Source organism: Glossina fuscipes, unplaced genomic scaffold, assembly GCF_014805625.2.
Source record: "Glossina fuscipes isolate IAEA_lab_2018 unplaced genomic scaffold, Yale_Gfus_2 121, whole genome shotgun sequence".
NCBI classification, from domain to species: domain Eukaryota; kingdom Metazoa; phylum Arthropoda; class Insecta; order Diptera; family Glossinidae; genus Glossina; species Glossina fuscipes.
This window is the reverse complement of record NW_023998464.1, coordinates 4,231,721-4,351,662: the sequence shown is the minus strand read 5'-3', so window position 1 is coordinate 4,351,662 and position 119,942 is coordinate 4,231,721. Positions and strand designations below refer to the sequence as shown.

Below are 119,942 nucleotides of genomic sequence, written 5' to 3'. Positions count from 1 at the left end.
TTTACCCTATTTTCAAAAATAAAATGATAATTCTCTTTCCATATATAAAAATCCTGTGATTAGCTTGGCGCTAGTACTAAGAATTTTGCAACTTGATAGAAGTGAAAGAAAAATATACGATTTTTGATGCGAGAAACTGAGACAAAACAACTTCAACTGATACGACTTACACTGAATTGAAACGAATATTTATTATAGGTCTTAAAATATTTTTTTTTTTAAATTCGATTTATTGACCAAAAAAATTTGCAATATTTACAAAATAACACAATACTACAAAGTAATAAAAATTTAAAATCTTAAAGAAGCTTAAATGTAAGTTTCAAATTAATAATAATAAAACTCTATAAACTAAGATTGTAAGATTGTTCCGTCTTTTTTTTTTTTTTTTTGTTTTTTTATTAATTTTTTTAATTATTTTTTTGAATTTTTTATTTTTTTTTCTCACTGCGAACTATTTTGTAGAGCTTTCATCAACCTCTACAAAACAGTTCTGCTTCAAACGGAACAATTTGCAGCTATCATCAACCTGCAAAAGTTCCTTTCAAAGCCAAAGATTTATTTTAAATTTAGAAATTATTTGTCTAATTATCTTACACTAATGTACGAACGAATTTTCATCAAGAAATATTGAAAATTAAGCCTTTCTAACATATAAAGATTCAGTTTCTATAGGCAACTTCACAGAATTGCCACACCCGCTTTTTTACATCAATTTCGAATGCCAAAATATAGCGTTATAGCGTTTTTTGTATTAAATTTTTACGATCTTAGGAGTGGCAACTCATTTGTAGCTTAACAACACTAATGAAAAATCACAAAAACAAAAAGCGTTACTTAACGGCAATTTTCATTGTTTTTGTTCATTTTCGCGATCTCCATTTGCATTGGACTTGGCGTCAATTGATTTAAATCATTTTAATAAATAAAACGACAAAAAGACAGGTGATATGTTGTTACAAAATAGTGGTAATAAAGTAATTATCACACGGAACGATCTTTTGGTCATATCTTGTTAGTTGGTAGTAGAAGAACATTTCTTTTTACCTTGGTTAGCTGTGATTTGGAGAAATCTGTTGAGCATGTGAGTCTGTCAAGGAGAACCTAGCAGAAAATACGCAACAACCTTTTAAGGAAACTCCATATAATTCGAAAGGCAACACATATACGTTGACCACTTACAAATCAGTTCCATCGCCTGTCACGAGCACATCGTCCACAGATAATGATGGGAAGCATTTGGAGAAATGCAAATCCTTGATGAACGCTTCGTTTTTACAATACTCTCGTGGTAGTCTATTGCTTATAAGTAAATACATAACCACTACCAAAGTTAAACGGGGTAATCATTCGCCTATAATTATCGATTGTTGCGTGATTGAATTGGAAGCACGCCTGAAACGTCTTAAGATATGGAGGAGTTCCGATTACATGATATCGCAAAATTTAGTTTCTCTATATTTATTTAAAGTAGATAAATGTCTTGTATACTACTTTAAGGATCCTGCTATTATAAGCAACGTCCCATTGGTAGCGGACGTCTACAACCTAATAAGTGGTCCGATATTTATTATATGGCATCTCAACATTATAATAACAACAATTCAGCAGAGACGAAATAGCGATTTGGGTACATTTATTGTTAATCGATCTTTAAAGTCATTTGTATATCCTGAAACTGTAATCTTTTTCCCATATTTTCCAGTATCAACGGATGGAAATGAGAGCGAAGAAAAATCGTCTTTTAAGGATAGACATGATATTGTCACCAAAAACTATGTGAAACCAGTAATGTCCGGATTTTTATTTGTATTTAGCTTGAAATACTAAAAGTATCGGTTTCGATGATGACCGATCGAGAAAGTTTATTGTCGGAAAAACAAGAAAATTCTGTTGAAGGTGATGATGATATCAATAACGACGAGTTTAAAAAAGAAAATCGCATTCAAAAAGCTAATTTGGTAAACAATTTTTATATTTTCCTAAATTGCAAAAAATAATATCCGTATATTCAAAGTTTTTAATATTTATTTAAAATTTCGATAGATTGAATCAAAATGGTCATCACACGTTCAAAATAGTACACATTCCAAAAGCCTTCAAAAAAATGAAGTTAACGCAAACGCTCAGGACAAGAATGTTAGCGGAAAAAAGGATGCAAGTCCAAAAAAACAAACGCTGGCTTTTTACTATGACCAAATCCCAGCAAATAATAAACCATTACGCTCCTTTACACAAAAGAATATATGAAGTAAGTAACTTTCTTCAGTAGTTGTATTCAACACATGAGGCAGCGCATAGTGCAAAACCCAATAGTCATTTCACTAATCTGGAAATTCTCTCCCTTTTTTTTATATTCCCTCCTCTATTTGTGGTACAAAAGAACTTAAAATAGACACATCTTTTAATTTACTGATACGTTCAGAATCATTTCTTCATACAATGTAAGCTCGCCTGTCTCTGTGTCTGTCTGTCGGCCTCGTGTTTAATTTACATGTCACAAATTTTTGGGATATTTTCATAAAATTTGATAGACCGGCTTGTTTTGGCTCAAAGATGAACACTATTGAAAATGGATCGGACCACTTCCCGTATAACGCCTTTGAAAAGTGCTTATATATCTTTTTACTTGTTTATTTAAAAAAACGCGAATTTGCTGTTTAGACAATCTTATCAACAAAAACCAAGCACTATGCAGTCATCAACGACGATTCATCACATAATACAGAAAACACAACTTCTTTTTACAGCACCAGCCCCTTCGCTACATTGCAACTGAAGAGAATTTTGAGTCGTCCAGAAGCTCAAATGCTGCTGATCGGTTTATCATGTTTTGCCAGCGATGTTATCAATCCCGAATGGGCTATAACTCTCAACAGTTGGTAAACCAATACCAGAGTACTTGAGGTAAGGTTATGAGTTGCATTGGATATATAATCAAAGAGCGTGTCGCACCACGCTTAGCCTTTCAGTTGTGTCATAGCAGCCAAGGGTAAGTAATCATAGACTACTTAACTAGTTAACTTGTTATGATAGGGTTTTTTTTTTGTGACTTTCACGGACAGGGGATGGATTGCTTCAGCTTTAATCGCCATTCCTGAAGCACTGATGAATATTTTTTTTACGACATGAGTCGGCTAGGGACGGACGAGTGGCGCTGTAGGGTAAGGTAGGCTGCTATGACATCCGCGACGTATTCGTCTCTTTTTAGCACCCAGCGATACCAAAAGGAAAGTCTAATAACAAGTGTTCGAATAAGCTATATTAAAACTCCAACGAAAAGTCGGGTCACCACGCTGGATTTTCCTCCCACGTTTCTTACAATTCGTGTAAATACTATATAAAATATAAAGTTAAATAAATAAACCCGTAAAACCGCAAACGAAGGTCCAAGTAATTTTTATAAATATTCTTGGAGGAAGAAGACTCAAGCCCAAGAACACTCGTTACAACGCTTACTCTCAGATGGTCGCAATTTTTATACATGCGACAGCTGTTAATAAACAAATACATTTTCAACTATTGAGAATTGTAAACAAACATAGACGCTTACTCTCAGATGGTCGCAATTTATTGTTTGAAAATTGCTGATGAAAGATTGTTTTTGGCTTACTCACTGTGGCGTGGTCTGAAATTCTTTTTTTCCATGCTCTTCTACCATTTACTAAGCAAAAGGTTAACTGACCATATATAAGTGTACATATATATGCATATGTACAGATTGTAAACATACATTACACAATATATGTATGATTACGTAGGAAAAAGGAGAGGCAGGGAAAGAAGTACGCACGTAATAGATGTTGTACAATTTCGATTAATAGTAACGTACACATTTATAAGCAATTTAAGGCGTTCTAGATGACATTAAAAACTTCATTATAGTTTTCACTATGAGATGTGTTGAACCATTACAGGTAATGGCGCAAAATGTAAAACCATCAAAGTTACTATCACCTTATAGTACTACACGGCCCTACAGCAAACCTACCTCAAGCGGAACGTAATGAGAAGATTAACATTTGACACGAAACGTTTTTTTTTTTGCTTATTTCGGTTTCGTCTGTAAGCTGATCACTAAAATTTTAACCCTCTTAAACCCTCGGACAGTCTGAGATTACGGTCTCAGATTAATACTTTCTATATTCTTACTATTACAGTTTATTGGCTAATATTGTCTTGGTCGGGCCCTGTTTTTATTTTCTATAAACAAAGAAAATTTCTATCACGACTGCCGCGACTACAAGCGCAAATTCTTCAATACAAATTTCCCAATAACGCAAGAAATAAACAAACAGCCATGTGGACATCGCTACGTAGTTTTGGAATCTTCCATTTCATTAGTATTTCTATGCAATTTTCTTTTTTTAAATAAACAAGTAAAAAGATATATAAGCACTTTTCAAAGGCGTTATACGGGAAGTGGTCCGATCCATTTTCAATAGTGTTCATCTTTGAGCCAAAACAAGCCGGTCTATCAAATTTTATGAAAATATCCCAAAAATTTGTGACATGTAAATTAAACACGAGGCCGACAGACAGACACAGAGACAGGCGAGCTTACATTGTATGAAGAAATGATTCTGAACGTATCAGTAAATTAAAAGATGTGTCTATTTTAAGTTCTTTTGTACCACAAATAGAGAAGGGAATATAAAAAAAAGGGAGAGAATTTCCAGATTAGTGAAATGACTATTGGGTTTTGCACTATGCGCTGCCTCATGTGTTGAATACAACTACTGAAGAAAGTTACTTACTTCATATATTCTTTTGTGTAAAGAATGAATGCAAAAGTTAAATATTCCTATACACTTCTGAAGTCAATTGGATTTTTTCTTACTTTACATTTAAGTCATCTCGACGTTATTACGGGTATTTTTTCCTGATCCAGGTATGCTTCAGAAATTTGTGTCCCGAAAGCGATGAAATTTGTATGCATCCTAGCAAAAGCAACCAGCCAGGGAGCGATTTTCACCATCGGCTGGGCGTTACCTGCTCGATGCAATTATCTCTGGAAAACCAGCGGTTGGCCGAAGAGACAGAAGAAGAGACAGAGTCCGTAATCTGCGCGAAAAGAAGCGAAAGATCAAAGAATAAGCAACCTATATCAAAAAGGAACAAGAACAAGCAACCTTCACCAAAAAGGAACAAGAACAAGCAACCTACACCAAAAAGGAAGAAAAAGAAGCTACCTACACCAAAAAACAAGCAACGTACACCAAGAAGGAACCAGAACAATCAACCTCCTTGTTTGCGGTCTGTATACCAACGTTAGCCTCTACAGCTGGTTTAGGAAAAGCCTGCAGGCTCCCGCCAGTAGATGGCTTTAAGCCCAATATCCAGAAAAGATGAATGATGATTTTTTAATTTTATATAAATATAAAAATTTTAGGAGCTTGGTATTATTCCGGGTACACGCTTTAGATATTTTTTCTTAATCGTAGTTTGTGTGATATATCTGGCAACCACGAAACACAATGAACTCTGTACAAGTAGATTTGTTCGATATAGCAAAGCACATGCTGGATAAATATGAGTTTGAGAATTTATCGGCGCCCGACCTATTCGAAGCAAGTCATAAATTATTTCTATCATTCGATTAATATTTTGCCAGAACTAATTTAAACTAATTTATGGCTACAGCTAGTGGCCTCAACGATTACGTTTACCAGACTTTGTCCAGTTTGTCAATGGGCCATCAGCAATTAAATCAAGTACAGACCGTAAACAAAATTCCTATACCACCCGAAATGTTAGAACATTTTAAACGTAAGTCAGCAAATAACGAATATTTATTTAATGATAATATTCATTTATTAATGCAGATATAAAACGACGTTGTATGATGGGCTCGTAGTTATGGCACGGTTTTCCACACCACCCTTGAGGAGCATAAAAGCCCGTTCCTCTCGAATAATAATAATTCATAATATAAACACAAAGACGAACGGGAGTTGTTTAAATTTACAATATGTACCATTAAGTATATTACCACTCGCCTTAGTTAGTTGCATATACCTTAAAATTCTTCTCACGATTTTCCACACCACCCTTGAGGTGGCCCGATAGACGTGTTGCCAATTGTTTTGAATGGCTGGCTGCCCTTTAGGCCAGCCAATAAATATATATAATCCCTGCTTTTACATAACATACATACAAAATATACAAAAACATAAAAATACCTATAAATAGATAAGGATCGCTGCTGTGCCGTTGTGTTGATAGCTTGCAAAAGAAGAATATTGTGACTACTGATTTTATATATAAAGATGACCGCGAACTTACCGTTTGGCCTGTAGAAGTAGCGCATTCTGCTGAAGCGCACGTGTGTCAACTTCGGCCGGTGGCCCGCGATTATGACCGTTGCGCTGATTCCGTTGTCCTCTAACTTTGGCTTGCCGACATAGGAATGTCGGATCATCGGCCACTATAGGGCTCACAACTTGTTAACCTGACCCAGACGGTGGATGAAGACTTGTGTCTGGCGTTGCCTCTTCGACATCGATAGGTTGTCCTTCGGGCGCACGCGGATGGTCTCGTAGGCCGCTAGGAACCCCTACTCTACCAGATGTGGATTGGAGTTTGAGCCATGGCGCCGTCGACGTCGCTGAGGACGACTGGTTCTAGGCTCGGACGATGCATTCATATCTTTGCGAGTTTCGTTGCATGGCAGGCGTAGATTTCGATGGGTTTGAGAACTTTGGTTGGTATCGCTGCGTAGTGGGGTTTCTAAAACAGCTTTGCTGGGAAGTGAATTGCCGCTATTAAATTTCGGCGCGAGAGAAGGACGTTGCTTTGGTAATTCGTGGGTGTTATTATGGAGGGTCGAAGTAGGGTGGTTTCGTTGACTTGGCTAGGTGACCCTTGGCCTTTGTTTGGCAGTGGACCTGTCTTGTAGTTGTGGACAGGGTGCATTTGCTAGGCTGAGGGGCACTACTCTTCGCGAGGCAGGTTCGTCTCGGGGTTCTCTCGCCTGTTATGGGCCCCTGGTAGTTTCCCTATTGGCAGCAGTTAATGGTTCGTACACCTTGTCGGCTGCAGATCCAGCAATGCAAAGCGCTTGGTTCCGGGCAGTTATACTGGTTGTGCCCGCCCGGGGCACATCGTCGGCACGCCATCGCAATATTTATTCGCCTCTCTTGCGACATTATATGTGGTGCACACGCCATGTTGTTTGGCAGATCACACCGCCGAGGGCCTGGCTGAAGATCTCGATACGCTCCTCTGGAAACTTTGCGTTGCCCGTTGAGATCGCCTCCAAATCGGCTAAATGAGGGAAGTCTCGACGCAATATGTACCACAGGTAATCGGCCTGCGTATTCGTATAGATGCGTTCTAATTTCTGCTCTTCCGTCATCGCGGTATGGCGCATCAGGTATTGCAATGCCAGCACATAGTCTTGAAATTTTTCCCTTGGTCGCTGGGTATGCCGGCGGATGTCATCTTCGAGTCAGATCAAGTATAGGTATGGTAAGAAGAACCTCAGAAAGCCCGCCGCGAACTTCTCCCAGGCCGTCCAGCGTTGGTTGTGGTATCACGTTAAGGCCCGGTCTCCATCATGATGGCTGGCAAAGAGTCCTTGTTGACGCTGTATGCATCTGCTAACTCTTCGACCCGCTCGATGAAGCTAAGCAATTCTCTATTGCCGGTAAAGTTGAGCCCCCATCTTCGGACTACTTCGATGATGGGTCTCGTGTCGGCCGCTGTCGGGAAAACACGACGAGCTCCGCCAATCCGGACGGCGAGCTGAGTGATTTCGCTATTATTGCTGACTGGTGTTGGAATATTGGGGTACAATGCCGGTGCCATGGTAATTTTGCTGTTCGGCTCCGGTGCTCGTCAGTGGCTGTAAAGAAGAAAGTTGTTAGAATAAATAAAAAGTAAAGTGTTAAGAATAAATAAAAAGTTTTCTTGATAAGTCGTTACATGTAGGACCTTTGATTTCTCTGTTTGTATAATTCAATCCTTTTACTATTTTGTTATTACACGCTCTTATTATATTATTGCACGTATGTAATGTAAATCATTGTATTGTATTTGCGCCAATAAATCGCGGCAATAGGCGCTAGCGAATAACGAAAAAAAATTCCATTTATAACCATGTGCATATGCGTATGCTTTTTTCCGTTCTAAAATGAAATAAAAAGAAATTAAGCGCCTTTGATTTTCGTAATTCCTTCCTGAACAGAGCGTTGGCCTTCTTGTATAATAACAAATGATCATGGTCAGGAAATCTCTTGAAGTGGTGCCACAGATTCATTTTATTTTTCCTCAAAAACAAAAGCATGTTGTTCTACCAAGGAAGCCTAGCTCGTTTGAAAAAGCTGTTGGATTTTGGACAAGAGAGATCAGCAGCCGTGCGAATCGCTTTAGACATAATAGCAGCGTAATGGTTGCAGTTTCCGTTAAATGGCTTTGAATTCGAAAATGACTCCACCTGTTTGGAGTAATTGATCCAATCCGCTTTGTCTAAGAGAAATTTGGCCTATTTTGCTGAAGTAAGAGAGGACTTTGAAAGGTTAAAGTCGATTATGATTGGCAAGTGATCGCTATTAGGCAGATCATCAGAAATAGACCAGGAAACCAAAGGAAGAAGTGAGGGAGAGCAACAAGTTAAATCAACATGGGAAATGTATGATGAGTTGAAAAGTGCGTTGGTTTTCCATCACTTAAAATGCAGAGACTGTCTTGAATGATGGCCTTTTCTAAAACAGTACCGCGAGTGTTGTCCATTGTTGACCCCCAGATGGTATCCCAACTATTAAAGTCGCCGCATATTATTAATGTGAGGGAGAATACGGAGAATAAATTGTAGAGTTCTTGCTGAGAAAACGATTGCGAAGGTGGGATATAGAGGGAAAGCACTGTAAATTTTATGTTTAAGATTATTTGTATCGCTACGGCTTGAATGTTTGAGCTAAAATTTAAGCGTTTGTGAGGTATGTTTGATTTTATAAAAACACCAACTCCTTGTTTGGAATATGAATTTTGGTCAGCATTCGAGAAGTATCCAGTATATGATTTGGGTTGACAATGGGTTTCTTGAAGCGATAAAAAGCTTGGATTAAAATCACTTATGAGTGTACGGCGTTCATCAAAATTGTTAAGAAGTCCCTTAATGTTCCATTGTAGAATTTTAAAAACTTTATTTAATTGTAGTGACATGGAGTGGAAACTAGGTTAAGTTGACATGTCAGCGACTCCGTCGAAAATGTCGCTATAAGAATTTTGCGTGAATAATTTGTTCTTACCAGCAGAATAATCTGTACTTAGGTGGTGTGGTACATTTGAGGCGCAATGTGAATAATTTGAAATTGAAGGTTGATTAATGGATGAAAGAATGGATTTTGGATGGATATTGGATTCATTACAGCTTGTTATTTGTTGACTAGAGTTGAGAGCTGGAGAATCTGGGGAATTTAGTTTATTAGATTTTTGCATTTATGTTGTTGTTTTAATTTTTCCAATATTTGGGGTTGCTTTAATTTTTCCAATATTATCTTTGGTAATGGTGGAACAGGTTTTTCATTAGAAGGTGTTGGAGTTAAAGGCTTATGAGACTCGATTTGCGAGCAGTGTAGGTATTACTTTAGCCAATTCCTTAGGCTACAGATGGATTTATTTCCCGGTATTTGCGTCGCCCCTCGCCAATGCTACAATAATTTTCTATTTTCATTTTTGGTATTTCACGCATCTGTACAAAACGTGGGCATTGTTTATCTAACGTTGAGTGTTGACCATTGCAATTTATGCAGAAACTACGGGTACAGCTTTCAGCATGTGGAGGAAGACCACAATTAGCACCTTTTTGCGGTATGACCCAGGCGTTGGCAGTTCTTTCACCTAATGGAATGTATAGTTCTACTTTGCATTTATACCTCGCCACATCAACTGTTCGCGGCAATCGATAGCGATCAAAGGTTAAAATAATCCTTTCTGTAGAAGAGCGAGTTTTTCCCTCATCATTCAGTTTGGTGAATTTATATACTTCAGTCTCTCCTTGATTGCCCATTTCGCGAACATTTTCATCTTCCCGCACATGGTTTAAACACGGGGCATAAATTACGCCTCTAACTGAGTTAAGTTTTTCATGCACTTTAGCGGAAATAGCATATAGATTAGCTAAAGATTTCGATTTTATGAGCTTTTCGGTTGCGCGCGGGTTCCCAGCGAAGATTAGTAAATTCCCATCGCTTAGAATCGAGGTAGAGTCTATGTATGTTGTAATGCTATCTAGGGCTTTTTTACAGCAAAAGGGCTAATTTGGGAAATTGTTACTCTAGCATCGGTTGAAGAAATAACAATATATTTTTCGTCGATAGGAGTGATGTCACTGATTGGCAACACCGGAAATTCGGAATTATTAATTTTTTTTCTTTGGGGGGATTCGAGTTTTTATCTGGCATCCCCGGAGCCATTATGCCTTATGGTTGTCTATTATTTAGTTATTTGTGAAATAACCATCCACTTGAAAAGGTTTGGGAAACTACTGAGAATAATGTCAATTGTTTTCAATTTTTTTTTTTTTTTTTGTTATATTTAAAGCAAACAGGTACGGTATCCGCGATGATCAGTTTTAGCAATAAACACACAAAAAGTTCAATATATTTTAATAAATTTGAACACTTTTAAAAACGTATATAGCAATAAAGAAATAATATAAAAGAAGAAATTGCAAAATTTTTTTGCACAAAGAAAAAGATATGACCACAGCGCTTGCACAGAGTTGCTTTCTATTAAAATCAACATAAATTAAAATAATAGAAAATAAAAGAATAGAAGATGCTTAGGGAGGCTTCAGTAGACAATAATTTTCTGCCTCATATGAGGAAGATAAAAGTAAATTAGTTTCTAAACCTAGTCATACCCCTAACCACGAATTAGAAGAAATTGATTATTGACCCCAAAAATAAGATTAATAAAAATATAATTTTTGATGAATTATTAAAAATTAAAAAGAAAAGGATTAAAACTCTTCTAAATGGGGTATGCATCCAGTAGCTTGTTTAGCTTATCTTTTTATATTTTAGTGTATGATGCACAAAAGTTTTTGATACTTTCAGAAATAGTTTAATTCTGTTAAATATAATAATGAATGTAAAAAATTACATAATTCACCCTAACAAGGCAGTCCTTTAATCAGACAATTCATTATAAAAAATTTGCTTTTTGTGTTCGCGTGTACTAAAATATTTCATTAAATATCTCCTAAGAAAAAAGGAAGAGGTCATCATCGGTTTAAGTCAAATTTTGAACGCCTTGATTGACGCGTATTCAAGAGAAAGCCTGATTAGTTTTCACTGTACTTTACAGCGTATTTCCAACACTTGCCCAGCTAAGATAAGTTTTGGCTTCCCCATACACTTCCAAGAAATTGATAGTTTATGTATGAAGTATAAATAATGTTTTACTTGTTTATTTACTTATTAGCTTATATATAAAAATATCATATAAACAAAAAAACGCTTTATGGTTTTGGAAATTTGCTTAGCAGGGATGAAATTTTTGTAGGTACATAGTTTTTTTTATAAAAGATGAAATTTGCTAAATACAAATTTAATTTTTATACCAAAAAACCAAAAAAATATATTTAATATAGTATAACATATCTGAAATGTATTGGAATACACAGTAACATTAAAAGAGTAATTAACTGATTTTTTTCCCTCTTTATTTAAACAGATCAGCTGTAAACAATATTGTAATGAAGTTTAATAGCGGAAGCGCAGTTTACCCCGAAGCTGCTCGGCTTAAGTGCGCCAACTCTTTCCGTGTCACAGGTTGCCAATATAGCCCGGCATAAGATCTTTATGGTTCAGGCGGATTAAACGCCTTTGATTTAGGAGCGAGTGAAACGTTAAGTTGAATTGCTTCGATACAATTGTATTTCTTTATTTTATTTGGTACTATTTATACTTATTTTCTACACTAAATTATGGTTATATAAACAAAAATTATGATTGTTTAATTACGGCATCGTGTTGCATTACGAAATGCAATACTCACCCTGGTGAAGTGTGACATAAATTTTATTTTTATTTTACCAAAAGAATTATGCTAAAGCATAATTCTGTCACACTCCATACGACAGTATGCATACGACAGTATGCGATCACACTACAATATATTCCGTTGTTTTCAGCTTTGCTTTAAACGTTTTATTTTTCAATGCAGCTTTTTTAAGCGTAGAAGCGCCTTTTCAACGATACTGATAAAGGCTTTAAAGTTCTTACGTATCTGGAGACACGAAACGTTGGCGAAGTGTATCACTTAACATATAAATTAACTTTTAACAAAAATTATGCTGATATGAAGGAACTTAATGCTGGCAAAACTACTAAATAACTTTGGCGGGTTACCAATTGTAAGGAGGTGAAGTAGTCAATTCTGGTTGCATTATTACTCGCGTAGGACCTGTTAGTGGGTGAATTTTTCATATCCATTAAGATATGAAAGAAAAATGTTTTTAATTATTAGAACTGTAGCTGTACTGTATTGTAGCTAACGGCGCTACGGTCAAAGGCGGTTCTTATTATCCTGTCACGGTTAAGAAGCATATAATCATCAATCAGCAAACAAGCATACTTCCTCCTTATACGAGAAAAAAATTATTTTTTCAAAGCAAAATTCTGCAACACCGCGTAGTGTTCTTTTTATCGTATTGTAGTGTGATCGCATACTATCGTATGCATCCACTTGAAGTGTGACAAAATTATGCCACTCAGCATAATCCTTTTGATAAAATAAAATGTCACACTTCACTTCGCATGTAAACAGTGATAATTCTATTTATATAAGAATAATCTAGTGTCCTGTTTAGAATAAGATAAGATTAATTTAGTGTAAAAATTCAGTATAAATAGTGCCTAAGAAAATAAAGAAGATCAGTTCTCATAAAGCAACTCAACCAAGCGTTTTACTCGCTAATAGCACTAGGCATTCAATCTACCTGAACCATTAAGATTAGTGACCGTCTCATGCCGAGACACTTTGGCATTATAAAAGACGGATAGACTTGGCGTACTGCAGCCGAGCAGCATAGGGCCTAAACAGATAAACTAAACACTTCATACCACATCAAACATTATTACAGTATACATAAACATGTTGACAGCGTAATTTATTGCCGACGGCTTTACATTTCAACAGAGTTTCTTACACTCCTTTACCACTTTAACGAGTTTCTTACGACTTAACAGAGTTTTTATATTCTGTTTACATTGCATTATAAAAGATGGAATTCTCCAAAAAAAAAAAAAAAATGGTTTACTTTAAATATAAAAATATATGCATGAATAAAATGCACTTACTGTTAATTTCTTATAATTTCCTTATATTTTTTTCAGTTCGTCTCTTATAAACCTATATAAGAGTCTTTTATATACCTATATAAACAATATATAAATGTTAACTACATAAAGGATACTTATACAATTTTATTTTTATAATTTTACTTTTTTATTAATAACTATTGCTATTTTTTTGATAAATTTTAACTTAGTCAAACACACTTGTAAAATGCTTTGATTTGCTTTGATCTCTCTCTGAAATCCATTAGCGGTTTTTCTCTTTTACATTGTTCACAAAAATTTTTGCATAAATTATGATCAAAAATACCATCTACAAACCGCTACCAACCACACTTGCATAAATTGTGATTAACATACCATCTACAAACCGCTACTAACCACACTAATACCACCTACAAACCGCTACTAACCACACTTGCATCAATTATGATAATTATGCTAAAAATGAAATGTTTTTTTAAGCCCACTAAACCAGTAATATCAGTGGGTCAATGCTGTAATATGATGAAATCGGAAGACGTACTACGACGCAATATTCAATCGCTTTGCTTGATATTAACATATTTCAATAATTTTCCTTCATGTTTAGATCCAAAAACGAGTGTTATGTATAAATGGGATGAGGCCATTTCTTGCAATTGTTATCATTGCAAAAGGGATTAAGCATTGTTTTTTTTTTTGGGTTGAATTTCACGGTTAAATATCTGTTCTGTAAAAATATCTATTTAGGTTTAAGCAGCAAAAACAAAAAAATATATATATATATAAATAAAATATGAATTTTCGCTGTATAAAGGTATAAAAGTTTGAATATTGAACATCTTGCATTTCTCTCTGCTTCTACTATTTTAAATTTTTTTTATAATTTCAGTCAATTTATAATTTGCTTTTGCTATAACAGGCTTTACTGGCGGTGCTTTTTTAGACTTAGGTGGCGGTCCCAAAATTTTTTTCGTGTACAGTAAAGCTTCCACTATAGACTTCCAAAAACTAAGGGTGCAAGTTTACTTATTTCAATGCCAGGCTCTAACTCCAAAGAAAATGTCATCTTCACACGGATTATAACGACATTAGTAACCATCGTCAAACGTGGGTCCATAGCAACTTGAGAAGTGCTAACACGAAAGTCCAAGCTTTTGATATAGCCAGGTGAGTTGTAAAAGGCTGGTGTCAGTAGTTTATTTTCAAAGGCCATCGATTTCAAACCCAATAAATGACGATCAATGCCTTCACCCATTAAGGCTATGGTGGTATATTTCCGATGACCATCAACAGCTTTTCGCAAGAGCTCCGCGCCTTGCTTGTTGTCCATCTTTTCATCAAATGTTAGCGAAAGCCAACGACTCATTCGAGCACGACCGGATTGCATCTGTTCTACCGGCATAGAAAATTCGTAAATGGGCCGTTTCATATTGAGCGGCGGGCGTTTTTTTTATGAAACCTATTTAAAAATAATATTTCGTCAGTTTGTGTATAGAAAATTCTTTGGCTCAGTTATATTTTACGTAATTTACCTGTAGAAAGCGTATTGCAAGGCCATAATTTGTGATTCATTTGAGCACTATAACTTTGTAAAAGTAATGTCAACTTCAATTTAATGCTGCACCAGGATAAACCGTAAATACATAATTTTGATTTATTTATTCTTTATTTTTACAGAATATAAAACATTTTTTAAACTTATTTTTAAAAGTAATGCTGTAACCGATGCTTTTTTGGCTATTTCTTTCATTTTTATTATCTTTTTTAACTTATGTACACATGCATGTATATATATGAAGATGAAGTTAAAATATAAAAAAATAGATTGTCGCACTTCTTAGACTTTTTCTCATTAATATAAATACTTAGTATTAGCTTTTACAAAATAACTTTCTGCGTAAGCTTTACATTTTCTTTTATTCGTATTGTATTGAAAGACCCAAGTTATTGTCATCAATGGTATGTTATCATTGCAGCATTAAAGCATTCAAATTGCGTTGCAATATTGTATCCTTAACTGAATTGAAAACAACAGTCATGTTACGCGTGTCTATGGCAGTGGTGAAGTGATGATAAGTGCGGCTCTGTTGACTCTTTCGCACACTCATAAACATTTGTAAAATGAAATTTTGAACGTCCAACAGTGAATGTGAATTACCACTGAATTGTGGATAATACCAACGTATATCAGTCTCCGGGTTGCGAACTTTTTGCTCAAGCAAATCCATTTTATTTAAAAACAAGATTATCGATATACCTTTAAATGTATTATTATTTACAATAGTATCGAAAATATTTCTGGATTCTTCCAATCGATTAGTCATTCTATGTAAGACATTAGGAAAAATGAGAACAAAACAATATTTATAAATATAAATTAAATACACTCCATTAATTATATCTGCCTTCTTCGAAATTATCTTAAACCCACCACCTGTTCGTTTACGCTTTTGGTGCTTTTCATTAGAAATATACGATAGTACTGTAAAGGTGTAACATATCATACCATGTAAAGGTAGGTAAGCTAAAATAACAAAATAAAGTATATATGTCAAGGTATTTGTCAGTCAAAAGTATGTTGTTATCTATATTTGAAACACTAAGCACTCCATTCACGTGTTAGTTAAGAGAACTGGGAACGGCAACGTATTAAATGTAATAAGAACGAACATAACAGCATAATGCAACATTTGCAATCCAAATGATATTATCTAGTTAGTCTTTGATTGATTTTTTAACGTAATACAGCGAGAGTGAAAGGAGACCAAAAAATTTGTTTCGGGGAAAATTTTAATTCGAAATTTGCCATTCGCAAAACTATATGTAAACAATAACACTTCCACAGACCACTAAGTACACTTAATTTATCCAAAAAGGTTGGGAAAAGAAAGAGGATTATATATAGATTTATATATAGATTTACCTGTCCTCTGCCAAAACTTGGTCGAATTCAGATGTCGAAACTAAAAATATTATAGATGTCACGGATGAATCGAAACATCTTGTCCATTTCTGCCGCTGTGTACGCTGACCACCAACATCAACGAAGACAAATGGAATGTTCTAAAATTAATGGAAAAATTATTAGCATTAGATATTCCGTTTGGAAAATATATATTTTTTAGTTAGGCCTTACTTGAATTTTAACGCAAAATTCATAAACTCCTTTCGTGGCTTTACGACAATGCAATATATCTTTATGTGTGGGTACATAATCGCTTGTAGCCAGACGATTAATTTCATTTAAAAAATAATTGACAGAATCGCTCTGAAATGCAAAAAAAAAAAAAATGCAATAACTCTTAGTTTACCAATAGATTATGCCAATACAGACAATTTGGAATTCTCTCCGCCTTTCGTATGCGCGCCTAATACCACGGTCTTGCCAAAGACGTGCTATTACAGCGGCATACTGTGTAAATTTCTCGGCATCTATTGAGGTACACTCCATTAATTTGGTTTCACTTGAATCCTTCTCCCTATCGTTGTTTCCCCACGGTATTTCAAGCTTTTCGCGTGCATCAATTAATACTTGCATTCCTACAATTAAGGGAAGTTGCAAATTCTTTTTACAATCTATTAATTTAATAAAACCGATCATAGGGATCATACCTCGTATAACATTTTGATATATCACATATTGGTATTCTTTTTTTAATTCCGGTTCAAAATTTACACCATGTATTATTCGCATTTGTTTTAAGAATGTTGATTTCCCCGATTCTCCAGCTCCCAAAAGTAATAGCTTCACCTGCAAAAGAAACCATTACTTATCCCAAAAACTCTTTGTTAATATTTTACTACAAATTACTTGTCTTCGAAATGTTTGTTTTTCTTTTTCCAAAAATTTATCAATTTCTTTTGATTTGTAGCGTTGCTCTAATTCCTCCGGTGTATTCCTTAACAGTACAAGATAATTGAGAAAACTGCCGCAACAACGTAAACAAGCAAATCTCGAAGAACGTAACCGATCGTGAGAAGACCGAGCAACTATTTCATTATCTTGACCCTCCATTAGTTGTGTGGTAGTGCCTGTTTCACTGTTAACTGTTTCCAGCATAGTTTCATTTCTTTAGCCGGAAACTCAGCACTAACTAAATTCTTTTATCTTATTTTCGAAGTTCCAAATCTTTGCGGTCGCGTAAATATGACTTGCAATCGTTTATTATTAATATATTAATTTACATGTTTTTGCACATACACGCCCCTCCTCTTTTTTGCGTATCCAATATTTACTACTATCCAGGCTGTATTTGCAAACTGTTTGCTCTAACTTTTGCAATAAACTATTCGATTTGCAAAATATTCAGGATTTAATTAATATACGGAAACTAATAGACAAAAAAAAAATAAAAGACTATAAAAATATTTGCAAATCAAAACAATTCCAATTTTCACTTTTATTTTTTACAAGAAAAAGTCCGGAGCCAATCAAATAAACGCCGTTAATCGATGTCATAGGCGTCAATAACACAAGTCACTCGTGTTGTCAGATCGTTAGAAACTTTATTATTTACAAGTGATAAGAAACGAAATTCGGATTTTTGCACTAAACATTTGTCTTGTAGCATTAAGTAATTTTAATAAATTAGCTAATGTATTTATCATTAATTTAAGCAACATTGCAAATATCAACCATCTTGAATATCTATCGCATTTTCGTGTTTTGAAAACATTCTTTATTAAATTTAAACTTAGTGATAGCTAAATTAACTAATTGGCTATCAACACGTATTTTATTAAAATAAAAGCAGGCAATGGAAGCGATTAATGAACTAATTATATTTTTTGTCGTTATTTAGAAAAACATTCGCTATAACGCTGTAAAATAAAGCCAAGGTTTAAATAAAGAATTAAACAGTACATTTGTTTAAGTCCTTTTAGTAATTTTCGGAACAAGTAAGTGTATTTTAAGTCCTTTTTGCTGTTTTCCGCTACTGCTGAAAGTAAAAGTCAGAGCTGAATGTAAACAGAAGTATTATAACAGTTATTCTATTAGTTTTATAAACATATTTTACACTACAATATTTAAATGCAACCATGTGGCCTGGGTAATAGAGGACGTATAAACGGCCATGTTTTCTTCTTCTAATTTTTGCTTTAATTGAAAAAAATTTTTGATTGAATTTTAACAAAAAAAATTGTCTTGAAAGATTCTAATTTTTTATTGAAAATAACTAAAACAAAGGAGAGTAGGTAAAACAGTTTTTATATGAGTTTGGTGGTGATAAAAAGGTAAGAGACGAAATGTTAAAAAAGAGAAAAACTTTAGTATGATTCTAACCTCAAAATGAAAAAATCATGTCTAGGTTTGTATAAGCACGTAGCAAGGACGCAGTAAAAGCAGTTGATACAACAATATAAAATTACTTAAAAAAAATGACACAATATCTGCCGCCAAATCTTTTGGCTTTATTTGCGGCTAGGGATCCGATAGCGTATATGCCGCCAGTCGATAAATTGCCACATGAAAAGAAATCAAGGGGATATTTAGGTGTTGGAAAATTTTTAAGTGATTTTGAGGATCCTAAGGATACTCCGCCGCCGAAAAAAGTTGAAACGCGTCAAGAGCGTTTGGAACGACGACGACGCGAAAAAGCTGAACAGGTAGCGTATAAATTAGAACGTGAAATAGCTTTATGGGATCCGCAGGAAATTAAAAATGCTACAGAGGATCCATTTAGAACGTTGTTTGTGGCGCGCATCAACTATGATACATCTGAATCGAAACTGCGCCGAGAATTCGAGATCTACGGTCCCATCAAGAAAATCGTTATGATCACTGATCAAGAAACGGGCAAACCCAAATCCAAAGGGTATGCGTTCATAGAGTACGAACACGAGCATGATATGCATGCCGCATATAAACATGCCGATGGTAAGAAAATTGATGGTAAGCGAGTATTGGTTGATGTAGAACGGGCACGTACTGTCAAAGGTTGGTTGCCACGTCGCCTTGGCGGCGGTTTAGGTGGTACCCGCCGTGGTGGCAACGATGTCAATATTAAACATTCTGGTCGAGAGGACAACAAACGCGAACGTGAACGTTACCGTCTCGAACGTGAACGTGAAGATCGTGAAAATGCTAGAGCTGTAGAACGTGGACGATTTGGAGCTGCGGATAGTATACGACGGCGCTCGCAATCGCGGGATCGGATTAGAGAACGTGAACGTGAGCGATCGCGTCGTTCTCGCAGCAGATCGCGGGAGCGTAGAAAACGTCGCGGAAGTCGTGAACGTGACTATGACGATTTCGATAGGCGCGATCGTCGTGAAAAGGATCGCGAGCGTGAACGTGAGCGTGATAGGAAAAAGAAGCGCTCAAAATCACGCGAAAGAGATTCGTCTCGTGACAGACGTGAAAGGAAACGAGATCGCCGTGATAAGGAACGCGATCGCGATCGCAGTGAAACAAAAGAACGTAAACCCGATTTCCGCGATATGGAGATCATTAAAATAAAAGAAGAGCCCGTTGATGATGGTTACCCTACGTATCCGATGAACTCATTTCAGGCAACAAACATTAAACGTGAAAATGACGAAGAGCACGAAGAAAAGTATCGCCCACCACATGATATGTTCAGTGTGCCACCACCATCGATACCAGGACGTGGGAGTGGAGGTGGAGGTGAGAACGGTCAAAATTCTAATGAGAACCAACAGTCATGGTGGCGCTAAGGCGCTCACTAGAAATCATACTTTGAGGGGTGTTTATACTGAAATTCACTTTTCCTCTACCTATACATAACGTATCTATCTATAAAATATAAAGCCATTTCTGCGAAAGTGGGAGTGAATTTTGAATTGTAGCCAGGATAAAAACAAACATAACGATGATGATGAACAAAAACACAATGGGATTTCAAAATTCAAATTTCTCCAAAAAAAATGGCTTTTACTAACATTACATTTTTTTATTATTATTATTATTTACAATTAGGTTAAAAATAGAAATCAGGAGAGAACAGAGCAAATACAACTAATGCATATATTTTTGGTAAATAACGTGCGCTTATCACAAAAATAATAGCTATGAAAAAAAGATTTACTTTGTTTAGCAAGTTTTCTAGTTTTGTCTGCTCGAATATTATAGTTTATTTGTAGTTTTATGAGGAATTTTGGTATGAGAACTAATCATTGGCCTATAATTTCATTTTCCAATATATCAAATTTTATCTAATCTATTTATCCAATAATAACAGCAATTAGAAGAAAGCAAACACAAAAAGATTTGGCAATGAAATCTCTTGTTCGGGAATTTTTAAAAGTTAAGAAACCTTTATGACATGTTTTTATCTGCATTGGTCTTGTCATTTCATTTGAAAAACTCGCGTAACAAAATTTATATCGATGATCAAAATGATATTCCACATCATATGTTGTGTCTGTAAATTTAAATTCAAGAAGACCATAAGTATAACCAGCATAGAAAAAAAAGTAGAAGTAGGAAATTAAACATTTCGACATAGAATCTTCCAAGATTCACATAATAAAGTTGGTTTATTAACTTGTCAGTAGTTGATGCGAAAAATTTGGCCACTGTGGTATATAAAATAGTTTAATGTTGGTTGTTTGAAAATCCGTTCAAAGTTTCTTGACTTCGGAAACTTTTCGTATTTACATTTAAATTTTGAGTGTATTTATTCTTTTTAAGAGATTTTATTGCTTCTGTAAATGTTTATATAGCATTTCTCATTTTAAGACGCAGTGAATACTGACAATGATAATGATAATTATAAGATTTAATGAATATTTTCCTTTCCTAAATTAAGAATGATCCACTCGATGTGAACTCATACAGTAAGTAAAGTCTTAAAACAAATGGTATGTGTTTGTACGTGTATTTGTTTCCCTCTCAGGTAAGGGGGTACTGATAAACTTCACTGGTGCTCTTAAATATAACTGCGATCGCGGCACAGTGAAGCGCCGTAAGAAGAAATAATCATCGTTCATATTCTTGTGGTATACTTTTTTAGCAATATAAAATCCCATGGTGGTTCGTGGGATGTCCTTTTCTCTCTTCTTTTGTTTGTTTTAAACATTTTTATTGAGCTTTGAAGCTCTTTTAATATTGAAAAATACTTTAGTAACCGTTTACCTTTTGTTTTCTTTCTCTTTTGCAGTTGAATTGAAAGAATTTATCAAAAGTATTGTTGTTATACAGTAGACAAAAAAAAACAAAAGAGTAATGCTATGGGAAATTAAAACGCGTTAAGATTGAATCTAAACACATATAATAAACTCTAAAGGCAAAATATTCTATAACCATGCATCAAGTACATCAAGTGTACCACATTGCTATGGAGGGAATTTCTACAATTTTTTTTTATTTTGCCGTCTTTGAATTGGTATTTGTCAGATTGTAGAAATTCCTGTACAATGTTTTCACTGAGATTCAGCACCAGGCGGAAATTATAACACCGCTGGTGGTAGCTGAGTTCAAGGTAAATTTTTTGTTGTACTAAGATTCATTAACGCCATTTCCCATTCTAGGCGATCATAGGCTATGATCATTTGCCATCTAATGCCAGTGACTTCTTCCAGTACTGTCATCGACATTTCGTATATTGTCCTTACTGGGAAGAGCGCTATAAGTCTGCCCTCTAAACCACTTTGCTTATGTAAGTGTGCATAAATTGTAACCTCACAGCCTTAGCAAATTTATAGATTGATGCTGTAGACTTTATAACCGGCCAATACAAGCAAACGAATTGAATGATAAAGATTGGTTTGTGTGTAGGTATGCTGAGAGGTAGTATATGGTAATTAAAACTTATGTTAATTTGCTAACCAAACAACCTATAAACAATAAACTTCTGGGCATTCTAACTGATAAATAGGTATGCAGGCATCCATTTGGATAAAACGAAAAGCAAATTAATCTAACCATCGGTAACTATTAATAATATGAAGGTTTCATTTTTATATTGAACTTCAATTCCTTTTTGTAACCGTTTTCGATAAAGAAAGAGGTGGGTATACGGTAAGGTTTTTTAAAACACCTGACAAAATCAAATTTCATTTCTAGTTATATTTTATTTCACCTGAAATTGAAAACAGCCAAAGAAGAGGTAACATCTAAAAAGATTTCATGATGTGATTGAGTGTATAAGATTTAAGAGAGTGATTGATGTCTGTCCTCTACCCGTGTATTGATAACGAAATTTTTCGTGGGGTAAGAAAAACTTAGTATTTATTTAGTGATATAGTAAATCAAAGCTTCCACAAATTAATCGCTAAGAAATTTCTTAAAAAAAGAAATGAATAAATCACATGTGTGAACGAAGCATAACCACACTTGATTTAATTTACAAACGATCAAAGGTAGTATCATATATATATATCCTTTTGAAACGTAAAACTGATTTTCAAAAACTTGCATTCATAATGCTTTCTCCCTAATGTAATATAATTGAAAACTTTTTAATAATAATTAAGATTCTTTCTTTTCTTTACAATTCAAGCAGATCTGTCCGCTGATTTCTTAAGAAATCGAATAAAATTTGATAATTTCAACAAAATCAAAATTGAGGAAAAGATCTATTTCCTAGCGAAAATATTTTGACATAATTGACTTCTTACTCTTAGTTGACAGGAGAAATTACCTACGGCTATTTCAATAGTTATGTGCCCACTTTCTTTTCAAGGGGTGTAAATATGCTTCTAAACATAAGAATATATATTGTTCAACTGCTTCAGTCCGACACTCTTTATGAATGCGTACCCATTGTGTTGTATTGCAAAGTTTGTTTGTAATAGATTTATTTCTTGCGAGTTCATGATAAGGAAACGTATTGCAGAAAATGATGACTATACGGCCACTCTAAGATCCCTTTATCTAGACCATTCAAGCGTAGTGGAAAAGAAAATAAGGAGGTTTTAATAATTGAGAGTGATAATTATCAATAAATTGTACCTTCCGATCTCTGTTACGTCTAAACGCTTTTTTAATGACTCATGCCTTTGTGCGTTTTGTAGATGACACATATTCTTCGTAGCGTAACTTTCTATTCAAAAATCTTTATTCAGCATACTCCTCATTTTTGTGCTATCCCAAGATTGAATTAATGGTTGACTGTTTTATCTCGGCGTCAAGTACCTAAAAATTTGGCAAGCTTCGTTGCCACGAGTTGAAATTAAAAAATTTCAGTTCAATTGAAAATTACAATGTACTTGAAAATAATATTTAAAACACTTCATATACCATAATTATACAATATATGATTAGCATCGCAACTTAAAGAAAAGAAACCTTACCAAATATTACAGTTAACATTCTGGTAGACTATAATTTCCAAATTAACAATCAGCGTAACAAGATTTCAAATGTAACTTTAGTCAATTTCCAGTTCATATAAACTCCAATTTTACTTAATATCTGATATTGTTTACAAACACTTCCAAGATAATAAGAGTTCGGCATGTCTAGTTTCCCAAAACGCTTCTAAATTCCATAGGCTTACAGACATTTATGTTTTCCGTTTATGTTTCAAGAATCGAATACAGTAGTATCTCGCAGAAAAACCATCCTTCGTATGTAATGGATCACGCAAAGTCTTTGAGGTTTTTTCTGCGGTTTTGAGATGCTTTTTGTAGACTGATGATTGGTGTAACTCCCTCTCTCCTAATAGCGTACGTGTCGATCTTGCTTCCCTAGCTGCAAGATTTCATCGACTTTTTCGGCCACAAGCGAGACGCATCTTTGGCATCGAATCAAGCAAACTTACCCTGGTTCCTTCGTTCACTTACAGCATCCTCACCGTACACTTCACAAATTTTTCGGCATACTTTTGCATGTTTTATCTTTTTCATAGTAAAAAGTCATCACATACAACGTTTCACCCATTTTCAAACCAACATAACATTTTACACGAGCAAAGAATCAGAAAACTGTCTTCACAAACAATATCAATATAAGTTGAAATGTTACCTTTTAAGCCCATGTTCCTTTACGATGAAGTGAGTGTTGCCCGATAAATAGGCATTAACACCATCCCGCGAGAAAAACCGCGAAGACTTTTCATATGCCCTAATTTATATATATATATATATATATATATATATATATATATATGCATATATGTATATATAAAACTAATATCCTTTTTTTCACGTACACCGACTTACAACTAATTCTGAAAGTTGAAATTTTTTAATTTAGAGAAGCGATTTGTGGTTGCACCCCACATTAAAATTTCTATTGAAAGCAAGGAAGTAGTAAATAACCTTGTCAAGCTGCGCATTTTCATTTTGAAAAAAAGTCTACAAAATTTACAAACTTTCTTTCGCAATATTAATATGAACATCGAGTGGTGGCAGAATCTGCACAGTAAAGGAGCCTATTGCTTACGAGCAATTCTTTGCCTTCTTATTATGACCGGTGCTTAATAGGTTTGTAGTTTGTTTACAACATCCGCATAATGCATTACAAGTTTCATAAAAATGCAGTGTAGTAGAATTCGGATCAATTCCAAAACTTTCATAAATAAATAATTAAAGATAGGAAGATGAACTTTATCCTATGTTTCTAATAGACGATCCCAGATCGTGCTTGGAAACGAGAGTGATGCGAGCCGAATTCTGCCGATGACAGCATCGACGCTGTAGTTATAGAACCTATTGCTCCCAAATTTTGTGCATTCACACTCGGACAGCTTATGCTGACATACTCTTAGCAAAATGGGTGCAGTTTGTGCATTCTAAATGATCCGGAAAATCTGTGTGCGCCGTATTTACATGACTGGCGCTCATGTAAAGCTCTTTTTAAACACTTAGGAAAATAAAGGTTTTATTACATTTTCCGTTCCGTGGGTAAATAGTCAGATGTTCTAAATTTGTAAAAATGAGATTAACCTATGAGAGCACAAAGCATTCCTGCCATTCTTCCCAATAAATTTTGTGAAGAGGTTGCCCGTGACATAGCATTATTCTGGTACGAAGCAGTGCTATGTTTGCAAATCAATGCCCCACGGATTTGATCACTCGTGAGCACAAGTTAATCGAGTCATTTGCTTTTCTTACGTTTACTCCTCCCCAACTCAGTTGTATAGGAAATATCACAGTCTTCCGGAGCAGTCCATTCTTTGAACTGGTCATTTGTCCCAGCTTCGATAACAATCTTTCCACTGATAGCGCTGCGGATAACGTAGTTGTCATCGACGTCATTGATAACAAACTTTCATTACATATCTCTAAATGTCAACTCCTCCCAGACCTCAATAAGTTAATCGTTGTTTATTGCAAATCTACAGCTACTGTCCAAAGGAAACTATGTTCAATTTTACAAATTACTTCTGGCAGCCGCATAAAATCAAGCATTCATTTAATATATGAGGCATCTGCGGCCAATATATGCACAAACGTCGAGATTCCTCTTTCGGACTGTACATACACTGATCTGCTTATTATGCAGCAAAAACAAAAACTACTTGGGTTTATAAAACAGTATATTTACATATGAAAAGCAATGATATTTTTCTAACTTGACGTTTAATTTCGTAAGAAACATGCAGCTATGAAGAGCATGGAAGTCTACTTTTTCTGAACGCATATCAATCTAAGGAAAATTTTTAACATTTATGAAATTTTTTTATATTTTAACTGACACGAACAGGATCGAATGGTACCCAATCTTTGGGGTTTTGCAAAACTTCAATAAGTTTATTTTCCTTGGAATTTTCCGGGGGCGTATGCATGTATTCCCAACGGGCAGTAAGCGGCAAAGACATTAAAATACTTTCGTACCTAGCGCCGGGTGTATAAAGACCGAATTTGGTGCCGCGATCATAGATCAAATTGAATTCAACATAGCGACCGCGACGCAATAATTGCCACTGGCGTTCTCTATCTCCATACTCGTCATTTTTATGGCGTCTAACCAGCGGCAAATAAGAAGGGATCACAGCACAGGCGCAAGCGGAAACAAATTTGTAAGCGTTTTCTTGGCTGGGCGAATCTAAATCGTCAAAGAATATGCCACCAAGTCCACGACATTCATTTCTATGCTCAATTCTAAAATAATCATCGCACCATTTTTTGAATTTAGGATAATACAGAATGTCGTATTCATCGCAAGCGTTCTTTAAAGTTTTGTGAAAGTGAATAGCATCCTCTTCGTTCAAATAATAGGGGGTGAGATCTGTACCACCACCAAACCACCACTGCTTAGAGCCGTCATTATTTGTCACTTCAAAGTACCGATAATTGAAATGTATGGTAGGCACCATAGGATTACGTGGATGAATTACTGCACTCACACCGGCTGCGAAAAAAGGCCGCTCTCCTTCACTTAATTTTTTGCCGCGTGTACGCATTTGTTGTACCGCGCTCGGCGGTAAATGTCCTGTAACTACAGATATGTTCACACCCGCTTTTTCAAACACCTCTCCATCCTGTAGAACGCAAGTAATACCACCGCCACCCTCTGTGCGGAGCCATCTGTCAACTTTAAATTTCTGACCACCATATTCTTCGGCTTCGAGAGCATGACAGAAATCTGCCTGTATTTTCATAATTAACAATTCCATTTTGGTTTTCATATCATTTTCTGCCGTTAGTAAGTGGTCAGCATCAGTAATTGGTGGAGCCATATATAAGGAAGTATTCAGCTTGCGTCGTTTGTCCTTTGCAGACATTTGAGCAAGTGTAACTGATATAAAAATGCCGATACCGGCACCCGTTAAGACGCCGTGTAGTTGCGTTTGTGCTCCTCTGCAAGCAAATGGATTCGAACGCATACTTTTAAATTTTCGCAAGGAATGAACCACTTTGCTTATTATTCTCATTGTGATTAACGAAAAGGATACTCAATTTTGGAAATTGAAAATAGTGTTAACTCAAAATTATCAAAAATCAGGTGTTTTCATCGTTTTGATTAAAAGACAATTTTAATTCTTGTAGGATTGCCATTAGTGTTAATCAAGTCGCGGTATGTTTGCATCCCTAGGAAAAAATTGTCAAGACGACAAGCTTACATAAAATATAAAAAACTATTCGAAAAAGTATTATAAAATGTACACCGTTAGCATTCGGAATTTCATTCCGTGTATTCAAAATATTTAAATATTTTGCAAAGCACACGAACGTTTGAAAAAAAAAAAACTTCTTCTGGGTAAAGTATAATTAACCTTTAACAGGTGAAAGGCCATGTCTTAATACATTATGCACTTTGACGCTTTGGTTTTAACCTAGGGATTAAGTTCTTTATGGTTTCAGTTCTGTAATTTCTATAGGTAAGCACACTCACTACCGGCCAAATGCGTACCTCTTTACATGGTATCCACAACTTCCTTGGCTAGAAAACATTGTAAGGGCGCTAATATATTTTTACTATATATTGATAATTTGGGATCTTGGAATCGTTTCCAAAATAGTAGATTTTGCATACTTTATCGGGGCCGTACACTCTCGTGTTGTCGCTTAAGATAGAATAACTAAAAACAATTCAAATAAATTTATTAATAAATGAAGTGTCAAATAATGAAGTGGCAACATAAAAAATTGTTCCTTCAACTTTTTTTAAATTTATTTATTCTTAGTTTATAAAGAGAACGGGAATGCGTGCGCACGTCATAGATGATAGCCAAGAAGGACAAAAAGAAAATATGTTATTCCTATATGTGTTGTAGAAACTTAAAATTTTACTCTGTAGATTTTCTATTTGATGCCAGTAAATTAACAGCGGTAATAGCATCCGGAAACATGGAGTGGTAGTTCAGCAGTGGCACATAGACGGCAGCAATGACACGTCCAGCAAACCATCGACCGTGTAGGGCGTTCACAGCCAAGACAGCAGTTGTTATGCTCGGGCACTTAACGTATACATTACCAGTAGGAGAAACCTTGTCAACATATATATGCAATATGCCGCCATGTTTAGAACATTCATCTATAACGTCGTCACGTATTTCCGAGTCCCAGTTGGGGTTGGTTTCGGTGCGTGGATCAAACATATTCGATAACATAAAACACTGTGTAGCAATGGGCGGAGTTTGCGTTTGCGTCTGTATTGGTGCCGGTTGAGGTGCTGTAGCAAGTAAGGCATTTGCAGCTGCTTGCGGTACGGCTAACCCTGCACCCTCTGCCAATTTGAACATAAGTTGTAAACGTCCAGTTGCTCCCAAATCAATACCGCTACGATCCATTTCATCCGTATCTAAAGATGTTGTGTTCATATCCAAACGTTCAGTTACGTTGCCCACTTTCATCGGTCGTCCGGCTAACTCAAACCCATTTAACTGCTCTAAAGCTTTCTTCGCATCTTCCGCATTGTGATACTAAAAACAAAAATTATAAATCAAAACCGCACCAAACGCTCTTCTATATAATTCTATACCGTTATAAAACCATATCCTTTTGAGCGCCCCGTTTCACTATCCATAATAAGCTGAATAGAGTCTATTTTGCCAAACGGTTCGAATATGCCGCGCAACATTTCTTCGGTTATGTTGAAATGTAATGAACCTACATATAGACGCATTGGTCCAGTATGATTTTTAGGAGTGAAAACGGGCACGGCATTAGCAATGCGATTCTTTTCAGCTTGAGTGTGTTGCACTGATATTGGTATACCTAATAACCTTTGCCCGGATAAGCCCAGAGCTAAGGCCACGGATTCTGGTTCCTTGAACTCAATGTAGGCAATGCCTTTAAAACGTTTCGTCTTATTACATGTTATCAAACGTACGTCACGCACTTTTCCGACACTTGAAAAAAACTCTTCCAAGTCTCGTGCGCGAACACGTTGTGATAATTGCATACAAAACACTGTGCGAGCATCACGTTCTTCAGGACTTAGTTCTGAAAGTGGCGATCTGTCCGGACCCAGACCGTTAGGAGGTGTACGTCCATGTCGATAAGGACGTGGCGAGCCACTACGACGGCGGCTAGAAAATAAAAGTTTCATTTTCGAAAACAAATTTCAACTTCATTTGTTTACCTTTTGTTCCTAGGCGGTGATCGTCTGCCTGAACGACTGCGTCTATGTTCTCTCGATGGACTAACACGCTCTTTGGAACGATGATTTCTCGATCGACTGCGACGAACATCCCGCGAGCGACTAGCACGTCTTTCTGACCGCGCTCTCGAGGTCGGCTTATCGCGTGAGCGACTGCGACGGTATTCCCGCGATCGGCTCCTGTAACGTCGATCCTTCGAGCGACTCCGTTCTCTTTGTTTTTCTCTATCACGTTCACGATCCCCATAAGTCTTTTTGTTATCTCGTTCTCGATCGCGATCTCGGTCTTTATCTCGTGAACGGAAACGCTCTGCTTCTTTAACTGTCTCTCGTTCAGATGATCTTCGGTAATGTCTACCCTCATTAATTCGCGAATCAGATGGGCTTCTTTAAAATAATTTTTAACGGTTAAGAGACGATTACTTTGAAGATACATTATACGTACCTAGATCTGTATTTTTGTCCGTTGTGCTCTAACGAATAACTAGCACATTCGGTATCATCGTATTTGGTGTGATCTCTTTGATTGTGCCTCTTCCCAGAGTCCTTTTCATCACCTCTGTCACTGCCAATGGTAGAATTCTATTAGGGGAAGGCGCAACAAGGTATAACAACAAGGAATTCACGTACAAATAATAACGTCATCGTCACGTTGTATGCATAGTTTGAGTTTGATTTGATTCGATTGATGTAGTTGGGATAGTGATAAGAGTTGATTAAACAAGAGAAAGCAAACATCAAACGAAATTAGTTATTTCTTTGAAAAGATAATATCGTCAATTCTTAAGTACAACTTTGAAAGTGCGCGATGTCCACACCAAGTGTGACAGCACACAATCACAATCAATTTTTTATTTCGTTTACTGAAATTGTGGTTTTGTTGAGTTGTTTTGTAAGTTTTGTTTATGGATTTATTTACTATTTTTTTTTTTCTCAACACTCTTTGAATACTTTGCGCCTGTCCGCTCGTATGGCGGCGAAGTACACTCTTACTGACTCAAATACTTTTCAAATACTTTGTCGCGTTTAGGTAGGTTAGGCATTGAGGGTGGTAGAAGTAGTGGTAGCTAATGTGAATGGTTTTGCCTTTATATCCTGCATAAAACAAGTGCTGTCCGCACGCAAAATTGTACGAAAATCTGAAATTTAATTCAGGTTCAGTGTGCTCTTAGAATATGTCAAGTATCACATAACAAAAAAATTTTATATTCTTTTTTATTTTTCACGACTTATATAGAAATGCTTTTATGCAAAGTATTTATATATAAATTGCTTGTTCTTTTTTTTTTGTTTATTTTTATATTTTTTGGCGATTTTCTGGCGCATTCAAAACTTACCAACTGGTCTCCGGCTTTCTACGTGTTTAGAATGACCAAAACAATCAATCTCTAGCAACAAATTGAGCTTTTATTAGGTTTTCTGCAAAGACATTTCACCCTTGAATATTATTTTGCTTTATTTTCGTACTATTGAGTTTTTTTTTTTCTTATTTGCTTGACAGATACTTTTCTTATATAAAAAAGAAAACTGGCGACATAGCATATGTATGCGCTCCATGCACGCATTTTTTTATATCTTCTCTGTACAACAGGCAAATAAAAGCAACACAAACGTTAAATGTGCTTAAATCTCAAGTTCTCTAGCATAACTGAACAAAAACTTAATTGAGGCTGCGCTTATTTTACTTCTTTGCTGTTTTTCTTCTTCCTCTTTTTGTTAATTTCTTTACTTTAGGAGATCTTTTAAAGATTTTTTAATAGATTGGCCGTTTTAATAGAAAATAACTTACATTTGTTAACAGCGAATGGTCAATTTAACAGAGAATAATTTAATTTGTTAACAGAAAATGGCCGAAAGCGAATGTGTACGAGAATGAAATAAATATTTAATTCGAAATAACAATTAAAGCGTTGATACAAATAAGAAGAATATAACAAGAAAAATCACATGATGACGGCCTGTCAAGCGATCGTCTGCTCTTTTCGAAGCATTGAGATTTTAATACAACCAGCATTTTCATTTGTAACCACATAGGTAATCACGTCAGTACGTGAAAGTATGAAACTTTTTTAATAGGTATTTTTCGCCCTATCTGCGCAAATTTGCGGATAAATCGTTTTGCCCAGGCTATAAATACATATGGTAAAGCACTTAAGTTTAACTATGCAAGTGTACCAAATTCTGTTCAAAGTTCCTCGAAAGAAACGTTTTCATTCATTTTTTTTTCTTTTATGGAAAAGGAAACTGTATTAACATATGTCGTTATCGAATGAATTTAAAAGACGGTTCAAGTCCACTCATCTGATTAAGATGGTCCAAGTATGTACGAGGTTGTTCGGGAGGTCATTTCATTTTTTTTTCCAACAGTGGACTTGTTTGCTTTTTATTACATATTTTAAAAGCTAATACTGCAGGGATTGCGTTTGGAAAAAATGGGAGCAAAATACCACATATTTTGGCATTTTACTTTCGATAAAGTAAAAATAGTATTCAAGCAAAAAAAAATTATTGGATGCGTATGAAGAAGTATTAACAGAGAACTAATGGCAAAACTGGTTTACAAAGTTCGTTCCGGCAATATTGCTATTGAAGATTAAAGACAAGGTTAAAGATTAAGTGATGAAAACCGGCGAATAACGATCCGTAAGATCGATGAGCGAGTAGACTTATCGAATTCGACCGTTCATAATAACATTTTTATCCACTATAAAAAATACGTTATTTCGAAGGAAAAAAAAAAAACGAACAACTTATATATGTACTATAATATTAACAAATTTATTTGTCAAATTCTAACTCGTTATTGGGGACAGATAAGGCCAGTGGATAATTTTTACGACCTTGAAATTTAGTAGATAAATGGCCCGGTAACAATTGCTGCAACTAAACAGATTGTGATTTTCCTGGTACCGTTTCGATGTACTTTTCTTCAGATAAATTCGTGACAATGCCAAAACTGTTGTTCCAACCTAAGTTCCCGAACTATTTTCTAGTAAAGCGCAAGCAAAAATTTTGAAAGAATTGCATTTGCTCGTTCCACTAGGGACTCAAATACCAATCGACCTTATGCCAGTTCTTCTAATAAGTTGCAAAAATATGTAAACTGTTTTGATAATAATTATCTAATCCTAAAAGCAGAAAATGGATATGGTTGCGGAAATTATAACAAAAATATTTTGGTTTTAAAAACATTGTATACGTAAACTCCGATAATTTCCACTTTTAATGAATAGAAAATTTTAATCCAAGTAATAAAACTTGAAAAAATGTGACCAATGGGGCCCATATTAGATGAATTACTCCGTCAACCAAGGCGTAGAGCGAAAGGAAATGATTAACACATCTTTTAGTAAAGTACAAATTCTTCGATCAACTTTTGATTTTTTTCTTTTTTTTTTAAACTTTTGTACGTAAAAGATATTCAGATTAAACCGAATCCCAAATATTATTCATTTAGGTTACATTTGAAACCACCTTTCCTCCGTTAACACATTTTTAATTGCTTTCATATTGGCATTATAATGAATATCCGTTGTAAGCTGAAGTAGGAGTTAAAGCTGAAATTTACCGATTTTATTTTAACCCCAATCGGACTGCGATGAATCTTTGAGACCTATTTGATATCCACTTTTTTTAAAATGAAATTTTTGTAAATCTGCATCTACTCATAATGTCAAAGTTTTTTTTTTTTTCCACTGAGACTTCCGATGAGTCTGATAGATTCACAGTCCAAAAAGAATCCTCTATGTAGCACAGGAAAAACTCAATCGACCCAAAATTTACAAAAAGGATACGCTGAAGAATTGTGCATGTCATTTGAACTCCCAACCACCGTTTATGCAGCATTTCAATCTTCTGGCCGTGAAAATGATACTATCGTCTAATAAAAAGCATTAAAAGCCAGCATGATTTTAATAAGAATGTTATAACAAATAAGTAAAATAATAAAATATCAAATCTTGATCATGGTTCCGACTATAACTATCTATATCAGACAGATTTCGGCCCGTCACGTTATAGATCGTCCAACCGAGAGACTACTTTCACTTTAGATATTTTTATGAACATTTAATAGAATTTGTGCCGGCGAAACCATAAAGTTAATAATTTTTTTCAATCGACTGTTCGACAGGTAGTTAATACTATTTCGATAGAATTGTATACTCTAATATATGTATAGAATAGATATAAAGGATATTGATAATTTTTAGACAATACTCAAAATATGGCATAATTTAAATAAACTCATTTAGAAGAATCAATATTCATAATACCAGTTTCCTCCACAACTGTAATTAACTGCTAACCATAAAAAATGTGTATCGGAGTTTAAATTCCACCAATTTAACTTTTGATGGCTTTTTTTTAAACAAATTTACCAACTGCAAGGAGTTTATACTTACGCCCTTGACATATGGAGCCTCTAGCATAGCTTCTACGTCGAAATCTTCGGCCATTTTTTGATAGTTATGTACATATATATATACATATGCATATATATATATATATATATATAATGTGTGTACGCACTTATGTATGTATCTGTTTATTATGCGGCCAAGGATATTGTTTCTAAAATATATTCAAGTAGAAAACTTGAGGAAAAAAGATGCTTTGACAAATTAATGTTTCTACTTACATTCCGTTTGTGAATTATATATTGGCGTAAAAATTTCAAAGTTTTTTTCTTCTCTCTAATATATTTTTCAGCGTGACTGACTCGTTCTGCTTTGTTATGCCGAACAGGGATAATAATTTACAGGGTTGCCATATTGCAATTAATTAAAGTACACAAAGATACCAAACCTCGAAACTGATTATGTACGGCGTTAACTAGATGACATTTTCGAGTTTCGATAGTTTTTGCGATATGCATGTAGAAGAGATGTTAGCATTGGTTGTTTATAGTTGCGTTTATAAAAGAAAATAGCTGTAAAAAGAAAATAATATCCCAACAGCTGAACGAAAATAAAATATTTAAATGTGTGAAAGGTAAGTAAAGTAATGCTTCTTTCCTTGCTTTTCACTTCAATTCTCCAATTAATAGTTTTCATTCGTTGAGGCTTGTAACCAATTGTATATCATTAATCTTTCCCTTAGTCATCGTATATTGTTGCTGTGGTTGAAAAAAAGCAAAGAATCGTCAAATAACAAAAACACTCGACTAAACGTATTGGTCTTACCGTCAATTAATTTAAATCATTTTAACAAACAAAACGACAAAAAGACAGGTGATATGTTGTTACTAAATAGTGGTAATAAAGTAATTATTACACGGAACGATGCCTTTGCTCATATCTTGTTAGTTGGTAGTAGAAGAACATTTGTTTTTACCTTGTGTGTGTTCTGTGTGACTGACTGACAAAATGTTCGAAAACATTATAACATATAATCAGAATTGCCTACACTTTATCACTAACTACACATTGGAAATTCTCGTAATTCCATGCCGCTTAATATGTGCAAGTACTCTGGCCGGTTTCGAAAGCAACTTATTGATTGCAATTTTGCGTTTTTTTTTTTTGTTATTTAATTTGACTTCGTATTTAAGTTTGCATGGGCTTGTTACTGATTTTGCCATTGTAAATTAGCAAAAGTCAAATTTTCGTTTATTTGAAATAAATTTCAAGTGACAAAAGTCCTACATAACCTAGAACCAAATAGCTTTCAAGGTACGCCGTCCAAATGAGAGTTGGTTAACTAGTAAATACAGAGTCCTCTTTTGTCTTTTAAAGGAATCTCGAAAATTTTTAGTGCTGTCATTAGTTTAAGTCAACCAGATTTAATCTAACCGCTCTTATGAAGTAAACGTAAAATGTAGAATTTTTTCAATCTGAAATAAACAATGAAAAGGAAACCAAATAATATTTGCTACAGACTGCATATCTACTATTTGGTTATTGTTATCGATAATAGACACACAAAAAGTCCGTCTTAATCTCCTTGTTTGAATTTCGATCAAAATATTCGACCTTCTTGTCATTTAGTTGTCTCTACAAATTCCTCGAATGTAAATTTTCACGAGAGTAAACTTGCGCGAGGCAAATCTGCTGGAGAGGTTATCTATTACTTTTGTTTTAGGGGTTATTCATTATTAACTATTTATTGTGACTGCTTTATCCAATTTATGTAGTTGGTTTGTGTCTTGCTAAACTGGAAAAATTGAACAGAACAAAGTCGAAAATTGCAAACCGCAAGGATTGTATTTGCTATACGCATTAAAATTAGAACAGAATCGAAATGGTATTTTTTTGTTTAATGGAGCAATTGATTTGGATTGGTAGCATGCAGTAGATTCGGTGAAAAGGAACGGATCTAACGGAAGAGTTTTCGAATGGTCTGTGTGACTGCGAATAAGAAAATACCTTTTATGGCATTACCAGAAGCAGCAGCTTCATCAGCAGTAACAATACAATAGTATGTTGTTGCGTTTGTTATACGATATACAATAAAGCCATTGATTTGTAAACAATTTCATCTGTTTTTCAATCGAATTCGCTATACCTAATTATGCGTTTATGAATCTATACATGTATTTGGGCGTATTGTTAACATTACGCCAAACTACTTAGATGATATATAAAATTACAGTGAGCGCGCGCAAAATCCTTCGGTCGTCGAACGTGAACTATGTAACAAATGTAAATCTACTAAGCACCTGGTTCAAGAGACGCGCAAATGTATTGTGCCAGTTAAGACATAAACTTCGTTGTAAGCAACTTTGTTTTTTAGATCCTTATACACAAAGCAGTAGACGAAAAAAGAAACGTCAAGGAGTTTTTACGGGTTCCTAAAAAAGTTTAAATTTCGCTTTTATATGATAACAAAATCAAGCAATCATTGAATGACAGAATAAATTTTTTACACATTTTTTAAACATGTAACTTTATAATAAATATCGATTTAAAGTTTGGCCCCTAAGGTACCAAGAATTAGCAAAAAGAGTATAAACTACCCAATCTACAAACCTAATTTTTCAATGCAAAGCAAATGCGTCATCATTTCAATGTATTTCCATATCTCTATTATGAATTGTTTCTTATGTAAACGCTTTCTTATGAAGTGCTTTGTCATGGCATACGAAGCACTTGAAAGAACGTAAAAATTTAATACAAAAAACGCTATAACGTATTTGTAGTTTTACATCACTAATGAAAAGCAACAAAAACAAAAAGCGTTACTTAACGGCAATTTACTTTTCTATATCGGCGCAAAATTTTATTTTCGCGATCTCCATTTTGTAAGTTTTAATCTGCTCGAAAAGACTACACAAAAATTGTTATTTTCCAAACACAAGAGAAAAAATTCCTTTTGATAAAAAAAGTCATATTCATGTGAAATTATCCTTAAGTTATTATGTTTTAGCGTTTTTAAAAATTTGCTGTGTAAAATTTGAGAATTGTAAATTCAAAAAAAATTGATAAAAACAAAAAAAAAAAGTTTACACTAAAAGTTTAAAATGTCGTTTGTGGTAAAAACTAATGGGACTACCGAAACAGAAACAGCAGCTCGCATTTTGTCAAGTCAAGAAAATGGCGTAGGCGCGATGGCCAGTTACGATGGCGATAATATACAGAAATTAGATAAGCCTGAAAAAGCAGAGACGTTCGAAGATAGTTCTAGATTGCCTCTTTGTATGAATTTAACTAAAGATAAAGATGCTAGGATGACGCCGCCACCTCCGCCGCCGCCAACACCTGAGGAAAAGAAAAAGTCTCAATCCTTTGTAGCGACGAACGATATCGCCCAAGAGGTGGTCAGTCAATTTACCGTGGATTGCGAAGAATCAACAGAACTGCATCAAACAACTATGCATTTGGAGATTAATTTGGAAACAGTGGTTTCTGGAAGGCCTCTTAACAGCTTACAACACGATATAAAAGTAACCACGAAAGAGGAAAACGTATCGAAAAGTCAGGTTAGTATCAACTCCTTTGATCACAAGTATATCTCGTCGTACCTATCGTAAATCTTTGATTTGTCTACAAAGTTTTTCTTGTAATTACTATCTTCAGCTACAGTTTTTTCTTATACTAATTATATATCAGGTTTTATTTTTTTGCTGCCTGCCAAATGTTTTTCGAAAAAACCGTGAAAAAGTCGTAAAAATTAACTATTTTTGCAATATAATCTTTGGGCTCCTATCTTGAAATTGACAATATTTAAAGACATAGTGAAATCAATTGATATTTTAGGTTAAATCCTTAGATAATAAGCCTAACAACGAAATGGCATTAATGGAGCTTCCGAAAAAATCGAAATTTGAGGAAATTTTCGTAGTTCCGGTACGTGCACTTAAAATACAAAAATTGATCGAAAAGCAGATGATGGAAAAGCCGGCAGCTATATCTGTAGCTATACCTCTACCACCGCCTACTCATATGACATACCTTCCAGCCAAAGGGCCGCACCATAATGAAGAAGATGACTTGTCGTTGCAAACTCTATCGGCTCGTTCGTCAACGCCTTGTGGACAACTCTTAAATAATACCTTGGTTAGCTGTGATTTGGAGAAATCTGTTGAACATGTGAGCCCTGTCAAGGAGAACCTCGCAGAAAATACGCAACAACCTTTCAAGGAAACTCGATATAATTCGAAAGGCAAAACACATACGCTGACCACTTACAAATCAGTTCCATGTTTGCCATCGCCTGTCACGTTGGCGAGCACATCGTCCACAGATAATAATGGGAAGCATTTGGATAAATGCAAATCCTTGATGAACGCTTCGTTATTACAATACTCTCGCGGTAGTCTATTGCTTATAGGCAAATACATAACCACTGCCAAAGTTAAACGGGGTAATCATTCGCCTATAATTATCGATTGTTGCGTGATTGAATTGGAAGCACGCCTGAAACGTCTTAAGATATGGAGAAGTTCCGATTACATGACAGACTTTAGAAACAGCGGTGGAAACGGCTGCGCAAGTATTGTTGATATGAATAATAACAATGGAAAATCGGGTTGGAATGACATGATGCCAGCGTTCTTTAAACGCAAGGTTATGGATGAGTCGATAATTAGAAGTCAACCTCCACAGCCATTTGAGTTTAAGGTAGATATCGCAAAATTTAGTTTCTCTATATTTATTTAAAGCAGATAAATGTCTTTTATACTGCTTCATGTTTAAGGATCCTGCTATTATAAGCAACCAACGTCGCATTGGTAGCGGACGTCTACAACCTAATAAGTGGTCTGATATCTATATGGCATCTCAACATTATAATAACCACAATTCAGCAGAGATACGAAATAGCGATTTGGGTACATTTATTGTTAATCGATCTTTTTAAAGTCAGTTGTGTATCCTAAAACTGTAATCTTTTTCCCATATTTTCCAGTATCAACGGATGGAAATGAGAGCGAAGAGAAATCGTCTTTTAAGGATAGACATGATATTGTCACCAAAAACTATGTGAAACCAGTTATGTCCGGATTTTTATTTGTATCTAGCTTGAAAGATCGAGAAGCAGAACAAAGACATGAGCAACAATCTAAGGATCAGGCTGAAGAACCCGAATGGTTCAGTTGTGGACCAACGTCACGTTTGGATACAATTGAACTGTGCGGTTTCGATGATGACCACGATCGAGAAAGTTTATTGTCGGAAAAGAATAATGATAAACAAGAAGGTTCTGCTGAAGGTGATGATGTCAACAACGACGAGTTTAAAGAAAATCGCATTCAAAAAGTTAATTTGGTAAAGAATTTCTTATATTTCCCTAAATTGCAAAAAATTATATCCGTATATTCAAACTTTTTAATATTTATTTCATTTCATTTCGATAGATTGAATCAAAATGGTCATCGCACGTTCAAAATAGTACACATTCCAAAAGCCTTAAAAAAAATGAAGTTAACGCAAGCGCTCAGGACAAGAATGATAGTGGAAAAAAGGATGCAAGTCCAAAAAAACAAACGCTGGCTTTTCACTATGACCAATTCCCGGCAAATAATAAACCATTACGCTCCTTTAATCATATCGGCGGTTTTCAAAACAATGGAGAAAGCGCCGAATCGCGTTATCCATCGTACTACAATAATAGTTCACGATTTTTGCCATTTTTTTGCGACATAAAACGTAATCCCTCTGAATGCGTAGAAAAAGCCAATTCATCAGCCTCGATTAGTGACTTTTTCAAGAATACAATGAAAACACAAAACGAATCTGATCTGCCATGTTTGTTCGCCTCTGGCTCAAAATCCAATGTTAAATTATCCCAAATCCCTTCGGTGCAAGAGTTGGAGGCTGAATGGCGTCAAAACTGTACAACTCATACTAGCCCTAACAAGGGAAACAGTATTAATAACGATGTGAAGGAACAAGATACGGAAAATATTCGGAAATTTGTTAATCACTTAGTATGTAATAAAGACGACACTCAGGGTATATACAAGCAAACTCCTATTTGCAATGGCGAAAATCTCGCAAATTTGCTGTTTAGACAATCTTATCAACAAAAACCAAGCATTATGCAGTCATCAACGACGATTCATCACACATACAGTAAACACAACTTTTTTTTACAGCACCAGCAGCAAGCTGCCCTCTTCGCTACATTGCAACTAAAAGGAATTTTGAGTCGTCCAGAAGCTCAAATGCTGCTGATCGGTTTATCAAAAGGTAAGCTAGGAGTGTAAGGAATGCGTTGATGAATAAGCAAAGAAATGTTTTTAATTTAGGTGAAATTTCTAAACATGGCTTATTAGTACAACTAGCCAATCCCCGTTTGAGTCAACGCGATCGTGAAGCCATTAATGCGGTACTTACGTATACATCTGGTCAACAGCAACAAATTCAGCAGACTTCCCAAACCCAAATCGATATGATTTCCAATAATATATTAATAAATCAATTACAAAATCTTCAAAATTTGGCTATCGTGCAGCAAACCTTAGCTGCTCAGCAACAACAGCATACCCAGGTTGGTAGTAAGCGCTTCCCCGCTATGCAACCTATGACGCATGAAGAACTGCAGAGTCATGCCAACATGATTATGCAAAATGCTTTAATGAAACGACGAATTGAAGAGCAGAATAATTTAGGTCTGAAAAAGCTATTGAATGCTGCAGCCGTCCAACAACAACAACAGCAACATCAACAACAACATATTCAGCAAACTATGCGTAATGCTACTGTAGGAAATGTTGGTGCGCTGCGTCAAATAAATGTTCAAGGTACATTTTATAATTTAATTGGCGGACATCGCATAGAAACTTTGGAAAATATGCTTTACAATTTTAATGGTTTAGTAGATAATCCCCACCACCAATGCCAACAAAACTGTGCTAGCGCAGGGAGTAGTTTTGTGAATATACGCAGTATTCCTACCAATAGTGGACAATATCAGCGCAGACGTTTCCCTGGGCCTAACACAGCTGCTATTGGTAATCACATTAGACTTGCTCCTAATTCTGAGTCTCAACAACAACAGCACACGAATCAACAATACCACTACCGGGCGAGAGTTACATCAAATAATCATAATAAAAGCAATAAAATGCATGTACCATCGCCGCAACCGGCTGCAATTTTATCCGCCGGCGGAAGTAAGTATGAACATTCTTTCATTACATGTAATCAATTCGTACACAAATAATACGTTATTCAAATGAGTATAATGAAGGCGATTTCAAAATCTAGTTCGATTTACTCTACGTTCGCTTGATAAATAGCGCAGTAAAAATTCGAATGTATCTTTACACTTATTAAAAGAATATAAGGATGAGCGCTATAGAATTACCGTTGTGCTTGAAATAATGATTTAATTTAATCGAACTTTAAACATCCGTTCTTTTAGCTACAAATTTGCGAGGGGATAGATTATCTGTCAACCAATCGAAAAATTATTTTCATAATCTAATTATTACAATAGCAAATACTAAGAGATTGGAAAAGCTTTGAAATGTATTTAAAGAAGTCTGCACCAAGGAATCGCGATAATCTATTAGAGGCGTTTCCACATTTCATACAATGTTGTCGCTACACGCGAAATTTGGAAAGCATATCCTTGAATATATCTCAATGCAGTTACTCATGTAGCTTAAGTTTAAATCCTTATTAGTATAAAATAAATTCATATTGACAAAAAGTCAATTTTCAAGAGAATGCCATTTTCAAAGAGCTTACTGTTTTTATACTCATCACTGAAGAATCAGGGGTGCATTCATTTGATTAAAACGTTTTAACGTCCAGAAGAAGCTCCAGAGCCGCTTCTAAGTATATATATTCTCGATCAGCATCAAATACTGGATCGATTTACACTCGTCCGTCTGGCCGTCTGTATAATGCCTATTGTAAACATCGTCCTAGTCGCAAAAATGAAGCTATCAACTTCACATTTGGCACTAATATTGCAAATTCTTGCATGCAGGTCGGTATTTGAAATGTGCCAAGTCTGTCGAAGGACATGCCTACAGTAGTACGTAAATCTACGAGACATTTGTTTTTCAAAGAGCATAAAGAATTCGTTTCTTGCTCGACTACTGCCGATAAATGTACAAAAATTTGAAATATGTTCTATGGGCCATGCTGTACTATCTACACAATGAAAATGGAAAAGAATTGGCCATGCCTACCCAGCATTATAGTGAATCAAAACTTCATTTGTTTTTCAATGTCTTTATGACGCGCAGAAACCCTATAAGGTATATAAATTCGCAACCGGTTGTAAATTTGGAATGTACTTAAGTAATTCAGTTTGTTTGTCTGTCCATCAACCCAAGTGTGCAGTGTCTGTGGTAAAAATTCTCCCGTTAGTGAAAACGAAGAACTCAACGCCCACACCCCTATACGACAAAATTTTTTATTTTGAAAATAGAAAGAATCAACAGCGCTCTCTCCTTTTCTTTTTTTGGATAACTATGCTGGGTATAAAAGATTCGGTGACGACCGAATATAATTTTTCTACTTCTTTTTCTTTTTTTGGATAACTATGCTGGGTATAAAAGATTCGGTGACGACCGAATATAATTTTCCTACTTGTTACATTTTATAATTTAGTGTTCACGAGTAAGGTGCAGCTAAGAAAACAGTTATCATCTTTTCTTTCTTAAGAGATGTATATGTACGTAAAAATGCAGTAGTTATATTAACCGCTAAATTCGTATGTAATCTTGGAAATTTCAAATGTTATTAACATAAGAATTTAATATGAAAGTCAAAGTAATTAGCATTTTGGAATTTCCAAGATTCTGTACAAATTAAGTGGTAAATATTGTGTTTTTATATACACATATGCGCACGTATGCATACACTGATTATGAACAGTGGGATCGTGTTAATCTTCCATACACATCGCGTTTTACTCGCAAAATAAAATGATTTCGATTAGTTTTTGACTCATATCTTTTGTATAAAAAAAAAAAAGTAAACAATTTATATTTTCGAACTGTCGAACGAAACCACTTCCTATCATCACTTCAAAATTATATTGTTTGGACTTGTACAGTAGAAGATGAGGAGTATTATTCATTTTGTCAATTTACCAGGAAGTTTCAGAAAGAAGATTCAGGGACCCCACAAAGAATGTGTATTTTTCTGACCAGGACCAATTTTTGAATCGACTTAACCACCACCGTCTGCGTAATGTCTGTTCTAAACATTCGCCTGGCTGCAAAAATGAAGCTATCTGCTTCAAATTTGGCTGAAACATTGGAAGTCCTTGCACATAGATACTGAAAACGGGTTAAACCGGTTGAAGGACGCGCGTATACTGTCATGCAAACTGAGAATTCAGGTGTTTTCCGAAAGGAATAAAGGATAGTTTTTTTTGCTCATTCTCATACTCGCAAACTGCAGCAGATAAACCTGTATATATTTGAAAGAATATCCTATGGGAGACGCAATATTATAAAAATGGACAAAGTCGGCCACGCCTAGCCAATTTTAGAATGTGCTACAATTTCATTTTTTTCGTAAAGTATATAAATTCTTGGCCAGTTTCAAATTTGGAATGCACTTAAGGTCACTTTGTTCGTCTGCTCATTTGTCCACCTGTATCTAATATTCTTCCATATTCTCAATATTCTGCTAATATTCTGCCATAAGTGAATTTGCCAAAGAATTTCAAAATGATCTGAATTGGCAAAAGCACAATACCCACATGCCTATGCAACAAAAACTGAGATGGCTTTTGTTTACCACCGTTCTTTGTCTTCTTTTATTCTAAAAACCGGTAAAAGTCGGCTCCGCTCACCTAATATTATAGAGTAAGAATATTAAGATTTTCCTTGTGTTTTTAGTCTTTCTTAGGGTAACGGCAATGGGTATAAAAGGTTCGGCCACGACCGAATATAATTTTCTTATTACTTATTGTTATATTTGCTTTAGAACGAAACACCTTGTGTAATCACCACGAATAATATCAGAACTTTTGCACTAACTTTTCAGCTGGCATTAGAACCTATTAGTACCAAGTTTTAGATCAATGCGGTCTTTTTATTCGAGGACTGTTCCTAAAGCAATGCTCGACTAGATCAAGAAAATACCAAAGATTCTGAAAATAGAATTCTAGCGTCCATAGTTGTAAATCGAAGACAATGTATTTCTTCCATTGCAAGCAAGTACGGTGCCCATTTTACGCACAACTTTCAAAGAGCAATATATAATACTTTTTAAGATGCCTACTAAATTTGCTAGTCCGTGCCATTGCAGTCATTCAGTTGAATTTAGTAAATTTTCTGCACCTTTTCTGTGAGCGGAGCCGCATTTAGTCGACGTGGTGAGAATAATTCCAAAATCTGTTCATAAAAGTATACACTTCTTTGAGGTGTTTAAAATTTAGGAACACTGGAAGGACAAGCCAGATTCGTTCAACATTTTTTTAATCCTTTCCAAACATCTGATGTACCTTAATGAAGAACAATTGTGAGTAAACCGCCCATATTATTTATTTAACAAATACATTTCTATACTGGATGAACATGTGTCGCAAACACACTTGTTACTTTTATACGCATATAGTATAATTAGGTTGTATTTCTTGCACGAATTTTTTCAAAGACTTTCCAAAGAGAAAATCGTCATATATGATCATGTTTTATAAGGACGTGTTATTGTACTCGCGGTTACTAACAAGAATTTTTTTTTTGCTTATGTTATTCTGAAGAAAAATGTCAGCGTTTATTACCCAATAAGAGCACATGCAATGGCCATGTAAGTGGATCTGGTTTTACTCTACATTTGCGAGCGTCTTGATCAAGCATAAAATTAACTCGAATTATTACATACGACATTAGTTATTTGCACCTTTGGTTATTGCCATGTATTCAATCAGACTTGCTTACTATAACTTTCTATCAAACTCATAATAATAATTACCATTGCCGCATTCAGCAAATTTCCAAAACTTTTGGAAATTTTTTCATATTTGCGTACATTAACGAAGCAATACGTCTTTGTTTACTGGGAGTATATGCGAGTGAACGGATCAAGGACCTTTTTGAAACAAAGCATTAGACGGCTTTCGAATATGTCTGTTGTTGCGAAAAAAATTTTGCTTTTATTTTGTATCGCTCTCACTTTTTCAGCATTTTGAAACTTCCTACAGCATTTTATGCCTGTTCGGGAGGTTAAAATTGACGGGTTTATTTACAATGAGGCATATATAAGTTGTTGAATAGTTGTAGAATGGAGTTGTTAAACTCCACATAAGTGCTAAGGAAATAAAGCGACGACGCAAACAATGTTCAATGCAATGTTAACGTCGTTTACATATTTCTTAAAATTCCTTTTATTTATTACTTCGATTTTTAATTAGAGATAATTTTATAACTTTTAACCGGTATTGTTTTAAAAAACCGGTTTTAACACTTTCCCGGCGAACATAATACTTCCGGTCTGCTCTTCCTCGATAAAGAATATAAACGGACGATTGGCATTAAATTCTTCAAGAAGGGGATTACCGCCAAATTTATTACCAATCTCGAAAACTGTGGAGGCATAAGCTTCGGTACCCTTTTCGTTGAAATCAATGCCGGCTTTTTGCAATACGTTGGTAACTTTTAGTCTACCGGCAACACCGGCACCTCTAGCTAGGCCTGCCAACGAGGCGTGGTCTGTAAAAATATCACGTATTCCCAGATCAATTAACGTTTCTTTCAAGTTTTTATCGAATTCAAAATGAAATTTTGGTAAAGTCACTTTCAACTTAGTTTCCTCCATCATGAATTGCAACGACTTCACTTGATCATTCTTGAGGGTGTCAAGAAATTCCTCAATACCACCATTAATTTTAGGCAAAAGAATGAACATTGAAAATTTTTTACCCCGATATGGTAGGCGTAAAATTTTGGCGTCCATATGATCGTAGTAATAAAAATAATCCGTGATTGTCATATATTGCACTCGCGTTTCTGCATTTGGAGCTCTGAAAAAAAGTCCTTCGTAGGTTTCGTTAAATTGGCGCCGCCATGTGCCGTGGAAATAAATTGCATTTGTTAGCAGTAATACGCTGTCTTTAATATTGTCTTTACTAACTAAGCTCTTGAGATGCCCATTAGTTGCGTTAGCGCACCAATTATTAATAAAATCGGCTGATCCCTGTTCATCGGTGAAATTTAAACGTTCTATACCTGTATCATAATAACTAAACAACATTGCTGCGTAGCGTTGCTCAGGTTCAATAAATTCGCTCGCAAATATTCTAGTCTCCAGATTGAGGCTATAATAGGGATTCTCTTTTTTTAGGGAAGCCAACAGTTTTCTATAGAAACCACGCAGATTGTCAGTTGATTTAATATCTTCTAACGTATTTAATAGTTCTCGTTGAGTCTGCGTATTGTTACTAGTGGCCTCGGCTAATACAGCTAACAACAGTTTAATCGAAAAGGGTGATATAATCACGTTTGTTTTTTCTTCTTTTAACACAAGTTTAAGCAGCCCCCAAGAAAAACGATCATGAGCATCACTGCTAAAGGGCACGTAATCATCATAGTCATCATATGTAGAGATTCCGGGGCTGAAAAATTGCGTATTAATTGAGTCGAAAATTTCCATTCGTTTAAGCAAATTTTTTTCATCTAAAGATTTTGCTTCTGGTCTTACTGTGGCCCCAATCAAATTTAGTGCCGTAAAGAAAACCAAAGCAGTGCCACATATGAAAGGTTTATAGCTTTTTCTTATCATTATTTTCACTTTTTATTTAAACTTTGGTTTTATCTTTTATATGCGGTCAAATTAGCGATGATTGTATATATTTCGTTTTATTAAAAATTCACAATTTTTCACAATACAATCGTTGTTTTTGCGTCGCTCTTAATACTAAGATTCTAAGCGATGATGATGTACTGAACTTAACAAATAAAGAACCAGTTCTTATTCCTTCGTAATTATTATCCGCTTTAAGCTGCTGTTAAGACTTTGAGAAGCAGAGAAAGAAAGAGAATGAAACGAATTCATTGACTTGACATAAGAAGTTCGAAGTGAAGCTCGATGTAACAGAAAATGTTAGCTTGTGTCATGTAAACTGATGTTGCTCTCATGCTTAAAATTGATCTCAAAGTACTGTTAAAAAAAGTAACATTAGAAAGCACCGCAAGAGGAGTAAAATCAGAAAGTTTGTATTTGTGTTTGGCCTGAGTCTGTCTCTCCCGTTAGGTATTTCGTTGTTTTTTGAAAAAATCATATAATTTTAAACCTTAAATCTCTATATATGTACATATTGTCTTGGTTTGGTTCAAATGGACTCCCATAATAATTAATTAATAGCAAAAACTATTGAAAGCTATATTCATTCATTTAGCTTGCAGACAAATCTTTAGTACCTTCTTGTATGCAGCTGTCAAGGGGGTCGCGAATATTTTTCTCCTCTTTTTTTTCACCATATAGTGAAAATATAGTTTTTTGTTTTATGTATATGAAATTAAAAGTAACTGATAAAACTATATGAGGACAGAGCTGAATTCTTTTCATATAGCTTTGGGAGCATGGTAGCGTGGTTCGTCACTCTTAGCTATAGGCAGGTAATCATTCAAAGCTAGTGTATCAAATTTATGGGTGCGTTTATAATGCTAGCAGCGTAATACTGTACAAAATTTGCACCGTAGATTGTACATATAGAGAAGCAGTTTTGTAAATTTATAAAAAATTGTAACAAGAAAGTTATCATAAAAGTTAACAATAAATAAATAAATTGTTTGTTGTATTAATGATAAAGAAGATTGATTAGATATATGCAGATGTGTATAATAGATATATGTTTGTGTATTAATTGATCCATAATTTGGAAACTACCATTTATCACTCTCTAAAAACATTTTGGTGAATATATTGCAATTTTAAAATAAATGGGATTTTGTTGCTTGTTTCTTACATCCTACAAAATAATGTTTAGTATAACAACAAAATCTATAGTATAAATTAAAATATAGCATAAAAGTATAAATAGCAAAGCACACAATATAAACAAAAAGTACGTTGGTGTAGGGCAAGCATAAATTAGATAAACAACTTTAAATTTTAAAATAAATTGCCTTATTACTTCTTGTACGTTTTTTTCTTTATTTGTATGCATACGTGCAAAACCATATGATTTGTCAATTCCCATAAAGCCCGTGAAGTGGAACTCTCAGCCCGGAAATAGGAATAATGCCTCATTGTATCAGCCCCCTTAGTTACTTAACATGGGAAAATTTGATTAAAAGTAGAAGGGACAAATTTCTTATTTCGGATATCCAAAAGTGAAGTCGACTGACTTCCTAAGTCGTAGTGAGAACACATTCGCTCTAAACAAAAGCCGAAATTTCCATTTGTTACTTCAAAAGTTCTTGGTGAAATGGTAATAATTGAACTCTCCGGTTTCTAATGTGAAAACTTAAATTTTAGAAGCAATGCAAACAAATAAAAACAGTACAGCTATTCATACAGCGACGTTAGAAAAGAAGGCGAAATAAGATCCAATCCGAACCCTTTTTAATAGTGTTCGTCTTGGGGCGTCAGTGTATCAAATTTCATCAAAATATTTCGAGGATTGTGGTCTGTAGGTTGAACAGAAGAAAATAAGACAGATGGAAGGACAGTCGAGCAGACGAGTGTAAATCGATTTAGAAAGTAATTCTGAATTGATCTGTATAATATTAAGGCAGGGCTAAGACTCGCGCAACGCGTATTTGTGTCACACAGAACAAGTCGTCGGGTTATATGATGTTCGACAAGTTACACTCTAATTACGTTAACTTCTATGGCAATGCCCTGTGATTATGCAGGAATAGTTTGCATTTTAATGTCATGCGACAATTTTTTTTGCATTTTTGAAGCAACACGTACTTCTTGGTCTTACAATGCATTTATTCGAAAATGATAGACGAAGCAAGCAGGCGATTCCATTATTAAAAAGTCGGCCTAATTCGGAAATATTCAATGAAAAAAAGTTACCTCTACGTTTACTTGTATATTATCTTACAAAATATTAATAGCTTGGCAGCCCTTAACAGTGAACAGTGTCTCAGCTGTTTAGTTATTACCTAATAGTTAAAACGAAAGAAGTTTGCGGATTGTTATGAGAATACGTCGCCCTCGCGGGGTCACAGTGACTCAATTAATGATAGTTACCGCTTTGGGATTCTTAGGTGGTGTCTATATTTGGAAGCCACTCATTATTAAGTGGAAGAAGGAAAATGTATTAAATACAGACAAGACTGCTAACAATACCTCGGAATCTACTGATAAATGAAACAGTCGAAGTGCGTGCATAGAAGAAAATTATTTTAAATGATGAATTAAAAATCAATTCTTACTTACGTTTTTGCTGTTCATTTGGTTTATTTACAGATGAACATAATTAAATTTCTAAAGCGAGCAGCCACAACACCACCTGGAGTACTGGGCATGGGCATTATAGCGACATTAGTTTTTACTGTTAGTTATCGCGTGTTATTGAAACCAGAAATGAGCAGACGGCGCCGCCAGGAGGCTGAAACCGCGGCAGATTATTTATTCCAACAAGATTTGAAACGTAGTATAAAAAATGTAAATGAAGATATTAACCTGGATTAAATCTCAAATGCAAATCAGTAGCGGTTAAATACTCTTTAAATTTGCACTACAAACATATAAATTAAATCTGTCCTAAATTAAGAATCTTAATGAACGCAATCAAAACAAAAAACCATTAAATTAACGTTTATTGTTATTATATGAAATTTTTCTGCTATTCCGTTTCCTTGCAATTTTCATGAACTCTAATCTCTTTGTACGTGCAAGAATCACATAAAATATAAATAAAGAAAAGGAATTGGAATAATTACAAATAAAATGAATTGAGAGTTTTTACATTTTTTTAAAATATCACTATGAATGTTTAAAAACCATGAATTAAAATTATTTTTTTACCAAATCTCTATCATCACTTCTAGGAGATCTGAAACGGAACCAATAATAATATGTTTAGAGGTTGCGCATTTCAAAATTGAAAAATAATTAATTTTATAAGGAATAAGAAATGTATTAATGAATTTTTTGTGTTTGAAATTAATAGAAATAAAATAATTAAATCTTCATTTGTTATTTTATTGTGTTTGTACTGTAGAATGTTGAAGAGGTTTAGGAATTTTAACCGATCGACGAGATGTAATTATTTATCCACTTATGTTCTGTTGAAATCTTAGCATTTGAAGTATAGTACGCAATTCTCCTTTTGCACGATAGATACGTGCTCAAAATATTCGTGTGTTGGCTAAATGGAAAAAACCGGATTGGTTCCAGACCAAAGAAAAATCAACTAAAAAGTACAATAAACAATATTACAAAATTCTTATTAGAGTCCATTTAAGAATTTATTAGCAGGAGCTTACACATTTCCATTCATCAAATATGTTATAAAAAATAAAGTATAATCTTGAAAAACGCAACTAAATTGTGTAAAAAATACATTGTGTTTTTACTCTATGCATAATTCGGAGAATCCCGCTCGGAAACATCGCATAAAAAAAAACACCCGGGAAAATTCATAAGATGTTCAAAATCGTGTTTAAACAAAACAATACATGTAAAAAGGGAACTACTTTTTCTTTTTAACTCGTGTAAAATCAAATTTCGTATAAGGAAAATTCGCGTAAAGAAAATGGATTGTGTACAATTTTCGAGCACTTTGCTCACTCTTTAATTCTCTAACGGAAGTCGTTACAAGAATTAATTCAAAGATATTAAATAACAGCTGCTTGAATATGACAGTTGGTTGGTTGTGGGATATTTTTCACTTTTCTTTTATTTACTTATTTATTGGCGCTCATGTAACTTCGAGACCGTTTAGGCCTATTATAATAGACTACAAAATCCGCCATGAGTGCAAAAATAAAGTACCACAATACGAAATAGTCTTACACAATCCGAAGGAAATGAAAATTAAAGGTAAAGGAAAAAAAGAAAAAAGGTAACTAGTCTAGTAGGAAAGAAAATCACATACACACATCACACACACACTTCCTTAAAATACTAAGTATTTTTAAAATTATTGCGTCACTACAGTTATCATATAATAAATCAGGTGTTTGATGAGTGTGGTGTATGAACAGTAACATCTGAGAGTAAGCGTCTGAATTCGGTAACATCTGAGAGTAAGCGTCTGTATTTGTTTGCAATTGAGAATAATTGTAAAAGTCAGTTTGTATTTGTTTACAATTGAGTATAATTCAAAGAGTCAGTCTGTATTTGTTAGCAGCTGTCACATTGAAAAAACGACTATAAATTTAGTAACATCTGAGAGTAATTCAAGAATAATTCAGTATCTCGTGATGAAATTGTTGACAGCACAGTACACAATTTACAAGCCCGTCAAGGCTTGTGTATAGAAGTGTATTTTAGTAAACAATAGTGCGCACAATGAGAATGTATGACTGAGTGCCAGTCAAATTTATAAAATATATAAACCACTCTTTTCACAGCCTTGGATCTAAAACGTTAAATACTTGAATTAATAATTCATTTGCTAACAGCCGTTTATAGTTTTCTTTTGCCGCAGTTTTATTCCAAATGCAACTCTAAAAGAGAGATTGTCTTAACCATAATAATTAAAGTGCTTTGGTAACGCTATTGTGGAACTCGGGCTGTTTGTATACCGTACTTGTGGAATCTGGCCGGTTTATTTACCGTATTTGTGGAATTTGGGTGGTTTATTTAGCGTATTTGTGGAGTTTTGGCGGTTTAACTCGTGGAATCTGGGTGGTTTATATAAACTAATACTTTATGTAAAATTCAAAGCAATCATTTAATCATTTTTTTATATATATTTTATTTTTATATACATTTATTTAGTATGAAATGAATATATAGTTAAAATTGCGTTACGCATTTGAACTTTTTAAATGCTTGCGCTATTAACGAACGCTATATTTTCTATGAGAAACAAGTAAATATATATAATTGCACTCCACCTTTAAATCTGGTTGTGATTATCCTTTCATCTTACTTTAAGACACATGTTTCGTAAATATACACGTTTATGTTTATATTTTTATAGGTTATGTTTGTTAAAAAACAAGTGCAAATAGCATCGGATTTCTAACAAGTTCTTTTGCTTTCTTCCTTATTGTTAATTATCAGTTAATGTATTTATGATTACATGAATGAATGAATTTGAAATTACAATTCTTTAGGTAATTATAGTACTGTTGCTATCATCCTTATAAAAACCAAATGTAAGAAATTGTCTCGAATAGATTTATGTTTGCTTTGTAGCCTAACCTACCGACTCTTAAACTTTTAGAATGACATCCATGAAGCAGAATTTTCCGCTTCATTGAACAATTTTTTTCTACACATTACGCAAAATATACATATATATATTTAATATTTGGGAACATTTTTGACCGGAGAATTAAATATGTTCTATAGAATTTATACATTTTTGTTACTGGCAATGGCAATAGCATCGGAATTATATATAGATTGCTGTTTATCTGATCTACTAAGCAGAATCGGCTTAAATTTAACATGAAAACTTTTGAATAATTTGAAACAGTTAGGAGCGATGCAAAGTGAACAGTAATAAAATATAGTAATGTGTGCGTGTGGCACGCATTTAACGACCAAATAAAATTCCGCAATACTGATTGACTGCTACGGAGTTTAATTAAGTTAATTAAAGTTTTAAAAATTAAAAGAATAATTTTATTGAATAAAAGAAGCTCACAACCTTCACTTACAAGAATTCACTGAAAAGAGGAGATACGCAATCAAACGATTAAAAATTTGTACATAAGTATTGTGAATATTGTGTATTTATCGGGCATACAGATGGATTATCCTTATGAATAAATTTTCATTTTTAATCTTTTCATAGAGGCAGCTATTTGGTGGAATACCTATGCGAACACTTGGAAATTAACGAAAAGGATTATTTCGGCTTATGTTATGTTGACGCTTCAAAGCAGAGGGTAAATTCATTTCAGTTCTAATGCAAGTAATAAGTTCGACTAATGAATTACATTTTTTGGGTTTATTTCATTTTGCAGCATTGGTTAGATTTGGGCAAATCCATAATAAAACAATACAAAGGTAATATGCGTATTAGGTGCAGTTTGTTTATCAAATTTTCCATTTATAATATTTAAAGGAAATTTTCTACTTTCTTCTTTTATAGACGTAGATCCATCTCTGTTCTCTTTTAGAGTGAAGTTTTATCCCGCGGATCCATTCAGACTAACGGGAAGCGGACGTTTAATGCTTTATCAGCAGTTAAAGACCGATTTATGTCATGGACGTTTATATTGTTCAATTGGTGTAGCTGCCGCTTTGGCAGCTTTGGGTTTTTTATTAAAAACATAGACGCGCAATTTTCTTTTGCACCAAAATTGTTCTCTTCGCAAGGAATGTTTTAAAAGAGACGAAAATTCTTAAATAGTTTGATAAGAAAGAATCTATTGACCATACTTTGAGCGAACAGGGTAGAAAACTTAAATTTCTCTTATGTTAAATCTTTAATGAATATGGTCGTATAAGTTTTGTCAGAGTCTTTCTGTCCTTTACGCTAAATGTGGGAATCGTTTCAATTAACTATGCAGAGCAAAATTTGATATTTCTAGTTCTCCGCACGAGAGTAATCTTTTCACCGTTCATTAATTAATTGGTTTATCGTGTCTCGTTCGTTTGTGGTGTTTTTCAAAATACGAGTACAAGCTTGTAAAAGTGGAAATCTCAAGTTTTCCAGTAATAGAGCGCCTTAGATTCACTTAGTTCAGACATGGGCCAGTTAAGCCACTGTTTGGTACGGGAACATCTAAAATAACTAGGTTGTGAAAGCATAGATGAGAACCACGTGTACCGGAAATCCTCAAGGTCTTCGAGCAATTCTCCACCCAGCGGACTTTGTCATTTTGCCACAAAGAAAAAGCCAGAGACAATATAGGTGGGTGAGCGAGTTTACCTCGTCCACGCCCCAGCAGATCTCTACAGAAGTTATTGTACGAAGGGACCATCTTGTAATCGCGTTGATCAAACAGGCAGTACACTAATCGGTGCTGAGAAGTATTGTTAGGTCATCGATTTTATTCTTATCTGTAAATCGAAATATTTAGTGGGCATATAAGCATTTTGACTTCAGATGGTTTTGATTATTGAACGCCTATAATTGGAAGATAACCTGAGATTTGCAATGTACAACAACAAAGAATGCCTGCCCACTTAACTGAGTTTTTTTCTCTTCTGGAATTGAATTATTAATTTCGCCGTCGACTGATGTACACTTCCATTTTTCTTCGCTGATACAATACGGATATACTTGTCTTTACCCTATAAATACTTCCATGCATGCTTCAAATCTGTATTGCTTATATAGTATTTTGATAGTTTTCTAAAACGTAGTTTTAGTTCGACAACACTTTTGCTGCACGAAACCTTTGAAAAGACAACGCGATGCCATTGCTGTACATTCACACACTTTTGACAATAGTTCGAGCGGAATGGCGGCAATGCTTGTTGAAATTTAGAGACGTTAACACAGAAATACCGTACTAAAACAAAATTGAAAGTAAGTGTATGAGTCGAGGAATAATTAAATTATTGGTGGAGTATAACTGCATGGCATATTGTTAATACTGCCTTTCTTAGTGTTACGCGATTTTGGAAATAATCTCACCATATTGAAATCAATTCTATAGTAATTAATTTATTTTACCCGACTGCTCTTTGTTAGGGAAGACGTTGATTCGTTGATAAAATCCAATTTTGAAGTATGCTTAGCGTATATTACATGATCTTCTTTTTGCTAAATGTATCATAAAATGTCTTAAAAACGCGATTCGGCAAAGCTCAGTTATTGACGATTACGTGAAAAATCGGCAATGAGAGCCGAGCCGTCTTCGATAATCAGCGTAGAGCTTTCGTAGCTCAAATTTAAGAAAACATAGAACTGCGAGTTGATTGGTTGTTGTTTACGAGAATTCAAAGTTTGTTAAGAGCTTTGCTACACCATAATAGTCCATTACCTGCAGCAAGCTCTTTAGATACCAGGTTGTTCAATATTCAGTTTTGGTTGTCATTTGTATCGTACACTATTTCCAAACAATTCTTCACGCTACAGGGCGTAAAGCGATCTCATCCGAGACTTCTTAAGTACTTGGGCGACTAAATACTAAATATTTCTATGCGAATGCGAATTTAACAGCTCCGAATTTTGGATATTGCGAAAGTCATTTTGTAAGAATGTACAGGCCTTCGAAGGTGAACGTAATTGTACCCCATTTTATTGATTTTAAGAAAAGTGTGTTCTAAGCTCTAAATCAAATTAGTTTTTATATTTCTTTTTTTTTGACCATTAATGCAATAAAAACTGAAATCATTACATTTTATTATTGTTGACTTTTTTCAAATGATTTATTAAATTACACTTAAAAATGTTTGTATTTTGAATACTTTTAAAATTTTTACTAATTTATAAATATTTTTAATTTTTTTAGCCATATTTTTGCATTTTATTTCGAAAATATAATATAACAAACACACATATACATCTTTCGATTTAGTAAATTCTATAAACTTTTGCCATAAAATCCTAAAAGTTGGACACGCGTTGAGACAGGATTTTGAACGTGCTCCAAAATTTCCATCTTTCATTCAGGCGTTGTTACGATTACCATTACATACCATACATTAACACATAACATAAAAAATATATAAAAAAAATAAAAAAATTAAAATGCAAAAGTTATTAATCCGTCAAGAATTTTGTGCAGTTTTACTGAGTAGTATAAAATGAGTTTACGGATATATGTATATATATATATATATATATATATATATATATATATACACATATAGGTATACGTAGGTTAGAATTTTTGAACAACGACTCAACGTGTTGTTGTTTATTTTTCCAAATGTATAGCGAACTATTAAATAACAAAGAAAAAAAAGCGATACACGTTGAGGTATTACGGGAACGCAATACCATCTAAAAAAATACAACGAGTATGTACAAATATTTCATTCTATACTTTGCCTCGATAGAGGAAAAAAATTATCATTTTAAAAATAGTGACTAGCAGTTACGCTTGCCCAACTTATTGATCCTCCTTCCTTTTTGTTATATTTTGCTATGAATTCGAAGACTGATTTTTCGCTTTTGTTTTGTCCTTTTAATTGTTTGCAATGCGGGTATACAAGGATGGTTTCCTATAATAAGCTAAAAGGGGCCCGCGTGACATGGTAAAAGTATGAATAAAGAGAAAATATGTACTGATAAATTTTTTATACATTTCTCTTTCTCTCTCTTTCTCTGTCGTGAGAAAAACCATTCTTCAACGGCCATAAAAATTGTTTTCAAGTAGTGTCTTAGGTCTGACTATTAATTAATTAACTTTTTCAATCTCTCTGGACCATGCGTGTCTAAATTGCGTCGCAAAAATTTAGAGATGTGGAGTATACTCGTCACACACAGGGTGTGTGTACTATGAAATTAGGTTGTAGTGAAATGACTTTTATTTTTTTATTTCGCTTCAATACTCCATATATAGAATAACCTTTTGGAGTTGAGGGTGCATTATCCGAATTAGCTCGTCGACTTACTGTTGTTTCGACTTGGCTTCGAAATATGTCAAATATTTTAAAGTTTACGAATACATTGAAATTTTCACTAAAATTTCAATTTAAACTGCAAGTTGTCACTGCTATTCACACAACTTAATATAAAATGTTGTCCTTTTTTCATGACGATTATTTTCGTCAAAAACGGTTAACTGAGTTGATCGCTTTGAGCAGGTCATGTATTTCTAGAATCTAAATGACTCGTACAAGACGGAATCTTATAAAATGGAACGAGTTATCATGTTATAAATGGGTCGACTACACTTTGCGCTCGTTTCAGTTATTTGTGTGAAGCTTGAAGGAACATGCAAAGTATATACATTTTTGATTAGCACCAAATGTTAAATCGATTTAAGTACGTCCGTAATATCTGTTGTAAACATCCTCCTGGCCGCAAAAATGGTGCTATCGACTTCAAATTTGGCAGGAACGTTGGAACTTTCTCCACCCAGTTTGATATTGAAAATGGACTAAATCAGTGAAAGGACACACTACGTAAACTACTACAACTACTAAAGCACTACGTAAACTTAGCTCATTACTCATAAACTATAGCCCATAAATGTAAAAAAATTTTAAAGCATATTCTATGGACGATGCTCTAGTATCTGTATAATGGAAAAGGAAAAAATTTGACCAAGGTTAAGAACTTTTGTCTGACCGTGTGAGCTATTTTCATTACCTGCAGTCCCACGTTCGTCTACAAATGTTCAAAAGAATTTAGAAGTGAGCTAAGCTTTTCAAAGGCAACGCTCACGTGCCTAAGCGAGGAAAAGTTTTATTTTGAAAATAAGCTTTAGGATAACTGTGATGTGTTTAAAAGATTCGGTCACGACCGAATATAATTTTCTTACTTGTTATCACTCATCCTTCAAATTTTCTAACTTTTTCTAAGTTTTTATTATTCCTACAGAAGTTTTAAAGCCTTTCTTTTAAGAAAAGTTGCATTAAAGGAATGCTTTACGTAAACATTGCTGAATGTGTTTGCGTATTTATACGAAAGATTGTGTACACATTTTTTATTCTATATGCGCTCTATCACCTGTCGCTTAACCTACACAAGCAATATGAGAAATGGATTGAGCCAGTCGTTTCGTATACTTTGTCTATCGACCTGACTTAATTGTCTAGCACAACGGGCTGCTCATACAGTTTTTGTTGTAAGAGTCGTAATTTTTGAACAGCATTTCTTTAATTTTCAAAAAATACTATTTGTAAATAGTTGAAGCGTTCCTATAAGTGGTCTTTATATTAGCCGAACTAATGGACTGACTTGTAGGCTGGAATTTGATTAGCTGTGAAATAAATTTACATAAAATATAGCAAACTCTATTGAAACATTGCTTTCTCATAAAAACTCCTGTGTTGTTTGATGCGCGTACTACTTAAATTAGATCAGCAAATAAAGAAACAGGTTATAAGTCCGGCAATGGCATTAATGTGAAGCATGTGAGGCATAGATTATAGTGATAAGAATAGGAATCTATAAGCATGAGAAGGTATGACATGTTTAGTGCGTGTGAATGAACGAATGTAAAAACTCAGAATGGATGATTCTTTTCGATATTTGGATACAAAAACAAGTACAGTGAACAAGTAAAAATACTATAGTGGGCCACAGACTGGTTAAATATTCTGCGCCACACTACAGTCCCTCATATAACCACTTTTCAAAATAAGGCTTTGTACGGGAAGCGGCAAAATCGGTCATCCTTCCGATTCGAATCAGTTTCAATAGTGCTCAACCTTGGACCAAAACAAGTCAGTGTGCCAATTCCATCAATATACCTCGAAACTTGCATGCTGTAACTGGAACAGAAGAAAACAAGACGGATACATAGACAGAGAAGCCTAGACCGATTCTCAATCCATTGGTATAATAGAAGGTGAGTATATCTTCTCTGTGTGTTGTTGCTGTTGCATACATTCGCCTAAACTTAATATACCCTTGCACCACAAGTAGTGTCGGCTACAATACGCATTCGAGCCCATAGGAAATGATATCAAAAGAAGAAAATAAATAGATGGGCTAATTGCTTGTCGCTACTTTTTTTTTTATTTTCGATTTTCAACACGTTCGCGAACAGTAAACATTTTAGTGAGGAACAAAATAAGGTAGTCAATTTATTTTGAATTTAGTCGCGATATCTCAACCCTTATTGAATACGTTTTCTAAGAGTAGTTAAAAGATCATATTTTAATCGATATATGCAAAGAATGCTACACCATTCAAGACTATATAGATCAAATTTTTCAACTGGGATAACGTGAATGCCGTAGCATTCATATAAGAGAAAACATGAGCAAAAGGAACAACGAGAGTATCTTCTCTCTTCCTATATCGATGAACTTAAAGCGTTTTAAAAATGAAATAATACGGAAAAACCTAAAGCGTCACTTAGTCAATACTCCAAGAAATAATTGGCTGTAAAATTTAAATATTATAACATCCACGTCATTGTGCATCACAAGGAAAATGAATGCATATACAGCATTCACGTTCGCGAACATTTTAAGCAAGGAAACTGAATTTCTGCGACTTAAATAAATGTTTATGCCAACGAGTGGTTCACTGCTTTGTACCCGAAGAAGAAATACTTTAAAATGTTTCAATTTTTTGCTATGAGTTCACTTTTAAGAATATACCGCCGCGGCATATGCTGTTATTGTAATGTTAAAATTAAAAGGTTTGAGTGAATTGCTCTTCGAAAGTCCGACCGTGAAAATTGTTGGCAAGATCGGATGGGCTTGAAGATAGGTCTCTCTCTTGGAATATACTCGAGGAGCACGCTCTTGAAAACACGCTCTAAAGGCTTGACTTCAGTCGTTGTTTTGAAACGCTTGAATTATGGGATAAATAGGCAAAACCTTCAATTATTCGATTATTCTCTTCATATTGTTATACTATTTTTTTAAAAGAAAACCGGAATTGTTAAACAGTACGTTGTTCATATTTTTTTACAAAATATATAAAGTCACAGGAAACGATCACTGAAAGACTTCAAGTTGAAAAATAAATAAACAAAAAAATAAATAGAAAAACTTAATAAAACAAATTAGAATTGTTGCGATCGCGTTCAATTGTTCTCATTCATTAATTTTGTAATTTACTGGTTTCTTCTTACTTTCTGTTTAGCTTTAAACAAAAAACTTATAAAATTAAAAAACAAAAAATTTTAATTATTAAACTTAAAAGTATTTATCACCATTAATATATCTAATTCTCACTCTTTTCAATTCAAAATTTTTTATTCTAAAATTGTAGAATTTATATAAAAAACTTAAAATGATTCCTCTTAATCAAATAACAAGACAAAATAAATAAATTCACAATACGAAATAGAATACAAACATGTTAGCCAAAAAAAAAATCATTTTAATAGTTATATGTTAAAAATAAATTTGGAACAGTGGTACTCGCACAATCGTAGCCTATCAAGCGTATATATGTACATTTAATCTCTAAAATTTGGATTGATGTTTCTTAAATACCATTGTTTCAAAATTTACGTAACTCTGCAAAATATACAAAACAATTCGAAGCTTTAAACATAATCTTATCTAATAACAGATGTTCAAAGAATTATCAATCTGTAAAATTAAAAAGAAAATAAAGAAAGATTGTAATTAACACGTTAGCTTTAGCCAAAAACAAAAATAAATTAAATAGTGTTCATTTAATGGCGAATCTTGGATACTAACCATCGCCCCTTCTACGTGTTAGTAAATCAACTGGAATTATCTCATTTAAAGAAACCTTCAAATCAAATTTTAAATGAAATTATACCCGCCTATATGTTCATAAAATAGGGACGCTTATAAGCCGTAAGTTCGCAGTGTTCGAGTGCTCGCATGTTCGAGTGCGATAACGTTTACTACTTTGGTTGTAGCCGTAGTGGGCACACATCATCTAGGCTGCAGTCACCACCTCTCTTTTTTCCCTTCCCTCTCCTCTTTCTGACTGCCCAAATGGTGGCACATGTAATATAAAATAGAGGTCAATAGGTCACGACGCATATACAAAGAATAAAAAAACTCGCATTCCCATTGCCTTGGACCTCGAGGTTCTATCAAAAAGTATCGAAACGTTAGAGGAGATTACATCATTCTTGACGAGACCTTCCTTAACGAATAAAGACACATATTGTGCAAACAGTTGTTACTTTTCAAATCAGATAGTACTGGCTTTATGAACGGTTCCGGTTGGCCACAGAAACTGGCTTACTTTCCTACTTGATCCGCCAATTAAAACCAAATGAAAGCTTTTCGCAAAGTTGCCATTATCGTTCTAATGATAGACGAACCCCGAAAAAACAACAGGCATAATTAAATTAAATCAAAATTTGGCGCTCATCGATGAAACACAAACTTTATTAACTTTTAAGACACATTTCTGGCTATCGCAAGCAAACGTATCCCATCTATGTCTGCGTCAATAAGTCTATCTGTGTTTTCTCTTCTTTTTCTTCTTCTTCTTAATGCGACTAGTGGTTGTGCGCCGCCAATTAACAGCCTTAGGAACAGGATTCCTTAGATAGTTCTTATCGCACCACACGGGACAACTAAATAACAAATTGTAATTATAACAATTTTGTGTACAGTTTAATTTTCGTATTAAGGAAATTACGATTCGTCACGCCTGGGATATATCTACGAAACTAGTTACATCAAATAAGTAGGAAAGGCGTTTTGCGCACTAATTTAAGGATGGCGCCGAGAATTGCATAAAGTACATTAAACAGTACATACAGTGAGCCGGCATAAAGGATGAAAACGAATTATTTTCTTTTTTCCTTTGGTACATATGCATGTCACAGAAAGACGGAGGTGTGCGGAATACTTCCACTTTTATATATATATAATGGGAATGAAACGAATGAGCACTCGAATGCTACTGTAATGTTACATTAAGAGAAATATCAAAATTCTCTATGATGTTTACTACCATCTGTTTCGAAAATATTCTCGAGCACCATTTTTGTTCTGGTCGTTCCTTGCGTTTTCTCGGTCATAAGCATTGTACCCTCCTACATCCGAACCTTTCAAAAACAAGGATTCAGATTTCGTTCATGCGCAGCTTTAGGAGAACATCGCCTAAAAAGCTGTTGTATTTCTATCAGTAATTTATTAGCTGAAGATTACACGTTCTTAGGCTTGCATTCCTTACGTCAAAAGCACATACTGATTTAGTTTTTATTAGAATCCTGCGGAAAACTCTTCTCGAAACTCTTTATACATTATTATATTATTATATTTTGCATTATCCGAAATGCGCTTGTGGCGTTCTGCTATTTCTGTCCGTCCATCTATCTCTTTGTTCTTGATATTTTAAGGGTAAGCAAATATTAACACATTAAATTTGAAAATTAACGCGATTACTAAACAGCTCTGGAAAAAAGTGAAATTACATTGTATTTGCAAAAATATGTATCAAAATTGGACAAATATTTCGCAAAAAAAATGTATTCACGCGGGTATCAAAGTTTCACCTAAAGATAAATTTTGGATATTGTAGTGATATTTCACACTCAGTAAATAAATCTTTTCTCATAATGACGGACAAATAAAACAAAAAAAAAATATTTATTTAGATATTAAAGAAATGAACAAAGCGTGTAGATATGAAAAATGAAAAAAAAAATGGCCAAAAAATACTGTGTTCTTCTAAAAGGCTGGACGACGTTTGCTCCCTCTCTTTTTTTTTAAATAAATATTATAAGAATAGATCAACCGATTACGGTTCATATAAGCTTGAATAGATTAACTAGAAAGATCAGATGCAATGTATGTATAAGAAGTAGGCATTTATTTATGAAATTTATGACATTTTGTCATTACAATAAATATATTTTATAGGCATGAGAAGCTAATTGTTTCTAGAACTTCAAATCGAGAATTCCTCAAATTTACATCACACGGCCTTAAGGAAGAAAAAGAACAAGCCTTTGGTGTGTTAGAAGAAGTTCTTTCTACGGGACAATAAATCTCTTCACAGTTTATATTTTCAACTTTTAGCCATTTTTTCATGTTTAAAAAAAAAATAAATAAATGTAAATAGTTTTATTTAAGCATGCTTTTTAAAAGTATTCGATTTTAGATTATGATATATTGGTGGATTTATTTGATGATTATGGTGCTTTGTTGTGATGTTAATGAGTGGGGCTGTGAAATTTCTAGATAATTCAAAAAGTATGATAATCAAATAATTTAATGAAATAAAAGATGAAAAACTAACCTTTTTTCATTTTTATAGAATTATGTTAGTTTTAGAAGGATAGTATACGATACGATACGCGAATTTGCCGGTGCACTTGCTCTAAATGAAATTGTTATTTACCACGCTAATGTCGGCGATAATTTGATTAGTTTCATTCAATAGGTCCGACTGTACGTGGTACGCGAGTGAAATTTTGCATGGTCGATTTTTGGTTTTATCATATAAAAGCGGATAAATTTTTAATTTGATGATGAGAAGTAGGTTTTGTATAGTTTATAGAGTTTGTTGAATCCATATGTGAGAGAATAAAAAAAATAAAGTCAAAGGAAATGCACAAAAGTATAAGGAAATAGTTAAATAAGTTTCGCTTTTGTTAGTATGTTTTCAAATTTATTATTTTATTAATTTTATTTTAGATTTGCATGCAAAATATACAACAATAATATATTAGATTCTAACACAAATTATATATGATACAATCCTCTTTAACACACACATGTGATAATGAAGGTTACAAAGTAACCAAAGAAAAGGAAAAAAACAAAAAAACGCAGATCAATAAAATTATATACATTACGTATATAAGTTTATATAGATGTGTGCATGTATTAGGTAAAATAACATATGTACACAAATATATATAAAAAAACGTATGTAATAAATCAATTTAGGAAAGAAATTTAAAAATGAAGAGAAAAGCAAAAAAAAATAATAAATTAAAGTTTAATTAAACACATACGATATCTTCATTTGACTAGTATGTGTGTATGCTTGCTAGAACAAAAATAGAAGCGATAAGTACAACGATTAATTCCAATGTAGGCTAATTTTTTTTTTGTTTTGTTTATAACGAAATATCGCATTCACACACACACACACACACACACATTTAGTCAATCACAGTATGAATGTCGAAAGTTACTTTCTCTTTTTTCTAATTTTCGTTTCGTTTGATCTTTTTTTTTTTTGTTAGGATTTAAACAATGCTTATTGTACAAAGTTAGTACATTGAACATTTATTAAATAATTATCCTTAAGGATGGATTTTCTTTTTTTACTTTTGGAAATTTTTCTTTAATTTATTATCAAACTATCTATATTTCTAATGTTTGAAAATGTTAGAATTTGTATTAGAGAAGAAGACGACTAGTATGAATTAATCACAGTTTTTGTAGCTGGCAAACAGACTACGATCGTCTGTCACAAAGCGTATACTTACACGATTAATAGAATTGCGGCGTGCATCTCCGCTGGGTATACTCGTAACTGAGCCACCCCCACCACTGCCACCACGATTACGACCTGATAAGTCGTCATCAATGCACACATCCGAATCGGAATCAGTGCGTCTTAAACTTCCATCCTAATAAGCAATACGATCGCATAACCCGTGCGAATGAGATACGATAAATTTAGAAGGCATGCAGTTATTATTAGTACGAAAAGAGGTAGTGTAAATGAGAAGCAAAGCAGAGTGGATAAGTGTTAGCGTATTTAGAAGGAGTTCTTAAATATACTATTAAGCCTACCTGTGTTAGTTGTTCGGTAGTAGTTAAAAGACGTGCTACCGGATTACAACAAACCGGTAAGGTTTCCAATAGTGTAGGTCGCGAATGTGTTAATAAAGGTTTCATATATCTAATAAGAATTTAGTAGATTTATTAAACTTTTCTGCATTTACTTAACTTTTACTTACTTCGTATCGAAATTTCCCCATAAACGAGCTAATATAGCTTTCTCATTACGTCTAGGTGCGTTGTTTACGGCACCAACTCCATTGCCGCTAGTTGCTGTGCTACTGTCCAGATCGCCACAGTCCTGTAAATAAGCATCAGACTATTTTTTAACATTAGATAAATTCCAGATTTTGTTAAAGCAAAAAACAATAGCGAAAACTTCGATGCTTAAGATTATTTTTTATAAAAATGTTTCTCAAAATCATTAATTCCGTAAATGTAAGGAGACTTTATGAGTAATCAAAATTAATTAAAAGCATGTCATCCACAAAAAATTTTGCTGGATTTAGTAGAAAAAGATAAACTTATCCTGCCTCTTGGAAGATTCCACATATAACATACTAAATAATTTTATGTAAGTTAAAATTGATTTTAGAACTTTTTTTCAGAACTTTTCTGCATTCTCTTGAAAAGCATGAAAGCGAGATTTGAGCAGGCTAATGGAGAGGCAACGATCACATCGATATAATTATGTGGATATACGAAAGAGTAACGCCGCTGTAATATGGGGAAGGTTATTAAGCATTTATTTAATTATTAACACAAAAAATATATTTTTACAAAATACTAAAAAAAAGGCAACACACACCGTAAATGTTTCCGCGAGAAATCTTTAATATTAATTTGGGGAAAAAGAAATCCATTATTTTTTCGGTAGTTGGCTGCACTGATAGATTTCTCGTAAAGTATCGATCAAACAAATTCAGATTTATGCTCGTTGGAAAGGTGACATTTCGCAGTAAACAAATTCTTTTGCTGTTTTTTGTTTGGTGCATTCAGTTGTGAGTTATAAATGGAAGTGAACAAAGAGAAAATTCGGTACATTTTACAGTTTTTCTTTGACAAAGGCGAAAATGCAAGCCAGGCGGCTAAAATTGTGAATGGTGTTTATGGTTCCGATACTGTAACAGCCAATTATGTGCAAATTTGGTTTCGTAGATTCCGTTAAAAATGCACCTCGTACAGGTAGGCCGGTCGTCGAAAATGTCGTTAAAAACGGAGAAATGATCGAAGTTGACCGGTATGTTAGCAGTCGTAACATCGCCCAGGAGCTAAAAATCGACCATAAAACAGTTTTAAACCATTTACACAAAGCTGGATTCAAAAAGAAACTCGATGTTTGGGTGCCATAACAATTAACAGAAAAAAACATGATGGATCGAATTTCCATCTGCGAAGCCTTGGCCAAACGGAATGAGATAGATCCATTTCTTAAACGGATGGTGACTGGAGATGAGAAATGGATCACATACGATAACCCTGTGCGAATACGATCGTGGTCAAAGAGCGGTGAAGCACCTCAAACGGCCAGGAAGGTTTTGCTATGCATTTGATGGGACTGGAAGTGGATTATTTATTATGAGTTGCTTCCATATGGCCAAAGGCTAAATTCTGATCTCTACTGTCAACAACTGGACCGTTTGAAGATAGCGATTGACCAGAAACGGCCAGAATTGGCTAACAGGAGAGGTGTCGTGTTCCACCAGGACAACGCTAGGCCACACACATCTACAGTGACTCGCCAGAAACTGCGGGAGCTTGGTTGGGAAGTTTTAATGCATCCGCCATACAGTCCGGACTTGGCACCAAGCGATTATCATCTTTTTCTTGCATTGCAAAATTTCTTTAATGATAAAAAATTGGAATCTAGGGAGGATTGTGAAAATCGACTAGTAGAGTTTTTTGCAAATAGAGACCAGGACTTCTATAAGAGAGGCATTTTGAAGTTACCTTGAAAATGGCAACAAATCATACAACAAAACGGTGCATATTTGACCCAAATCGGACAATCCGAAGAATGTTAAATAAAGTTCTGAAGTTCATATAAAAATAATGGATTTCTTTTTCCCCAAACTAATATAAGGAGCAGAATAAGTAGGTATTATGGAAATATTGAGTTTTGGGTGATTGGCGGCAATATCCAACCAAAAATAAAGACAATCTTTTATTAAAAAATGTACTACTAAAAGTAGAACTACCGAGTACGTCGTGTTAATCCTTTGTAGTTTTCGATCGATCTTCAAAATAATGTTTCTAAAGCATATAAATCTCCAAAACTTGTTGATAACTTTTATTTGTAACTATATATCCACTTTTTTCCTACATGTTGTAGTTTTCGAAATGCCAATGACTATTTTGTCGGCTTGCCACATTCGTAAAAATAAGATAGCAATCTGAAATTTGGCAAGGACATTCCGTGATCGACTAAGAATCTGTAGTTAAAAATTTGGCATATCTATTTATGAGACCGCAATATGTAAGAAACTGAAAAAATTTTGAAAAAACAACGATAATCTTCTCATATTTCTTCTGGAACTTTCGATGCTGTGAAGATATTATATAAATGTTACATAAATGTTCGTTAGAGTCACCTTCATTCTCGGTCCGAAAATGGTCATGACCGATTTACTAGTACGGCCACAATTTCCAATCAAATTCTAGTTCTAATGTAATTTTTAATGGATTTCGTATTGATTTCAACATTGCGTTTGCATGCATTAGCATTTTTTCCACCGAATTGCAAATAAATTTGCATTTGTGTTGGGAAATGACAAACAAAATGGAAAGAACATGTATAATTCAATAATTGAAGTCATAATCACCAACAAAAACGACATCGCAAACTTTTAATTCCTTGACAGAGGCATTGAATACTTTCGAATCGCTGTCAGCCCTATTTCTACTCAATCATATTTACTCAACGTTCGTGTTGCTGAAACTAGGCTAGCACAGCTTGGAAACGCTTCTAAATGAATGTAAATATTTTATAAAGACACCATTAGTATTAAGGTGTCAGAATTCAACAGGAAAGGCAATAGATGCCCAACAGGGGCTCCTCTGATATAGGGAGTCTTTTTGGCGTGTTGGCATTTTGGCGAAATGGCCCGAAATTTCTTTCAAAGCAACTTTTAAGCAAAAAAAAAATTGTTTCCAAAAATTTACAGTAACGTTACCCGTTAATACATATAACCATCGGCTAGTCACGTATACAACGTACGCACATTTTCCTTTCTAAAGCGTATAACTAAAGCTTATGTCGATAGATAATCGAATAACTTTGCTATTGTTTTTAATATATCCGTTTCAATTGTAGTGCCTGCCAGTAGTTTACCCTAAGAACGTCAACCATCATCCTCTCGTCCTTAGATTTAGTTTATTTTCTAAATCTCTCATAGCTTTATAAGAATGTCAGATCTCAATATTTAAATATATACAATTATACAATTATACAATTGAACATACCGCATTGGCTGTATTTTCCATCGAATTGTAAACCTTTTTTTCGTTTGAACATATTTTGATAAATTGAGTTAGCGATATCGAATTTTATACAAATTGTATTTTTTATTTTTTTTGAAAAAGATAATAAGCCAATAAAAAAAAGAGAAAACAGGTAAATAACATCGAATAAAATTTAAAGCAAGCACAAATTATAACAAAAATCAAAACCTAATGGCAAGTAATGTAAGAAGTGATGTAAAGGACGCAAAACAAATTGTGTGAATCAAATAACGATTTATTTAAACGAGAGTTTGAAAAAGTTAACCCCTATTTTAAAAACCACAAACCCCAAATTAAAACAACAAGAAAAATTGCGACAAGTTCTCATCTAGATGTAAAAGTCCATTCTATGGATTGCTTGAGCAAAATTACATGTTTGCTATTCACCGTACTTTCGATGGACTTTTCGAAATTTTCTTTAATGGTATAATAATTTATTAGTCACCAAAAAATATATATATTTTATACATATATGTATACTTCGGCAACATTAAGGTGGGTGTTGTACTTTACATATTTCATTTTGATAACGAACTCAGTAAAGAAAAATATTATTGGTCTTTTAGTTACATTTAGCTCAAGCTTCAAGTTGACTCCATTTCTCTCATTTAACAAGAGTAAATCCGTAAAACGCTTAAGAGTCAATAGCGACAATTAGATTCAACTCCCTAACAATTTTTTTTAAATAATAACGACTTCTCTTAATCTGTTTTTAATATTTACAGTATTTCTCAAGATAATCGATTGGAGATGTATCGGTAAGAAAGCTAGAATTGATTAATAAAAAGTACTTTTTTGCTTTCACACAATTTACACAAATAAAATGCGCAAATATTTAAAAAAGATAATTTATTACATATTTGTGCCGGGAGCAGTAAGAATTCAAAAAGTATAGAAAATTTTCTACAAGTACTCACACTGCGCACTTGATAGTTGTTTAATTGCTCAGTCTCCTCATCAACACCAACACTATAAAAAAAAAAATGAAGAATTCTTTAGTTGACGAAAATAAGAAAACAAAACACTTTTTCATCGTACTATCTCGAGAAACTTACGGTATTTTTAGCCAGTTAAGTAAAAAATTTGCGGCACCACCTTGGATGATGACTGTGAATATAACAATTAAAGAGGTGGCGGTTAGCATTGTTTGGCGGGCCTCTGATAAAGTGTTTCTTATAGCCAAAGCAAACGACATTGCTCCTCGTAGCCCTAAAATTTTAATCCTATTGAAGCGTTCGATGAAAAAGTAATGTAAATCTCCTTTAATTACCGGCAAAGAATAACATATGCTGGAAGTTGCCTGATATCTTTGGCTTACGATTTAAATTTAAAAGCCAAGACAATGGGTATATGTTAACAGCACGACCTATGGCTGCACATACCTAAAAAATGTGTTTCATTCTTTATTTATTTGTAAATTTCTTTATGCAAAGTTATTCGGATACTTACAAAACCAGTTATTATGAAAACGGCATCAAAATGGTGTTTTGGAAACGTAAACATCGAAACACCGATGTACGAAAATATAAAGTTTTCAGCTAGGAAATTTAACAGTTCAAAGATTTCTTTAGTTCTAGTGCGGGAATTCTCCGACAAATTATTATACGTGTAATGAGCTTGACAAATGCCACAAAATAATACGGCCACCACACCTGTAAGTTCAGAGGCCTCGGCTATTAAGAAAGTGCTGTAAGACATGAGAACAAAAAGTGCCGATTCCAACAGGGGGAAATCTCGAACTCGAGTGAACTTAGTCAAGTGTGCAAAAGTTAAGGAAGATCAAGCAAATTTTGCTAAAAAAAACGAACATTAGCGTATTCACATCTCACTCATAGGCTACGACTTACTATCCCGAATGTTATTAATACTGTTATGTTTACTCTTTACTTGCCGCCCGATTGTGTTAAATCATTTTTTCTAATAATAACTTTTTTAAGCTTAAACTACGACTTGTGTCTTCTTGTTTCCCATTTCAAAAACTATTCAACTTATTTGGCATGTTGCAGTTATGTAAACAACAATAAAAAAATACCGGTTAACTCTCTAGATTCCACCTCTGTCTACGCACTGTTTGTTATAATTTTTAAATAATTACTCCCAACATGTTTTGTCATCCGAATGCGCGAGTCTAATTGTAAGTGTGTATCTATTTCATTTGAACGTAATTAAGTCATTGATTATTAGTGTAAAAAGGATATCAATGCAGTAAAGCAACCCATTAACGCTCCAATTAGCAACGAGAGCATAAAAATTCCGAAGAAATCTCCCAAAGCCTGGAAGAAAGCATATGTTTCAAATTCGCCAGTGCTCGAATAATGTTCACCGTAGTTTTGTATAGCTCTAAAATTATTAATATAATATTTATAACTTGTTAGTAAAATAAAGAAATAAACAAAAATGAAAGATTTTTCTCAGAACGTACCCACTTAAAACTATAGCAACAGCATCATTTAGAACGGATTCTCCAAATACTAATGCGTATAAGTTGACATCCACATGTAAGTCATGGAATATTGCTAGAATGGTTAGGGGATCGGTGGGCGATATTAATGCTCCGAAATACAAAGTATCCAAAAATGTAAAACTGCTGCTCAAATATTTAGGCATTAATTTTACGCAACCATACATGATCGCTCCAATTAAGAAAGCTGATAAAGTAGTTCCCAAAATCGCAAACGTTAAAATAGCGCCAAGATTGCGGAAGAAATATTTCTACAAACTTAAGTAATTTGAAGAAATTTGAGATTTCTCACATAAATTAACGATATACCTTCTTTAAGCTATACCCAGCATGAAATATAATAGGCGGTAATATAATGTTGAAGAAAATCTCTGGATCGAAGGTGGCCTTTAAGTCGATTTCGTTTTCACCCTCTCCATAGACTTGACTACGAAACGTGTAGGCATACGTTTTATTTTCTATAGGTTCCAGGCTATGAGGCGGAGTCAACTTTCCTGGGAACTACCGGCAAATGAAACATTCAATTGATATGTTGTTTTAAAAAGCATAAATTAACTTACTTTTAGCCATAGCGTATCCGGCGGTAGAGTTTGATTATACGTTGAATTATTTTCAGGTTCAACCTCCAGATGTATTAGAGGCGTCGATGAACCAGAATAACGAATGGCGGCGCCCACAATTAAACCTTATAAAAGAATATGTAAGTGAAAAATTATTGATGCTCACGATCGCATTCAATAGGAACATTTTGAAAGAATAGACCAAAAGATCTGTCATGGGTCATGCGTAATAGGATTGGTACAACAAGAAGCATATACAACTCATACTGTCTTACTAATTTGTTCTAATACGTAGAAAAAATACGTGAACATCCAATTTCAAGTCAAGTTCAAGAAGAAGGGTATGAAGCTTTAATATGATCTTTCTTTTCAATAGCACCAAATGGGCAGACATATGCTAATTATAATCGTAGAGAACTTTCATAAGAATTATTCTAGATAGTAACCTACAGGAGCATCTTTGCAAAGTCTTTCTAAATTATTAAAGACCGCTCATAAACAATCGTAAAGCCCCTTCTCAGAATTCAAAGTGCTTACATTTAGGAACAATTTTAAATGCTTGTTGATGACAACGGATTTGATTATTTGTATAAAATCAACCATTTCAGAAGAGTTCATAATAGCACTGTTGATGTTTCTTAAAAAATGTTTTTAAAACATCTGCATATTATTTGCTGGTCACATTGTTGGTCTACGCGACTTTCGTTTTTAATCTTCCGCTATTGCAAATAATAAGCTTGGTATGTGTTTAAACCTCTAATCTACGCTTACTTTATATCAAGAAAAAAGAAAAGACACATGTAAGAGTCCATTAGCAGTTGTTTTTCTCTTTGCGTATTCAAAACCTTTTGTTTAGCCAGTTTTGCAAACTTCTATGAATTGACACAGCTGTTTCTTTCCTCATGTTCGTATATATCGAAGTTTTCATATTTTTCGAATAATAGGACGTAAAATAGAAAATAAATGTTTTTACATTGCCTTATTGACTGTAGCCTTAACTGATTTGATGAATTGCTTGATGATAAGAAATGGGAGTTAGGAAAAACACTCTCTAGTCATAGAATTTCGTTCGGACCACGTTGTATGTATAAGCAAGTGGTCGTTAAGTTCGGCGAAAATTAAAGTCATTTTCACAATATACATTATAAAACTGATTGTTGAAGTAAATATAGGCGAAGGTGTCTATTAGATATTCTATTTTTAAAAACTATTTGCTTTCTTCAAATTTCTTTTCAGCGTATTATTTGCAAATTGATAATTCTCAGGCATTAATTTAATTAAACATATAAAATTTCTATTAGTCTTCAGCAAACCAAAAAAGTAAAAAATTCACTATGTTTCAAAAATGACAAATATATGTCCTATCAAATTGTGGATTTATTTACCGTAAATATACATGCACTTACCGTAAATCACAGCCAAACCCGTTTCGTGTAACCACGAAACCCGGTGATGTTTAAATAACCATATCGTTAGCACAGTCAGGGTCAATAAGAAAGTGTACACAAGAAGGTTGAGGCTATCGATTCTATGCGTTAACGTAGCTTTGGCATCCAATGCAATATCTGTCGCGGTTGCATTACACCCGGTGGCAAAGCAGAGAACCACCAGCGAAACGGTGAATGAATTAACAACAAAGGGCCGGTAACCGAAGCCACCATTAGTATTTTTTTGTGGACGCCGGGAAAACACCATCGGTACTGAATGACGACAAAAGCAGATGGTTTATAAAAATTCTTTAATCTATTTGCACCAAGTTTTTCTTCCTTTTTTTAATGTGGGTTTAGGATGGACTAAGCCAATAAGACTTGCGGCTTGTATGTCCCTAAATTTCTTTCAAGGCAAATTATTAATCGATACTTCCTTCATAAGTTAATATATATATTTATATATATATATATATATTGTACATATATATATTTATATATATTATTTGCCCTTAAGACTAGGGGCCACAAAAAACTTTTAAAAATTTTATTCTTTGTCTCAATTTATGTTATAATCGAAAAACGAAACAAAAAAAATCCCAGAATACTTGAGTAATAGTTTTTCTTTTATCTCACAAGAATTTACGACGCGACTTTATTATTTTTTGTTTCTTTTCTCAAAACTATTTGTTTTTGTCAATTGAATGATGGATTTATTATGCTTCTGCTTCTTGCTGCTTTTAGTTTTTATGTTTTCATTATTATTCTCTTTTCCCGTTTTTGTGCTTTATGTATATTTACATATACATTTGGTAAAACGTTACGTTTTACGAAATCGTATTTTAATGTAGGGAATTTCAACTTACGTAAGGACATTCTAGATTTCTTTATGAATTTTTTTCATTGTTTTAATAACCATCGGTTTTGTTGTATCGTTAATTAACTTTTTTTTTCATATTTCCACTCTTATGTTTAGGGAGTGATATATTTATTTGATGTATTTTATAAGTAGATGTAGAATGAATTATGAACAAATTCATATATAGGTATTGTACCATGCAAACATTATTTTATCTTTTTTATTTCTGAGTGTAAACTAATTAGAATTAATTTTAAAAAAAAGGAGTAAAGGAAATTCCCGAAGTCGACACTGACACTTTTTAGAAGAGAAGCGGAGAAAATTGAAAATTGCAATTAAAAAGAACATCTGTTTTGTCGAGTTGTTAACCCTGGCCGTGTTGTCAACTGTCAATAATGAAAGAAAACAGTGAGTTGAGAAACGTCATTGTTGGTTTCTTTTGTTGCTTGTGCAAAGGGAATTCGTATAACCACTGTTTTAATGAAATTTTTATTAACAATATTCGCAAAATTCAGAAAATAGTTAGAGTGTGTAAGTGGAGAGAGAAAAGGAAATCCTCAGCTTCAATTGTAGTTATAGCGAAATGGCAAATATAACAGTAGGACAAATAATTGTGGATGCACAAAAATTGGCAAGTCGTATCAAAGATTTGGATGCTTTAAGTAGCGCTCTTATGGTGGAAGCGGAGGGTAACAATCGTTTCGTAGAGAGTATGCGACAATTTCAAGATGACATGGATTCACTGAATCGTGCAGCAAATAATAAATCTAACGTTGAGATGGTAAATCGCATTCAACAGCAAAACGCCAACAGTTCAGAGATTCTTAAAGAGAACCGCGAGCTTAAGGTATGCATTGAAGATTATGAACTAGCCATGGAGTTAATAATGCAAAAGTATCGTGAACATACCAACAGCAAAGTTTTAGGAAGTAAATTAAATTTCAAGGAAGTTTATAATGAAAAATTATGGAAAATTATACGCGAGCAACGTGAGAAAATTAATGAAATGGCTGCTGTTATGCAGAAAGCTGCTTCCATAGACGACGAATGCGATGTGGAAGCGATAACACGCCTGCGTCTCGAAAATAAAACGTTACGGGAATTATTACAAATTTCAAAGCAATTTGGTACGTTTAGTCATCCAATACGTTTCAATGAACATTTACTGGAAGAAAAAGGCGTGCAAACCGAATCAATAATTGAAGACTCGGCGGATGAATTGTCTCTGTCAGGGGCTTCCGTTGAGAATGCTAATAATAATTCAGTTATACAACTTAATATAAATGCAATACCGTGTTCAACGTCCGTTAGTGTCATTTTAACGGATACTAGTCCGCTGTTGCAGACCGCCGTAATGGATAACAATAAAACAGCTATGGGTAATGGCGTTATCGTTAGCAGTGAATTAGTGGAAAATTGTGCTGGTTCATTGTCAATACGTGAAAGTCATAAAATGTCCACTGATTTGGATTTAGAGGCAAGTGTGAAAGCCACTAGCAACGCTGGTTCTATTGCCACAACTGCAGCCAGTCCAACATGATATTGCTTGAAAACACCAATTTAAGTATTTGTTCTTTGCTTTTTTCATCTTCATTTCGTGTGTATGTATGCAAAAGCGTGTCTTTTTCTTTTTTGTTAAGTTGAGTTCTACAAATCATGTAAATTTATTTTCGATAATCTCTATCTCTCTCTTTATCTCTTTCTCTCGCTCTCTCTGTGCACATCTACGCCATCATACGCATGGATTTGATTTTTAAGAAGTTAAAAAATTGTCCAGATTTTTATTATTCATTATCTTCGAGTTTACAACGCAATATCCATGATTATTGTTATTCACATCTGCACATATCCTAATACGCCTCTACAAATATATATTCATTCACTTTTGTAATGTAATTTATTTAACTTAACCAAAACAAAATAATTTTTAATATAACACCTACAATAATTACCTTAACTGGCAATTAATTGACAAACAGAGCAGATAATTAATGTAAAAGAGAGAACAGATTTATTAAATTATTATTGAAGAACTATAAACTGAATTTCATTTGCATGTATTATTCTACACTCTCAGTAGCTTACCTACTCACTCTCCCCATGACCATAACTTTACACATTAATGAGATCAATAAATTAAATTGAAACAAAAGATTATGAAATATATCTAAGATTATTCATTGGATCAGGTCGCAATAACACAATGTCAAGTATAAGCAGCTTATTATAAATATATTATACTTATCTACACACAACCTTTTCGTTGTGATCTGCTGACTTCTTTGCTTGTAATTGCGTCTAATGCAGGTTCGTGTCGATCGCTTTATTAAGTGCTGTAATCCTACTTATTAACGAAATCAAAATAATTTCGTTGTTTTTATAAAACTTCGCCTATTCATACATTAGCAAAAACTTACACTAACGGAATCGAATACAAAATTTTCACGCTTTAAGAGAATCGAATACAATATTCTTTCACTTTAACAGAATCGAAATTTTCAGTCGAGGCGTTGCAATTTGTTGAAAGCTCTCTATTCTTAACGCAAGATGCTTTTTTTTATAAACCATGCACTAGTGCACTCGAAGTTTCTCTAGTCAAAGGCAACATATCCTAAAAAATTCGCGAACGTTATTGAAACCTGCGCTGTCCCATGTTTTAATGCTGTAGTTTGACAAGTCGATGGAAAGTAAAACAGTAAAACAGGTATCGCAATACAACCAAAAGTGTCGCCCATATCAAAACAAGTTATAGAAATTAGTGCAAGTATATGGAAGTTCGTACAAAGGAAAACAATCTGAACCACGTAAGAGTATTCTGAAATCAAATTTAAACCTATACTATTGGCTTGGCAAAAAAGATATTTTAGTTCCTTTAAGTTTTCTTCCGATGTTTTTGTCATAAGAATGAGAGGTTCATGCTTCAAATCATAGTAGAACGTTTGATATCATTCACCTAAATATTTCGAAGATCGGCTTGAATTCAAGTAGGATTTTGGATACCGTTGAATTATGACCAGATGAGCCTAACTTGCTCGCTGCTATGAAAGGACGTAGAAAGCGTCCGGTGCAATATATTTTCGATGGTGATCGTCCTTAAACCAAAACTTGTCGGTGTGCTAAATTTAATAATATAATAAAAGGTGAGCTTAATACACCATATACAAGAAAAGATGTAGGATTTAAAAGTCAAACTTACTTCTCTATACGTACACGTACATAATTGACAGCCAACAGCAGATCCATAATAAAAAGAGAATTATAATAAATTGATTTTAAAAGTGATGTGCTATATATGTTTTCTGTAAAACACCTTTTCATTCATATGCGTTAGGTCTTGGAAGATTTTTGATTGATTAAACACACCTCATTGGAAGTATAATGATATTTAGCAAACTCATACACAATTGCACAATAGGTGCGTGTGATACGTGTAAATTTTTAAATGCTCTGTATGAACGATTTATTAGCATTATGAATGATGAAAGATGAAAAGAGATTCCTGAACTTTACGCAGCGTTTTGAAGATGCCAGAAGAACAGGTTGCGGTGCTTGAACTTCGTCGGACGGTAATTTTATACTGACATAATCACCTGTGATTGTATTTCCTCTTGCTGCTTATAAATTTTTATAATTTTTTTTTTTTGTTTAATAAACCGGCTGTTAGGGAAATATTTTTTTAAAATTATTTTTCTAATAAAGAGTTCAGAAATAACTTTGCGTATATGGAGAAATTGTATATATCTGGTTACCGAACGCTTGCTGTTTAATAAAAGTGATACAGCAGGTGATAACAATACTTATAATTAGTTAAGTATTGTTAAGACCAGGTACGAGCAGTGCTAATTGCAAGTTATTATCAAAATGAAGGTAAGGCGACAAAATTAATGTCCTTTTACAGTTTGCATTCATTTTTAGATATATATGTATATATATATATATATATTTTCTTTTTAAGTTTTTAAGTCATTTATTGTTCTTCGCTTCGTTGGCGGTAATTACAGCGCAAGTGCTTTTTCCTGGCTTAAGAGTAAACCAAGTGCCGCTTTTGCAGCCAACAGGTAATCTACATATTGTGCGAACAGTTGAATTAGCCACCCCAAGACCACTGCTGCAACAGTTTAAATAAACTCGAATTTAGAGCGATTATTTATATAATATTATCTAAGCAAAGAAGAAGAAAAATAAAATAAAGTTTGTGTACGTATTTAATGCAATAAGAAAGAAATTTGTGAATTTCTAATTAAGATTTTTTACTCGTAAGGCACTCACTTAATCCTTTGCTATTATATAATTATATTGTATTTAGTTACGCTAACGCACTACAATTTAATAAATAAATCGTTCATCTGCCTGTTTTTGATATTTTCACAATCATAAAAGTAGGAACGAAATACGCATATATTCCCTGATAGACTGAAATTAATCTAAAATATTGCTGGAATATTTACCAGACTTACAATTGCCTTAAAAATAATTCGAGACGGTGGATGCCCAATATTCGCCTCTGGACGGATGTAGTATTTTTCTATTCCTTACATTTGTTCATAAACTTGATAAGTTTTTTCATAGAGCACAAATTTTATTATAATGTATTTACAGCGAACGATAATTTAACTAATATATGAATGAAAATGTTTAAATATTTGAAATGTATGCAGCTATGTGTATGTTTTAAATACTTTTCAATTCAAAAATATATTATTGTATGAAACCATGATTTGGAAAGTGTCTTTAAATTCATTTTAATTTGATTGTTGACAAAAAACGAAATAAGAACAAAAATCGCTAGATGCCAGCAAGTCTAAAAACAATTTTTATACGACCTGCGAAAATATATTGCTTTGATATAGATGCAATTTTTAAATTATATTATTAGTGCTATTGTAAGTAAGACCGAAAATAAATAAAGGTTCTTCTATAGGCTATACACCCAGGCAAGTATCATTATGTATGTGTCGTACACTCAAGTTATTTTATTATTATACTTTTCTCTTCTTTTCGCTTTGCATCAAATTTAACACATATTTTATCCGATTTCTTGAAATTCTGTTAAACCTATTATTTGACTAAAAATTATGCACAAAAATGACAAATGAGAATGCGAAAATCTTGGAAACGGGTTTTTCTATATAGCTTGCCTTGGTTTTAACGAATGCATTACGATTTTTTGAAATAAGTTTACATGAATCAGGCGTAGATTGTCGTTTAACTAATTGAAGTATTACGCGCTCCAAGTAACCGTTGAACTCGTGGCACTCGAAGGTGGATGATAAAAGATTGTCTCTATAAGGGATTGTATCCGCGGTCGTGGATAGAAAACGATCTGTTCAGGCACGGTATACATTTGAATATAAGGATTCATCCATACCGTGCGCCGTATTCATATGGACCGTCGAGAACATAAGCGAAGAAGAACGTACTGTTTCCATACCTTCAAAAACGACTATCATGGAACGTAGCATGGAATATGATTAAGACAATGATGCATGAATTACATCGTCTTGGTTTTTCGAACAGTATGATTGCCTGTTTTAGCAGCTAGCTCTCACGGGTATTTTCGGAGTTCGTGAGTAATTTTTGTCATTTTTAGTGTTCTTCAGGGCAGCCATCTTGGCCCGCTTTTATTTATATTATATCAGTTTCCTGAATATTTAAACTGTATTTGAATGTCTGTAGAGTACGCTAACCTTTCCCTTTCCTTTGACTTAATACGTGGTAGTAAACTTCTTCAGTCTGATTTTGTGAACCTGTGTAAATGGATTTTAAACAATGGTATGGGGCTGAATTCATAAAAATGCAAGAAGATGTCTTTTCCGTGGTGTAATACGTTGCCTTCTTATTACCGTGTGACAATCGCGTCCTGTAACATCTCTTCAATTACAAACACTTAGAGGTTATTTTCAACTCAACACTCGAGTTTGATATTCATATAGACTTTTCAGTTAATGAAGATGGGTCCCTTCTAGGGTTTATAAAAACTTAGTCTAAAGAATTCAATGACTTCTATGTTACCACGTGCTTATGTACATCTTTAGTTAGACCAGCTCTTGAACACTTGTCGATAGTTTGTCTTCCTAGTTGAAGATGTCATGTTGATCTGTTGGTGTCTGTTCACCGGTGCTTCCTGCTGTTTGTTTTGCTTGGTTTGCAATGGGATCCTGCGCTACCCCTTCCACTGTGTCATAGATTGAAACACATTGATTTGTCTCCCCTTGATTGAAAACAGTAAGATGCCAGATCAAACGTATGATTCGTGGGTTTTGGATGGCCCTAGGTAAGATTTGTTATTTTAATCATATTTCATCGAGTTTAATTTGCAGACTTTATCTGTATGTGTGCAACGACTACTGTTCTGGTCTTTGGTTAGCAGTCTTGCAGACTATGGCAAGTATGGCTACTCTATTGGATCAACCTAATGATTTTTTGCGTGATCAAGATATTTTGGAAAAAGGAAAACATTCATTAGAAGAGAAACTCTGGAATGGCCATTATTACCGTTTCGATACTGCACCTGGACACAAGGATACAATTATAGCCGATCATTTGTGTGGTCACTGGTACTTAAAAACTTGTGGTTTTGATTACGAGGAACATTTTTTCTAAAATTTGAGGTTAAGGAAGAAAAATTTCTCAATGCCTTTATATATTTATCCAAAGGACAATGTAGGTTCTTCTTTGAAGTGTATTTACCAAAACAACGTTTTGAGTTTTCATGAGGATAATATTGGTGCGGCAAATGGTTTCATAACTAATCATTCAGACCCTAGTAAACCGGGGCACGTAGATACTAGCAGTATCCAAGCTTAGGAGTGTGGACTGGAGTTACATACGCACTAGTGCATGATACAAGAAGGTATGTTTAAAGAGGACTTTCAAACAGCTGGCGGTCTTTATAGAACTATTTCCGAGAAATGTGAAATGAATTTTGAAAGAAAAAGATAAGACCCCGCCTCTAGAATGCAGTTTTAGAAGGGTATTTTTTAATCTGCTTGAAAAGATATTATGGTGCCTTGATAACTATTTCAATTATAGAATTAATGGAAATATTTTAATGTATTCAACATAACAATAGAAGTCTCTCATGCATTTAAGAAAGACACGGTGTTACAAATTTATTTTAAAGCGAAAAAAATATTGTAAAATGATTCTATTTTTACGTTTCTGTTGGTACTGCTTTACATCAAAAAGTTATTGTTTTCATTTTTTTTTAGTTATATACAGTTGTTATTACATGTTATTACTTAAATCTCTTTTATTGCATATTCTTTATTTTAAAAATACTTTGCACTCATTAACAAGCATTTTATTGTTTCGTATCCACTATCGACAAGTATAGCTTAATAACTATATCGTTCGTCTGCCTGTTTTTAATATTTTCACAGTCATAGAAGTAGAAACGAAATACGGATGTATTCCCTGATAGACTGAGATTAGTCTAAAATATTATTCGAATATTTACCAGATTTACAATTGCCGTAAAAATAGCTTAAGACGGTGGATGCCCAATGTTCGCCTCTGGACGAATATAGTATTTTTCTATTCCTTACATTTGTTCATAAACTTGATAAATTTTTTCATAGAGCACAAATTGTATTGCAATGTATTTGCAGAGAAGAAAGTTTTTCTTTCTTTAAAGTCTTTATAGGCTTATGTCGATTTATTGATCGTGCTTATAGGTTAGTTTTTAATCGTAGAGGAAGATAACTCTTTTAAAACTAAGATTAATGAACTTTAATGAATAACAGTTATATTCAAAGATGTACAGACTCTTAGACGGACATTGACATTTCTTCTTACAAATTATTTATTTACCTCACAAGGTCTCCGATGGGCACTTCTGTTATTACATTCTTTATGAGAAGAAAAATGTAACTTATATATAAATGTTTACATGTACCTTAATTATTTGCAAGTTAAATGTTTGAAACATGTGTAGTTATGTGTATGTTTTAAATGCAAAACGAAAATTTGAAAATGTAGCAAATCTGAATTTATTTAGTTATTTATTGTGAACATTCAATTAATTCTCTAATAAATTCAAGTTTTATCGTTTTTCTTCAACCATCTTTTCATTGCATAGTTACTGCATTAAAATTGTACCAAGAAGCACTCCAGCGGTATCTTAGAATTTCTAAGAAGCATTCCAACAGTCTCTCAGAAACCGCACAGAACGTGTATGAGAAAAAAAACATACGTTTTTTGAGAGAAGTAAACAAAAGCTGAGATAAATTTCTTCCCATATAAGCATTCTCTCTCCGAATTTGTAAAATTCAAACGTAGAGCCTCTAAAAATGAACAAAAACCACACAGAGTATGTATGAGAAAAAATGTATGTGTTTTTTGGTAGAAGTATTCTCAAAATTTGTAGAAATCAAACGTAGAGCATCTAAAAATGATCAAAATCCACTCAGAATGTGTTTAAGAAAAAATACATATGTTTTTTAATAGAAGTAAACAAAAGCTGGGATGAATTTCTTCCCGAGAAAATTTTACTTTTTATTTGTTTATATTTGACTATGGATTTTTTTTACTCAAAACAAAAACACTTGTAGGATTATTTTCTGATTAAATAAAGTTTCCTTATCTTATACAAAAATCAAACAAAACGAAAATTTGAAAATGTAACAAATCTGAATTTATTTATCTATTTATTTATCGAATATTAAATGAATACCGTTCGAAATTAAACGAAATAACGGGTCATGAAAAATTAGTTAGATTACGTTGGTTCATTACGGCTGTTTCTCACAAACTGCTGTGGCGTTACTTTATGTCTGAGAGGGTTGACGAAAAGTAATATTATTTAATAGAATTCATTTTTTCACTTTGCTTCTTTACCCATTACAAAGATTTATCTCCACCTGAGTATTGTCACCAATTGAGGAAGTATGCAAATATTTCTTGCAACTTGGTATGTAGTTAACGTAATGGTTTTATGCAAGCGACAATTTGGTAGATTTAAATATTTGCGACGAAAATGCAACGTCGGGATAGGACAACGTATTAAATACTACACTCCACTTCGTCTCATAAAGAGTTACTCATGTAACGACTTTTCAAAGTCCTTGTGTTGAAAGTGGTTGAAACAATAATTCGATCCGAAGGATTTTTAACACCCTTTTTCCTTGGGCCAAAGTATGTCTATGCCCCATAATTCATTAAAATATTATCAAAATTGTGACCGCACGGGTGGCAACGGCCAGTGCAATTCAATTTAAATGCATTGATTCGCAGTAGTTTGGGTGATATATCATCTTTTAATGAATTTGTTAAAGACAGGACGTGGCCGCGATCCCGATTTCGGTCCTTCAAATTTCTGCTTTCTGCACATGGCCGCTTTTGTTGTGCATTAACTGGGTGTCCTGCTAAAGCAGACTTTGGAGAATTTCGACTTTCGCGACGTTCAATTTCGCGTAATACATTTTGACCGCTACTGAATGCACTTCTCTTAATACAAGGCTTATAGGCTCTGATATGGAAGAGCGGAATCGTAATTTTTACTGTCACTATCTGCTTGACTTTCCGTACTTGCTTTTTTTTTCTTTACAAATTTTATAAAAAAAAGTATCATGTGTTGAGAATAAAGGGAGAACAGAGTTGCTTTCAATAAATACTCACAATTGTGGTCCGTTCTCGTTACAGTTTGAAAAATCCGTTCTTGGACTTTCAAACACAATAAGAAGAAATGCGCTAAATAAGAAAAAAAATGATTTTATGTTTCGATTTGCTAGTCTTTATGGTAGCGACATGCCTTAAGAAAAGGTTCTCTATTCTTTTTATTCGCAATTTCATTTCAGTTCTCTAGTTGATTTTTTAACGTTTCGTTTAGAAAACGCGAAATTCAATAAACGATAATTCTACACTTACTTCGATGCAAACCTGTTTTACCTTCATACGCATATATTAAGTAAATCGTAATTTAACTGTTAAGATGTGATTTGCAGTCGAATATTTAGTAAATAAATAAATAAATGAGAAGGAAAGCTTGTATATAAGATGTGCATGTAATACTATTATATTAAATTTACACAAGGTTGGAATTAAACAGAAAATATAGTTATTTTTTAATTGAATCACAAAGTGCTTAGGATAAGGTTATGTGGCGTGGCGAAAATTGACATCGATATTTGAATTAATTTGTAATGCACTAATTAATATTCCGTTCTGGTATTCAGCTATTGGTCCTCGATGGCACTCATTTTCTTTCAAAATTGATTTGATCAAGAACTGATCAAAAAATACTTTTGCAGAATAGGTAGCGGACAGGTAGGCAAGCAATGTTAGGAATATCTTAATTTTATAGATTCTGCCGGGAGTAACCATCACACGGCGATATAGAAACACTGCAACTTGTCTTGAAAATTATTTCAGTGCGAACGCAGACGCTGATGCACTGGATGTTTATAGATTACACCACTTGTGATACAGAGTATATTTTTTGTTGACGGCTGTATGCAACACAGAAGGATATGAGATAGATCACCATTCATTATATTGATCACTTCGGAATTATTTTTTGAATCGATCTGAGCTTGGCTCCACCAGCCGTACGCGTGTCTTCTGTTCAACCTAAAGTATGCAGTTTTTAAGACATTCTGATGAAATTTGGTACACTGACGTTTATAGTCAAAAGTATGAATCCTAAAAATGAATGAATAATTGCATTAGGCGAAAAGCCCAGTGGCATTGAAGGGCCGCTATGTGGGACTATAATGTCTTGACTTGTTATGCGTTTTAATTGCTATAACCTGGCGTTTTTATATTGTGTTAACGTAAAATAAAGCAATGCATACCGTTCCATTGGAGGACACTAGAAACATGTCCCGTCGGTGTGAAGTGGATCATGAAAGAGGACGCTTTATTACGTAACAATAATAAATCTACCACGCAAGCGATAGTTACTACTAACCCGTTGGCGACAATCAATGCCGCTTCATTGAAATTATCCTATGCAATTATTCAGATTACATTGGCCTTAAAAATTATAAGTTGACAGCAGCAAAACGAAAAACTGCTGAGAGTTCTCTGCTCGAAGAAAGTCAAACAATAGTAATGCTCAAATTATGGGCGATAGGTTAATCAATTCAAAAGAATCTTCAGCTGATAGAAGTAATAAACAAAAGATGCCTCCTTGTGCAATCAGGGGCAAAAATTCTTGAGAAAATCTTTTAAAAATTACATTAGAAGAATTTTTAGCTATGTGATGGGGAATCCCACCCCCGTGAATATTGGCCTTGAATGCTCCATCCAATTAGAATTTCTATGTTTAAATAAATGTTTATGCCACATGTGGTTCACTGCTTTGTACCCGAAGAAGAAATAATTTAATATGTTTCACTTTATTGCGATCATGAGTTCATTTTTAAGAACATATCGTCGCGAGTGAATTGATTTCATTGTTTTATAAACATTGTTTGATGATGGTAAGGACGAGCTAATTAATTTAATGTGTAATAAATATAATGTAATGTTATTTTTGAAAACTCATCAAATTCTGAAATGGAAAATGCTGGAGGAAAGAGCGATTCCATCAATTAGTTCAAGTAAAGATTTCCAACTCGTACACCACCCATTGATTTGTTTACATTCAAAAGATGTTTTTGTTTCGAACTCGTGCATCACCCATTGCTCGGATAAGGGCTAAAGACAGGTGTCGGATTAGAAAAATCGTATACAGCCACATCGTTGGGCATGTCAACGCATCCTTTCCTTAATGATTGAGTGATGATTTTTTTACGATAAAAATAGAATTATTGGACGAAGTTATGAAATAATTGTACTGGGCACGAAAAATAACAACCAGTGGCATAAAAGCCTAGAATAAATGAACGGCCTTAAGCATTAATCGTCTATAACAGATGCGTTGCGCTTTCTGGACAATAATTTATGCAATCATTGAGAGAAGAATGGGATAGCTTGACACCTTGACATATTTTGATGAAATTCGGTACACTGTTTTGGTCCAAGTATGAGTCATAGTAAAAACGCGTTTAATTGGACCACTTTCTTGACCACTACAAATATAACGACCTTTCAAAAAACGGCGTGAAAGAAAGTTTCAGTTTTTGGGATTACCTGGAAGTCGCTGACTAATACGACGTAGCAATTCTTGGACGGATTTTTATATCATGGTTCCTATCAACACTTCATTCTCTTAATATGGCGAACAGGTCAAATTATGTAAATTTGTTAATGGCATGGTTCTCATGCAAAGTAAGCCGAGACGTATGGCGACAAAATCTAATTTGTAGTTTCTTGTGACGAAAACGGATGAAAAATCATCAAATCTTTAGAATGGATATTAACGCGAATAAATTCGGATAATGTTTGTCGACGTTTTGGACGCCCTCTAAGATGAGGGCTTTTATCAAAACTATGCTTGTATATAAACGTAATGAACGAATGACTATATGCTACATAGGCGAAGTGGTGTAGGGTATCTAATACATGGCTTTTCCCCGTCTATAATCTTTTTACTCGTTTTTGTTTCTAGTTTGCGAATATATTGGAAAATGGCAATAATTTTTTTTAAATTTTCTTCGCTTATAACGTCTTCAAGGTAGGACATAAATGTAGCAATTTTTTATTGATCTTAGAAGCTGGATTATAGGCAAAATATTATTAATTTCTTTTACTTTTTTACGTCCAAATTTTTTTGATTTTGGTTGGAGAGAGCCCTCTGACTTCTGAGCCTATGCCATTTGAAACAAAAATGATACCTTAATTCGCTGGTGATAAAGACCGGTAAGTCTTAAAGTCTGATACTACTTGATTATGGAGGAAAATCGTAAGTTTATTTAAATATTGTACCGTCAATTCCAATGGGAAAGCAGGAAGGTGGTGGCAAACTCTGAACTGGAAGGAATGAAAATCAATAACATTACAAAGAGCGTGACAAGGGGAAATTACTAGGGTGAGAAGTCGTCGGTCCTGATAAAAGAAGTCGTCCTTTAAGGTGAGCATAATAGTGAGCATGAAAGATATCACGGAGATTTCAAAGCTTGGCTTAGAGTCACTCTAGAGAGACACGTTTCTAAATTTAAGATGTATCAAAAATCTTTTAGCGCACGGTCTAGTGTCACTGCGGACACAGCGCTGCCGCATGCGGGCTGTAGGTAAGCACACTGTCCTCCCTCTACAGAAAGTGGCAAATTTTAGCAGCTTTTCAGTATTTAAATCTCTCTGTTGTTAATTGATGGATTCTTTTCAATAAGCAAGGCTTTGTAATGTCCCTTCTGGAGTTTCGGGTGTGTCCGGAATGTCTGAACCATATAATGAGCTAACGCTCACCAGCCGTAAATGTGGAAATTATAATTTTTTTTTTGGCAATTTTTGGTTTGCCTTCACTTTACGCCTTGCCCCGGGCTTGTGCTCTGACGAATTGGCCCGTTTTCAATACCAATCTAAGAGCAAAAACTTCTAATGTTTCTATCAAATTTGAAAACGATTTGTTCGTTTTTGCGACCAGGGGAATGTCAATAATACAAACCACACAGATCGTAGCTTGATCGATTCAAAATTCCACGGTGATCGAGAATACATATACTTTGTAGGGTGTTCTGAAGTACTCCCATTCTACGATGGTGAGAGTAAAAAGTAAATTTTTCCCTGTCACACAAAAATTGTTCCTGAAAAGGTTAGTTAGAATGTACGTAGTGACGGTCGTTGTTTTTCGTTACAGAATGTTCGATTCCATAAAAAAAAAGTTTTCACTTCTTGGAGACCATTTTATATTTTCATAAATTCGAAATTGTTAATCTTACAGTTGAGATATTTGAAAAAAATAAAATTATTAACGGATATGATATAAAAGCGTGAACACCACCTCTAGCAAACCATAAAGACGAAAGGCAAAATATTCTTTTGAATGTTATTTATTTAATAAATTATTTCTGACAGTGCAATTGACTGAGGGAGGAAGCGCTCTTTTAAGAGATGTGATACACTCTTTTTGCAAAAATCTTTACAAAAAATATTTGTTAAGCTTGTTGATCGCTGTTAAATAGATTTAGCATTCAGTCCTTGCTATCGGGTGCTTAAAGTCTGCAACGTTTAGCTAAAGGCAAACCGTTTTACTCACAAGAATCTCCGGCCCTATTTGCAAGTGTGAAAGAAATCAATATATCGTTAGCTCACCCGTTTTTTTGGAATTAAAAATATTTAATATCGGTAAATAATTAAAAAAAAAATGAATAAATTAAATGAGAATTCTAATGAAAATACATTTTCGATTTTTAAATATAGAGCGGTTTGCATTTAATTTGAGAAGAAAATAGAATTAAATAAGAAACTGAAAAGTATTGACGGGAAAATGTTGAGAAAAGAAGAATGCCGTCTATTTTTAAAACACAGCTACTGCACATTTTTTCCGTGAATAGTTTGCTTTCCTTACGCAAAGTTTCAAAAGTAAAGAAACAGAAACTCATTTTTCCATAATATCCATAAGATGCGAAACGAGAAAATTTTTAAAGTCAAGAAACGCTATGTGAAACGCTAAGTGAAGGAAAAGATAAAAAAAGAAAAAGAAAGAAATATGAACAAATTCAATTGAGTGCAGGCATTTCTCCTTAACGACGCTGAACCCAGAAAAAGCAAATCATTAATTTCTATTACGTTCAAAATCGTTTGGTTCAGTTCAGCACACTGCAAAAACAAGTGTTACGCAATTTCTTCCTTTTCACGATCGAGTACCTGTGCGATAAATTAAAACAATCACTCGTACATCCCTTTCCTAAGTAAACGGGCAGCACGGGAAGTTGCATATTAATTACATTTTACGCAAACGTTTTCGTAAGTAAATTTTTTAATTATTCATTTGCATATATTTATTCAATCTCGTTCTAACAAAAAACGTATATTTGTTTATTCATTCATTAAAGAAATTAAGCACATTGACATGACCGCAGAATTCTTCTGTTATGTATCTTTTCTACATTTCTCTTTGTAATTAGAAAAGAGACTATACAGAGTTAAATGTAGTTTCTCTTAGGCTCTTATATTTGTCTGCTCTCAAAAGTAAACAAATTTCAAATAGAGTAGAGGAAGAGAACGTGAATATCGTTTATGTTGTTTATGAAGTAACTTTGAAAAGATAAAATTTGAAAATGTAAACAAAAAATGAATAATTTATAAAATTGCTCCTTACTCATCGTATGAGTGAATTAGATAGCGTCGAAGGCGAAGTGTTATATTGTTTCGCTTATTAGTGCCAAGCCGTATACGTTCTTAATGTGCCTGCGCTTATCGATTGCCAACGTTCATAAAGGTATTTGAATGCAAACTAATTTTTTTTTTCCTTCTTAATTACATATTTAATTTACATTCTTTCCAAAAAGATAACAAGAAATTGTTATCATATATGAGAATACGAGTTAGGTAATACAAACTTGCGTTTAAAAATACCTTACGGCATAAAGTGCTCGTATTTTTAACTAATTTGAATGATGTAGATACGAGAATAAGCGTATTATACTCTCAATAATTCGAAAAATGTGAGAATAAGCGTCTGAATTTGTTTAGCCATAAATGGACCAATCGAGACACTAGTATGGTATCAGTTGAATGACAACATAGTTGAATTAGAGAAAAAGAGAGAAAGTTAGAGCCAAGACTCGCCACTCCGATTACAGCGAAAGGTAGGATTACCATTATTTAAAACTTTAAAACTTTAAAACTGCTCGCATTAATGGCATTTATAAGGGTCTTGCCTTTATTGGTCGAGAGTTGATCGCCTTACGAGCATTGTGCAGCACTGAACTCTTCAGCATAATCTCTGAATTTCATCGCGAAAAGTTTGTACGTCAACACCAAGTGAAAAGTATCAAGATACTATGAAAAGATTTGATTTTATATTCATGGTTCTGTTGATCATAATATCAACAGCAGATGTGTAACAAATACGCCTTCATTTTCAACTAGATATTAACACCATTGGTGGCTGAAGTATAAATACCAATTTTCACTTCGAAAACATTGTCTCAGGAAAGCTTCACTTAAGATGCAAAAATCAATATTATTTGAGTTCAAGTAAAACTCAAAAATCAAAAAGAGAGAGAAAGCTGCTCAGAGGATTTAATTGAAATACTAGGCAGTTGGAAGAGAATTAGCACAATAAAAAATGTTTTCTTCAAATTCATTAATGAGGGAGACTAATCTTTCCAATTCAAGAGAACGCAAATCATTGATAGGAATCACTGTTACAGACGGCTTTGGAGAAAGTAATAGATTTCCTCTTGACGAGACTATAAATTTTTTTTTTGTTATGATTTTATTTACGTCTTCATTATCATTTTTTAGGGAGGTGGTGTACGAATTCAGCAAGGAATAGAAGTTCTTACCATACGATTTATCGTTAAGACACTCAAAACAACTGGAGGAGTACTTTTCTCTCAACGTTTTATAAGCTAAATTCTCAATAGCCATCGTCTTTATTGAGACCTAATTCAAGCTCTCAGTTCGGATAAGCCTTGTTTAGTGGTCTAATAGCAGACTTTAAAGGAACACCACTAACGACATTTTTCGGCCTATACCGAGTCTTTTTGCCCAGATTCTGGGCATATACGTTTGCGGCTCTGTTTGAAAAGTTATGTGGCTCTGCCTTTGCCAGTCGTTTTGAGCTCTTTTAAGCCAAACATTTCAAAACTTTAAGGTATGCACGGGAGGTCGTACGTTTCTCCTAAACATTTTCACAGGTTTCAACAAATACAAAGAAACTACACTGCGTAACGAAATCGTACAAATTGATTTCAGGGTTTACAATACCGTTGGCACCCAAATCAGAAGGATTATTAACAGCCTGATTATTAGGCACCGGTTGGTCAGCTGATCAGGGAGCTAAGTTAACATCATTTCCGGCCGTCTGCGATCACTTATTGTTTTCAGTAATATTCAAATAATAAAAAATGGTCTGCTTCCGTAGGGAAACGTGCTGATATTGTTTTAGCCGTTTACCAAAATCCCGAAGTAAAAGAAAGTAAAATTCACTTTTTTATACTTTAAGAAAGGAGTTTACGAGATAGTAAATTAAAACAATAGCATAATTATCACTTGATAATGAAATCACTAAAGACTTATATCGATTATTATTATTTTTAATTCACTAACTCAGAAAAGACACGTCACAAAAAATTTTCAGCTGCCAATTACTTAAATATGTCGTGTTGATTGCGATTGAAAAAAAGAAGGCAAATACTTAAACATAAGTCAATGCTTAATTTTATGAGTACTTATCAATGCATGCAAAAGCATATTGGCTAACTTTTATGGACGTACGCTGCCAGGCAACATCAAGAATCATGTTCATGTCATAAATATTTTACAATAAATGATGACTTTTAGGTAAAGTAGCGCGTATTTTTCTACGAAGCATTGCATAGTCTATCATTGTAACTGATTCCAATATGTATTTAAAAAGAACCGAAAAGGGCAAGCGATGAGTCGAAATCGAATACGAACACCTTTTCTTTTTGAGATATTGAGTATTTTCGGACTTACCTGTAGATAATTTATATAATTCTAACGGTTACATGTGCCAATACGACCTTCATTTCATTTGGTTAAAAAGTTAGTTTTCTGAAATGATAATAGCAAGATCCCCTAAAATAACATTCTCTATGATCTCTACGATCATTACTATTAAATTGCTTTTTTTATTTTATAGGTTGCAAAATTTTTTAGAATAAATGCATCATTTATATCCATCTTTCAAGGGAGACCTGCTATGTCCCTTAGGTTTTCATCCACAGACACGTTATCCGACGAGATGCAAGCGTTGTTTTCGTGACTACAAAGAGCATACCGCACGGCGAGGTAGTGAAGATGTGGCGGCGTCCTCACCAAATCTTTCCGATAATTTTAATTTGAGGTTTTTAAGCAATAACCAACCAATGTTATCAAATTACGTTAATACAACTTATCATGATTTTAGACCCTCGTCACGTACGTGGACGTCTACGCAAAATCTGTCCTCACCAAACAACAACGAGATCGGTATGAAATATGTTGAAGTACACATTAAGGCATGGTTTTAATTATAAGTTGATTAAAAGTAGTTAAAAAATATAACATAAAAAATTTTATATTCATGTCTACACGTTTATATACGCGTCACCATAAACCATCTAGCAAATCTTTTGTCTCGCTCACTCATCTGTCAATGTTTGTCTTCTATCTTTTCTTCTTCTATGGCACTGTTACTATCATGTGTTAATACACTGAAAACTTTTGTTTACATTCACCATAAATTAACCCAATAAATATTAAAAAAAAACTACACCAATGATACTTTTCTATATGATGTGGATGATATTCGATGATTGAATTTGAACATCATTTTGGATAACAATCGCCTGAAACATCTCAAAACTGTTGCAACGAACGATGACAATGGTTTAAAACACATCAATCTTTTGTATAACATAACGCAAACGTAACACGCAACATAACGTTAATGCCATTGTTATTGTTATTTGTATTCGCAAATACTTATCGACTTCTTTCACTTCCTCCGGCTAATGCAAAATTTAAAACAAAATATAATAACAATAAAACTAACACCCATGAATGGTTTACAACTACTGTGCAATCGCATGTGTTCCGTCTTTGGGGGGTGCAACGGTATAAATGTATTATTCAACAAAAGTTGTCCACTTCAATGTAGAGCTAAAAAGACGTCCCCAATCGTGGACTTCAACACCGGATCTCGACGATGTCGATGATCGGCAAACGCTTAGTAAAGGAGGCAATATAGGCTCTGCGGAAAATGATGCTGATATTACCGTTAAACTGCCCATGCCACCTCGTCGTCATACCACCGCTTTAGATTTAAAAGAGGTATGTATAGCATTTGAACGTTATTGAAACATTAAAAAGTGTTCGATAATTTGTAAAAGGTGGAGAACCCAACATCTTCAAATGTTAATGCATCATCCTCAAAGTCGTCTCCGCTGAAAGATATTCCGGAAGACTTAATCATACGCTCTTCGGATAGCTTAGCTGAAAGAGCTCGGAAAATAAACACGTTGAAAAAACAACGCAGTCAAAATTCTCGCGAGTCTAGTCGAGAACGTTCTATACCTAAAAAAACTGAAGGGTTTGTTCGATCAATTTAATGAATTGTCTTTATTACAAACGTTACTTTTAATTTATATACTAATACAGGGACAATGGCGACGAAGAATCCACGAGTTTAGAACGCAGTAGATCTTCTACATCATTTGGAACCAACAGCGTCAGCGAAGAAACTAAGCATTTGTCTTTGCCTCCGAAAAAGCCATCCATTGTTAATGACTCTCGTCCTTTGTCAGCACCACTGAATGATGTTTCTTCTTTGAGCTCGAAGTCCGTTGTGGCAGCCTTACCTCCTACTCCACCAAAAAATTCCTACAAATCCAAAACTTCGCCTTCAAACCAAACCACTTCTTCATCTTCTTCTCCTTCCTCATCGGTTACGACCACCTCTTCAACACGACGCAAGGAATTGGAACGACAGAAAACTGCACAAGATGTTGAATTTATGTTGAATATAAAGGATAACCATTACCGTGACAAAAAACTGACTCACGACAATTTGTCTATAACCACTGAGTTAGCAGATGTCGGTCATGCCATTAGTGATCATGAACGTGCGGAGGAAATTAAAAATCTACGTTTAGAATTCGATGCGATGAAGACACGTGCTGAAAAGGCTGAGCGAGAAAAGAGCGATTTATTGTTGAGACGTTTGGCTTCCATGGAAACTGCACCAAATCGTACAGCTGCGTCCGAGGCTTTAATGCTACAAAAAAAAGTCAATGAGTTGAAAGATCAATTGGATAAGATAAGTGAAGAAAAGCGTAAACTAAATACGCGAATGAAAGATTTGGAGAACAATCCCAAAAGCACGGAGCATGAGCTGAGACGAAAATTGCAGGCGGCAGAACAAATCTGTGAAGAGCTAATGGAAGAAAATCAAGAGGCTAAAACCGAAATTGTAAATCTTCAAGCTGAAATGGACGAATTGCAAGATACTTTCCGCGAAGATGATGCGAAGGCGAAAACTAGTTTACAAAAAGATTTGGAGAAGACTACTAAGAATTGTCGCATTTTAAGTTTTAAACTAAAGAAATGTGAACGAAAGATTGAAACGCTAGAACAGGAGCGGCAAAATAGCGGTAACGAAGGGCTAAATGCTCGCATCAAACAATTGGAGGAGGAACTACGATTTTCAAATGAATTAACCAAAAAATTACAAGTAAGAACAAAAAGAAAAAAACTCAACGCAAGTATTTAAGACAATTTTGTTTTTACAGATTGAAGCTGAAGAGTTGCGAAATCCAGGTAAGAAAAAAACACCCACATTAGGTGTATTGGGTAAATCAACTTCGGCCGATGGTCGCATTACAAGGGAATCTTTAACCAGAGGGGGGTCCCAAGAAGATCCTCAGCAATTATTAAGAGATTTGCAAGACTCTGTAGAACGTGAATCCGATCTTAAGGACCAATTGAAGTTCGCTGAAGAAGAAGTAAGTGTTTATTAAAAAACAACACTCTGTGGGATTTCATGATCATAAGCATAAATTCATAATTTTATTCCTAAAAAAATGTGTTCAAGAAACTGTGGACACGGCCATTAAAGGCGAGGAATGATACCAATCAGGGAACTCAAACATCGTGGGAAAGTAACGAAATTTTACATTTTCCACGAGCTTCACAAACAGAACTTATAGAAATGTTTGACGTTTGTTTACAAACTGATGATGGCAGTGAGATTGCCTGCTTTTCTCATGCCACTCAGATGATTTCAAAAGAAAAGCAAGACGTTTACGCTCAAATTGATGATAGTTATAATATGAAGCTAATGCCTGAGCCGCAAAATATAAATATAAACTATGTGGCGACAGAGGATGTGACCCCCGTGGCTTTACCGGTAGGGGTTTGGGATATGCAAAAAACAATTAGAGCTTTGAGCAAAGAGGATTCAACACTTTCTGTTATCATACCATCAGTGACCAGTTTACGGACTTTCTCGTTTCCTTCCATATCTCAGTCATCTTTGCTGTTTCCAAATGTTATTTCTCGTGCCCTTAGATCTAGATCTTGTCATGGGGCAGGTATAGCATATTCATCAATACCGGCATAATTTTTTTTTGTGGCAGTTCCCCTTAGTTTCTTTTTGTGCATCTTTCTCTCATCATGTACTAATAAGCACATTTTGTAATATTGATCTTGGACCAATAAGTACACGTGTTTCAAGATTGTTCAATCACGGCAAGGTGCTATTTAAGCCTGACATAACCCAAATACAGTCTAGTTTTCATTAATTCATTCAATTTTCATCTTAAAATAAAAAAAGGTCTCTACGTTTTTGTCATGATTAGTTTTTACCACAACCTATATATGGGGCGAGGTGAAGAAGATGGATCTACATGATCCAAACCTAGTACCGTTTATATTTATGTTAAGTTAATATTAATATTAGTAGCTTATTATCACTGTCATATAAAAAATTAGCCCATTTTCCCGTACAAATGTTGGTCTTTGGTGAAAACAGCTCTATATGAGAATGGAATGAAATGGTATCGATCTAAATTTTTGCATCAGTTTAGGCTGGCAAAATACGATAACTCAAATGTTTTTATTGCGAGATTTCAAAAATTGCCATCTTGGTGCATAAAAGAACTTTTTTGAAAAAGGCGTTATATGAGGAGCGATCGGAAAAATGACCCGACCCGAGCTATTGTTAACATGGTTCGTGCCTTGGTCGGTGTATCAAATGTTGCCAAAGTATCTCGAAAATTGTGACTCTAGAATATGATTCTGGATTAATGGTGGGCCTTTCTTAAGGATTTTTTGGTGTTACATAAATGGGTTTAACTTACTCTATACTACAAAAGGTGTAGGGCACAAAAACATGATAGAGAACAATCAACAACCATTAGAAGGAAAGACTTTAAATTGGCACAAAGTATGATGAAATTGATAAACTTTCGGATAATCTTTTACAGTTTAGGACGGCTCGGAAATGTATATGGGTGTGGAAACTTCTTTCAATTTAAAGTTAAAGAATTATCATCTGACTTTTTTCACACATTGCTTTGGCTATATGCGCACTACAGAATCAGCTGCTATTGTATATACATTTCATTTGTTGTTCTGCAATTAATTCAAGATATGAAAATGTTGTAGACGGTGCAATATTCTCTGTTTTTGAGCGGGAAGCAAAAAAAAAACTGCGCGGTATTCTGAGGCAGTGGTGGCGCCTTACATTTTTTGTATGGGAGCAATGCTAAAGGTCTCCGCAAGTTTTTCAGATAACTAGAGTCAACTTTGTTACAGTACAGATCTAGGGATTTTTTCTTGCTTTGACTTTAAAGCAAATTCACTATCACATAAGGTCCACAAGATGAAGTTCCCGGTTAACTTTAATAGCCATGAATTCGTGTTTTGCGGGACAGACGGTTTTCATCCCACTTGGTTTAAAATATAAGGTTCATCTTTACACTTGTACCATGTCACATCAACTGAAAATGTTACTCGCTTACCTATTGCAAGTGAAAATAACATTGGTTCGACTAGACTGACCGCTTCTTGCTTTACTGAACTTGTATACACCACTTACAACACGGCAATTCTTTCCAGCCGCAATTTGGACTTGCAAGGTGAAGCGGATGTTCCCTTTCACAATATTGCCTGTGGCGTTAGGGCACAGTGTGCATTTCCGTTTGCAACAACGAAATTAAACCATAATCTGGCTTGACATTTCCAAGTGTTTATTTATGAAATTCGCTCGATTATTAAAGACGATGATATTATAGTTTTGTTTTCTGAAGTTGTAGTTACGTTTTTCTCTGAAAAAGATGAAACATCCGTACCTTTGCACTTTTTTTGAAGGCTTTATTCGGGACTAATGAATGCAAACGCAAAAGAGTAAAGCGAGTAAAGAAGAAACTCAAGAAGTATAGAACAATACAAGCAGCTGATTTTATGGGAAGTGATTATCTCATCATTGATACTAATGAGCTCAAGGCGGGTGGATTGTTCATATCACGGTACTTTGGAGTTGTTCTACTCAAACATTAGAAAGAACAGCAACTTATCTGGGAAAGAAGAAATGAGTGCATTTTAATAACGTTGGTCAAGTTTAAAAACACTGTATGTAATTCTGGTTTAAATTTCTGTGATCACACGCAATGCGTGTACTTATTGATCCATTTACATGTAATTTGTTAACCGGTTGACGTTGCATTCTCAACTTATCACACCAATTGGATCAAACTTGAATTTACATACATACATGTTATTACTGTTGCTTTATATGTGAACGTCATTAAGTTCTTCTACTCTCTTTTTCTTCCGTTTCTGTCTTGAATTTACAGGCTGAAAATTTAAGGAAAAAAGTCGCTCGTATGGAGGATGATAATGATTCTCTTATGATGCAGTTGAAAAAAATGGCAACACGCTCTAGAAGTACGATGAGTACGAATAAAGTTTCTTTGTTATTGTTCTTTGTTTATCAAAAATCACTCCGTATTACATGCAATACAGGTCGGAAAGCTGATCACTAACGCTTAGACTAGGATTAAAATTTATTAAAAAGTTATTACTAATTGAATTCTGTATGTTGTGCCGCTCCCATATTTACTTGGCTTAGTTGCCACTAAGCTCTGCTTATTGCCATTTTTTGCAGCTGCTGATGAAAAAGAAAAATTGGTTTGATCTGGAATAAATTTATATCTCAAAGGCCTCTAACCTTGTAATTAATCGCCCTTGAATGATGCATGCGTTTGCTATTCGCTTAAAACCTTAAAAATTTAATGCTATATATATGTGTTCATTCCATTTCACATTTTAGCTCAGAAACTTAGCTCTGTACCGCCTCGTGTGTCGGTTGAAATAAACGCAGAACGAGATGAAGGCATTTCAGATGAGGATGATCCAGCTGAACTTCGTATTTTGTTAGAGCTCAATGAACAAGAGGCTTCTATTCTACGCCAGAAAGTCGAGGAACTCGAAAAAGAGAATTCACAGGTCAAAAATCACATACGGGAACTGCAAGACCATCTACGTTCCGATATTGCTGCCGATAAGCGAACTTCGTTTGCTTCTTTTGCTTCTTTTGGCACTTCAGAAAAACGTTTAAAGTCACTAAACGAAGAGTTGGATAAATTGAAGAAGTCTCTTAAAGAAAAAGATATACAAATTGGGCGTTTGCAAGCGTCCCAAGCTTCCCAAGATGTAAAGACAATAAGTTCTAAACTTTCTTCTTTAGAAGGTGAAAACGAACGTTTGCAAAAGGAGGTGAAATGTCTGCAATTGCAGGCGTTACGTTCCAGTTCATCTTTAGAAAAAGTGAATAATTCAGCAGAGTTGGCTACGCTAAAGGACACACTAAACAAGGCAGAAGGAGAACGTGATATATTACGCACCAAATTAAAACGCATTCTCCAAGAAGCTGAAGAGAAACTACCGCCAAAAACTGCAATACGCATAACAGACTTAACACCTAAAAATCAGCTAAAAAAATGGCTGGAGGAATTAGGCGAAGAGAACAACGAGATGAGGGCCATAGTGTTAAAGTCGGATGCTCAACTCGTGCAAAAATTGGTTTCGGAAAAAAAATCAATGGAAGAAGATTTGAACAAGTATAAAGAAAAACTAAAGCAAATTGAAAATGAACTACGTAAGTGGTGTAAACAAAGTTAACTTTTCAAGGTACGTCGGAAGCGTTTAAATCATTTCATTTTTTAGAAACAGTGAAAGTCTCTGCAGTATCTGCAACTAAGATGCACGACCTAGAAAAGTGCCTTAAAAAGTCCGAAGAAGAAGCAAGAAGCTTAAATAACAAAATTAAGGAATTGGAAGAGAAAATTAAAAAGCAGGACAATGAGGTGAATTTGAAAGAATGAAAAAACAAATAAAAACTCTATAATAGACCTCGAGCCACCTTTAAATACTCTAAAGCAATACCTGTACCGACTTTTCAATTGATCGAATAAGTGGTCCGATTCGAATTATTTTTAATAGCATTTGTCCTTTTTACTATTTCCGTACTGTAATCATTAATCGTAGAAGAATTGCGAATGTGATTATTGGAAGGAGCTTATTATTTTTAAGGCTCCCGGGTTTTTACATTTATGTTGTAGCGGCCTTTGCACTCTGGCCAATTAACTTCCCTTTGTTTAGGATCATTGTAGCTGTATCTCGAACATTTTTGTTCGTACTTTTTTTGTACAAGAATTTAGACTGATGGACAGTGAACACTCTTATATATGAATTTCTTACATCTTACGAATAAATTTCTGACAGAAAAGGAAAAAGTAAAATAAATTTTGTATGCGAAGTTTAAGTAGAGAATGAAAAGAAAATATTGTTTTGTACTCAGGTTAAACAGAGCGAAAGCAATAAATGCCTCTTGGAGCAGCAAACTAAAGCCGATAAAGAGAAATTTGTCAAGTTGGAGAAGGACTATGAAAAAGAACGAAAGGAACGTGAAAAGCTTGAAGGGAAATTAGTAACGAAAGATTCAGAACTACAAGCTGCTCGTAAAATAACCGAGAAAACTAAGCAATCTTTAGAAAAGGAAATCAAAGAGCTTAAATCAAAGGGATCTAAAACGGATTCTAAGCAAATTCTAGATTTAAAAAAACAAATAGAAGGCTTACAAGAATCTTTGGCATCTGAATCGAAACGTTGTGCTGAACTGAATTCACAATGGGAAAAGCTCTCCGAGGAGACAATACTGTCGAAAGCTCAATTAACCACAGAAAAAGCTAATCTTCAAAGCGAACTAAATGTTGCCAAGCAGAAAATCTCTGACCTAAATGATGTCCGAGCGAACCGCAATGAATTGACTAAGAAATTAAATGAAGCTCAGAAGAAAATTCAAGAGCTAGAACAAAAATGTCTTAAATTCGGAGCATCAGATTATGAAAAAACAATGCTACAGAATAAACTTGCTGAGCGGAACCAGGAATACGATCGCCTTCGGCGGGAGAATGAAATGAACATTGACTTAGTTTTTCAGTTGAGAAAAGATAATGACGAGTTAAATAAAAAGCTTAATGATTTTAGCCGCATAGAACAAATACAATCATCAATAAATACGCAAAATGCTGCTTTAGAAATTGAAGTCAAATCATTGAAGACACAGTAAGCACAAAAGTCTTTTCGTTCCGATAAGTTTCATTTAAAAGCGACTTTTACTATTTAGATTAGAAAACACTGAATTGCAAATGAAATCCGAAGTTGCAGCTACACGTTTACGTTATGAACAACAAGTTAAGAATTTGAGTACGGAATTGACATCCATGCATGTAAGTCTTGGTAACATATTCTTACTTTTGCCTTTTAGTATAGAATTTTTTAACTTTAAAGATACTGACAGTTTTCAATATTCCGTTTATAACATTCAAGTATACGCATTATCGCTTAAGACATATATTGACTTGATTTTCGGCCATCCTCGATTAACTAGTCTATCTGTTGACATGGCAAGCTAACGCTTGACGTTGATATTCTTGACTAAAACTCGTGAACTAATTAGTGACCTACAATACCAATAGAGATTTGTCTGAAATTCCGTATCAATATTTACTGGAATTATAAATAAAGATATGTTTGGCCCAAAATTATAAAACTGCATATCTCTTATACATCTATTTTAAATTAAAATTCGCTACAAAGGGTATTTTATTCATTCATTATTTCAATATTTTACTTAGCGTCAATGTGAACGTTTTAAAAAGGATCGCGATGCCTTTAAGCAAATGCTTGAGTCGGCCCAAAAAAAAATAGGCGACTTGAAAGCTAACAGTAGCGGACGACAAAGTCGAACTTCTATGCATAGCAGCGATGAGGACGACAAGAGCAAAATAGCTTATTTGGAACAGCAGGTATCCGTGAAGAATTCAGTCGATATCTTTAGTTGAGTTTTCTTCATTTCGTAGATTGGTTGTTTGGAAGATCAGTTAGTTGAGTCGCGCCTGGAGGTTAGCAAAGTGAAAACTGAGCTGGTTTCGGAACGTAGTGCAAATGAAATTAAAATATCTGAAATGCAATCAAAACTCAATGAATTTGAGGAAGAACGTGTTATCGGTTCAGGTCGAACTAAAATACCGGGTATGAAGACTAAGCTAGAATTATCGTGGCAAAAGGAACGCGAAGAACAACAACGATTGCTACAGGAGACCTCAACTTTGGCTCGTGACTTGCGTCAAACTTTATTTGAGGTAGAACGTGAACGGGATAAGGAACGGTTAGAATCGAAACGTCGTACAGATCAACTGAAGCGGGCCAATGAAGAGGAAATGGAAGAAGGGCGCAAAAAAATTGCTGAATTGCAATGTGATTTACTAGAGCTACGTGACGTTCACGCCAAGTTAAGAACCTCAAATGAAAAACTAAGGCGTGAGAGGGAACGTTATGAAAAGGAGCTGATAAAACGCCGCATGGAACAAGAAGGCGGTGAGCGTAAAATTGGCAGCCTACTCCATACGGTGGATGAGCTTTTAAAAATAGCTCCAAACTTAAATCAAGTGGAAATCGGCAGAAGTCCCAATGAATTAAAGCCTTGTACGCAGGCAGCTGCTGCTGCTAAAAGGAGTAGAAGTCCGTCACCATCTTTGAATACCTTAAATGTAGGTAATAAGCTGGCACGTTTAGCAGAAGCATCAGAGGAGTTTAGGAAATTCCAACGTATAAACGAAGAGGAACATGAACGTTCTCGTCTGCGTCGAAATTTGAGACGTGCGGCATCTCAAGAGAATGATACCCACGGAAGTCAAAGTTCTGTAGCTAGCGCAATGAGCTTACAACGTAATGGTGTAAAATTATCACGGACAACTACTAACGGCAGCGTTATGCGTAAAAGTCTATCGTTAGATCAATCTATACAAAGGGATCAAGTAGGTTGAAATTTTAATTATATAAAGCCTACTTATCGTAACTTATCAATATTTTAGAATATATGGTGTCAGGATGAGGGTAGTGTATCTTCCATGCAGTCAATTGACTCTGAATTGGGTGGTTTGGTACGTGATTCTAGCATGGATTCCAGACTGGACTCTCGTTTATCTGGAGGCTCGACGCAAAGTGATATACCGCGAGGACCGCGCAAAAAGAAGAAGGGTTTAATCGGTAAATTAAGAAGTTTGACTATGAGCAGCCGTAATTCCGAAAGCGAAATATCGGTAAGTGCCCGTCTTAACGTACGAGAAACTTTCAAACCAACTGACCATGTTAACGTTGTCATTCAGATTCAAGGTTCAGATTCCGACATTAGTGTAGCAAGCGATATGAGAGCGAGCAAGAAAGATTTGCGTAACCGATTTTCCGGCATGTTCAAACGTTCTGGCTCAACATCACGTAGTGCCAGTACTGAGCGAGCGCCCAGCGAACAAAGGCCTGTAGCTGTAACAATAGTGGGGGGTGAGAATGGGCCATTACCACGCGAACCGCCGCCGGCAAATTCGATGACACCAAAGCCCATACGATCGGTAAACACTACGCTTGTATATTTTGAGAAACTGAAGCTCTTGCAAGAATTGTGTTTAATTTTCAGGTTTCTAAACCCCCTACGCCAACGCCCACAACACCGTTAACCCGACGACGCCTTGCCAAATGATAGCGAATTTCTCTCTATTGAGCACTTATATATTATATTATACATATTTGCTAAAAATTAGTAAAAATGATTTAGATACTGGACATTATTACCGACCCCTTTATTCTGGAACCCTTAGTCTGGAAGTTTAGGTATATTATATATATTGCCAGGTGGTTTCGAAAAGAGCGTGATCATGGCTTTAACTAACTAAGCAGCCACCTTCAAGGCACAAGTAAAGCGAATTTTAATACGGTTGAAAGTTCAAAGGTCTCGTCATCGGACGCACTTGAAAGAGACGATTGCAGACAATGTAATTTTTCATGTATTTGTCTAAATACATGTTTTCTGCTTTTTTTCTTCTTTGAATTGATCTCCATGTGACCGCAATATGAACTATAAATTTTGATATTCCAGTTTGTTCTTATAAAGGGTGTTGTTGTGCTTTCAATATTGATGTGGTACATTTATTTGTGTTGCTTTTATTGTTGTATTTTACACAACTACTAAACAAACAGGCAAATTCATGATATATAAGCATACAGAGAATGCGGGATAAGCCTATGCCTATAAAAACATGGCGGAGTAAGCGGACATATAACACTTGCTGCTCGTTAAATTGATGTGTGTTTGGACGCTCAAACATGCATGGAAAGGAAAAATTGCTTTCTGCATGTACATACTCTATACTCCGCAATAAAAACAAAAAACGAAACCTATGGCCAAAAACAAAATTAAAAAAATACAAAACAACATGAAGTGTAGTGAGCAACCAGACCAACCGACCCACGGCCGACCATCAAAAACATGAAACAACAACAAAACAGTAGCATGTTCACACACGAACACAATCTAATTACATTCTCCGCAAGCGAATTTTGTGTGTGTGTGAAAAAACAAATTTCGTTCGAAATTTGAATTTTTGTTTGTCAGCCTATGTATATATATACTTATATACATATATATATATATATATATATACTACGTATGTGCTCATTCATCTTTTAAACCCATCCATGGTACATTTTAGAGTCATTCATATGTGTATTGGATGGGAATTTTTACTACTACTGTTAGCCATTCATCTGTATATATGTGCAAGTGCTATACAGTGTATCTATCATGCAGTCAACTGCTTCTGAATTGGGTGTTTTCGTACGCGATTCCAGCATGGATTCCAGATTGGACTTTCGTTTATCTGGAGGCTTGCTGCAAATGGTATGTAGAACTCCCAGGCAGTTTTTCTTATAAAAATTCCACTGTTTTTGGTTCATATACAACTCCCCGGCAGTGTTTCTTGTAAAAATTCATATTTATTAGAAAAACACAGCACAAATTAAATTTAAAAGTCCGGTTTGAAAAGTAATCGCCGTTGTGCAGTTATCCAGCAGTTTCTGTTTTGCTGACACGTCACAGTGTACATATATGTACCTACAAACACAAAAAAATTGTACAGTTTTCGGTAGGCATTGTAGTTGCTTTATATTTCGTTCATTTTTCGAAAATAAGAAGAAATGGTTCAAAAATTTCATTTCGCATACGCATACACTTATTCATTCGTCAGTGTATACACCCAGATTCGTAGGCTATAAATCTGCATGGGTTTGAGAAACCTGCAAAAAAATGTATATATTCCAGTATATAACATAAACACTGCATACATCGATGCGTGTGCATTGTATTTATTGTACACACAAGTATATAATTCATGTATGCAGTTTTCTTTTAAGGATCTTAGTTGAACCATAATGAATCCATACATATGTACATCAATATGGATATATATGCATGTTGTTTTTTTTTTCTTTGTAAGTTTATTGATTACGTGTTTTGGCCTTATATGCGTTTTTCTTTCATTTCACATATTTTTAGAAGTTTCTCTTTTTTAACAATTCGTCGTCAATCAGTAGTTTCTTTTGTATATTTTCCATCTCCCCGAGAAACGAGCAACAAAATTTTTTTTCTAATTATGACAAGTACAGGATAAAACCTAAAAACACGAATTCGGGAAAGAGAAATAAAATTATTTTCTTCTTTTTTCGTTTCTAACATAACGCGCACCGTGATATCGGATGATGGATAAGGTGCTATTACGATTGCGCTCCTCTTCCTTCTTTTACGGATTTTTATAGTAGTACATCGCAAATACTTCGATATTGATATTGTTCGTTCGTTTAATATGAATGCATTCGAATTTGCGTCTGTACTCGTTTCTATGAATATGAATGATTGGTATTGGTTAGGAACGATTATAAAGGCATTGTGCAGAAATATTTTCATTTTTTAAATGAATTTTTTCTCTTTCATGACCTCATTGAAATTCAGCGAAAGATGTTGTAAAATGAGGATGCATGCACGCGTTCATTAGATTGATTTCTGCGGTTGTTATTTGCCATGAAATTCGATGCCTGCAGAAATACTTGTATGTATTTTTTTCTAAAAGTTATTTTTTGTGTTCATTTAAATCGCAATTAACGCTTAACGTTAGCATTGCGTTCTTAATGAAACTTCGGATCAGGTTGTGCCTTACTAGTAGCGAGTCGTGGATGCATATTTTGGTTAATGCAGCATTATTTTTATACTCCACACCACTTGTGGTGTAAGGGTATATTAAGTATGCGCCGGAAGAACTTGAGATAGAACTTCCTTTCATTACCGATCGCTTCAGAATCACTTTTGACTCAATCTAAGTTGTCGGTTTTATTTTCATCTGTTTAGCCTGTAGACGGTACTCCTTGAGATGTTTTGGTGCGCTTACGCGTTTTGGCTAACGGACGAGCGCTATTGAAAGAGGTTCGGATCGCATTACCTTTCGACCACATATAACGCCTAAGTTTGAAAATGTGAACAATTATAGGATGACCTAGGGCATTCAATGGCGAGCCGTGGTAAAGTAAAGTGATTTTACTTGTCTTTACGCCGCTCTTTTCGGCCACATTAATTTAACATTACAATCTTTAGTAATTCCACACTCGTAGTGCTAGTGAACACATTCTTCATTAAAAAAATTTTTGTGATTACTAGCATTGATTTAATGGTAGTTGTATGTTACGTTATATTAAATTAGTTTGCAATCTCTTAACTACTGGCGACACGCTTTTTTAATGTAATAGCAAAAATTATTTTTAATCTGATCAAACAAGGCTTCGGTAAGTCCAGCAACGAACTTGCATAGTTTCATTTTATTAAGGATTCAACGACCAAAACGTAATTCGATAGCTGAGTACACTACAAACGAAAAATTGAGATCCAATGGGATAAAGCAGAAAAGCAGCACAACTTGTATGGAACTCTTAGGCCGTGGCTCATGCTACTTTGCTTCGGGTATAATAGCGTTTAGCGAGGGGTCGCATGGTTTCTTCACTTTTGATTGGTTGGCGTTGTTTTTACACTCACCGCTGAAGAATGGTGATGTATTTATTTTGTCGGAATGTTTGCACGATCCAAAACGAAAGCTATCGACTTAGAAGACGCTATTATCGAAATTGTGTTTCGACATGTGAGTGCCTTTTATACGAATTGCAACGTTCACGTTTACGTGACTCATATAAACTGTAGATCTTCAAAGATATAATTTAACTAAGCATTACGTATTTTACAGCGTCTTTTCATGCGAGATGTGAATTGGCAGTCACCCGGGTGGACAACAATCGTCGAAAGCTGTCTAAAGCGGCCAAAAAGGCCGAGGGGGAATATTACGGCCTTTGTGCAATAGGAGCAATAGTTGATATTAGACTGGACACATATTGGGTGACGCAATGTAATCGTATTATTTTGTAAATGAAAAAATTTTGATATCGGTTTTCCCAATTTATAGAAGGAAAACCGTATGAAAAAAAGAAGGACAAAAATTTTAGGCAGTCGTTATGAGATTTCATGTGAATATTTGTTTAGATGTTTGTTGACTTATTTCATTATGTGGTTGAGAGAAAGTAGTTACTAGCACTATACAAAAAAGGTTAGAGTTACTTATATTATATGTTATGTATAAACTGGCAGTATATAACAAATAATGTAATTAATATATACTTGAATATTTACATAATTAATTAATTGACGAGAAAATGGTTTAATTCATATTATGATGAATCGATTGCCATTTCTTTTACATTTTTATTTGACTGACCGACTAAGAAAAGGCGGATAACTGACAATAATCGCTAATGCTTTTAGAAGCGAAATAAAAGGGATTAAATAATTTGTAGGTAAAGCGGTCATTAAATAGAAACATTATGCCTCGATGTACGCAGTAGGATATTAAGCCCTTTAAATTCGAAGTGTTATCGGGCGAAGCCGAATAAAAAGTTCTTATCAAACCCGATCGCACTGCTATAGAGGCAATGCAAATAATTTTCAGTTCACAACATACGGACAAGAACAGCTTTAATCATTCTTTTAACAAATTATGAAATAATGGAATCTGTTCACGATAGCTTTGTCTATGTAATGGAAAAGAACTGTTACCTTTGGCTTAGAAAAGGAAAACTAATGCAAATTCTAATAAATCAGCTGTTTAGGTTGTCTTTGTCTTTTATTTGTGAGCAAAGCGTATTAGTTTTGAGTTCATCTGCTGTTGTTATATTCTGAATTCGAATTTACAAACCCGTTGTTGCAAATAAAAAAAAATATGTGAAGAATTGAGGAGTAGTGGCAGTACTGGCGATGAATTAGGATTTGAAGTTTATAGTGACGTTAATATATATATGGACGTTTATATTCTGACTATACTAAATTAAACTATGAATCCGTTTCAATCGATAGTTAAATGTTCGCTGTTACACGGCAAAATAAACCCAGAGTAAAAGGTGATCGAAATGTCATGAAATATTGGAGCATTAAAACATTCCCATACGCCGTCTTACGAATTTATTGACTGGTGTGTTACAGAGGATATTTAAGTTGAATGAAACCAATTATGGACTTAAGCAAGCGAAGAGGGACCACTTTTTCAAAGAAATTAGCGATGTAATTAAAAAAGATTGGATTAATTTAATCGAAACACGATAACTGCATTTACTGCCTCGACAGAGACTATGAAATAACAAATGTTGCCTTTCAGGATATTTTTATTGCTTCTAATAAAAATGTGAATATAAAAGATTTGATCTTTCATATTTCCCCTCTATTAGAGTTAACTAAGTCTCCATTAGTCAACTAGCCTACATAGAAAACTTGTCTTGAAAATTGCAAATAAGTAAAGATACTTATGCAGTCTGATTTTAGGTTGAAAGAGGGAATCAAAATTTCTATGGGAATCGAAATGATTCTTATTGTATTTCAAATTTCGCAGTAGCCCAGACTTTTCGGGCGAAGTTAGTATGTTAGGGAAATTTCGTAAAGATACTCAACTTTTGAAAACAATTCTTTGTACGATAAAATATTTAATAACGGCGAAGTGCTCCAAAGTTAACATACAAAGGCAATGTTCTGCTTAGACGCTTTGTCGATGCAAATTGGCTACAAGGCTACAAGGTGTTAATAACAGAAAGTCCCAATCAGGTTTTCTTTTTTGCTCGCTTATGTTTGAAGAAACAGAACGTTGACGCCATCTCTAGTGAAGTTGAATATGTTGCTAAGCTACTAATTGAACACTTTTCTTAAGAGCTTGGTTATATGAATCAATATTTTATGCAGACTGTCATAGTGGGTTGCAAAAAACAAAAAAAAAGGTAGTCATTGCGTAAGAACGAAGCATATTCATTGTACGCATCAATTTGTACCTAACGCAGTGAAACGAAGACCAACCACTTTATGGTCGCTACTCCATTAGCTAAACCAATCTGTATAAACAAACATTCTCTTCTTTTAGTGAATTCAGTTCATTATTATAATAAGTTGAGGAGGGGCGTTGACATAAATTGCACAATATAACATGTACACGTTTTAAAAATACGTGATGATCAATAAGAGCGTTTTTTTTTTTGAAAACAACATACAATCCATGCTTGTTTTCGACTCCCACTAAAATCGATATTTGTTTTTAGCGTTGTTTGCCGAATCACTATAGAAAACTACACAATTGTGTTAATTTATTACTAAAATAATAAATCTGTTTGAGTTACGTTTTGTGCATGTGGGATGAAACTCATGTTTGGTTGATTGGCATCATAAATAAGGAAAATTTCTCCTTTGGAGTAAAAAAAACCTACCTGCTGTTTCTAAAAAACCTCTACGTGCACAAAAATAGAGATGTGGGTGTTGTTCCTGGGCTGAAAATGTCGTATTTGAATAAGAAAATGACATTTCAATTGAGACCGCCACATAAACATGATTAGAGACTTTGTGCGGAATGAATTAGACGATTTCGGCTTGGACGATATGTGGTACCAATACAATGGTCCAAAATGCTATATGTTTAATGGCACTATCAATTTATTGTAAGAAAAGTTCAAGATCTCTTTGCGAACTTACCAACAAGATCATGCGATGTAATCCCAGTGGATATTTTCTGTGGGATTATCTTCACTCCTTGGCCTACTTCGATGAACCGCTTATTGTCAATAGCCTTATTTTCTAAGATTATCGCGTTACTCGTGAAATAAGAGCAGATTAATGTGGAAAAATGGTGAGAAACTATGGTTTGATAGAAATCCAAAGGTAGCCAAGAAATAAAATCTTTTTTAAATAAAAATGTTGTGAATCAATATCTCAAGTAAAAAAAAAAATGATGTCGGTTTTCGCTGGCAAGGCGACAAGGTAGAAAAAAATTTGTGTTGCAAGTTATTATTACTAGGTCAGTCTTAAGGAGTTTCAGAAGCTTTAGGTGAATTACTACCAGGTTTTATTCAGAATAAAATGAAAATGATGATTATTTTATCATTTAAAGCTTCGTCAGGGCGTAAGTAATTTTTGGCCAGATAATGTATCTTCGTACGAAGAACGTATAGAATAATTTTCCATATGAGTAATAGGTAGAGAAAGTCAAAAAAGTGGGACAAATGAAAATTTTTTCGTTTGTGAAGGCGTGGCCGTTGTGAACAGGATTGCTAGGGTCTCCCATAAAATAAATTTTGAAAAACATGCGAGTAATGAACAAAAATCCCCAAACTTTTGCTTGGAGGAAAAAAAACGCTCTCCATTTAGAATTTACTGTGGGCATGTTGTTCAATCGATTTGGTCCATCGTCAACGTCAACGCGGGTGCAACAATTTTCCCAATATTTTCCAATATTGAACTCATTGTCTTAACTTTTGCGACCAGAAGAATGTCAACAACACACATCCAGGCACAACGGACATGTTTAAATCAATTTAAAATTTGGCATTGATAAAGAAGTTGAAAGCATTATGGCGAAATGAGTAAAATGAGTGAGAGTCCATTCTTCGGTTATGGGTATAACAAAAGCTTTTATTTAAACATTTTCTCATATTTTATATGAAAATATCTTTTTTACATTTATTTACTTTATTACAAATATTTAAACAATAAACTTGTATACAAAAAATATGCAACTACGCTAGTACGCATACGTTACATTTATATGAACCTAAAGTGGAAGCTGTGATATAATGGAAAATTTAATAAGTTCAAAATGCAATTACAGAAAGGTGTAGCAAGGATTAATTAACACGCAAGTGTTCCTAATTATCAAGCTGGATTAGTTGCAATCACAATGCAACAAAGCTTTTTTTTTGTAAATCGAAAGACAATGGGTGGTAAAGTTATCAAATTAATCTGATCTAAGGTAACGAAATTAATGAATATTAAATGGGTGATTAACTTAATTAAATTAAACTAGCATTCAATTTTAAATTTTCTTTAAACATAAACATATTGAAGACTTAACAAAATATTATATTGAACATCTACAACTAACAGTTTTGCTAATCCCCAAGATAAGATCGCCACAGATACACTGGGTTCAAGTTGATTAAATACATATAATGTTTACGTTATAGGTTTATTTTTTTTAAGCAAAGTCTTCACGTTTAAGTTTATATGGGTTGCAATGAACTCATTCTTAAAACCGCTAATATTATATATATATATATATATATATAAGTTTTAGATTGGTGGAAGGCAATCATTTCCATTTTCATCTTATTATATTATATTTGATGTTTATCCTTCATTTGTAGGAATGGGGTAAAATTTATTCTTCACCTATTACTTCGCTAAGAGACATTGTTAAGAAAAATTAATCTACTACATCGTTATGTCCACCATAATTAATTTAGAATTAACTTTAGATTTCCTGAGGATCCGTATCACTCCGCAATTTGCATTTCCTTTGATTACAGACACGTTGGCCCGTTGAACCATTCTGCTGCGTCAACTACAACTTCCTCAAGCAGACATCATGATGATTAATAAAACCTATATCTTATTGCGTAAATTTCATCTCTCACACATTTTGCACGACTTTTCTGCTGGGAGTATTGAAATCTTGCTGTCACAATTTTCTGCATCCGTCCGGATCAAGCCACCTCGCCCTAGAAGCAAATGCCCGCCATGGTTTAAACAAGACTATTAAGTATTACAAGAATAGGAAAAATGAATCAAAGCATAGATTTAATTACCTCAGACGTCTATTGCAGACACAGTCAACTGATAACTGGCCTTGAGTCTTTTTGTCTTCAAAATTTTTTAACTGCTAATACCGATTCAACTGTAAACTATCCGCCTCCGATAACTAACCCGCTTTTGATTCCTAATTTGGTCATTTCAGAAAATGACGTTACGAGTGTTATTTCAAAGATTTTTAATGACATGTTCTCCCCTTGTGTTCGAAGAGTAGTTTTCTCATTTCGCTTCACAAATATGGAAACAGAGATCACGTTGAGAACTGTAGAGGCACCGCTAAATTGCTTGAGCGAAGTGTTACTTAGCACTTAGCTTTTGTAATCAAATCTTCTATTTTTCAATTCCAGCATGGCTTGCGGAAAAGAAGATCCACTGTTACGAATCTTTAAGTGTTTCCTTACTATGTTTTGATGCCTTTTTCTAATGACTCCCGCACGGATGTCGTATAAACTGCCTTTAGTAGAGCGTTTTATTGAATTAACCATTATTGATCTTCAACCTCTAGATTTCTGGCTTCCCTTTCTACTTAGTGAAATGGATAGGCTCTTATGAGGGTTCTATTTAACTTCATTTCCTCAGATGAACTTCCTATGACGTCTGGCGTGCCTTAAGGCAGCCACTTCGCACCCCTTTCATTTATTCTATACATCAATGATCTCCCCTTGGTGACTAAATGTAGCCATTCAAAAGCAACTTATGCTGTTTGCCCTTACGAATTTGGGTTGAGATCCTATTGTCTCTCTTCCTCCTTAGGAAAATAGGTTGCTTCTGTCATCCTTACCGTCCCTTGAGAAAAATAGAAATATTCTTGGTGTTTCCTGCTTAACTATGTTGGCACTACCGATTAATCTACATTACTTAGTGAGATAAGCTTATTCATGGTCTTTCCTTCTTAATTAAGTTAATTAATGGTACTATCGATTAGTCCACATTACCTGATGAGATAGCCTTTAATATCCCTAACCGCTTTTCTAGGCACTTTATTTTCATTAAATAAATTTTATTTTCATTAAGTCAATGTAAATATAATTATGAGCTATTTAACCCGTTTAGAGTTGTTTGCAGAAACCTAAATGATGTATATCATTTAATCTGAATATCGGATTCTTTAACGTTTACCAAAACAACTTTGCTTAATGCGCGCGCTTTTATATCTCGCTATGATTCGGAAATTAACTGGTGTTGTTTAATGTTGTCGGTTGCCAAGTTTTTGCATGTTTACAATGGCTTCGGGGTTCATTTGCAGCTTGGAACTGTACCGGTTGTTGGTGTGCCTCTCTGCTAGTTGTGTACATGCTCTTTTTGCTTCTTATTTGCTTATACATGAATTATTATTATTATTTGTTTCTTTACTTCTCCTTATATGGTTTGTATTAGTTTTTAAAAATAATTAGTACGAGAATTCCTTTTAAGAGTCAGCTGAGTTTCATGTGCAAGTAAACAAATAAATAAATAATTAAAAACAAAGAAAAACACACTTACCTTGTCTCCAAGTCCTTTTATGTGATACCCATATCAACGGTATTGTAACAAAAAAAATTAGTTCACTACGACGTGACGCCCACCATAATTAATTTAGAGTTAACGCACTTACTTTTTCACCCTTTACTCTTCGAGTCTTTGTTTTGATATTCATGCCGCTGGAATTATTTAAAAGAAATTAATCTACCAGGTCGTAGTGCCCATCATATTTATTTTAGAATAAACGCAGCCTTAGGCAGATAAAATATATATTGATTTAAGGAGTGTGCAAAATAGTTTTAAGCACTCTTTCCTGTTTACCTTATATTAATAAGCGTAGAAAAGAAAATTTAATCACTTGTAACTTTATGTGGGCATGGCCGCAAGCAAATGTGCAAAATTTTAACCTTTTATATGCCCTATGTGAGTAATGAGCGAAAATCCACAAATTTTTGTTTGGAAAAACGGAGCTGCCTTAAACTTACGCTTCATTGTAACCTTATGCTCTGACCAATTGAGCCTATTCTCAATACAAAGCAGCATACAAAGAATACGAGCGATTCTACGAAATTAAAAATCGATTTCTTAAATTTTGAGACCAGGAAAGTGTCAACAACACACAGACACATACAAAGACGGCCATGGCTTCAAAGTTTCAAATCAGAATTTCATGCTGATCAAGAATAAAGGATATGAAGGATATATATTATTTATAGGGATCCTACAACTTCTTTTTGGGTGTTGTAAATATTGTAACAAAACGATTATCCTCCCGTGCTTCAGTGGTGGGTATAAAAACTTGAAATAACGCAACATTTTGTACTTAAAAGTAGTCGTTCCTCTAGAAATCAATTGAGACAGATAATAGGTTCGATTCGTCTGCTGCCATGTTATACCATACGTTTTAAATATTTTGTAACAATTCACTTTTAGTGCTAGAGCGAAACTTTGACACTAGGCGCTTTAGTTCTCCCCAAAGTTCCTCAATAGCATTGAGGAAAGAAAAATCAGCCTTACACCATAAGATTTCCTTCGCCATGCTTAGCTGTTTTGTTTAGTAAATACAATATGAAATGCTTTTCCTTTCGAACGACATACATTTATTCCTGCATCTCATGCCCGAACAAATTTATCTTTGTGTATATAATTGTATTATATTAAAAAATCAAAGATCTCGTAAACTGCATAGACTTTTACATACGCTTATGCAGTATCTGGTCATTTAAGTTATTATAATACTTGCTTGAAAAAATCCTTCTTTTCCAAGTGAACATCTTCTGAACATATCCAAGTAAAAACCTTACGAAATCGACGAATTTGAATATGTAAATGAAAACATCTCATAATAGTTTTCCACCTCAGGCAAATGCAAAGAGAGATAGTAAGTAACCCAGTATAAAGTAAGAGTGTATCAGTGCATGATTTTTTTTTTTTAACAAATTTGGAACGTTTGATAAGAAAGTGAAGGTTTGACGATATCCTTTATTTGTTTAGAACTGTTCGTTTCAACATTCGAGTGTGTATTACATCGAAGGCTTTTTACTCTTTTTTTTTTTTTTGATTTTTTAATTAACAAAATCAAAGGAATGAGGTAAAGCTCATGGGGCTCGTTACATATGGATTCTGTAATGTCCTACGGGAGGAGTAAAAATGTTTGTTTATATACATTAATTAAGATAATGGAAGATTTTTATTATGTTGAGGGAAAAAATTACTACGTGTTCTTAACATTTGAGTGAAATGGAGTTATTTTAAATATCATATGTGGCTGTATTCTTTGTTACATGTACAAAATATATTTTTCACATGTAGATATAATTATATATATATGTATATCATTTCTATATTTCATATTATTAAGTAGATGATAATGAATTTCGGTTTTCTGAGCTTTCGCTGCGGTAAATGATAGGTTGAACTGTAAAATTAGCAACAAATTTATAAAACACATAAAATGAATGTTTCTTATATATTATATTATGTAGGTTTGTGTTGGTTGGGGAAGTGAGGTAGGTTGTTGAATATTTTAGTTAATATTAATGTTTATCAGCTGATGAAAACGTAAACATAAAATAGATACATTGACTCTTCTTCTCCCCATTACTCTCCCACAATAATAGTACAATTGTTACGCATGTGTTTTATATATTTCGCTTAATAAACACATATTCCTGTTCTCCCGCTCTCTTTTGTTTGCTTTTTTGAAATTATTTCAATTGGATGTTTGTGCGCAAAATCTCTTTGATAAAAATATTTTTAAATTTCCCACTACGTATGGGTGGGTGGCTGTGTGGTGAAATTAAATAGCAGAGCTTTTCATGTGTGGGCCATATCAAATGGTGATAGCATGAAATCATTATAAATAATGGCATCCTTTATGATGTCTTGTGATGCTGCTGTTCAGCAGTCAATGCAATGGTTTACAAAAGGATACAAGCAAAATGATATTCATGCAAAGCAGATATCCCAAATGACTGCGTTCAACAAAGAAATCTTTACGTAATAATTACCTTCAATACTCCGTCGTAAATGTCACTAAATGTTTGAAATGATGAACTTTGTGTGTGTTTGTGTATATATATATATATACTAAATATGTACTACTTAAGGCAAATAAAATATTTTGATGGAGCGGTTGCCGGTTCCTTTAGTCAGTAATATAATAGCGGCAAAATACTAACATCTGTCGGCGGTCGAGATACCATACCCGACAGATTTTTTATATGCATATATGTAGTCACAAAAGTTCATAAATTTACAAATTTACAAATATGTGATGGTTTTTTATACAAATGTGTAGTCGTAAAAAGTAAATTCCCGCAAAATTTCTCATGTCAACAACAGATTTGTAACCGTAAGTAAAATATATATCATTTTATGTTTCATTTAGTATGCAAAATTTAAAATAAAATGCAGTAAACAAACTATTTCAATGATTAACATTTTATAGGAAATGATTTCAGAAAACAAAACAGTTTCGCGAAAGTATATAAGGAAGTGGTGGCTGCAAAATATAAAATATATGTTGCATTGCAGATTTTTTACTATTATCACAATAATACTCGATTGTTATCAAATTGCTTTTAACTCCTATCAGATTAGATGGAAATTTATAAAAGTCTCAATCGTCATTATTAGTTTTGACAAGAGAGATGGGGCAATGAATCAGTAGAAATAAACTTGCAGCTTGTGTGAAATTAAAATAAAACTTATGAAAAGTTATCGTGAAAAAACAAAGAGTCAGTTAGTGTTGCATCGATAGTTTCTCTCTGTAGTTGTAAACAAAAGTTTTCTTTACAGTCTTACGAAACTTATAAGAGCTTATCGAAAGCTTTTCTAGACTGTGGATGATTTTATAAAAAAATGATTAATCTTTTATTAGGCAAAGTTGTTGAAATATTGGATTTGATTGGATTGGAAAATTTTTTCTGTTTTCTAAGCAGCTTTCTGCTGCTAATCATTCATTACAAGTTAAAACTTGATGGGACGTGGCCTCTTTAATTGTCTTATCTCACTATGCTGAGACTAACAATATTTGAGTGTTATAAATATTTTTTTTCGGTTTCTCTTTAAAACGAAAGGCTTACAATATGTCTATCACTTATTCTCAATATCGAACACTTTAAAGACCATTAAAGCAACATTGCTTAATGGGCGTAATTTACGTATGTCGTACTTAAACCAGCTCTTAACCTTAGAAAGGCACGATGTGCCGAAAATTAATTGTTCTTAACTATTATCGGTTGCCAAGCTTATGTATGTTTGCGATGGCTTAGGGGTTCATTGGCAATTTGGTCCTGTACAGGTTGTGGGTGTGGCTCTATGCTAGTTGTGTACATGTTTTTTTCTTTTTTTTCCTTCTTATTTGTTTTATTATAGTTATACTAAGTTTTAAAACTTAGTCTAAAACTAAGCATATACGTGCAGTATGATGTGTTTGTTATACATTTTACGAGATATTTAACAACTTTCTAAAATGTACTTCAATTTTCATCCTCTTAGATCGTATCCCAGCACTGCACTGCTTTATATTATTCTTTCTAGTTGCGCTTAATATTACGTCTATCACTAGGACTCTTTTTGAGGTTTTTACAAAAATTTTTACAACTGCTCTGTTGCGCGTTTCAGTCGGCAATGCGTTTGTTATGCGATCATAGAAATCTTTCCGCCCTCATTTTCAACTGTTATTTTCATCATTTTTTCAACTCTTATCTAATCAATATTAGCCATGCCCAATATGTGAACGTACGCGTGTACGTACGCATATGTTTTATGATGTAGGTGTATTTTGCCTTTTACCTATAATAATATGCACCGCTTGCATAGATTTGCACAACTTTTGATTGAGGCCCAACTCGTCGAAAAGAGTGTGGTATAGCATTTGTGTTCGATATAAATCTAGACACGATTTTTACGGAGAGTCTGCCATTTACTAGATTTTTCTGGGAACTGCTAGTGACGTGAGCTTAAGGATTTGTTCCTCGATACTCCAAAACCGATAAGAGACATCTTATTTGTTACTTTATCGTGGATACAAATGCCTGCCCTGTGGCTTCAGATACACTAAACAGTACTATTTGCTATAATGGTTGATCTATGTTTGCAGTACGTACTTCTTTTCCTATGTGCATCACGTATCTGTAACGTGGCCAAGTCGAAGTTTTAGTGACACTTCCGTGTTTGGCTTTATAGTCTTTTCCTGCAAAATACATACAATCTGGAGACATATGGATAATATTTTTTGTTGTGCGGCAGCTGCATGTCCAATTTTCACTATTACGTCACGTGTGTTACAAGGATATGTTAAGTCTATATGATTGTAAACAACACCCAGAAGTACTCGATCGGAATCACTTTCTGCAGGGATCTGTAGCCTGTCCGTCTTGTGTTCAACCTAAAGATCTCTCTGTGTTAGATATTGTGATGAGATTTGGCACACCGAAGTGTTTTGGGGCAAGCATGAAGTCTATTGAAAATGGTTCGCACCGGACCAGTTTTGCGCCCACTTCACATATAACGCCTTATTTTGAAAAGTTGTTATGTGTACTTAATGGTAGGCCGTGGCATGCTATTTTACTTTTACTTTTTCTGTATCGCATATCAAAGAACAGGTTAGTTGTGATATGTTGATAGTCTCATGTTGCGTTGCAAGCATATGACATTTTATCTCGGGGCATGATTCATCTATAACTAATTAGTAATCTAATCCAGTAATACCGACGTCATTTGTGCCAATAATTTGTGATTATCTTTCATGTTTATCTTGTCTTCTTCTCTTATATACGTAATATGTGCATAACATTGCTCGCATGTCCGGTTAGGTATTGCTGTGCCATGATGCATGGTCGACACATTACTTTAAATATGTCTCATTTTTCAGCCTCTGAATGAAAGTAGTTCCTTTTCTGATATATTTCACATATTTGCTATACTTCTGCCTTGCATTTTCTATCCTTCTATATAGCTAGACTTCTGCCTTTCATAGTAATGCTGTCCTTTTTAGAGCAAACTTTCTCATGTGATTTGATTACGACGAAAGGAATTCTTTAATAAGATCTTGAGTAGCAATCCCAACGACTATGAAAACAACAGCCACGATTATAGTTTTCATGTCAAAAATCAAATTAATTCTAATAAAAATTTTACGGTATGTGCGGTAATCAAAACCAGTGTCTAAAATGCCAACAACAGGAATAATGACGAGGAGAACTACTCTCCACCATTAGATAACTGCTATATAATTGTAGCAGCAAAAGCGTAAAATCATCTCTTTAATAATATTAATCAAATACAAGTGCAGACTAAAAACAGTAACAAATTTATTAATATGTCAACAACATTAATTACAATACATTAAGAGAAGAAGTGAAAACAGTAGGGGCGGCAATATATAATAAGCGATAAAAGATAATCTAATGATAACACATTACACATTAGCGTCTTCAACAAAAATTCATTGATCAATCAAAGAGAAATTCAATAAAGTCAACAATGTCATTGAACAAAACAGCAATAAATACTACGAAGGCAATCACAAACACCAACAACTGCTTAAAAAACAATATGCAGAATGGATTAGCGGTAGCCACGACAACTATATAGCACAGTAGCGGCAAAAATAGTAATTTCAGCGATAAGAACAACAGCTACTTCAGTAGCAATTTCAACAACTGCAATAACAGTTTCAACATCAAGAAACTGCACATTAATTCTACTTTGACTTTGCGTACAGTAATTAAAGCCACAGGCAATAAAACACCAACAGCAGAAGTTATGAGAGTGAAACGTTTATAATTCGTATTTTTAAGTTCTATTGTTTCATCGTACTACTCACCAGGTGGGAATTAGCTGTGACTCGGATCGTTAGTAACCCGTTGGGTTATGTCAATATTATGGCCATCCTGTGTGAAATCGCCTTTTATTTCTTCAAAAACTAAGTTGTCCGAGAGGAAAAATATCTGTATGAGAATGTTTGATGTCTAAATAACAAAGTGCGCGCTGCCTCGGTTCATTCGACCGATTACGCCGTTTAGATTGTAGCGTTTACTTAAAGGTGGTTAAGCCCAGATTATGGGAATGCCGAAAATCTTGTATCCTGACTACCGCTTTTTAGGCAAGAATAGAGACTCGTACTTGTATGAACGTAAAACTTAGAACGTAAAAACAAGAATTTAATCTTATACAAACTAGCCTCACGCCCTTCTTATCATTTATGAAGGAAGCACTTTTGCATACCACCCTCAGAAAATACTGCAATTCATCGTGCTTCGCAAAAATGGGGAAGTTATTGTTTTATTATATAATGAAGCGAAGCGCTCTGCTCATGCTCTTTGAGTTTTCGGTAACGGAAACGAAGGTGTACACACCCCTTAACATAGATCGAAAAAAATTTTTTATTCTCTGACCTTTGAATTATACTGGAATCAAATTTGTATACAGAATCATCGGTTAATAAGGCGACATCGGCTCCCTGTTTCATGAAAAGGTGCTCAAAAGAACTTTGGCACCGATATTATTAAAAACTTGTGTACAGCTCTTGTAATACAACTATTGAAATGCTCTTCGGTGGCCTACTACAGATATCACTGATTTGATTGAATTGAAACGAAATTCATTGTTCCTTATTCTAAGAGACCCAGGAGGGGCTTCTGATTTAGAGCCTCACCCTTATAGGCTAACGTTTATTGATCCACCTAGAGTGAGAAAACAACGTGAAATAATTATGTTTATAATTAAATATGATTATAATTAAATATAATTATGTTTATAATTAAATATAATTAGGTTTATAATTATTATTATTTAGCTTATTACTTATGCACTTAAATTACATTTATTATTATTATTTGATTGCTGGTTGGTATTGAAAATAGGACCAATCGGTCAGAGCATAAGGTCGCAGTGAAGCGTAAAGTGAACGCAACTTCGTTTTTCTAAACAAAAATTTGTGGGTTTTGTCCATTACAATAAATTATAAAAGATAAAAGACTGAAATTTTCCACATATTCTTTGAGAAAAACTTAACTATTTATGTGCGAATATGGAAAAAATCGGACCGAGGTAAAGATAGTTGTCATTCCCGTACAATGGACGGAATCACTCTCTTCGTTAACTTTTTGAACGCTTAGGTACAATAGAAGCAACTAAAACACATGTAGTAACGGATTAGTGGCCATATTGGTCGTAGGTTGGCTGCTGTAACATCTCACTCGTATTTTACAGAACTTTGGTACTTACGTTACACGGAAAGTAATATCGGATAAAATAACTACGTACAAGAGTCAGGTTGCGAACCATCACGCTGGTTTCTCTCTTACTTGTCGCATACTACATATCATAATTGTAAATAAGATAGGCAATCGGAAAACACCTATCAAATTCCCTGTGAATCATAAAAATGTAAGTTGGAAGAAAATACGAAGGTTCAAGACTTTTTTTCTATATCTGTTACGTGCGGAGGGTTTTTTGAAAGCACTTTCTCTTACGGCTTCCATTAAAGGGTAGAGATAGAGTACGCGTCAGTGATCTCGCTAAATGTACGCAGTTGGATATGCGTATACAATTTAAAATATCACGAATTTCCGAAGTAAGTTCCTCAGTTCGCACATTTCCCATAAGCGGGTGGAATCATCTGGAACAGGTCGGAGGTTGGAACTCGCACTCAATATTCGCTACAAGCAGCAATTTCTTCAGTTTTTATATTTTTGTTTCAAGCTTGAGCCAATATATGTACAAATATAATTTCCTTAAGGTTTTTTTTTTTTAAATTATATTTATTTAATTTAAAATTTTCCCTTAAGATACCCTTTGAAATCTGCATTCATTTAAGATTTTGTGAAAATTTTACACAATTCATGTGTGTTTAAATAAAACACTTACCTGCTATTTAAATTTTAATATACACAACCTCATATACCTTAATACGACCTGCAAAAGCTTATATAAACAGTATATAAAATTATTACAATTGATTAAAGTTTCATAAATAAATGCCTTTTGTATGTAAATTAATTAAATATTAAGGTAAATAACTTAGTTAAGTGCCAACACAAACTTGCATACATAAA

General features: G+C 34.2%; 11 protein-coding genes across 23 annotated transcripts; 6 read left to right on the top strand and 5 right to left on the bottom strand.

Moving 5' to 3' along the window:
* The first annotated feature begins 981 nt into the window (after positions 1-981).
* LOC119640648 lies at positions 982-1,875 on the top strand. The gene is made up of 2 exons (XM_038038835.1): positions 982-1,630; positions 1,706-1,875. The coding sequence occupies exons 1-2, from the start codon at positions 1,261-1,263 to the stop codon at positions 1,828-1,830; spliced, it is 495 nt and encodes a 164-aa protein (XP_037894763.1). The 5' UTR covers positions 982-1,260; the 3' UTR covers positions 1,831-1,875.
* Positions 1,876-15,051: 13,176 nt separating this feature from the next.
* Positions 15,052-17,714, bottom strand: LOC119640398 (guanine nucleotide-binding protein subunit alpha homolog). Its single transcript, XM_038038403.1, has 6 exons — positions 17,104-17,714; positions 16,905-17,043; positions 16,627-16,832; positions 16,429-16,560; positions 16,216-16,355; positions 15,052-15,617 (listed from the first exon to the last, which is right to left on the bottom strand). The coding sequence occupies exons 1-6, from the start codon at positions 17,350-17,352 to the stop codon at positions 15,260-15,262; spliced, it is 1,224 nt and encodes a 407-aa protein (XP_037894331.1). The 5' UTR covers positions 17,353-17,714; the 3' UTR covers positions 15,052-15,259.
* A 638-nt stretch (positions 17,715-18,352) lies between these two features.
* LOC119640397 (U1 small nuclear ribonucleoprotein 70 kDa) lies at positions 18,353-21,375 on the top strand. Its single transcript, XM_038038402.1, has 2 exons — positions 18,353-18,527; positions 18,602-21,375. Exon 2 carries the CDS (start codon positions 18,672-18,674, stop codon positions 19,968-19,970), a length of 1,299 nt encoding a protein of 432 aa, XP_037894330.1. The 5' UTR covers positions 18,353-18,527; positions 18,602-18,671; the 3' UTR covers positions 19,971-21,375.
* A 4,345-nt stretch (positions 21,376-25,720) lies between these two features.
* LOC119640399 (oxygen-dependent coproporphyrinogen-III oxidase) lies at positions 25,721-27,178 on the bottom strand. Its single transcript, XM_038038404.1, has one exon. The coding sequence runs from the start codon at positions 27,074-27,076 to the stop codon at positions 25,889-25,891; it is 1,188 nt and encodes a 395-aa protein (XP_037894332.1). The 5' UTR covers positions 27,077-27,178; the 3' UTR covers positions 25,721-25,888.
* A 573-nt stretch (positions 27,179-27,751) lies between these two features.
* LOC119640459 (RNA-binding protein 39) lies at positions 27,752-33,985 on the bottom strand. 2 transcript variants are annotated; one of them, XM_038038527.1, is made up of 6 exons: positions 33,887-33,985; positions 33,651-33,819; positions 29,693-29,829; positions 29,230-29,634; positions 28,627-29,164; positions 27,752-28,567 (listed from the first exon to the last, which is right to left on the bottom strand). In XM_038038527.1, exons 2-6 carry the CDS (start codon positions 33,702-33,704, stop codon positions 27,932-27,934), a joined length of 1,770 nt encoding a protein of 589 aa, XP_037894455.1. In that variant the 5' UTR covers positions 33,705-33,819; positions 33,887-33,985; the 3' UTR covers positions 27,752-27,931. The 2 variants fall into 2 exon arrangements, with proteins under 2 accessions (XP_037894455.1, XP_037894454.1); XM_038038526.1 differs by having other exon boundaries at positions 27,758-28,567; positions 28,627-29,176; positions 33,887-33,984.
* A 2,431-nt stretch (positions 33,986-36,416) lies between these two features.
* LOC119640426 (protein cup-like) lies at positions 36,417-49,123 on the top strand. 2 transcript variants are annotated; one of them, XM_038038462.1, is made up of 8 exons: positions 36,417-37,165; positions 37,443-38,306; positions 38,383-38,515; positions 38,593-38,951; positions 39,041-39,875; positions 39,935-40,429; positions 40,505-40,801; positions 49,023-49,123. In XM_038038462.1, exons 1-8 carry the CDS (start codon positions 36,707-36,709, stop codon positions 49,034-49,036), a joined length of 3,456 nt encoding a protein of 1,151 aa, XP_037894390.1. In that variant the 5' UTR covers positions 36,417-36,706; the 3' UTR covers positions 49,037-49,123. The 2 variants fall into 2 exon arrangements, with proteins under 2 accessions (XP_037894390.1, XP_037894391.1); XM_038038463.1 differs by having other exon boundaries at positions 36,418-37,165; positions 40,508-40,801.
* LOC119640427 (serine protease inhibitor 27A-like) lies at positions 44,463-46,600 on the bottom strand. The gene has a single exon (XM_038038464.1). The coding sequence runs from the start codon at positions 46,377-46,379 to the stop codon at positions 45,045-45,047; it is 1,335 nt and encodes a 444-aa protein (XP_037894392.1). The 5' UTR covers positions 46,380-46,600; the 3' UTR covers positions 44,463-45,044.
* On the top strand, positions 49,080-53,400 carry LOC119640505 (FERM domain-containing protein 5-like). The gene is made up of 5 exons (XM_038038593.1): positions 49,080-49,220; positions 49,899-49,978; positions 52,531-52,624; positions 52,703-52,745; positions 52,831-53,400. Exons 1-5 carry the CDS (start codon positions 49,080-49,082, stop codon positions 53,013-53,015), a joined length of 543 nt encoding a protein of 180 aa, XP_037894521.1. The 3' UTR covers positions 53,016-53,400.
* Positions 53,401-55,216: 1,816 nt separating this feature from the next.
* Positions 55,217-72,626, bottom strand: LOC119640416 (sodium/hydrogen exchanger 6). Of its 6 annotated transcripts, none has more exons than XM_038038444.1 (14): positions 71,933-72,626; positions 70,527-70,651; positions 70,276-70,467; positions 69,928-70,217; positions 69,704-69,845; positions 68,955-69,263; positions 68,776-68,887; positions 68,561-68,714; positions 68,423-68,474; positions 67,467-67,499; positions 64,184-64,323; positions 64,017-64,125; positions 63,707-63,850; positions 55,217-55,294 (listed from the first exon to the last, which is right to left on the bottom strand). In XM_038038444.1, exons 1-14 carry the CDS (start codon positions 72,219-72,221, stop codon positions 55,217-55,219), a joined length of 2,169 nt encoding a protein of 722 aa, XP_037894372.1. In that variant the 5' UTR covers positions 72,222-72,626. The 6 variants fall into 6 exon arrangements, with proteins under 6 accessions (XP_037894372.1, XP_037894374.1, XP_037894378.1 ...); XM_038038446.1 differs by having other exon boundaries at positions 64,184-64,305; XM_038038449.1 differs by lacking the exon at positions 55,217-55,294 and adding an exon at positions 59,495-59,861.
* Positions 72,627-73,229: 603 nt separating this feature from the next.
* On the top strand, positions 73,230-74,456 carry LOC119640615 (FGFR1 oncogene partner 2 homolog). Its single transcript, XM_038038782.1, has one exon. The coding sequence runs from the start codon at positions 73,396-73,398 to the stop codon at positions 74,350-74,352; it is 957 nt and encodes a 318-aa protein (XP_037894710.1). The 5' UTR covers positions 73,230-73,395; the 3' UTR covers positions 74,353-74,456.
* A 12,419-nt stretch (positions 74,457-86,875) lies between these two features.
* LOC119640400 (putative leucine-rich repeat-containing protein DDB_G0290503) lies at positions 86,876-101,495 on the top strand. 6 transcript variants are annotated; one of them, XM_038038412.1, is made up of 18 exons: positions 86,876-86,981; positions 87,057-87,602; positions 90,472-90,675; positions 90,739-90,800; positions 91,453-91,643; positions 91,703-91,902; positions 91,971-93,042; positions 93,101-93,319; positions 93,403-93,901; positions 96,643-97,470; positions 97,539-97,678; positions 98,173-98,939; positions 99,001-99,103; positions 99,512-99,682; positions 99,737-100,693; positions 100,751-100,978; positions 101,045-101,284; positions 101,350-101,495. In XM_038038412.1, exons 3-18 carry the CDS (start codon positions 90,494-90,496, stop codon positions 101,410-101,412), a joined length of 5,922 nt encoding a protein of 1,973 aa, XP_037894340.1. In that variant the 5' UTR covers positions 86,876-86,981; positions 87,057-87,602; positions 90,472-90,493; the 3' UTR covers positions 101,413-101,495. The 6 variants fall into 6 exon arrangements, with proteins under 6 accessions (XP_037894340.1, XP_037894336.1, XP_037894335.1 ...); XM_038038408.1 differs by lacking the exon at positions 93,403-93,901 and adding an exon at positions 96,167-96,266 and having other exon boundaries at positions 86,877-86,981; positions 93,101-93,313; positions 97,545-97,678; XM_038038407.1 differs by lacking the exon at positions 93,403-93,901 and adding an exon at positions 96,167-96,266 and having other exon boundaries at positions 86,877-86,981; positions 93,101-93,313.
* The last annotated feature ends 18,447 nt before the right edge of the window (positions 101,496-119,942 follow it).

Excerpts from the sequence above, each read along its gene's own strand:
- LOC119640426 (XM_038038462.1), top strand. The coding sequence starts at position 36,707 with ATGTCGTTTGTGGTAAAAACTAATGGGACTACCGAAACAGAAACAGCA. Across the intron at positions 38,307-38,382 it reads CACAGCCATTTGAGTTTAAG|GATCCTGCTATTATAAGCAA; the intron begins GTAGATATCGCA and ends TTCATGTTTAAG. Across the intron at positions 40,430-40,504 it reads GCGTCAAATAAATGTTCAAG|TAGATAATCCCCACCACCAA; the intron begins GTACATTTTATA and ends TTAATGGTTTAG.
- LOC119640400 (XM_038038412.1), top strand. The coding sequence starts at position 90,494 with ATGCATCATTTATATCCATCTTTCAAGGGAGACCTGCTATGTCCCTTA. Across the intron at positions 90,676-90,738 it reads TCCGATAATTTTAATTTGAG|ACCCTCGTCACGTACGTGGA; the intron begins GTTTTTAAGCAA and ends TCATGATTTTAG. Across the intron at positions 99,104-99,511 it reads CGGAATTGACATCCATGCAT|CGTCAATGTGAACGTTTTAA; the intron begins GTAAGTCTTGGT and ends TATTTTACTTAG.
- LOC119640648 (XM_038038835.1), top strand. The coding sequence starts at position 1,261 with ATGAACGCTTCGTTTTTACAATACTCTCGTGGTAGTCTATTGCTTATA. Across the intron at positions 1,631-1,705 it reads GAGACGAAATAGCGATTTGG|TATCAACGGATGGAAATGAG; the intron begins GTACATTTATTG and ends CATATTTTCCAG.
- LOC119640416 (XM_038038444.1), bottom strand. The coding sequence starts at position 72,221 with ATGGTGTTTTCCCGGCGTCCACAAAAAAATACTAATGGTGGCTTCGGT. Across the intron at positions 67,500-68,422 it reads ACAACTATCAAGTGCGCAGT|GTTTACAATTCGATGGAAAA; the intron begins GTGAGTACTTGT and ends AACGAAAAAAAG. Across the intron at positions 64,126-64,183 it reads TGGGGAAATTTCGATACGAA|ATATATGAAACCTTTATTAA; the intron begins GTAAGTAAAAGT and ends AATTCTTATTAG.
- LOC119640398 (XM_038038403.1), bottom strand. The coding sequence starts at position 17,352 with ATGCTGGAAACAGTTAACAGTGAAACAGGCACTACCACACAACTAATG. Across the intron at positions 17,044-17,103 it reads AACAAACATTTCGAAGACAA|GTGAAGCTATTACTTTTGGG; the intron begins GTAATTTGTAGT and ends TTTCTTTTGCAG. Across the intron at positions 16,561-16,626 it reads GGCGGAGAGAATTCCAAATT|AGCGATTCTGTCAATTATTT; the intron begins GTCTGTATTGGC and ends TTTGCATTTCAG.
- LOC119640427 (XM_038038464.1), bottom strand. The coding sequence starts at position 46,379 with ATGATAAGAAAAAGCTATAAACCTTTCATATGTGGCACTGCTTTGGTT.
- LOC119640615 (XM_038038782.1), top strand. The coding sequence starts at position 73,396 with ATGGCAAATATAACAGTAGGACAAATAATTGTGGATGCACAAAAATTG.
- LOC119640399 (XM_038038404.1), bottom strand. The coding sequence starts at position 27,076 with ATGAGAATAATAAGCAAAGTGGTTCATTCCTTGCGAAAATTTAAAAGT.
- LOC119640459 (XM_038038526.1), bottom strand. The coding sequence starts at position 33,704 with ATGGCCGAAGATTTCGACGTAGAAGCTATGCTAGAGGCTCCATATGTC. Across the intron at positions 29,830-33,650 it reads AGGCTCCATATGTCAAGGGC|AATTCTACCATTGGCAGTGA; the intron begins GTAAGTATAAAC and ends TTCCCCTAATAG. Across the intron at positions 29,635-29,692 it reads GGACAAAAATACAGATCTAG|AAGCCCATCTGATTCGCGAA; the intron begins GTACGTATAATG and ends ATTATTTTAAAG.
- LOC119640397 (XM_038038402.1), top strand. The coding sequence starts at position 18,672 with ATGACACAATATCTGCCGCCAAATCTTTTGGCTTTATTTGCGGCTAGG.
- LOC119640505 (XM_038038593.1), top strand. The coding sequence starts at position 49,080 with ATGGGCATTATAGCGACATTAGTTTTTACTGTTAGTTATCGCGTGTTA. Across the intron at positions 49,221-49,898 it reads TGAAACGTAGTATAAAAAAT|ATACGTGCTCAAAATATTCG; the intron begins GTAAATGAAGAT and ends TTTGCACGATAG. Across the intron at positions 52,746-52,830 it reads CATAATAAAACAATACAAAG|ACGTAGATCCATCTCTGTTC; the intron begins GTAATATGCGTA and ends CTTCTTTTATAG.